The 144,179-nt window shown below is 43.7% G+C and overlaps 9 protein-coding genes and 1 long non-coding RNA gene across 12 annotated transcripts; 4 read left to right on the top strand and 6 right to left on the bottom strand.

Annotated features, from left to right (window-relative positions):
- Positions 1-9,387: 9,387 nt before the first annotated feature.
- Positions 9,388-10,614, top strand: LOC133899720 (WRKY transcription factor WRKY51-like). The gene has a single exon (XM_062340769.1). The coding sequence runs from the start codon at positions 9,575-9,577 to the stop codon at positions 10,433-10,435; it is 861 nt and encodes a 286-aa protein (XP_062196753.1). The 5' UTR covers positions 9,388-9,574; the 3' UTR covers positions 10,436-10,614.
- Positions 10,615-38,842: 28,228 nt separating this feature from the next.
- Positions 38,843-39,756, top strand: LOC133898507 (uncharacterized). Its single transcript, XM_062339234.1, has 2 exons — positions 38,843-39,182; positions 39,719-39,756. The coding sequence occupies exons 1-2, from the start codon at positions 38,843-38,845 to the stop codon at positions 39,754-39,756; spliced, it is 378 nt and encodes a 125-aa protein (XP_062195218.1).
- Positions 39,757-41,083: 1,327 nt separating this feature from the next.
- On the bottom strand, positions 41,084-43,667 carry LOC133898967 (large ribosomal subunit protein uL30x-like). The gene is made up of 6 exons (XM_062339808.1): positions 43,510-43,667; positions 43,238-43,423; positions 42,603-42,700; positions 42,388-42,525; positions 41,550-41,652; positions 41,084-41,459 (listed from the first exon to the last, which is right to left on the bottom strand). Exons 2-6 carry the CDS (start codon positions 43,421-43,423, stop codon positions 41,244-41,246), a joined length of 741 nt encoding a protein of 246 aa, XP_062195792.1. The 5' UTR covers positions 43,510-43,667; the 3' UTR covers positions 41,084-41,243.
- A 27,876-nt stretch (positions 43,668-71,543) lies between these two features.
- LOC133899549 (uncharacterized) lies at positions 71,544-72,312 on the bottom strand. Its single transcript, XM_062340546.1, has one exon. It carries the CDS (start codon positions 72,106-72,108, stop codon positions 71,881-71,883), a length of 228 nt encoding a protein of 75 aa, XP_062196530.1. The 5' UTR covers positions 72,109-72,312; the 3' UTR covers positions 71,544-71,880.
- Positions 72,313-78,558: 6,246 nt separating this feature from the next.
- Positions 78,559-84,999, top strand: LOC133898705 (F-box/kelch-repeat protein At1g51550-like). Its single transcript, XM_062339378.1, has 2 exons — positions 78,559-79,366; positions 82,911-84,999. The coding sequence occupies exons 1-2, from the start codon at positions 78,808-78,810 to the stop codon at positions 83,879-83,881; spliced, it is 1,530 nt and encodes a 509-aa protein (XP_062195362.1). The 5' UTR covers positions 78,559-78,807; the 3' UTR covers positions 83,882-84,999.
- Positions 85,000-86,466: 1,467 nt separating this feature from the next.
- LOC133899114 (uncharacterized membrane protein At1g16860-like) lies at positions 86,467-91,620 on the bottom strand. The gene is made up of 5 exons (XM_062340056.1): positions 91,351-91,620; positions 88,202-89,171; positions 87,446-87,601; positions 87,063-87,274; positions 86,467-86,971 (listed from the first exon to the last, which is right to left on the bottom strand). Exons 2-5 carry the CDS (start codon positions 89,075-89,077, stop codon positions 86,779-86,781), a joined length of 1,437 nt encoding a protein of 478 aa, XP_062196040.1. The 5' UTR covers positions 89,078-89,171; positions 91,351-91,620; the 3' UTR covers positions 86,467-86,778.
- A 9,456-nt stretch (positions 91,621-101,076) lies between these two features.
- LOC133899038 (uncharacterized) lies at positions 101,077-106,164 on the bottom strand. Of its 2 annotated transcripts, none has more exons than XM_062339937.1 (3): positions 105,629-106,162; positions 103,071-103,162; positions 101,077-101,506 (listed from the first exon to the last, which is right to left on the bottom strand). In XM_062339937.1, exons 1-2 carry the CDS (start codon positions 106,089-106,091, stop codon positions 103,095-103,097), a joined length of 531 nt encoding a protein of 176 aa, XP_062195921.1. In that variant the 5' UTR covers positions 106,092-106,162; the 3' UTR covers positions 101,077-101,506; positions 103,071-103,094. The 2 variants fall into 2 exon arrangements, with proteins under 2 accessions (XP_062195921.1, XP_062195922.1); XM_062339938.1 differs by lacking the exon at positions 101,077-101,506 and adding an exon at positions 101,543-102,030 and having other exon boundaries at positions 105,629-106,164.
- A 683-nt stretch (positions 106,165-106,847) lies between these two features.
- LOC133899745 (uncharacterized) lies at positions 106,848-109,041 on the bottom strand. Its single transcript, XR_009906394.1, has 4 exons — positions 108,934-109,041; positions 108,726-108,852; positions 108,417-108,628; positions 106,848-108,287 (listed from the first exon to the last, which is right to left on the bottom strand). It is a non-coding gene; the product is annotated as an uncharacterized LOC133899745 (long non-coding RNA).
- A 3,093-nt stretch (positions 109,042-112,134) lies between these two features.
- On the bottom strand, positions 112,135-113,485 carry LOC133899551 (BTB/POZ and MATH domain-containing protein 1-like). The gene has a single exon (XM_062340548.1). It carries the CDS (start codon positions 113,406-113,408, stop codon positions 112,260-112,262), a length of 1,149 nt encoding a protein of 382 aa, XP_062196532.1. The 5' UTR covers positions 113,409-113,485; the 3' UTR covers positions 112,135-112,259.
- Positions 113,486-131,032: 17,547 nt separating this feature from the next.
- LOC133898443 (BTB/POZ and MATH domain-containing protein 1-like) lies at positions 131,033-132,516 on the top strand. 2 transcript variants are annotated; one of them, XM_062339141.1, is made up of 2 exons: positions 131,033-131,134; positions 131,239-132,516. In XM_062339141.1, the coding sequence occupies exon 2, from the start codon at positions 131,244-131,246 to the stop codon at positions 132,321-132,323; it is 1,080 nt and encodes a 359-aa protein (XP_062195125.1). In that variant the 5' UTR covers positions 131,033-131,134; positions 131,239-131,243; the 3' UTR covers positions 132,324-132,516. The 2 variants fall into 2 exon arrangements, with proteins under 2 accessions (XP_062195125.1, XP_062195124.1); XM_062339140.1 differs by having other exon boundaries at positions 131,033-131,155.
- Positions 132,517-144,179: the final 11,663 nt, after the last annotated feature.

The raw sequence follows: 144,179 nt of genomic DNA, 5'->3' as shown, positions 1-144,179 counted from the left end.
CAACTGGGTTCATCGACGTTGTCCGGCCACACGATGTGTGCCTGCTGTACAAATCCCTTTATGGCCTAAATCAGGCACCACATGCCTGGTACATGCGGTTCACCAACTTCATCGGCTCTATCGGTTTTTGCCTAGCGCGCTCAGACACGTCCCTCTTCGTTCTCTGGCAAGGCAAAAACATGGCTTTTCTTCTATTATATGTGGATTATATGATCCTCACAGCATCGGCAAATGACCTGCTCCATCACATCATTCAATAGCTTCAAGCTAAGTTTGCTATCAAGGATTTGGGTCCTTTGCACTACTTCCTTATGTTCAGGTCATGCGTTCTGCTGCCACATTTTTTTGTTTCAGGCCAAATATGCTGAAGAACTACTGGATTGTTCCGAGATGTCCAATTGTAACATTGCTTCCACCCCGATCGACACAAAACCAAAGCTATCCTCTGCCAATGGCTCTCCTTTGTCGGACGCCTCTAACTACCGCAGCTTGGCAGGAGCCTTGTAGTACCTGACACTGACGCACACTGACATCGCGTATGCCATCCAGCAGGCTTGCCTCCATATGCATGCTTCGCACGACATCCACACGAAAATGATCAAACGGATTCTCCAGTACATCAAAGGCACCTGCAACCTCGATCTCTCTATTTCGACGAACAATAAGCTCTCTCTAACGACTTATTCTGACGCCGATTACGCGAGCTACCCAGACACACATCGCTCAACATCGGGCTACTGCATCTACCTCAGCAGCACTCTAGTGTCCAGGTTTTCAAAGCAGCAGGCCACTGTATCTCATTCAAGTGCGGAATCGTAGTGTCGTGCCATCGCTAATTCAGTCGCTGAGTGCACATGGCTTCAGCAGTTTCTTGGTGAACTCCACTGGAAATTGGACAAGCCTACGATTGTATATTGCAACAATATTTCTTCGGTTTATATGGCTTCAAACCCAATTCATCATCGGCGCAAGAAGCACATTGAATTGGATATTCATTTCATTCGTGAAAAGGTGGCATTGAGCGACATTCGTGTTATGCACATTTCGACCAAGCAGCAGTTTGTCAATGTGATGACTACAGGCCTGATGCTCATGTATGTGTATAAATATGCAATTAATAATGATCAGTGTGTTTTTTTAGCTCAGCCCTCGTTCAATATTTTCCAAGGTTCCAAAACATTTCAAAAAGATTTTGGAAAGTGTGTTCTTTTATTATGAGTATGAGGATGAATTCATCGCAGCTTGGGATGAGATGATAGAGAGTTATAACTTGAAAGACAATAAGTGGCTAATTAAATTTTTTTAGAAGAAGGAGAAGTGGGATTTGGTTTATGGTCGAAAAACATTTTGTGCAGATATGAAATCCACACAAAGAAGCCAGAGCCTCAATGAACTACTGAAAAGATATTTGCACATTCGTCTTGATCTATTGGATTTCTTCAATCATTTTGAGAGAGTGCTGGATGATATAAGGTATGCAGAATTGGAGGGTGACTTCAATGCAAGCCAAACAGTTCCTAGGGTGCCACAGGTGCATTTGTTAGTACAAGCTTCAAAAGCATATACTCCAACGGTGTGTGAGATATTTCAAGGAGAATTTGATATGGTGATGGGATGTTGTGCATATAGTAATGGCCGGTCCGCCTTTAGTTTCCAATACAAGGTTATTGATACTTAGTAAACGAGGACAAAATGCATTCTCTATGGAACTTTTCCCTGATGGAGCAAAAGTGTCATGTTCTTGCAAAAAGTTTGAGTTTTGGGGGTTTTGTGCCGTCATTCTCTAAAGGTGTTAGACCTTAACAATGTTAAGGTGTTGCCTTCGGAATATATTTTGAAAAGATGGACAATACATGCTAAAATGGGCCCATCAAAAGCCAATGGAAGGTGTGCCATAGAAGAAGAAAAGCTGCACTAGCTAGACGATATGGAACATTATGCCACTCTTATAACATTATATTGAGCAAAGCTGCAGAAAACGATGAAGCATATGCATGCGCTACTAGAATGAACTTTGGTATAATTGATGGAACAAGTAGATCAAATCATGCAACGAAACCATTCTGAAAGTATTTCAAGGAGTTGTCCTCCAATGGAGAAACAACCTGCTGAATGCAGTTGGGAAAATGTAGTATGTATACAAGGAGTCAAAAGAAAGGACCAAAAAAGATCTAGCAACAAAAGGCAAAGAGCTGGACTTGAAATAAGCAAGACAAAAGGAAAAAAGGAGGTATATAGATATATGCTATCTACTTCTATAGGCTATATAGCTCTTTCTAGTAGCTGAAGAATTTTAATGAGCTGAAGGATTTTATAATTCTTCTTGAGCAGGTAAAGCTACAGTGGACAAGAGTACTAGAAGTGCTGCTATATCATCTGAAGTTGTCCCTACTGGTTATGTGGGTTCAACGAATCAGTGTTCCCAAGTGTTTCAGCATAATATGTAACCTCCACAACAGGTTGGTATCAAAACCATATTTGAAAGCATGCTTTTACTGTTCACAGCTTACATTTGTCACATTTCAGAATTTGGTTAGCTTGCAGCACAACAGTCGTTCCTCTTTTATAATGGCACTCCAAACCAGGTGGACTCTTTGCTGCAATGAGCATACAAAGTGTACTATTGTTATGCATCAATTTATGATAATTGACCATGTCTACAGAGTTTCACGCAATTACTGAACATAAGGCAATCGTCAAACCAATATGACCAAATGCATATGACAGTGGTATAAGTCTACTGCAAATTTAATATTATCATGTCCAAGTTCTATATCTTGGCAGTGATCTCGTCTTTTATTTATTCTTGCAAGCCTCCCTTTTCCCAAAGAGTCATTTGCAGGATAGGAATCTATAGAGCTTCATCCAAATGCTTCATTCTTTTTGGACTTCACAGACCATATCATTCAAAAAATTCTATGATCTCATTTTAGAATGGAGTTTCACATAGTCTAAATTTCGGGCTCTGTTATTTCAAATTCTTCATTGGATATTGATGTCGCATTAGTGTATTAAGTACTGGCACTGTAATATTCAATGTAACATCTGATGAGAACTTCACTCTAGATTTCTTATGCTTTTGTACATGTACACACGAATGCTTTTGTACATGTACACACAACACAATTACATGTCCAAATAATTAAGCGTTTGTCAGATATTTTTATTTCATGTTAGTATGCTTGCGTGACAATAATTGAGCTATCAACGACATACATTTAAAAACCATGTTCATGTTTCCCACATCACCCTGCTTCAATACATAAACCGATATAGCATACACAAGGATCAAGTTCAAATCCCTCTCAAGTTCTCTGCTAATCCAAGTACCGGAGTACGGTAATTCCTCTCCTGCAGCTATTGTTCCCACACCTTCCGGTTCTCCCATCTCCTCTCTCCAGTCAGATTGAGCTCGACGGAGCAGGTCATCAAGATGCGACAGAGATGGCTAGAGGGCTCTCTGGGATATCGAGCTCGCGGAGCAATTCATCAGGATGCGGCAGCTGTCAGAGGTGGTGCCTCGGGAGTGCTGGAGTAGCATGGAGCGGCGGCAGAAACCTGGATCCCTCGGACTCAGCCAGTGCGAAGCGGACGACGGGAGGAACATTGGGGAGACGCTGAGCTGTTTTTGCTACAGAGGAGGGGGAACGACCGGACGGAGGAGATTGGTTCAGTTCGAGTCCGGTCAACAAGAGAACAGGTGTCGCATATAATTGGTCTTGAAAAAACCATGTTCGATAGACCTCTCGTATCTAAAAAAATCTTAGAGTCAAGAATTACTTAGCTTTAGAAATTCATAAAATTAGATATATAGATAGATATATCAGAAGTGTTTAGATAAATTATTTTATTTCTATTTTAATCTAAAAATAGAGATTTAAATTATATTATCTTATATTACAAACTTAAGATCTAATATAAAATTAAAAACTAAAACTCTATCAAACATGGACTAATAATATGTGCAGGACGCCCTGCACGATACTCCTAGCAAACTCGTCGGGTAGTACCATTGATTGACCGGTTCAGCAAAACCTAAGGGCAGGTAGGTCTACGCCTGTACACGCATTATCATTTTCTACGCATGGACCGTTAAATGCAAAAGGCTAAAGAGAGAGATCACAGCAAGGTGAAGACTGATTCACAAAGCGTTGGTGGTGGGTACGACTAACGGCCTTGTAGGCCTTTACTCCTTCAAAATCAAAGTTCTACGGCTCCGGTCTAACCACTATTTGGTTCCGTTGACCTGCTCTCTCTCTCTCTCTTTCTCTCTCTCCGCGTGCATCGTTTTCCCTCTCTCAAATTGATGGTACTGATGCACACTTGTGTTTCTTTCTTCGAGGTCATCGACATGCCAGGTAAACGATAGGGGCAGACTTTCAACGGGCTAGACTAAAGGTGGAGAACGCATGGCTCGTGGAAACTGGAAAGAGAGAGATTCAAACGAAGGACAGATGAGCACATAACTCACCCCGGCCCCCACCTAGTTAACCAAAGTCAACGTAGTATGTCCTCAAGGTGGATGCACGCTATGTAACGACTAATCATGCTACTTATTTGTGTTTCTAGGAACCTCGCCACCACTTTCCAATGGTTGATTTACATGCTAAGTCTCCCTCCCCCAAATATGTAATACAATCTTTTTCCAAAGTCTTACTAAGTCTCCCTCCCCCAAATATGTAATATAATCTTTTTCCAAAGTCTTACCCGCTCCGAATACAAAAGAGGTTGTTATGGATAAAGACATGGTCACTAAAATGCTACTTTATCACTAATTACTAGTATCAAATATATGAAAAATATACTAAAGTTATAATACTGTGAAAGTGTTTTTCGAGACGAATTTTAGCTATAGAATTTTCAAAACTCCAATCAAAACATTAAAAAAGATGTTCAAAGTTTAAATATGTTGACTCCACGCAACTCAAAATGACACTCTTTCGTTGCCGACTCGAAGAATCTTTTTTACTACTACCGAGTTCCACAATGCTACTACCCAATATTAACAATGCCACCTAGGCCTTACTACGGACCTTTTTTTTTCCCATTGTGGCTGCTCTAAGATGAGTTCTAGAGATGATCTTACCAGAGTGCTGAGACATATGTTTTGATATGAATAGCCTGCAATTAGATTTCGAATAACCAAACATGATTCAAAGGGTATGGAGAGAAGTATGTAGCATGCTTCTAGGGTGTGTTTGATTATGTGGATAAAGTTTTATAGAGCTATATCGTATAAGCAGTCTGAGGAAAAACATGCTAAGTGGAGTCTTATTTATTGAAAAGAAGAGTGTTTAGTTGATTATATCTGTCGGTGGATGAACACCACGAGCAGGGATCCTGAGGGATCCCCTTCGAGATTCGGCAGGGGGCTGGTCCTGGAACTACCTCGTACATGGGGTTAATGCGTGTGGAACTTAGGCAGGATGGATCGTCAGCTAGTAGTAATGAATGCACCTAGGATTTAGACAGGTTCAGACCGCACAGAGACGTAATACCCTATTCCTGTGTATCTAGTATGTTATCAATGCTCTTCGAATGTCTGTCTTTCTCTGGATCTCTATCGATCTCTTCCTTTTTTCTATCTCGAGCCGATCTATCTCTCGGCCGTCCCTATTACAAGGTGCTCCCTCCTCCCCTCCCCTTTTATCTACCGGGGGGAGGCCCTTCAGAAAGTGCTAGAACGATGGCACAAGTTCCCGTAAACAATAAATGAAAAATGATCATCATTGGTCTACAGTTGATGTTACAGATGTTTGAAAACATATCCCTCGGACGGTCCTATTGGTCTTCGCATTCCAGCATTAGCAGGCGCAGGGGCGCCCACCGGCCAGCCTCTGAGTACCCTCTCATGCTCGTTTGGGTCAAGCAGGCCTACCGCGGTCTGATGTGACAGGGTGATAAGCCTCGTGCCCATCAAAGATATCTTCAAACCACCTTCCTTCATGGGCCCCGTGAGAGGATATGCAATGGGACCCGCCGCATTAATTATGCCCACGCCTTCCTACCATGCGGCAGCAGGGATTGGCGTATTCAGTACGGCAGGCGTGGGGGAAAGTGGCTGGATGTGACCGTCCACGCTCCCCATTAAATGTGGCATCGGGCCTCCCACCGACCGACACCTCATCGTGGAGTCCCTACGGGGTCTACTGGCATGGGGCTCTCCAGGTGCTCGGGGACCAACTGTTCTTGGCCCCGAGCGCCCACTCCCGAACCTTGCTTTTCTCGGGTCCTCGGGGCTTTCTGGATACTCGGGGACCAACTGTTCTTGGCCCCGAGTACCCACTCCCGGACCTGGCTTCCCTCGGGTCCTTGGGGCCTTCCGGGTACTCGGGGATCAATTGTTCTTGGCCCCGAGCACCCACTCTCGGACCTGGCTTCCCTCGGGTCCTCGGGGCTTTCGGGGTACTCGGGGACCAATTGTTCTTGGCCTCGAGCACCCACTCCCGGACTTGGCTTCCCTCGGATCCTTGGGGCTTTCAGGGTAGTCAGGGACCAACTGTTCTCGTCCCCAAGCACCCACTCCCAAATCTTGCTTCCCTCGGACCCTTAGGGAGGTGGTCCCCGAGGGAAGGCGCCACATGGCACTGCGCTGTCCTGGCCTTGGGACTCGGGAACCCCCGTATCCCATATCACCGACAATATCTATTTGGATAGGCAGAGCTAAGTTTTTATTTGGTTGATTGAATCTGAGACCACATGAGCAGATGCTCAGAGTTAAAATTATGATTGGTTATTCACATGAAGATGATTTTGTGATACTAATAGGTGGACCTGACTGCATGAGCGAATACAGAGTTTGCATCCATCGGGCCAGGCTGATGACTGAATCTCAAATCGTTCTTCACTCCTGTAACAAGATGAGACCGTGTATTTGCACACGTCAGACCATGCTACAATAGTGAATACATGCAACCAAACAGGCTTCTTTTTGAGATTATATGTATCTTCTGAGCCAGGATGAGAGAGATCCGGGAACCAAATACATCCCTAATGCAATGGGGTAGAATGAATTGAAGTTGTGTGATGCAATTTATCATACTTTGCGTTTTGTGAGGTGAATCTTTATGCTAAGATTTATCCATCCAAAGTCACGCATTGGCTAGGTCCGGCACAGCATAGACTGAGGACAATAGACTACAACCATGAAAATAGGTTACAAAACCAATTGTTGAGAAATGATAAGTACTGAAAGCATGTTTATGGATATGAAGTCACATACAGATAAATATATAGCCTTCACGATTCACATCATACACTGTGTTGTAACGGATTCTATAGGAAATTCTCTTATATATCTGTAGTGAGATTTTTTTTTGAATTTAAGCGGGCATGTACAATGTTCGACTTCCGCCAATTCGAATCCAAGGGAATGTTGTAATAACCAAAATTTGTTAGAATAAAATTCATGCGTTCCAAAGAGATCCCGTCGCTAACCCAGGCCACCGGTCCCGATCCCAGCTTTAGTAGACCCAATTCTCGCGCCGGTGTGTTTTAGTCACAGCAGGCTGCGAATTCCACGAGCAAGTTCAGCATCAGAATCTAGGCAGCTGAGATATTCCAAGTACCTGGCCTGGATGGTTTGGAACTTGCCGGAACAAGACCGAGTAGAACGATTTACCTGTTCAGCAATGGTTACTGCAGGCAGATCTACGGCTGCCTGCAAATGCCGCAGCAACATTTTCCAATTTCTACGCATGCGCGCATGCACGGACGGATCGTTAAACGCAAGAGGCCATTGAGTGGAAATTATTCGGAATTAGACCTGGCTCCATATATGAATATATCCCTCTTCAAAGTTAAAGAACTAGCTCAATTAAAACTATTTTTTACGTAAAAGATGATCACACACATCATGCTCAACGTCACCGTATATAGCCACGTTAGGACGGAGATCAGTAAGGCCATCTCTAATAGAAATTTTAAAAATTTATCCTCTGTAATATTATTACAACATCCACTATTTTTTTTATCTCTAATAATTATCTTATTTCCTACTTTTTATTACTCTCTTTCTCTCCTCGGTCCCACATGCATACATTAGCTACAGTGATACAGGAGCCGTATCCGGCTGCAAATTTGCGGGCTCTCATCCCCAACCCGCTTCACTGTAGCCTGAAAAAAACAGCTATACGGTAGCTGTTAAAGAGAAAAACGAGAGCTAGAATCAGCAAATCGCGCTCTACAACGTTTTGCAGCAGCAAATACCGTCTCCGTTGGAGACAGACTAAGGAAAATTTGAAAGCTAGCTCTATCTAGCCACCGTTGGCTTGCTCACCATCTCTCCCTCTCTACCTAGCCAGGCTCCGAGTTCAACGTTCCGTGAGTAGATTCGTTAGGTCATCGACACGCCGAGTAGCATGTGAAAGAGATTATCAACGGGCACAACCAAAGGCCGGCAATGGCGTGTGGAAACTGGAGAGAGCTTCAAACAAAGGGAGGGTGTGCACATCGCTCTGACCGGACCGCCAATGTCAACCAAAATCGCAGTACCATATTGTCAAGGAGGATACGCACGACACATGACTAATCGCAGTACCGAATTTGGAGAAGAGCTCCGTATAAAATTCTTGCATCGTTTATCCCAAAACGTCTTACGCAGGACCCCTGGTGTTTACTCGATTTCAAAGAAACGCCAGGAATGGAGCTACCCCTACCATATGCTCCATAACTCTGATTAATGTCTAGTAAGCTAGTAAACCGTTGATTTATTTGTTGTAGAAAAAACGTCAAAGATATTATTATGATTAAAAGATTATGGATTTTTCCGTGAAAATTTAGCTCTATTGTACTGTCCATTTGAAAATTAAAGACTCCCAATGTAAATCATTACATTTTTTAAAATATCGATATTTTTCTTCCCGCTCTTGTTGTGCACCGTCTTAGTACAGCCATGACGACGACATGTATTTCGATTTCCTCAAACTTAGCCCTCATCCTATTTTTGCCGCAACCAAGTAGTCTTCGGCGGTAAAAGTAGAATTAGGTGCAAACCTTGAGGGGAGAAAACAGATACAAATTCTTACGCCAAGTTTGTTTTTTATTCTGATTATGGATTCTATCTTAAAAATAAAATAAAAAATAAACAATCACAATATAAAAACTGATTCTCACAATTTATAAGTCAAATTGTACAACGAAATCTCACAATTCATAATTTAATAAGAATAAATTTCCACAAATTTTACAAAATAAACTAAATTTTATAATCTCAAACTAAAACAAACATTCTCTTACAATAACAAACATCGAGGCGATATCAGGAAGAAAACAGAGTACTAGAAATCATGGGTAACCCAAGGTGGTATCTAGAAAAACGTCGAGGTGATATCAGGAAGAAAATAGAGTACTAGAAAAAGAAGCAGCCCATTGACTCTGCGCCTCTCGTCTTCCTCCACCATCCACCCCATTTCCACCTATAAAACCTCCCCCCGCCATCCGTTCCCACATCACAATTCCACAACCCAAACCACAAGCCAAGAAACCAGCACCACCGCGGGGAGCAGAAAATAGCAAGCCAAGGCCGCGGCCGTCTCCAGTCTCCCTCCCCCGTTCTTCCACAGAGCCGGCGGACATGGCGGTCGACCTGATGGGCTGCGGCGGCTACGAGCATCTCGCGTTCCAGGAGGCCGCCGCCGCGGGGCTGCGCAGCATCGAGCTGCTGGCGTCCTCGCTCTCCTCCCGCGCCGGACGGGCACAGTCGCCGCCGCTCGGACAGATCGCTGACCAGGCGGTGTCCAGGTTCCGCCGCGTGATCAACCTCCTCGACCGCACCGGACACGCCCGCTTCCGCCGCGCGCCCGCCGCGCCCACGGAAACGCCTCCTCCATCTCCCGCTCCCGCGCTGTCGCCGCCTCCGGCTGCGCCCGTGTCGCAGACGGCGGCACCGCAGAAGAGCCTGACGCTGGACTTCACGAAGCCGGCAACCAAGACCGCAGCGACGCCGGCGGTCTCCGCGACGTCGACCTCCTTCCTGTCGTCCGTGACGGTGGGCGGCGACGGCAGCGTGTCCGGGGGGCGGAGCCTCGCCGTCACCTCCGGCAAGCCTCCCCTCCCGAAGCGCAAGCACCCCTGCGCCGCCGCCGCCGCCGTGGCGCACGCGCACCCCGAGTGCTCCACCGTCGGGCTGTGCCACTGCTCCAAGAAGCCGAAGCGGAAGCACCCGCGCGGCGCGACGCGCACGGTGCGCGTGGCGGCGCCGGCGTCGGGGTCGCGCGCGGACATCCCGGCCGACGAGTACTCGTGGCGCAAGTACGGGCAGAAGCCCATCAAGGGGTCCCCCTACCCGCGCGGCTACTACCGGTGCAGCACCGCCAAGGGCTGCCCCGCGCGGAAGCACGTGGAGCGCGACGCCGCCGACCCCGCCACGCTCGTCGTCACCTACGAGGGCGACCACCGCCACGACGCCCTCGCCGGCGCTGCCCGCGTGGCGTGAATCCCTGAACCGATCATTAGCGGCAGTAGATCAGTAGGACGCTTCTTCGATTTGTTCTTTGGATTAGCGGTAGCGGCTCGTGTAAAGAATCAAAGAGATGTGGCCGTAGCCTCAAAACTCATCTCTAATGGGCAATTTTCTTGACAAATCAGTGCCATTTTTACGATCGTTTCCTCCAATTTGGCAGATTTACGTCCCGTACTAATGAATTCCACGTGAATCGCTTCCTCCAATTTGGACGTAATTTGATGTCGGCCCTGTGCGAAGGTCAAGAGATGGATGGACATCGGCACGCTCTTTAAGTTTCGTGTCGGGCGGCGGGGCCCACCGGTCAAAAGCGGCCGATGAGAGGTCGCTTTCGCGTGAAGTGTGCCGCTGGGGTCGTACGACTAGTATTTAACTGCAGCTGGTGCCCGAGAGTTGACCACATCTCGTCTTCCTCCAAGCCTGCGCGTTAAAGCCGAGGGCGACGTACGGCCCCCACCTGCCATGCGTCGGCCATGGGTTTCGACGCCATGTAGCGTTGGCAATGGGTCAGATCGGATGGTGCAAAACCATGCTCAATCCGAAACTTGATAATTTCAACTCGATCCGTATCCAATTTACTAATCAGTGGAAACTCTAACCCGAGCCTGTTAGGCACTGGTCGGGTTTCGGGCATCTGTCGGGTTGTCCTGGACGCCTTCTTGTGCTAGACCTACGACATCACCATCCACTCAGCCAACCTGCTCGTGCGCCGCCACCACTGCGTCCGCCTCCCCTCAGCGTTGTCCTCCTCACCTCTGAGCGACCTCGATGTGCCCGCATGGCTCAATAGCCTCAAGCGCCGACCTGGGAGCAAGCACGAGACGGCGTCCGCTGTGGCTTCGTCAGTGGTAGTCCCCGATTTCAAGGCGGAGGAGTCTGGATCCGGCATCATGGGCTACAACGACCATGGGATGGAGGACAATGAGGACCTGCTGTACCGCGTGACGGTGTTTGATCCCATGCTCGTCGAGCTGTACAACCCCATGGCCGACGAGGGGGAGCAGAAGCCGGCCTACCGATCTTGTCCCTCGCGGAGACATTGTCGGAGTTCGCCTCCAGCTCAGTGGAAGCAGACAGGCTGTCTGGATTCGACATCCCCGACATGGAGCTCGTTAGCTTCGCTGCGGACATGAAAAGGAAGCAGTCGGAGATGGATCTACGGTCAGATCGCCGGATCTGCGGTAGGAGGAGGTCGGACGGCGGCTGTCGGGTGGCGGGGAGGCTAGGTTGCGGCTGTCAGGCGGTGGGGAGGCGACGGTGGCAGCAGTGGCCAGCAGCCCAATGCGGCTGATGGGCTAAGCTGCTTTGGGGAGGGACTAGGGAGCGTTGGGCAGGTCGGCAAGCCGCACGTGGGGAGTGTAGTGCGTTTGATTGAGTTGGGTTGGGCCTTATGCTGTTGTGCATGTAAATGATTTTGGGGCAGTCGGGAGACCCGTGGGTACCCATGGGTGAAATTCAAAACCCGAACCTGACCCGTAGGACCTGTGGGTGAAATTTGCGATCCAAACCCGGACCCGTCGGGTTGGAAACCCGCGGGTACCGAAACCCACAGGTCCAATTGCCAGCCCTAACGCCATGGCTCCCAGCTCTCCACCCCTTGACTTTAGAGGTTCAAACTGATACTAAGGGCCTGTTTGGTAGAGCTCTCCCTGGTTCAAATTCTTGGCGGAGAGTGATTCTTTAGGGGAAGTGATTCTATGGTTGAAAGTGATTATCTAGAATAAACTATATGGAGGAAGTGATTCTGTGCGAGAAGTGAATCAGAGGAAACTGCTTTTTCAGCTTCCCATCTTCTAGTTTATTTTAGAGAATCATTTCCATGGATTTCACTCAGGGAGCTAAAAGCTGAAAACTGTTGTTTGGTAGAGATACCCCTCATTCCAGCCGGGAAGCTGCTCTGGGAGCTCTGCCAAGCAGGCCCTAATTCTCGACTGGCGAAAATGAAGTCCTTTTGGAATAGGTGAATTACCCTGCTCATAAGGCAGTTGAATTCGTATGAAATTTACTCGTTTCGAATTCCAAATGGTCATGTTAGAGAATAAGGTGTTAGATATATTTATCTTCAGATATTACTGGAATTGATATATTATGTGATATTAGTGTGATCTCAAATGGTATACCAGCAGAATCTTTAAACCTGAGATCATTATTGATTCTTAAAATATGTAGTGGTACACTTTGGGATTACCAAACGCTACTTCGTAACTAGGTAGTCATAAAGGTAGTTTTCGAATTTGTTATGAAACATGATATGAAGTGTGAGCAATCAAGATGAAATTTGTCTTTTCTATATAACGGGAGAGATGTCTCTAGGCCCCTCAATATGGTTGGATTAGAAAGTGTATAATCATATCAATGTGATTAAAGAGTTAATCATAAGTTGAGTAATCCACTATAAGATTAAGTGGATGGCCAAACTATTAAAAAAGATAGCACGTGTCTCTCTTTAAGCTTGATTGGTATCGTGAAGCAAAGGGATTGGTGCATATGTAGATCAACATTCAGTTAATATGATCCTTATGTATACTTGGGAGTCAATATGTCCTGTTAGGGACCGTTGTTGATTTCAGTTTGAAAAAGGTTTTCTAAGTCATACTGTTTGTATATGAACCTAACAGGTCACAAATTTAATAGGTTGGAATAAGACACACGAATTGGATCCGCGAGAAGGTTTGATTGGATTGTGATCCATGAGGCATTAGAGTCCTAATGGGATACCAATGTGAGAGCCCATAGCAAGATCTATATAAGGGGAGGTGTGGAGAGTACGGTTGAGCTACTTTGAAACCCTAGCTGCGCCCTCTTCACCTAACCTCTCAAAACCCTAGTTGTACGTGCGGTGCTAGCACACCGAAGTTCCACCCCAGTATGTGTGGACATTGTAGAGATACTGCTGCTATTGTGGCGATGATAGGCTCGACGGGAAGAACTCAAAGCTACTGCTGATTCGACTCCTATTCGATTCCGGGTAGAAGATCGGAACACTCCTGACTAAGTAGTCAGAATGCTCCTGACTAAGAAGTTGAACCCGGAAGTTGATCCCAACTAGCAAGTCGATCTTTTACGACAACCCTGCTGAGTTCGACTGTTTTCTCTACATCAACGTACACAATGTTGGACTGATCTGCTCTAGATCTTCTTCCGCTGCACTGCACGTAAAGTGATAACTATTCATGATCCTCTACTAGTATATTTTCCTATTTGAACTTAATAGAAATTTTTTGTTTTGCGCTATCATGATACACCCATTCCACAATAATGATAGCATGGGAAGGAAGAGGAGGAGCGAGAGAGGGGGCGGAGGGGGAGCACAGTTGCATGCAGATGTAGTATGAAAAATGATTTTACTGATTTGATCAGAACGAGATAAGTCTAGCAATTACAGAGGATATGGCTCTCTACATACCTTTCCCGTTATATCTTAATAATTATGAATTCATGCCAAAAAGTTTTCCTACAGCAGATTTGTTTCGACAAGTTTTTTTTAAAGAAGGAATACATTTCGGTGAGGAATTGCTCGTCATGGTCAACCTACATACTTTGATTGATAATTACCACTTGTTTGAATGACAAGTCAAGCACATACTAGGCTATTACTATATTGTTTTGTCGACGTGGCCTGGCACGTAAACCTTGCAAATATATCAGAGGCTAATACACATTCAAACATATATTTCATGGTGGGGGAAAAAGTTGGACAGTTTGGCATTTTTTATACGCAATACCAAGTCTGACCCGCAATTTTAAACAAATAAGTATTTGTTGGGTCAACAAACAAAAAGAATATGTTCTGGTGTTTCTTTTCAAATGCGAGGCTAATTAAATAAATTACAAGTTGACTTCCATCATACCCTCATGGTGGAGTGTTTACTTTTGTAGGAGTATATTGTAAGCTTGCTCAGACTGCAAGCAAAGCATCACAAACAGTTGACTTTTTGTGGTCTTCTCGGTTAAGCTTTAGACTATGCACACGACTTTTTTGTTTTTTTAAAAAAGGCACACGAGTTTTTCTTCTAGAAGAAAAAAGACATATGTGTTCTGTTCTGAAAAAAAGAAGGCATATGAATCTGACTTTTTCTTTATCTTTTGGTGTCCTAGTGGGCTGATAGTCTATACCCATATGCTCTCTCTAGTGATAGAAAAAATGTTGTCATTGTTTTTTCTAGTAAAAAAAATAGTGTAATTTTGAGTTTGAATATTTGCAAATGATACGATTATATTTAACTCAAAAGATGGTTCCGTAATTTTACTATATTCTATTAACATATCACAATATAAATTAGTGGCAAAAATACTTCTTTGAAACCATGTCGTTGTCTACACGTTTTTTTTTTTTTTACCAGAAGGATGGCAGCGCAACTGCGAGGGGCATCAAGTACATTTAATCTACTCCGATGAATTCGCAGCGACGGCTGGTATATGAAGACGACATTCGAATTTTCTTGGCTTTGACTGGCTCGCAAATCGGTGGCATCACACGTGCGAAGAACAAGCGGTAGTGCCCTCGGTCAGCGGGTTACAAAAGTCTCGAAAGATTATACAATTCATTCGAACCGGGCGTTGAATATTTCATTCATACTTGCATATGGAGCTCGATGTCAACCGTTCTTTCGGTGTCAGACTGGAAGAGTTTGGTGTGCCGAACTCAACTCTGCCACAGATCTCCTTCGGAAAATCTGCGAGGCCTCAGTGGACATAGATCAGTCTTCTCGAGCTCATGAGGGCTGAGGCCAGCATCGCACGAACGTACGATGTCGACAAGCACATTCAGTCATCGATGATGGCGTTCGTTCATGCATCGCCATCATCGGTGATGGAGGCTGCAGTCAACGTCGATGAGTACGCATGCAAGATGCAACTGCCGCAACCAAAGCTTCAACAGCGGAGTGGATGGATCTTGCACAGGGCTTGAATGTAGACGACGACCGGACGGAGCAGAGCAGGTCAGCTGCCGTTGTACTCTCTGAGTTATTAATGGAAGGCCGATCTTGGTGGCAGCATAGCAGCAGTAATGGCGGACTGACTGACTGAATGCCCACCGGAGACCATGGAGGGAAGTGGGTGAGCCGATTGGGTTTTTTTTTTTTTTTTTTTTTTTTTTTGCCATCGTCAAGATTGGGTTTCAATAATTTATCACCCTCAACATACAACACTTCAAATTGCCATTCACTGCGTTGCCGCTTTGATTATTTAACATTATAGCCTATTTTAATTTAATTTATTTTTCTTTTCAACTATGTGTCACTAGAAAGGGGCATTTCAGGATTTGCCACTTTTAACACCGAGTGGCAGGCAATTTGCCACCCGGGCCCAGTTTACTCAGGATGGCCCGCATGTCAACCCCAGTGGAAAATTTGCACCTGTTAAGGGTGGCAAATTCAGAAATTACTCCACTAGAAAAGACCAAATTACCCTTCCGATCAGATGTACCTGATTGGGTTGACCGACGTGGAAGAAATCAACCAAGCTACCTCCCTCACACTCACCTTTGCCGCCGGCGGTCTCCAATACCACCTCGACCTCATAGCTAGTCTCGATTAGCGTCATGTGTTATCCTTTGTCACAAGTTATATGTGTGCTCGTTAGGTATAGTCGAGTTCGTCAGGTGGATGCTTTGTATGTGGCGCAACAGCCGATCATCAATTTACCAAGAAGTTATGTTCAGGGTGTTTGAGTTTAAGAGTCAAAGTAGTCAGAAAATGGCTATTGAACGGCTTTGCTCCAGGGAGCAGTTGCTGAGCAGGGGCAGCGTCTAGCAAGCTACATGTTCAACTATACCAAGCTATGTGCACTGTTTTTCCAGACCAATGAAGAATTGTGGTGTTGTTCGATATTTGAATCATGTCGTAGTGCAACTATAATTTGTTGTGGTAGAATGTGAGGGGGTTGAATGCACAAGCCAAACGTGTGAGTGTTAAAAATATGGTGCACACTACAAGAGCTACAATTGTTTGCTTACAAGAAATGAAGATGCAGACCTGGAGCCAACAACTGGTCACTGAAACTCTGGGACATTAGTACAACCAAAATTAAATGTCTCTTCCATCGACCGGAGCCAATGGAGGTATTCTCCTGGCATGTTCACAAAATTATTTCACTCTCAACCAAATCCAGGTAACTCGGTACACGGTATCAGCCAATATTACAATGATGCATGACAATATCTCTTGGTCATTAACATGTGTCTACGGCCCCCAATCGGATGAGGATAAAATTAATTTCCTACAAGAACTCATAGCACTGAAACCTAACATGATGGCTAAATGGCTGATCCTGGGTGATTTTAACATGATATACAAAGCAGAAGACAAGAGTAAAAACAGACTTAATCGGAGAATGATGGAGAAATTCAAGAAAGCTATATATGACCTTCAGTTAAAAGAACTCAAGTTAAGAGGAAGGTGCTTTACATGGTCCAACGAGCAAGAAAATCCCACCTTCACCCGAATAGACAGAATTTTCTGTACTTCAGATTGGGACCTCCTCTCCCCTAAAGCCGAACTCCAATCTTAGGAGACAATGCGTTCTGATCATTGCCCCCTCTTCCTTCAGGGAGAGATGCAGATTAGCACATATAGTGGCTTCAGATTCGAGGCCATCTAAGCTTGGCTTCATGAAAAACCGTTCAAGCTGCATGGGATCGGCCAGTTAACCTACAGGATGCCATCCTGCAAATGCATGTGAAGTTGAACAGGACGAAAAAGTCTATACAAATTTGGAAAAGAAATACAATCAGCAATGTCAAACTTTGGCTTGCAATTGCACAGGAGGTCATCTTCAAGCTCGATGTTGCATAAGAATCACGACAATTATCAGAAAATGAATTTGAATTTAGAAAACAATTGAAGGACAAGGCAGTAGGACTATCCGCAATAGAGAAAACAAGGGTGTGGCAACACTCAAGGCTAACCTGGATATGGAAAGGAGATACTAACACAAAGTTTTTTTAGATTCGAGCGAACTCTAGATGGAAGAAAAAAATCATAAAATCTTTGTTTAGAGAGAGTGGCCAGGTCTTCTCGCATGAACAAAAGGAAAAGGAAATACATAAACATTCATGGAGCATCTTGGTTCGTACAAGCAAAGGGACTTGGGTATAAATTGGGAAAATCTCAGATACCAACCCATGAATCTTTCGGAGCTAGAAGAGCCGTTTGAGGAACAAGTGATCCTTCAAATAGTTAAGTCCATGCCGGCCGAGAAAGCCCCTAGGTCAGATGGGTATATCGGATTGTTCTACCAAAAATGCTGGCCCATTATAAAAGATGATCTGATAGCGGCAATTCAGGATTTCTACTATCTGAAAACAACAAAGCTTGATTTATTTAATAACGTGAATATTCTATTGCTGCCAAAGAAGACAGAGGCGACCTAGGTGGGCAACTATAGACCTATCATCTCGATCAATAGCCTTTCAAAGCTCATCACAAAAATGCTTGCAAACAGGCTAGCTCTGAGATTAAAGGATTTGTATCAAAATGCCAAAGTGCATTCATAAAAAAGCGATGCATACATGATAATTTTATTTATGTCCAGAATGTGACCAAAAACCTACATAGCAACAAGGTGCCATCTCTCTTCATAAAATTAGACATTTCAAAACCTTTCGATTTAGTTCATTGGGAATACCTTATAGAGGTCATGATGTTGTTCATCTTGGTGATAGATCTGTTACAACAAATTATTGACCTTGCATCTCAATGGAAGATTCTTGACCCGATCCTACCTCGCTCGGCACATTTAAGGTGTTCCCTATACGTGGATGATGCAGCCATCTTTGCAAATCCAAGCCCATCAGAGTTGAAGGCATTGAGTGACATCCTGACACCCTTTGGGAAGTGCTCGGCCTGATCACAAATCTTAACAAAATAGAGATTTTTCCAGTCCGATGCGAGAACATTCCGCTAGATCAACTTCTTAGTGTCTTTCCAAACAAAATTAGCTCCTTTCTAGGCAAGTACCTAGGATTGCCACTTCACACACAAAAACTGAGGGGGGTAGATGTGCAGCCGTTGATTGACAAGCTTGGGAGCCGGTTGCCAGGGTGGAAGGGCCGAATGACAACACCGGCAGGAAGGGTCACATTGGTTAAATCTATCTTATCATCTCAACCTACATACCATTTGATAGTCTCCCCCTACAAAAGTGGCTAACCAAGCGTGTCCATCGAATATGTAGGAGTTTTTTATGGAAAGGTGAAGAGCCAAAGAAGGTCAATGAAGGACATTGTTTGGTGGGCCATAGTATGCAGAACAAGGTAGCTTGGCGGACTTGGTATTCGGACCTGCAAAAATTTGCAAGAGCACTCAAGATTAGATGGATGTGGTTAGAGTGGGGCCATGAGAAAAGACCATGGCTAGGCATGAAATTTTCATGTGACCAAGCTAACAGTGACCTATTTCATGTGTCAACAGTGGTGCACTTGGGCGATAACAAGCGTGCCTCCTTCTGGCATTCTTCATGGGTTCAAGGTCAGATACCCAAGAACATAGGTCCCACGCTGTATGAAAAAAACGAAAAGGAAAAATGAAAAGTTATTGAATGCACTCACTGGTCAGCGATGGATTCGAAACTTGGGATAGCTTTCCACTCAACTGGAGTTTCATCAATTCGTAAGATTATGGGAAGGCATACAGGGAGTCACTCTAAATCCTGAACAACCTGACATGACTACATGGAGATGGACGCGGGATGGATAATACACCATGAAGAGCGCATACACCATCCAATTTCAAGGTGCAGTAAAGATGCCTCACATGATGTCGTCTGGAAGGCCAAGACCGAACCAAAATGCAAGTTCTTCTGCTAGGTGCTCATGCAACGGAAAATCTTAACAGAAAATAATCTAGTGAAGATAGGTTGGCCCCATGATCATATTTGCAAACTTTGCCGAATAGAAAATGAGACACCACACATTTGTGTAAAGACTGCATCTTTACAAGAGAGGTTTGGAGACACCTATCTAGCTGGTTGCACCTTCCACACTTGCCGGGATTCAATGATGTGGCTACGATAAACAAATGGTGGCGGAAAGTATGATTGAGAATAGACCGCCGAAATCGTGCTGAATTTGATGGCTTGACAATATACTTTTAGTGGAATATATGGAAAGAAAGAAATAGAAGAACTTTTCGAAATGAAGAGTTGTCAACCATACAAGTGGCCCTCAATACCAAGGAATACATTGATCAAAGACCGATGGTGTACGATCTACGTTGAGTAGCGGATCTCATTAGTTGGCTTTTTTAAACCAATTGCTTAGGCCTTCATTCGTTGTACCAAATTTGTACTCCTCAGGGCTGATCCGGAGGATAAAATTATTTCTTGTTTTGCTTTTTATTCCTTCTAATATAAATATCGGCAAGCATTTTGCCATCCGTTCAAAACAAAAGAGCAGTACCTACTTACCCGATGAGCCGTTTCAAATTGCCAGCGAATGTATGCCAAAAGATGACTTTGTACATCTTTCTTGCTGGGGGAATGCCATTGACAGCCACAAAATTCACTAGCAAAGTTGGCCAAAACTCACTAGATCAATGTTCAAGGGTGGAATGGGCTTGATGACTTGGTTCAATCAAGCGATGCTGGGCAGGTAGGGTTGGCACCTTATGACCAAATGATGAGCCCATGGCTCCTTCGAATACGATCAATACCACCAATAATCCTCAAATCATACAAGGTCCAATTAAAAGAGCACGTGCACGACAATTAGACCACCAGGTGAACTCGTTTCTCGCTGTTCATATTTCCTTGGATGGATTACTACTAAATTCTTGTGATATTTTATTGCTTAGGAAAATGGGAGAAGCACTACAACCTTACCCGGACGTCACCCTTCGAAGGCCAAGTCTATTCGGACTCGAGGCTAAGCTCTAGTCAAAGTCGTGGTCGTGGTCGAGTCTCAAGACAGCACATCAGTAAAACGAGCATAACTCTCTCATACGAAGTCCATTTTAGGTGTTCTAGGACTTGCTGGAAAGCTTATGTCGAGCCCTTTCCAATGGATCTATGCTCGACCAAATATTTCTTATAGTTTAGTCAAAGTCGAAGGAATAAGATGTTGCGTCATCGTTCTGGACCCTGTCGGGTTTTGTAATCATGTCAAGATCGGAGTCCAGGTTGTGCACACCTCTTTTCACGGCTGCACAACCCTAAGTTGACCCCCTCATGTCCCCCTATAAATATATGATAACCGTCATAGTTTAGGCTTGGGTTTAGCTTAGATTATTCTGTTTTAGACAGTTTTACCGTTTATCGGTTTGTTGAACCCCAAACTCGAGCACTTCATTGGTAATTAGCAATATTCAGATTGCATCTATCTGTTTTTTCTTGTGTTCTCAATTCGCTTGCAGGAAAAGCCTTCTTGGCGAGGTCAATCGCGTCTTTGTTGCTGATCGAGTCATCGTGTTCTAGTTTCTAGTGTTGAGTCTTTACTGTCTTAGTCGTCGTGTAACTCGATTTGCCCTTGTCTGCTTTAGTCGAGATTGTGTCACAGGCCGTGTCGACCACTGGTCAAGTTTGACCATCAACTCAGGTTCAACTACTAGTCGTGTTCGGACACCTACTCTGCTTTGACCACTAGTCGGGTTCGACCATCAACTCGGGTTCGACCACTAGTTGTGTTCGATCACCTACCCGAATTCGACAATCTACTTGGGTTCGACCACTAGTCGAGTCGACCATCTACTCGGGTTCGACCACTAGTCACTCCGACCACCCACTCGGGGTCCGACCAGGTACTCCGACCACTCACTCGGGTCCGACCATCTAGTCACCGCAACTACCTAGTCGGATTCGTCCACCTTTTCGGGTCCGACCACTTAGTCAGAGTCGCACACCTTCTCGGATCTGACCACTATAGCCGAAACAGAGGTAGCCAAAGTTCAGAGAGAGAGTCAGTAGAAGAGTTTTGAGTTTGTGTCACATTCGCAAAAAAAAAAGTAAGCAAGAAGCAAATAGTGCCAAAAAAAAGAAAGCAAAGAGTGCAAAAAGAGAAAAAAAGAGAGAATTAAAAAAAGAGAGAGAATCAGTTTGCATTGCGAATTTGGTTCCATTGTGCTTGTGTCTGATATAGTCTTCGGCTTGCTTAAGCTAGTTCTAGGAACGTGATCGGGCCAGCAACTGTGACGAATATTGTGGACTTTTATTCAGCTTTGCTAATCAGATTTTATTAATTGCTATTCCTTGCTACTAAATATTACCTGTCCAAGCTACACCTTCTCTCGATCTGAACGGTATCTTCCCTTGCAACTACATCACTCGCACCCGATAAGGTATCACGAACCAGCCACCGGTTGTGCCAACTGCGGTGATTGGTAAGAACGCTTGCAAGAGCGTGGTAAAACGCTTGAGAGTGTGTAACTCCATCTCCACCACCTAGTAGTCGATATGGATAATTTATCTTTCGTTATTTTCTATCTTCGACTAACCATGACAGTAGAAGCATCAAATGCACATGAGTGTGTTTTGAGGGAAGAACTCATAATGTTGTTGGATGATCATAGACAAACTATTAATGATGACATTGACAAGAAGTTTGCGGGAACCAATACCGCATTGCAACGACTCAATGAAAGCATTGCAATGATCAATACACGCTTTGATCGATTGGTTAATCCGCCACCGAACAATGGTCAAGTGGATCCTCATGGTGCAGTCTATGAACAAGAGGAGTCCGTCACGGATGATGAAATTTTGAGACAAGAACGTGACACCTTTGATGAACGTGAACTTCAACCGTCAAGGTATGAGAGGTAATAATTTTCAGAAACATAACCCATGTATTAATGATGATCCATTTGCTAAGGTTAAGTTTATTATACCATCTTTTGAGGGTGCTTATGATGCTGAAAGGTATTTAGATCGGGAGATAACGGTAGAACAGAAGTTTAATGCTCATTTAGTTCCTGAAGTGAGCCACTAGTGAATTTAAAAATTTTGCAATCACCTGGTGGAATAGGGTATGCATTGACGGATTAGCGTCTACTACATAGAATGCTTTAAAGGTTGCTATACCTAACAGATTTGTTTCACCCTCTTTTAAATGTGATTTACGTAAGAAATTGCAGCGCTTAAACCAATGTGATAGATCCGTAGAAGAATATTATCAGGAGCTTAAATTAGTATGTTGCGTCATGATATTATTGAGGATGAAGAGGTTGCAATGGTATGTTTTTATGGAGGGTTAAGGCGTGAAATTCAGGACATAGTTGATTACAAAGAATACGATAGTGTTCCTATATTGTTCCAACTTGCGTGTTTGGCAGAAAAAGAATTGCAGGGATGACAATAGAGGCCAAGGAGCAATTTTGGAAGCATGACTACTTCCAAATCAACACCGGGATAAGTCAATACTGCCCATGTTCAGCTACACGGTCTGCTACCCTCTTCTCGAGTATGGCGCGTTCAACAGTACCTTCGACACCATCACACGCTCCCGAGGTAAGCAAATCCGTAAGTGTACAGGGTCCAGCGAAGAGCTCTTCTTCGATTTCCTCGACTGGTCACACGACTGGAATTATTTGCCACCGATGTAAGGGAATGGGTCATGTTATGAAGGATTACCCAAGTCAGCGTGCATACATTGTAACAGAAGACGGTTGATATATAAGTGCTAGTGATGTTGAGGATGAATATTCCCTTGCAGCTACCCATGCAGGTGACGAGGATGGACGTGAGACAGATATCGACCATGAGAAAGTATTCGATGCCACTGCCACGGAGGATTATCGGACCCTCATTGTGCAGTGAGTGTTAAGCACTCAAATGAAGCAAGAGAAACAGCTACACTGCCACAATTTGTTTCAGATGTTCCTCATAGTTAAGAATTATCGTATTTGAGTCAATATTGATGGAGGAAGCTGCAACAACTTGATAAGTTCAGATATGATCAAAAAGCTTGCCTTGTAGATAAGAAACCATCCTCACCCTTATCATATTCAATGGTTCAACAACAGTGGTAAGGTGAAGATAATGCAAACAGTTAGGGTGCATTTTTCTATTGGTTCATACCATGATTGTGCTGATTTCGATGTAGTGCCCATGTAAGCATGTTCACTTTTGTTAGGACGACCATGGGAGTTTGATACTGATGCAACACATCATGGTAGAAGTAATAAATACACCCTTATGCATAAAGGAAAGAAAATAACTTTTCTGCCTTTAGCCCCTGTTGAAATTGTGAAATATGAATAAGAGATAGTTGAAAATAAGAGAAAAGAGTTTGAGAATGAATCTAAAAATTAGCAAGTAGCAGAAAAAGTTTTTCCACCCTAAAAGGAGAAAGCAACAACAACTTCTAAGTTCAATGGAATTAGACTGAAAGGGTGTGTTATGCTTGCTACTAAATCTGATCTTACTGAAATTTATGCTAATAAGCTGCCATGCTATGCTTTGATATGTAAAGAGGCCTTAGTTTCACTCAAAAATATATCTAGCTCTTTGCCTCCTACTGCTGCTAACCTTTTGCAGGAGTTTTTGGATGTATTTCCAGCTGAAGTTCCCCCAGGATTACCACCAATTCGAGAGATAGGACATCAAATTGATTTGATTCCAGGAGCAACTATGCCAAACCATGCTGCATATAGGATCAACACGGAAGAGACTAAGGAAATTCAGCGATAAGTCTAAGACCTTTTGGATCGTGGGTACGTACGAGAAAGTCTTAGTCCTTGTGCTGTTCCTGATCTTTTGGTTCCTAAGAAAGACGATTGTTGGCGTATGTGTGTTGATTATAGAGCCATTTATAATATTATTATAAGATATCGTCACACTATCCCTAGGTTAGATAATATGCTTGATGAGTTGAGTGGTTCTATAATTTTCACTAAAATTAACTTGCGAAGTGGATACCACCAAATTAGGATGAAACTTGGAGATGAATGGAAAACTGCGTTTAAAACTAAGTTTGGCTTGTATGAGTGGTTAGTAATGCCTTTTGGGTTAACTAATGTACCTAGTACTTTCATGCGATTAATGAACGAAGTTTTACGTGCTTGCATTGGGAGATTTGTGGTGGTTTACATTGATGACATCTTGATTTACAACAGGTCATATGATCTACACTTTGATCACTTACGTGCTGTTTTTAACACTTTGAGAGATGCACGTTTGTTTGGTAACCTCGAAAAGTGCATCTTTTGCACGGATCAAGTTTCTTTTCTTGGCTATGTTGTTACTCCACAGGGAATAGAGGTGGATGAAGCAAAAGTTAAAACCATAGAGAGCTGGCCAACCCTTAATACTGTTACTCAAGTGAGAAGCTTTTATGATCTTGCGGGTTTCTATCGGTGCTTGTGTAGGATTTCAGCACCATTGCTGCCCCATTGAATGAATTGATGAAGAAAAGAGTGGTTTTCAAATGGGGACCTGCAAAAGAACAAGCATTAAGTTGTTGAAAGAGAAGCTCACCCATGCTCCATTGCTCCAACTTCTTGATTTTGGTAAGACCTTTGAACTAGAATGTGATGCTAGTGGGATTGGAATTGGAGGTGTGCTAATTCAAGAAGGTAAACCTGATGCTTATTTCTGTCAGAAATTAAGTGGGCTAAGTCTAAATTATTCTACCTATCATAAAGAATTGTATGCTTTAGTTCGTGTGCTTAAAATTTGGCAACATTATCTATGGCCCAAATAATTTGTTATACATTCTGATCATGAATCGCTGAAATATATTAGGAGTCAAGCTAAATTGAATAAATGACATGCTAAATGGGTCGAATTTATTGAATCTTTTCTATATATCATAAAACATAAGAAAGGTAAAGACAGTGTGATTGCTGATGCACTTTCTAGGGTTATACCATGTTATCTCAACTTGATCATATGATTTTTGGTTTAGAGACAATTAAGGACTTATATGCTACTGATTTGGATTTTAAAGAAGTGCCTGAACATTGTAAAGAAGGGAAAACATGAAATAAATATGTGCTGAATGAAGGATTGCTCTATTGTGCTAACAAGCTATGCATTCCAGCTAGCTCTGTTCGTCTTTTGTTGTTACAGGAGGCGCATGGAGGAGGATTGATGATACATTTTGGAGTAAAGAAGATTGAAGATATGCTAGCCGCCCACTTCTCTTGGTCAAAGATGAGACGAGATATTGAACGCTATGTGTCCCGATGCACCACTTACAATAAAGCTAAGTCTCGTTTGAATGCACATGGTCTTTACATGCCTCTTCCTATTCCTAGTGCACCATGGGAGGATATTTTTATAGATTTTGTTTTAGGACTACTTAGGACAATGAGGTGGAGGGATAGCATATTTGTAGTTGTGGATAGATTTTCTAAAATGGCACATTTTATACCTTATCACAAGAGCAATGATGCTATAAACATAGCAGATTTGTTTTTCAGAGAAATTGTTCAACTACATGGAGTGTCGAATACTGTCATCTCGGATTGTGACACAAAGTTTTTGAGTCACTTTTGGAGATCACTTTGGAATAAATTGGGGACGAAGCTGCTATTTTCTACTACGTGTCATCCCCAAACCGACGGTCAAACAGAGGTTGTCAACCATACATTATCAACCATGTTACGGGTTGTTCTAAAGAAACATTTGAGGATGTGGGAAGAGTGTTTACCGCATATTGAATTTGCTTAAAATAGGTCGGTACACTCCACCACCAAGGTAAGTCTGTTCCATGTAGAATATGAATTTAATCCCCGTGCTCCTATTGATTTACTACATTTGCCTATTTTTGAAAGACTTAATTTAGATGCTAAGAAACATGCTAAATTTATTTTTAAGTTGCATGAAACAACTAAAAAGAATATAGAGAGCATGACTGAAAAGTATAGGATTGCTGGAAGTAAAGGTAGGAAGAAATAAAATTTGAACCAGGTGATTTAGTTTGGTTGCATTTGAGGAATGATATGTTTCCAGAACTAAGAAAATCAAAGTTGATATCTAGAGCTGATGGACCATTTAAGATAATTGAGATAATCAATAACAATGCATACAAATTGAACCTACCTGTAGATTTTTGGGTTAGTCCTACATTGAACATTTCAGATTTGAAGTCCTACTTGGGAGAAGAAGACGAGCTTGAGTCGAGTACGACTCCAATTCAAGAGGGGGAGGATGATGAGCCCATGGCTCCTTCGGATACGATCAATACCGCCAATAATTCTCAAATCATACAAGGTTCAATTACAAGACCACGTGCACGACACTTAGACCACTAGGTGAACTCGTTTCTTGTTGTTCATGTTTTTTTGGATGGATTACTACTAAATTCTTGTGATATTTTATTTCTTAGGAACGTGGGAGAAGCACTACAACCTTACCCGGACGTCACCCCTCGAAGGCCAAGTCTACTCGGACTCGAGGCTGAGCTCTAGTCGAAGTCGTGATCGTGGTCGAGTCTCAAGACAGCATATCAGTAAAATAGGCATAACTCTCTCATACGAAGTCCGTTTTAGGCGTTCTTGGATTTGCTGGAAAGCTTATGTCGAGCCATTTCTAATAGATCTATGCTCGACCAAATATTCCTTATAGTTTAGTCAGAGTCAAAGGAATAAGGTGATGCATCACCGTTCTGGACCCTGTCGGATTTTGTAATTTTGTCGAGGTCGGAGTCCAGGTTGTGCATGCCTCTTTCCATGGCTGCACAACTCTAGGTTGACCCCCTCATATCCCCCTATAAATATACGGTAGCCCTAATAATTTAGGCTCGGATTTAGCTTAGATTATTCTACTTTAGATAGTTTCGCCATTTATCGGTTTGTTGAACCCCAAACTCGAGCACTTTATTGGTAATTAGCAATATTCAGATTGCATCTACCTGCTCTTGCTTGTGTTCTCAATTCACTTGCAGGAAAAGCCTTCTTGGCGAGGTCAACCGCGTCTTCGCACGGTTGATAACCACGGAGTAGTGGTGTAGTGGTTGCGAGGGTTCTCGATCTGTTCTGGTCAGAGCCTTTGGATCATCAACGTTGAAGCTCCACCAATCGACTTATCATATTACCTTTCGAAAGATCGGGCAAACACGTATTACCAGACCTGATGCTCTCTGCACTCGATTGATCAAAGTGAAATACTACCAAAATGGAGATTTCCTGCCGGCCACATGGAGGAAAAGAAGCTCATGGTGGGCAATGCTACATGGTCGAGAGGTACTTAATGTTAGGGCTTGTGGGCTATACGGTCTACCCTCTATTCCACGGCTTTATCCGTGATGTCGCTCACACTTTCAGGTGTTACAAGTATTCCACTTGTTCCCGAGAAACCGTGAGACTCCTGAGCCATGTAACCCACAACAATCAGACATGCCAGCTACGTGAGTTCAAAATATACCAGTCCCTAGTACACATGTGTGAGTCATGTGGCATGGTCAGATTGTATATGTGAGATCAATTCCAATCTGATCATGTGGGCAATAGCCTATAGAGTCGATCCTGTAAAACAAACTTAGCTCTTCCGTCATGTGTTGTTCCCAGGTAAAATATGTATGTACATATATAAAATTACAGTCGATCATAATGAATTCCTCCATTGTATTCTAGCACAACCATCCTTGGCACCTCGAGTATCAATTCCTTTAGTGAAAATCCACATCAATTATTCCGTGCCACATATATAATTCCTAATATTGCTATTTATCTGTTGACTGATTTGTTGCTTGGAAATCTATCAAATTTGTAGCTATCCGATTTGCTTTGGAAAGCGTAACCAGTCTGATTAGCAGATGATGGACTTTTTTGTTATTAGAGCCGTACCACAACCCGTTAAGAAACCAACCTTTCCTTTGTGCGGAGGAAAGTCTGTAGGCACTTTAAAAATTCAGCTTTGATTTGCATGCCCTCTCTCTTGCCTTCATCTCACCCACTCTAACAACGCCTCTCCCTCTCTTCCTTTTTTCCTGAACACTCGTTCTCTAGCTTCATCAAAGTGTCAACGCAGGTGGTGATGTAGTTCTCTCATTCCCTTCATCCCCAGCTCCTCTTTGTCTGCATCTTGATCTATAGAAATCATAGGCGGTCGAAGGTCTATCAAGCCAATTTGTGTTGTTTTGATACTTGATCTGTTCGTTTTTTTCTTTGTTTGCAGGTTATTCATTTCTGGTTAGGGTTTGATTGGGATTTTTTCAGATTCAAAGCTTCAGGTGTGGCATCTAGGTTATAATTTTGTAATCTAATGAGGTTAAATGTTTTTTCAAGTGTGTTCTTTGTTTCGATATTTTTCCTGTGATTTTAGGGGTTAGGGTTTTGGAGAAGTGTTGATTCAAAGAGCCCGTTAGGGGAATTGAATCTGCTTGTTCCCCAATTTTTTTTTTCTTTTGGATAGTATATATATCAATTGATCAGTCTTTTGGCTCATGAACCAATCGTACTCTGTTTTGTGTGTAGGTGTTTATATTTTCAATAGATCATCCTTGGCTCACGACACGACGACGCAGATCTAGTGTTTTTTTTATCCGAACCATTTCATGTGAGTGTTATTATTCTCTTTTCATGAGCATTTGTTTTTCTTAGTGCTGTCCATGTTATATATGTTTGTCCATTTGGTTAAAAAACCATAACATGTATCTGTATGGTCAATGAGTTTACTTGTGACGAGACAACCCGTGCTATGTTTTTTTTGCTGGCATGGCTATGATCTAGGTGTTACATGTTTGGATAATACATTGCTCTAAATTATTCATATGTTACTATATGAGCTTGTGCATGCACATTTGTGCTCTGAAAAGTTTCATGCGTGCTTATGAAACTCTGTTGTTTGAAATGTTTTCTTAAAGTTGTGTTTGTAGGCATAGGTAATGTGTCCTTTTTCTATGTTGTTTCATTGTTTTCACATGCATCAATATATACCTCATTGGAGAATTTCCCCGAAACTAATATTAACTCAAATTAAATTCAAGTTCGAACTAAAATTTCTTTAAATTGATTTTCTGCTATAATTCTATTGTTATATTCTTTTTCTCATGTATTTATGATTATGCTGTTATTTTAATTTTATATTTTTGTAAAAAATGGATTATAATGGTCATGTTACTATGATTGTGTCCCCACATTATGTTCTGCCACATTGGTGTGTGGCTTGGGCCGCAGGATAGAGTCCTTGTGGCCCCATTCATCTATATCTTTTCATATGTGATATGAACCTTCTTATTTATATGGACAATGTTAAATTATATTACTTTAATTACCGATGATCAATATGATTTTTTTCAACGATTCATTTTCTGATCTTAATATTTATCTTTCCTTTTTCCCAAAACTTTGATATGTTTTTTTAATATGGCCCCCTGATTGCTCTAAATTTGATCTCAATGATGATTTGAAATGTGATGATGGTCCCCCACAAGCACCCAGATTCTAATTATGTATGCTTTTTTTTTTCTCCATCATTTTTTGTTTGTTCTTATTCTACCAATCTTTTTTGTTTATTATACATTTCTCCATTTTTTTCAGGGAAAAACTACTAGCGATAATAGAATTATTGTCTCCAATCTTTCTCTACCTCTCTATTTGTTTCTGTCTTGTTCTCTCTATGTCTCTCTTCTCTCTTCCTCTCTCCCTCCCTCCCTCCCTCTCTCTATCTGTGTAAAATAGACACCCTCTCTCTCTCTATCTATGTAAAATGTCTATTTATGTATGTATCTTTATTTCTTTCTTCTCTCTATTTCTCTCTCTATCCCTCCCTCTCTGTTTCTCTCTATGTATGTATCTCTCCTCTCTATCTATGTAACATGTCTCTTTCTTCTATCTCTTCTATCTCTATCTCTCTTTCTTTATTTCTTCATATGTTTTGTTTATGTATCTCTTATCTCTCTCTGAGAGCATTGTCTAGTCTGCTCCTTGTGTTTTTATATTTCTATCTCTTTTTATCTCTATCCATCTCTCTATCTATCTCTTCTCTCTATATGTTTATGTTTCTATTTTTATCTCTCTCTGTTTCTCCCTCTTTTTCTATGTGTTTCTGTTTCTCTATGTGTTTCCTTTTTTTATCTCTCTCTATTTCTTCTCTATATCTGTCTCTATCTATCTCTCTCTTTCTCTATGTATTTATCTATATCTATCTGTTTCTTCATGTATTTTTATCTATCTGTTTATATTTCCATATCTATTTATATTTCTCTCTTAGTGTCTTCTGTGTTTCTGTTTCTTTGTTTGTTTATCTTTTTATCTCTATATGCCTCATTATTTTTAATGCTGTTGTTCTATTATTGTTGTTGTTTTTTCTACATTTTTATGCCAAATTTTTGCTATGTATTTATGTCTTTCATGGTGCTTGCACATGTCATGAAGATACCACACTTCAGACATGCGTGGTAGGAGTTTGTTGGTGCTAAAATGCACTTTGATAGGTTCAAGATTGGTTATCCTTATGTCCTAAAACAAAACAATGTGTAAGTATTTTATATTTGTGTCTGCAATACTTTTTTTGCCCTATATGATTTATCTGAGAGTTGTTTTACATTTATTGCAGTGTTGTGAATGATTTGTTTATATTTCTTTACATGCAAGTTATTTGCTATTTATGTGGGCTACATATTGGGCTTTTTAATTGTCAGTTCTTGTTTGTTTGTTTGGGCTATATTTGCAATTACTATTGGATCTTGGATTATGTCATCAATAGTCTGGCCCCCTTTTTTATCAGGTTCTGTGTTTTTTTTTTTTCTCGTTAAGGAAGCAGTTGGCTAACTTAAGTAATCTGATAGATTTTTTTGGGCTATCTTTCAATTTTTTTCTATTGTGATGTCTTCGAGGCTGATAATGAAGGTATGATGATGAACTGTAGGAGGACAACCTAGGTAAACTAGATGCAGGTTCTCATCTATTTTTGCTATCTACAGTGACTTTAAGTATCATGTCTTTATTGTTCCTCCCTAATCCCTCTCTAGATATGTAGTGGTAGGTAATTACTTATGTTCCTGGACTGCTTAACTATGGATCTAGTTGCTTAATAGCATCTATCTATTTATGATCTGTAATATACTCTACTTTATGGTCTATAATATGAACCTAACCTCCAGGTCTTAATTTATCTTTTATTAGTTGCCTAATATGAACTTGGTGTAATATGAACTGCTATATCTGAATGTAGCTTGTGATTTGATCTTATGTTCATGTTCTGTTTGCTGTTTGTGGGGCTTGTTTCTAGGCACGATTTGATCTGAACATTTGTGGGCTTAATATTATTGCTATTGGATCATTGATGTTGTGGGTTGTGATGTTATCGGGTTCTAGGCTTTTTTTGACCCGTTAAGGTAAGAATCGGCCTACTATAGAAATCCGATAGATTTCTAGTTGGGCTATCTTTCAGATTTGTTCTTTATGATGTGGCAGTGTTTGAGTGGCTAAAAAATTGACAGATTTTGTGAGACAAAATTTGTCAATAGACAGCTAGACAGACCCTATAATTCTATATTCAGTTAAATAAATATTGAAGCCACATAAAATTCAAACACTTAAATATGGGAGTAAATTAAAAATGAATAGGGCCGGGGAATTCAGTTAACATGTGGGAGGACAACTGGATTCCGGGCTCGTTCTCACTGAAATCGGTTGTGCGCTTAACACAAGCCAACATGAATCTCGTAAGTAATATGTTCATGCCCTCCTTTACTTGTTTTGATGCTAGTGAAATCACGAAGATTAAACTGGGTAACCGAAAGAGAGGAGGCACATATTCAGTACGCTCGGCGCACATGCTTCTCAAAGATAGGCAAGTAAGGAGAACGATCAATGCAGATAACACTGCAGAATCTTCTGGGGATGGAAGGCCAGTGGTGGTAGCTTCTATGGAAGATGAAAGTTCATCCGAAGGTGAGGAATTTTTTGATGGAGAGCTATCCATAATTTCCTACCAGTCAAGACATGACTAAAACGAAGACATATTGATATGGAGAGTCACAACGAAGACTGTGGAAATCCATCGGAGGACCTCTTTCATGTGGCGGCTGACTGCTCTTTCGCACGGTGGTTCTGGCAAGCGGTGAGAGATATCACAAGCAAGAAATTCCCAGATTTACACCCTCTAAGGCTTCATTTTGCAACCCTAGGAACGACAAGGATTGCACCGCAATCCCAACCATCCAGGGAACTAGACTCACGCCAGAGTGAAAACTCCTCTCTACTTGAAACATGTGTTTGGCTAGAGCGTGGAATGCATCAACCCCGGCTAAAACCCCGCCGTTCCAAGGGAAAAAGAAATATCTCCTCTCTAGGCTAAGACAAAAAATCAAGTGGTGTGCTATCGCTCTCGCTTGCACCTGAAACCCCAAACACTCTCGCGTCGCTCGATCCAGCGGCTCCTACAACGGGTTATATTCCCATCCCGACAGCTCCCTCCTTGACTCGGCAGCTCCTCTGGCGGCACTCCCTCCACGATCTGGCGGCTGCCACTCTGATCTGGCGGTTCCCTCCCCATCTCATCGTCTCCTCCTATGTCTAGATATGGTGGTGGTTAGGGCTTGACATCCTTGTCGCAGTTAGAGAAGGCATCGGCAAGGAAGAAGACGGTTTCTGATATCAGTAGCAACCTCGCTTTCTGGCTGAAACTAACTCTATGCTGACCATGCAGCATAGTCCTCTACTAACCACCACTGCGCACCTCATGCCTATCGAGGCGTTGAGCTCCTCAGATCCGCGGCGGTGGGCTTTAGGGAGTTGTGCAATGGCACGCCATGACTTGGAGGGTTCTCCTTGTGGAGGAGAGACACTAGACCGTCCTAGGCAACATTGGTGCCTTGGCCAGTGGCGGTAGTCCACCATTGGTGCCATACTATACGGCGATGAGGGATCACTTTGTACTAATCTCGTCGTAGTTTGGCAAGATGTAGCTGGGCAGAGGTTGTATAGGAATGACAGTTTCTTGTCATCAAACACTAGCGAGCTGTCAAGCGACATGACGGTCCGAAGGAAGTGGACATCCGTATTTAGCACCCTTTAGGCTGTAGCACGCAACAGCCATGGTGCCGATGACATGTCTGCGACACCGCCGGTGTTCCTGCAGGAGGAGGTTGTACAGGAATGATAGTTTCTTGTCATCAAACGCTAGCGAGCTATCAAGCGACATGATGGTCTGAAGGAAGTGGACATCTGTATTCAACACCCTGTAGGCTGTAGCACACAACAGCCATGACGCCGATGACATGTCTGCGATGACCCCGATATTCCTACAGAAGGAACCGGGGCTGATTGGAAGATCATTAGTGACGGATCATAACTATAACTCGTCACTAATGTGCATTCTTCTGAGCAATTATCCTCATAGAAGTGTTTGAGATCTAGCAGCTAGAAGGCACAACTGATGGTTGGTGCGGTTTCTGACAGCCGAGAGGAGATCCTCACCTTCGTCGTAGTCTGGACGGAGGTCGAATCCACCGCCCATGCACCCATGTTTTCTAGGATGTGGCTTCTCCGCTCATTCCTCCCCCCCCCCCACCCCCTCACTCTCTCTCTCTCTCTCTCTCTCTCTCTCTCTCTCTGTTGTAAGGGTGAGGTCGGGTCACAAGTCTTCCAAATCCAGCAATGGGAGGGTGCAACTGATGATTGGTGTTGTTTCTGGTGGACGAGACAAGGTGCTCGTCTTCATCATCGTCCAAATGAAGGTAGGATCCGTTGTCCGTGCACCCTTGTCGCCCAGGAGGTGGAAAGCCACTTCAAATCTGGCATGATGGTGGCTCACGCTCTAGGATTTGAGAAGCTTGTTTCCCACTGTGCCCTACCCAGGAGTGCTACGACAGATCATCGAGCTTTGGCGATATCGCCATTTTGCAGCGATTTGCTTTCAAGATTATACAAAAATTCCTAGGAACTGCTTTTCAGAGGTACGAAATTGCTTCAATTTTTCATAGCTAATGCATCAAATTGCTTTTTCAATTTTATTTGTAGTTATCCAATTTTTTCTTCTCAAAGTCACATAATTTGCATGCAAATGTTCTTTTATTTGGTTTTTTCCAATCCTAACTCTGAGCTACCTTTTGTTTCTTAGCCGGAACAATTTATTTGCTTACACATAATTGTATTTTTGCTTACTGATTTGTTCCTTTTCAAAGAATCTACATTTTTATGTTTGTTCGTATAACTGATTGAATCAACATCTAGTGAGGTATACTATCATAGCATATGCGCTCGTTAGTTTGAGACGGCGATGTAATGTATGTCTTTTTTTTTCATGATGACGATCTAATGTTTCATTTCTCAGATTTATCAGTTATGTAGGTACCAATTAATTATATTATGTAGGTAAATTAATGGTAGTATGTAGCCAGATTAATTATATCCTATAGGCACATATATACTACTGTGTCAGCAACTTTAGCATATATAGGCAAATGGAAGACATGAAAACTGCCACAGGTGCCATTATATAGATATTTCTAGGGACTTTACTGTAGCTGTTTACGCAGGAGGCCTTTTATTTTTAGGAATTTCACTTGTTGAGAAAGTATGAGGAAGTTGACATGGCAGCTTCAATTGCCCTATATCTTGGTGTATCTTTTGGATCTATGCAAAATGTTTTGTACCTCATCAATGAAGAGGGTGCGACATACAATACGTTCTATTGAGTCAATCTTGTCACAAGTCATGAAATTTAAAGGTAGCTATTAATTACAACAGGGTATCTTCATTGCCTGCCATAACCTAGATGATGTTGCAAAGCTAGAGAACAAATGTAGGTCCTACAGGTTTAATAAAGTAGCTTACAGACGCATCTAAGATATAGTGCCATGCCGTATCGATACCGACACCCTATCCACTCTGGAAAATGAGACATTCATGTTGAATTGCATGGTAGAGCCTAGAAATGCAGTGCATTCAAGGAATAGTGACTGAGAGAAGGAGGGGGTCAAAAGTATATCTGGGCTATATCATGAAGATAGATATGTACTACTTTGGAAATATGATAAGCAAGTTTTATCAAATCTGGAAACAATTGTTTCGAAATCATGATGCACTTTTATTCATCCATTGTTCATTTTAATAATTCCAAAAGATTTAGAAGCATTATTAGTATGAACTACATGATTTAGAAGCCTGATCATGATTACTATCTCCCATGAACTCCTTAAAAATATCATCTAGCTTGTCTTTTTTGTGACAATTAGCTTTATGTACATTGGGGATGAGGCATTTCGGTCTGACATATTAAAGTAGAATTTGAAAGAGTAATTTTAGAATATGTAAGTTGCCTATATGAATGTAGAAAGAAAAAACAAGTAATACTGACACAAAATTATGCTTCTCGAATACGGTGTTCTGGGTGTATTTTTTTGAAAATATGGTAAAGGAACTTTTATTGTTCTGGGTGTATTTTTTTGAAAATATGGTAAAGGAACTTTTATCTTAACGTGCATATATCTTAGGAGAAAGAAGTGTCATACAAATTTAGCTTCTTTTATACCTTTTTGTTTATTTTGCATCTACCATATGGCAAATCTAGTGATTCAATTAGGCTAGTTAACTATTTCAGAGAAGCATATTTTTGTGAATTGATAAGCAAATGTTTCTCCAAATATGTAGCAGAAAGTACATGAAAAAGTAGATTGCAAAGTTAATTGCCCATTCCACTTCTTTTTTTCTGTTTGTAATCCAGTGCTATTGTGCATAAATTTTGTGAGAAAGAAAAATCTGCACATGTGGGATCAAGTAAATTGTACAGATTTTTGTGATCTAGATGTATATAATATGTAAACATGTCTGCTCATGTTTACTTTTTCTAGTTCAAACTCTATAATGTGATCTGTTTGCCTGTCTGTTTATGTGTTATTTCAGTTCCAATTCTAGCGCTATCTGTATCACAGGTTATGTATGTAATATGTGCATATGTTTGCTTTTTCATCTGTAGCGGGGTACAACGAGGAATACATGATTGTTTAGGTTTACTCATCACCAAGTAGTAGTGAGCTCAGCCCAGGTGTTGCCATTGACATGCACGCAGTTGCCTTATTAAGAAAGCAGTTAATTAAGTATTTTTCTAATTAGAGTTATGTGGTTAGATAGACAATAGCATGCGTATACATACATTAGCCTCGTCCAAATCTAAATAGTATTATCTCTGTTATCTTTTACTTATCGTTTAGAAAATCGACAGTCTCCAACAAACATGTTGGGTTATTACTTTTGATAATTATCTCTTGATAAAAGTTGATAAAAATTAGATTATATTAAGTATTTTTTTATAAATTTATTACTATTATTTTTATTTATCAAATATTAATAGTTTTGTATATATTAATGATGGCAGGCATCAACCAGGACAGCAACACATAACACAGCTTTCGTTGTCCTACACATTATATACAGAATGTTAGTTTGGTTTGTGCTCGAACTTGCCCTATAAAATTTTCGCTAGCAAAGGCTTTGGGTGCCCATGTTTTGAAGATTGAGAAGAAATCCTGAGCTACACTGGAATTTTTTTTGACAACCATCATTTACGTCCAAATTCTTGAGGGTAAGAAAATTTTATTAGCTCCGACATAAACCAGAGCATTTGTTCCACTGGGACGCTTCAAACTACGAAGCTAAAATTCACGATCTCGACCATGCACACTCATGGTTGCATGGAACGCTAAACCATTACATGGAAACTAAGCAATACAACCAAATAATTCTGCTGCTTTACTGAACAAGGAACAATTAGCACAACCCGCACAGCGATGACCGAACAAGAATAAACACATAAACTGATGGGATAAGTCTCTGTGCTGCATATGGTCTTTGTGGGGCTGCTTCAGATGGTCCTTGGCTGGTCTTTGTGGTCCTTTCTAGGGCTACAGCATCTAGGACAGCATCTTAGCATCTAGGACAGCATCTTAGCATCTAGGACAGCTAGGACAGCATCTAGGACAGCATCGTAGCATCTAGGATAGCATCTTAGCATCTAGGATAGCTAGGACAACATCTAGGACAGCATCTTAGCATCTAGGACAGCTAGGACAGCATCTAGGACAGCATCTTAGCATATGCTTGGCTGGCTAGTAGCCTATAAATATGTATCCCCAACCCCTCAGGTTGGCATGGCATTTGTGTGAGAAATAAAAGAAAAATTGCCCCAACTCCTAGTGTCATCCTCTCTCGATGAGAGTAAGAATTCAGCTACTACCAAGAGTAAGAATTCAGCGACTAACAAGTGGTATCAGAGCCGTAGTATCCTGTAGCCTGAGCATCTCCTGCTCACCTCCTTTCCCAGCCGCGCAACAGCCCCAGTTGGGAGCAGCAGCAGCTCCGGCCGCTCCTGCTCACTTCTCTCCCTCTGCGCAGACGAGCAGCAGCTCGTCTGAAGCAGCCCTCTCCCCACGCAGCAGCCCCCGGGTAGCGCGTCATGTCCGCAGGGCAGTCTCAGCGCTCGGTCGCCTCGAGCACGCGGCGTCGGCAGGAGGCCGAACTTGCCGCGGCAGAGGAACGCGAGCGAGCGGCGGCAGAGACCGCTGCGGCGGCGGCAAGGGCGTCGAGGCTGACAGCGGCGGAGCTGGCAGCAGTCAGAGCGGAGGCGGAAGCAGCGGCGGCGGCGGATGCAGCGCGTGCGGCGGCAGCAGAGGTCGAGGCTCTGCGCGGCAGCATCAGCAGCTCCGTTTCTGCTGACGACAGCGCCGACGCGGACCTCGAGTTGCTGGGGAGGGAGGCAGCGCGAGCGCGGGCGGCGCAGTGGGCAGCCGCGCACGCCCACGAGCGCGGCGGCAGCCCAGACAGACGCGGACGTGCCGGCGGCGCTCCTGGAGGAGGCGCGCACGGCGGTGGCGCTCCTGGAGGAGGCGCGCACGGCGGTGGCGCTCCTGGAGGAGGCGAGCACGGCGGTGGCGCTCCTGGAGGGGGCGAGCACGGCAACGGTGGCGGACGGGCCGATGGAGAGCGCGGCCTTCACAGGCAGTGTGGCTCTCTCTCCCCGGATCGGTACCGTGGTTACCTCGGGCTCCAGGCTGTTGTCAGGGACGTCGGCCCCGGCGGTGGGTGGCCTACCCTCACTAAGACCAACTATGTCGAGTGGGCTGCGGTGATGAGGGTAAAGCTCCAGGTGCGGCACATGTGGGAGGCAGTCCGGTATGGCGACGTCGACTACGACCAGGATCGACGGGCGCTGGATGCCCTCATCGCTGCAGTCCCGTCCGAGATGTAGTTCTCGCTTACCAATAAGCGGACTGCCAAGGAGGCTTGGGACGCCATCGCTGCGGCACGCATCGGCAGCGACCGCGCCCGCAAGTCCACACTGCAGGCACTTCGCAAGGAGTGGGAGAACCTGGCCTTCAAGCCAGGTGAGGACGTTGATGACTTTGCTCTCCGTCTCAACACTCTGTTGCAGAAGATGGTGCAGTTCGGCGATGACACCTACGGCGAGGAGAGAGCTGTCGAAAAGCTCTTCCGTTGCGTCCCCGAGAAGTACAAGCAGATGGCTCGCTCGATCGAGTCCCTGCTGGATCTCTCCACGATGTCGATCGAGATGGCGATAGGTCGACTCAAGGTCGTCGACAGCGATGAGCCACAGTCTCTCTCGGGGCCCATCACCACTGGCGGGAAGCTCCTTCTCACTCGGGAGCAGTGGGCTGCCTGCCAAGGTGACCGGAAGAAGGGGGAGCCTTCTTCCGCGACAGGCGGCCGCAAGCGTGGCAAGCTGCGCAAGGCGCGCAGAGACGCCCAGGCCGGGGCGCTAGGACGTGCTGAGGGTGATGCCCGCGGAGGCGCCCAGGGCGGCGCCGCTGGCAAGTACAAGCCAGCACGAGACGACACCTGCCGCAACTGCGGCCAGCTTGGCCATTGGGCCAAGGACTGTCGACAGCCACGACGCGGCCAGGCCCATGTCGCACAGGCGGAGGAGGAGGAGCCGGCTCTGTTCATGGCACATGCAAGCATCGAGCTACCTCCAGCGGCACCGGCCGCAGCGGCTCTCCTCCACCTTGACGAGCCAAAAGCACACGCCCTCCTCGGCGACGGCTCCGGCAACGACAAGACTGACGGGTGGTGCCTCGACACCGGCGCCACCCATCACATGACCGGTCAACGAGAGTTCTTCACCGAGCTTGACTCTAGCGTCCGAGGCTCCGTCAAGTTTGGGGATGCCTCCGGCGTGGAGATCAAGGGCGTCGGCTCCGTCATCTTCACCGCCGTGTCTGGTGAGCACAGGCTGCTCACCGGAGTCTACTACATCCCCGCGTTGAGGAACTCTATCATCAGCTTGGGACAACTGGATGAGAACGGTTCGCGCGTGGTGGTTAAGGATGGAGTCATGAGGATTTGGGATCGCCGTCATCGCCTTCTTGCCAAGGTAACCAGAAGCGCAAATCGACTCTACGTCCTTAACGTGCAGGTGGCACAACCCCTCTGTCTCGCTACTCGTCGGGATGACGAGGCGTGGCAGTGGCACGAGCGCTTCGGGCACCTTCACTTCGAGGCCCTGAAGCGGCTCAGTGCCACGGAGATGGTGCGAGGCCTGCCGTGCCTCGACCATGTGGAGCAGCTCTGCGACGTCTGCGTATTGACAAAGCAGAGGCGACTCCCCTTTCCCCCAGCGGGCGAGCTTTCGAGCCAAGGAGAGGCTCGAGCTTGTGCACGGGGACTTGTGTGGTCCGGTGACACCGGCCACACCGGGAGGAGAGGCTGAAGCTGAGCCGCGACAGCACGACAGAGGAGGTGGACGCTACGCAGTACCGGCGTCTTGTGGGGAGCCTTCGCTACCTCGCCCACACACGGCCGGACTTGGCATTCTCCGTCGGCTACGTCAGTCGGTTCATGCAGCGACCGACGACGGAGCACCAGCAGGCTGTGAAGAGAATCATCCGCTACGTTGCGGGGACTCTCGACCACGGCCTCTACTACCCTAGGTGCCCTGGGGCGGCACACTTCGTCGGGTACAGCGACAGTGACCACGCCGGCGACATCGACACCAGCAAGAGCACGAGCAGGATCCTCTTCCTCCTCAGCAGGTGGTGACCCTGTCCAGCTGCGAGGCCGAGTACATAGCGGCCTCCACCGCTTCAACTCAGGCGCTCTGGCTCGCTCGACTGCTTGGTGATCTCCTCGGCAGAGATACTAGAGCGGTGGAGCTCAGGATGGACAGCAAGTCCGCTCTGGCCCTGGCAAAGAACCCCGTTTTCCATGAACGGAGTAAGCACATCCGGGTGAGGTACCACTTCATCCGAGGCTGTTTGGAGGAAGGGAGCATCAAGGCGAGCTACATCAACACCAACGACCAGCTCGCGAACCTGCTTACCAAGCCTCTTGGGAGGATCAAGTTCCTTGAGCTCTGCTCCAGGACCGGGATGGTTCAACTTTCCCACAAAACGACGCACAAGGCTTACGAGGAGAATGATGGGATAAATCTCTGTGCTGCATCTCTGTGCTGCATATGATCTTTGTGGGGCTGCTTCAGATGGTCCTTGGTTGGTCTTTGTGGTCCTTTCTAGGGCTACAGCATCTAGGACAGCATCTTAACATCTAGGACAGCATCTTAGCATCTAAGACAGCTAGGACTGCATCTTAACATATGCTTGACTGGCTAGCAGCCTATAAATATATATCCACAACCCCTCAGGTTGGCATGGCATTTGTGTGAGAAATAAAAGAAAAATTACCCCAACTCCTAGTGTCATCCTCTCTCGATGAGAGTAAGAATTCAGCTACTACCAAGAGTAAGAATTCAGCGACTAACATAAACATCTCCAGAAGCAACAGGAAAAATAAACGGTGCAGATTTCCTATTGGAAGTCTCACTCTGAAAGCACCAAAGTCTGCATTCTGTTTGGAACGCCAAAATTGCATATCCAACATTATCCAACAACTCCCTAGAGTAGAACCTTGCTGACATAGAGATCATTCTCACAGGTTACAAGGGCCTAATTCATCCTCTTGATGAGCTCGTTGATGTAATTCTCACGGTTGCCAGCATCACCACCCTCGACGTAGTGGTTCCTCTTCTTCTTCAGGCCACCCAGCGGCGCCTTCAGCTTGAATGGCCAGAGGAAGTTGTTGGCCTCCTTGAAGTGTGGGCCAACAGTGATGATCTCATGGACAAGATCCTCGATACAGATGATGCTGTGCTTCCCAAGGCCCTAACAGGTATCAAGCAGAGAAAAATGACTTGGATTCAAATTGAAATGTATATATCAACAAAATCAGCATAGTAGTTCTAGATGGCAAACCTCCTCAATGACATTGTTGTTGCTCAGAGGAATCCTCTGCTTGTTCAGCTTCCCATAACCCCTCTTGTAGATCAATTCCCTTACACTCTTCAGGTTTGGGTACCTGAAGATTAAAGAATTGATGTTTCAGATTACTTCAGAACATCAAAAATCATCTAAAGAACAGAAAAGCTGTAACTAAAGACACTTTGATAACTAGAACCTAGTATTTCTGGCTCCAGTGTCTCAGTTTGTGATCCAGTAGGTAAAAAAACAAATAGGAACTGGATTTGGACTCAAGTAGGTTGAGTGATGTGATATTACGCGTAATCAAAGTCTCCAGAAGAGTATGTGCAAATATCATGTCAATATTCAGGTTAGAGTCGCCAAGGTAATAGTTGAATAGAGGAGCTGAAGTGACTATACAAATTGACATATCATCTGTTCCAATCTTTGAATCCAGAAACACTTGCAGAATAATAAGAATGACAAAAGTGTAAACCTTTTTCTCCAGAACAGAAGAACTACAAAAACTTCAAACCTTCCTACAGAACATTTTATGATATCACATCACCACAGATTTTTATGATATCACAACACAACACAGCAAAATCAAGAAAAAATAAGGCCTTTTTAGACCTCTCACAAATTTAAGTTACATAAGCATAAAGTGCAGTAGTCACTCTAACAGAGACCCACAGAATACTTCTAGTATGTGATGTGAAGGATTTCAACTAATTGTGAATCTACATCTACATCTACATCTACATCTTTGAAAAGCACCACGTGCCTACAAGTGTGATTTGATACAGCTAAATATGAAACCAGAATCATGGAAACTAACCAGATTTGAACTTACCCATAAGCAACATACGGCTCAACCCTGCGCAACATGTTAATGGTTGCCTTGTTAACCTTGAGGAAGACACCATTGAAGATCTGCCTCAAACGGAGGAGCTGCAAGATCTTCCTGGTCTTGGGGTGCATGGCGTTGATACTACACAACGAAATCTGACAACAATTAACATTTAAGCAATCCAAGAGAATCAACAACTGATATGAGACAGTGCCCACCCACGGATGCGGATCACAAACAGAAGCTTGGCCTCGGGGCTCACATAGAACCCACCCTTCAGCCGGGCCTCGCGCTTGAGCTGCACAAGCTCCTTCTCCTGAACAAAGCACAATGTCATCACAACAGATTCTTCTCGAAGTTTTCATCTCTATTCACAAAGAACCATTCCTACAATCCATTATCCGTACAAGAATCAGACCAATAATTGGCAATCTCGTCGCAATGACAACAACTGAACCAGTCAAGAATCAGCATTGCAACACATAACTTTTGAGGCCAAATCATCCGACACAATCTAAAACGAACAAGCAGTTACGAACTTATGATGTACACTTTAAACATATTAAAGTCCAAGCTTGCGCAAACCAACAGGGGGCTCATCTTTAGAAACAAAATATTCACCTGCGAAATCTACCACATGTTTGAAACACCACGAATGGTTCAGTTTTTAGGTATTGCTACTTTCACGCGCCAACAGAGAGGGTGGTAATCCCATTTTTAACCAACACTGTTGTGTTGACAACAAATTCCAGCGAATTATCCCTAGATGCCACACGCTAAGCTCCCCAGATCATATGTACCAGCGCATACCAGCAAGGGATTGCTGCCAGATCGAGACGGGGGAATCGCTCACCTGGGCGTCGTACTCCTGGGCGTACTGCTTGGCGCGGGCGAAGATGAGCTTGCGGCTCTCGAGCGCCTTCTCCCTGTCGGCGACCGCCTTCTCCTTCTTCTCCGCCGCCCACTGCTCCTCCCGCTTCCGCTTCCGCAGCACCGACTCCGGCACCACCGCCGCCTTCGCCGCCACCTCCGCCGCCATCTGGAACACAGAGACCAACAGCACCACCTCAGATCCGCCGCGCGGGGCGAGACGAGCGCGCTATGCTCGAGGCGGTCGCAGCTTACCTCGGTGACCTGCGCTGCGCTTGGTAGAGGCGAGGAGGACGAGATGGGTGAGAAGTGGCGGCGAGAGGCAAGGGGAGAGTACTTATGCGGGCGAGGGTTTTGCTCTGCTCCGATCGCTAGGGTTAGGGTTTCGTCGCGCTCGTGTGGGGGGATCCGACGGCTGCGGTCGATGGAGCCTCGTATCTGACGGAGATGGAGGCGAGACGGAAATGGAAAGTGGTGGGCTTGGAGCAGATTGGAAGTTTGGGAGGCCTGGTCCAGGTGCTGCCGCGGACGTATTTGAGGTTGGGCCTGCAACGGGGCCAGTATTTGGGGTTTAGTTCGTTTGAGGCCTACAATACCTGTTGTAGGCTGTACAGAGTAGAAGATGGTGTTCCTCTCTTCCTCTTCTTTTTCCTCTCATCATACTAGCTTCGGATGGAAGTCAGATAACCCACACACCTAGGTAGTCTCTAGAACCCCGTGAGTCCCCTTCTATAGTAGAGCAAGGAGGAAGTGAGGAGTTTTTCGAGTCCGGCGTTGATCTCGTCGACTCGCCTCCTTCGACGGTCTCACCAGCCTCGGAGGAGGTGGGGAGTTGCGAATCGACACCCAGTTGATCACTAGTGTAGGGAGTAGCTTTTAGTTTAGTAGTTCAATAGAGTTGTTTGTTTTTTTGATGGAGCTTTTGATGTCGAGCTTGTGCCTCGTCGTGCCGTCGTTCGTCCTCCTCGTCAGCTTGGGGAGTGGCGACCGCGTTTGTGTGCTTTCCCGCTCGGGCATCTTTGTCACGAGGGACCCGTTCGAGATGGTCGTGTGCGTCGCCCTTTTGGCCCCCAGCGCGTGGCGCCTCGTTTCAGTGGCCGTGTCTCCATGCTTGATGGCGCGTGCCTGCTGGTGGTGGCCATCGGTGAGTTCACGGCAGTGGAGGTCCTTGTGGGCGGCGGTTCGATGGTTTGCGAGCCGGGATAGGATGGTAGTCTGTATTGCGTATGTGTGTGTATGGGTTAGTTTTGTGTTTGAGTTTGAGTATGGTGATACGTATGTGTATGTGCATGAGTATGGTTCACCAGACTACCGGTGTTCTGCTGGTGGTGCTGGTCTCTGGTATGGGCTACATCTCGATGAAGGGGTGTGAGCTTCGTTCTCCTGTCCTGGTTGTTGACGTGTTTGACTACGTTGGGTTCCTTGCTGGCCGACGGGGTTGCCCGATGCGTTTATCGTTTTTTATGTATCCTGGTTGCAGGATACTACTCTGGGTGGCTTTGAAAAATTTATTGGCCTGTGGTCCCTCCTCGTTGGTGCAGAGTTTGGTTTTGGTTCCTTTGACCAGGTTTGACGACAGTGGATCAGAGAGAAAGCTCGGGGTGTTGAAGGCTGAGCCTGTGTTGTATCGTTATTTATCCTTGTCAAGACCTTGCTTGTAATATGTTTGTGCTTCAATTAATATAATCACCCCTCCTTCTAAAAAAACTTCCTCTTCCTCTCAAAAATTAAATAAATAATAAAAAGATGATGGTGTTAACCAGGCCATACTTCGTCTTTAAAAAAAAAGAGTGTTAGGCCATACAATGTAAGAAGAGATGAGATGCAAGAAGAGCTTGGGAGGTCCCTAAAAAAAGAACTTTGGAGAAAGAAGTTCAATTATTTGACTCTGCCCATTATCTTCGATGCTCCTGGTGGTTCTACTCCTCTTAATATCACAGCCCAACTTCGCAGTCCAAGCCCAATACATGCGATGTCCCGGTTCATGGCACTGCTGCTCAGTGGGTTGCCAATGGACTTAACATTTGTGACAATAATACTCAGTGGGACTACCAGTTCCGAAAATTCATATACATAGGTTAAGAGTCTATTTGTTTGGGCTTCTGATTTTGAGTTTTTCTGAAAATCTATGCTTTTAGTTTGTCTGAAAAGTTGCTTTTGTAAATAGACTGTTGGCTTCTACAATAATTTTTTGGTTTCTGAGCACATAGCTTCTCAGAAAAGCATATCTCAACGAGCTTCTCAGTTTTAGTTTATTTTCCTCAAAAGCAAGCTTCTGACTTCTCCAAAAGCTATTTCTCTATAACCCTGTTTGTTCTGACTTCTGGTTTATGGCAGTAGCAGAACTAGAACCAGAAGCAGAAAACAAATAGGGCCTAAGTCTAGATAGTCCGCAAACCGATCGTTGACGATTTGTAAACCGTCGATTTTACAAACTTGTGAATTAAATAGGGGATGCTTCTTGCAGTTGAATCATACGTCACACATAAAGATTTATATAGGTTCAGGTTTCTTATAAGATCATAGTCCTACACCCTGTTTGTCTTGTATTGATCCCCGAGACTGTTTACAAAGGGATCTTGGCTAGCCTAGATAGATCTAAACTTAATCGAGAGGATCGTTATGTGTACTCGTGGAGGGTTGCTGATGTAGAAGGCTTGAGGATTCAAGGCTTAAGTAGGCGTAAATGGCTTGAATGGACTTCAATTGGTTTGTCCTCCATAGAGTCCCCTAGCTCGTATATATAGGGATGTCGTACCACCTTTGGATTCCCTCCTTACCATTCTTAAAGATAAACTTACATGTTTATGAGATATTCCGCTTACCTATGGGTAGTTTTCATATGTCTAGTGATTCCCTTCTCAGGCATAGAGATATACCTCGAGAATATAGAAAAACCCTAAGGGATCCGAATACGATAGTTTTATACTATCCATCATCATCGACTAGCTTTGAGATTCATGCAAGTTAGCAGCGAGCGTTTTGATTTCCAATTCCTCCTCTTGACTCGCTCTCCCAGAACACTAGCACACGGCCACAACGATCGTCGATTGTTGTTAGGGTTTGGGGTTAGGTCCTCATCTCCTTTGGCGGGATTATAGTGATGACCAAGGAGGAAGGCTGGCCAAGTGATGGTGGCAAGCAACGAAGATGCCACCAGCCGCAGGTGGCAATGGATTGCTAGAGGGAAGGGTCAAGATGGGGACGTAGAGGAGGAAACATTAGGGATGGCGGAGGAGGATGTGATGGCGAAGGAGGACAACGGGTGGCGTGGCGAGGCGGTGATGGCATTGTCACCCACATGTGGTGGAAGGGGAGATGGCAGTGTGACAAGCAGTTGCAATGACGCCGACTGTCGAGGGTGACGATACCGTGGGGAGTGGCATTGGTAGAAGGCCCCTAGGGATGGAGAAGATGGTAGTGGTGAAATGGACAGTGGGTGGAGAAGATGGGTATGACAGAATGGGTTGTGGGCCTATCGATCTCAACTTCTGGATCGGCTAACCACCACATTGGATGCCTCACTATTCCTTGTGCTCTTCAGTTGTCACCAAATTTTCATGCTCTAAAGAAGCCTGGACCACGAAGGTCATCTCTGTCTCATATCGAGAACTACATCAACAAGCTCATCATCGATCAGGAGAGGATGAAGTGAAGAGGAGTTGAGATCTAACATGAGTTTTGTATTGATCTGGTAAGGTTTTATAGTACAAACAGAGAGCACGTCATGCAGCTGACGTAATAAATATCCCTGATCTACATGATCTAGCCTAAGGACTAGGAACGTGTGAAGGTACTAAACATGTCAATGACCGTTGCATGGTCATTTTCAATACCCCTACGCAGTCTCAATGTCTCCAATGGTGACGCATAGGCTAGATCTGAAATCATTAAAAGTCAAAGTTGACAGATCTTTAATCATAACATCAACAACAGTTGGCTTGTTGGTACACGAAGAACATGAACTCCTCCAATAGCAATCTTTTTCCCTAACAAAGTGAATATCTAGCTTGATATGCTTTGTGCGGTAATGATGTATAGAGTTGGCTGCCATGTAGACTGCTAATACATTGTCATAGTAGGCAATGGTAGCCTTTTGGACACTGCATTGAAGTTCGTGAATAAGCTACACAACCAACAACATTCTGCAACCTCACTTGCGACCGTGTGGTACTTAGCTTCAGCACTTGATTGGGACATCGTAGGTTGACACTTTGATGACAAGGACACAACAGAATCGCCAAGGAATACACAATACCCCGAGGTAGATCATCTAGTATTCGGGCATCCTACCCAATTCACGTCTGAATACGCTTGTGATGCCCAACCGTGATGATCCATGTGGATGAATGTCAAAGTTTGTAGCCCCTTGAATTTATCTTAGGATCCGCTTGACAAGCGTCATGTGACAGTCGCGCGGATCGTGCATGTGAAGGCATGCTTGCTGCATGGCATAAGTGATGTCGGGTCTTATCATTGTTAAGTATTGAGCACTTTTACAATGATTTGATACGAAGATGCATCACTCAACTTGGCATCACTTGAATTAGACAACTTTGGCTTTGTATCCATCGGTGTAGAGATAGGTTTATAGCTACACATGCATGCAGGTTCTAGCAGTTCTTCTACGTACTATGCTTGAGAGAGGAAGAAGATGTCGTCCCGCTTCATTGTAATTCCGAGGGAGTGTTGAACTGGTCCCATGTCTTTGATGGCAAACTGACCTTGTAGTTGCACTATGATTTGTCATAGCAGTGCATCATTTGATGCGGTGAGCACCATGTCATCCACATATAAGAGAAGGAACACTCTTTCATGTCACCACCGCAAAACAAACAACGAAGAATCTGACCGTGTGGGTGAGAATTTGATGTTGGTGATGAACGATGTGAACTGCATGAACCATGCACGTGTAGCCTGCTTCAATCCATATAAGGATTTGGAGAGGAGGCACATGACATCTGAATTAGATGGATCGATGCATAGATGTGCTCACTTAGTTGGCCATGAAGGAGAGCATTGGACACATTAAGCTGGTGAGCAGGCCAATAAAGAGAAGTAGGAGGCAGTGTTGGGATCGAACGTACCATTGGAGATGCTGAGGAGCCCTATGGACGATTGGATGTAAACATCATTGTATCGCTAGTAGGTGTTCTATTGACACCGACGACACGTGTTGGAGGAGTTGTAGCCATGTCATGGATTGCCACACGTATGCGCTTCTGTGGAGCTGTTGCTTGCACCTGCACACGGCTAGTCAATAGAGGACAGGGATCCATTGGTTCCAATGAAGAAGGACATGCAGATGAAGACATCGAAGTATGGTGTGTGTCAAGGAAAGGAAACTGTGTTTCATAGAACACAATGTGTCATGAGGTAATTACTCATCAATTGGATGGATTATAGCACCGGTATCCCTTGTGGTTAGCTGGATATCCAAGAATAATACAAAGCACAAATCATGGTGAAAGCTTGTGCATTTTTGTGGCCATGAGGTTGGAGAAATAGAAAGATCCAAACACTCTAAGATGGTAGTAGGAAGGGGCACCAAGAAGCAGCTCATGTGGTGTGATGGACCCGTGGCAGTGTATGGACGTCTATTTAGCAAGTAGGCAGTGGTTGCTAGTGTCTCGGTCTAGAACTATGCTGGCATTACCGAATGGAGAAACATGGTCATGGTCGAATGAAGAAACATGGCATGGACACTGTTGTTGAGAGTTCGGAGAACGCACTCAACCTTGCTATTCTGTTGTGATATGTAAGGGCAGGAGAGTTTGAAAGTGATTCCTTGTGAGGCGAAGAAGGACTGTAATGCATCATTATCAAACTCATGTCCATTGTCCATTTGGAAAGAGAAAATTGTGCATTGGAACTGAGTTCGCACGTATGCATGAAAGGAAGAATTCACTTGTTCTCTGAGTTTGATAAACCTTGGAATACTTTAAGGGAATTGTTAGATAGACCCGTGCGTTTGTGGTTAATCTAATTGTGAGCGTAGCTAGCGTCAACAACCATATCGACCCAAGGGTAAAACATGGCCAACCACTATGCTATGTTGCCAGGGATAGAGAAGCTAGGCGCGTTGGTGGCGTCGCCGCCACCATCGGAAGAAGAGGAGGAAGAGCCACCTTTGCCCTTTTTCTTCTTGTTTTTCAATTGGGAGCCACCAGATGTCTAATGTCGAGGAAGAGGGATTGGTCTATCAGCCGACAAACAGAGCATGAGAGGCTTGTTGCCATTCCTTGTGGGTCTTGCGAATTTTCGCAAGGTGAAGGTAGGAGCACACTCGTAGGAACGATGGAAGCAGATCATGAATGGTGAGAACTAGGATGGTTTGTCTGTACTTAGGGTTGAGGCCATGAAGCATGTTGACAACCTGATTTTCCTTGCTGAAGGGTTGTCTGACATCGTGCAACGCATTGGCGAGGGTCTTCATATGACTACAATATTGCATAATCATCAACTCACCTTGATAGAGGTTCTAGAACTCCACCTTAATGTACACAACTCGAGTGAGGTTGTTATCCCAGAAGATGCTTTTGATGGCCTACCAGACAACAGGAGCATTATTATTGGGTTACATCACAATGTCGAGGACCTCCTTGGAGATGGTGTTGTAGATATAATTGATGATGGCATTGTTAGTCGTGACCCATTTTGGATCAGCGCGACGCCAGGCGCCATGTGCCTCAACATGATCATGAAGCCCAAACTTTTTGAAGATGGTATCAAAGAAGCAGTGCCATTCAAAGTAGTTGGAGTTGCCAAGATCCACTGTGACGGGAACGTGGGAGTGAATATTCACCATCTGGAATCGAGAAGACACTACATAAGAAGCCACCTTTAGTGACACAACATTAATGATAGCTGAACAAAACATGTTACTAATGCACTATTAGTGACGAGTCCAGTGACAACTTGTCACTAATATGTGGCCCGGGTCGGGACTCGACCAGTCATTAGTGACGACGAGTAAACGACCCATCACTAAAGATAATAATAACGAGTCACCTCAAAGCTCGTCACTAATAATCTAGTCATTAGTGACAGGTTATGAGGACACCCGTCACTATTGTCTCACTCATTAGTGATGTTGTCCTTATCATCCGTCACTAATGAGTGATGTTTACCATTATCCTCTGCGCCGAGCAGCATGACTAGACAGTGTTTGTCTGCTGGCTGCTAGATAAAAGGGTGATTTTTTTTTTGCGATTATGTTTAGGACCAATCAAATCTTGATGATTCGAAGATGGAATTGTCCCTGGGCCTTTAAAGGTTTGCCTCCCCCCTCACCTCCTCCATTTGCTCATATATGCATGTTGGATTATAAGGTTTGAGTTGGAATCAATAATTTTTGCTCCTTCCAAATGTTAATACATGTGGATTGCACCCCTTGGCCTTTGAAGGTTTGAATCCCCTATTTCCTCCTCCTCTTGATCCTATTTGCTATATTCTAGGGTTTGAGTTGGTGTTCACAATTTCTTCTTATCGCAAATCTTGATATGTATATGATGCAATTATGTTAATTGTATTCATAAAAGTGAATTAGTGTACATACGTAACTTACGTCTCCCGTTCGGGAGTGTTTGATTATAAATATGACTTGACAACTTGTCATATTTATAAGAAGATGCTCCCAAAAATATCCATGAACTTTGGATAGTTCAAGAATATATGGCCCGAGTAGTAGGTTTTTGTGCTCTTGTATGGTTCTAGAGAAAATTTTGGTGTCATCTCCCTGTTGTTCTCCAAATACAAACCCTCTTGGCTCGTTGTCAAGATGTGTATTTGGAGAACAGAGGGGGGATGCTGCCAAAATTTTCTCTAGAACCGTACAATAGCATAGAAACCTACTCGGGTCACATATCCTCGAATGGGATTAGAACCTATCTTTGTCTATGTAGAAAGTAGCTAGCTAGGATCCTTTGCCTTAGATAAGAAATTGTCTTAATTTAGTTAAATTGAGTTAGAATTTTTATACTTATTCAATTGTATGTGCCCTGTCATTTCTATTAACAATGAATATTTTTTCAATTTGTAGATGACATATCGTTGTTTGATGTACCTTGATTGCAGTACTTGTAATGACTACATGAGCGGGGTGAAGTCTTTCATGAGTGTTGCGATGGTGTATATGGAAGGTCAGGGTAAAACAACAGTGTAGTGCCCATGGTATGATTGCAAGAATGAGAAGTTCTCAAAACCTGATAATGTGTACGATCACTTGTTAAGGCGTGAATTCAAAGAGAGATATCATATTTGGAACAAACACGATGAGGAAGGCCTTAAAGAAGGGAAATGAATTAGGTCCTCCCGGACGACAATATGGATTAAGGTCTCCCACCAGCTAGTGATATAGATGATTATCTCAGAGAAGCAGACATATTAGGATTCAATGATGACTACATAGATTTGGTGGAGAATGTAAACCAAATGGTGCATGATGCTGAGGGGCACGATGAGTACAGTGATAGTGAGTTTGCCAAATTCTAGAAACTGATGCGAGACTCAAAGACACCATTTTATCCTGGCTATGAGGAGAAATACATGTTGCTGTTTGTGGTGCTTACGCTTCTGCAATTGAAGGCAACCTATCATTGGTCTTATAGGAATTTCAAAACATTGTTGCATCTGCTAAGGGACATGTTACCAGAGGGGAACTAGGTGCCCAAGACCATCTACGATACGAAGAAGATAATTTGTCCTTTAGGATTGGAAATAGAAAAAAATGCATGCATGTAAGGAGGATTGTTTCTTGTTTCATGGAGAGTATGCAGACTTAGATCAATATCCTTCTTGTGAAACCCATCAATACAAGCGTAAAAATGATGGTGACGACGTGGAGGAAGGAAACAAGAGAAAAGGGCCTCCTAGGAATGTGATGTGGTATTTCCCTATAAATTCCTCGTTAGAAAAGTTTGTTCATGAACGAAAAGGAGTCACAATTGCTGCGGTGGCACAAGGAGGGTTGTTCACAATGATACGACACCCCTCAGATTCAGCTCAGTTGCGAAGCATTGATTCCACATTTGGTTGGTTCGCTGAAGAATTAAGAAATATTAGATTTGCTATGAGCACAGATGGCATGAATCTATTCGGTAACTTGAGTACCTCATATAGCACCTGAACTGTTGTACTGTCTATCTACAACCTTCCACCCTAGCTTTGTATAAAGCAAAAATACATTATATTGTCGACCTTAATTCATGGTCCGAGGCAATCTGACAACTACATCGATGTATACCTCAGGTATTTGGTGGATGATCTTAAAGCACTCTGGTCTGAAGGTGTTGAGGTTTGGAATCAGTACAAGCGAGAATACTTCACCCTACATGCCATGTTATTCATCACCATCAATGATTTGCTAACATTTTGTAACATGTCAAGGCAGAGTAAAAGAAAAGGTGAAGCTTGCCACCAATGCTAAGATGACACTGAGAATATGTGGTTGAATTAGTCGAAGAAAACAGTGTGCATGCAACATCAACGTTTTCTTCACACCCATACCAGAAAATGAAGTCTCAGTTTGATGGCACAAGGGAGAAAGTGTCACCCCAAGGCATTTCAATAGAAAAGATGTCTATAATAAGATTAAGAATATCAATGTTGTCCTTGAGAAGCGAAAATGATCCTCCACAAGAAATGAAAATGGAATGTGAAACAAGAAATCAATTCTCTGGGGGTTTGATTATTGGAAATACTTACATGTTCGCCACTCTATTGACCTCATGCACATAGAGACAAATATCTGCGACAGTCACCTCGGTGCAGTGCTCAACATGAAGGGAAAACAAAGGGTCATGAACACACAAGCTGACTTTGAAGAAATGAGCTTAAGGATGGAGCTTCATGCCAAGGATACGGATAAAGAAAAATTCCTACCCCCATCTTGCATCACCATATCAAAGAAGGTGAAAAAAGAATTTTGCTAGTTCTTACACGATTTGAAAATTCCCTCTGGTCACTCATCCAATATTAGAAGACTTGTTTTAGTGAAAGAGCTAAAAATGGTTGGCGGCATGAAGACTCATGATTGCCATGTGATGTTGACGCAGATGATTGAGGTTGAAATTAGAAACATGTTGCCAATTGGTGTTTGAGAGGCTATCATGAGCATGTGCTTTTTCTTCAATGCAATTGATCAGAAGGTACTCGATCTGGAAGTGCTAGCTGAGCTAGAAAAAAGACACTTTGAGACTCTATGTCTTTTCGAGATGTATTTTCTACCATCCATTTTCGATACCATGGTCCATCTCACAGCTCATCTTGTGAAGAAGATTTACTTTCTTGGTCCCGTGTTCCTACATCAAATGTATCCATATGAGATATTCATGGGCGTCTCAAGTTGTATGTAAGGAATCAAGCTTTACCTGAGGGTTGCATCACGCAGGGTTACTTTATAGAGGAGGTAGCAGACTGATGCATTAAGTACACTGACCCAGATAACCCAATTGGTGTGCCTCATTCTCGCCACGAGGGCAGGCTCGCAGGTCAAGGCATTCTGGGAAAACATGCAATTACTCCTGAGCTAAAGGCATACGACCAAACTCATTTTCTCGTGTTGCAACAAATGAGCGAAGTGTCCCCACCCATATATCAATGACTACAATAGTTGTTTCTTCAAGAGAATCCAAGGCGGACCGAAGCTTGGCTTGCGAAGCAACATATGCAATGGAAACTAGCAGCGAGCCATATATACACAATGATAACATATCAAGGGTATGATTTAAACGGTTACATATTTTACACGGTTGCCTAAGATAAAAAAAAAGCACATACTAGAATAGCGGTGTCCATATAGATGCTTATGATAACAACATGCAGAGGGGTACATACTACGGTTAGATAGAGGAGATATGGGAACTGGATTACTTGGAATTCAAGGTACCCCTACTTCGGTGTCATTGGGTACACGGGACAAAAGACGTTATGAAAGACAACTAAGGATTCACTAGCATTAATCTCAAACTTGTCGAATATAAGGACAAACCTTCCGTCCTTGCTAAACAAGTTGCTTAGATGTTTTATGTGACTGATGCCACAAATAAGAAACTTCATGTTGTTCTCGCCGGGAAAAGTCAAATCGTCGGAGTTGGAAACGTGGTTGATGAGGATGAGTACAATCAATTTGATGAAATCCCCCTTTTGCCACTACAATCATGCCATAGGTTGCACAGAACGAGAAGACTCCATACCTGCGTTGCGACCACAACGAAGGGATCCATATCAAGAAAGCACGGAAATGACGAGTACAAGCCAAATGATGCATGAATCAATGTAACCTCAAATTTGTACTATTTGTTATATTCAGTTAAGTCTTAATTTCATGTGGACTGACACTCTAAGTTTGAATCTATGAATATTTATGAATTTAGATGAATTTCGATAGGATTTTATGAATTTTACGGAATTTTGCAGAATTTTGATGAATTTTCCCGAATTAAATAGTTAAAAGAAATAATTAAATCAGAAGTAAAAAAACTCCATTCTTGAAAGAAAATATCTCAAAATCCCTCTGAAAGTCATTAGTGACGGGTCATCTCTATGACCCGTCACTAATGACTTCATGTTAGTGATGGGTCATAAATATAACCCATCACTACTGACTTTCAGACCACATGAGTCCTGACCACACCTCCTTACCACACGTCCTGACTACACGTCCTGACCACACGTCCTGACCACGCGTCTAGACCAGTCATTAGTGACTGGTGATACCAGTCATTAGTGATGACTCATCTCTATAACCCATCACTAATGACTTCATCATCCGATGAGTTCATTTTTCTCATCATCGGATTATCCAGCGTGCATATCTCAGTGTTCTTCCCAAAATGGTCTAGCGTTCATCTCTAGCAATCACCAGATCATCCAGCGCTCATATCTTCAAATTGGCTCCTTTTCACATACTCCTGGACTTTAGTCCAATGTTCTATCCGGCATTCTTTCTTGTCATCAGCGGATCATTCGGCGTTCAAAATTTTATCAAGCCCACCTGTCATATCTGGATCTGAGTCGTGGTCTCATTACTGACGGGTGATAGACTCATTAGTGATGTGTGTATTGTCTTCTCATCACTAATGTAAAGGTCATTAGAGGCGGGTTGAAGCTACAACCTGTTACTAATGACCTGCCTATATAAAAGGGTGCCAGAACCCTAGCCCTCACATTTGCCTAACTCCCGACACCTCCTCCTCCACAGTCATCGCTCCTCCTTGTCAACACCCACCGCCTGATGTGTGCCGCCACCGTTAGGCTCCTCTCCGTCAACCCCGAAGCCCCGACCATCCCCACGCTGCCTCCTCCCCGATGAGCACCCTGATGTCGAGGAGCCCACACTACCATGCTCTGTGCCCTTGTCCACCGCCGCCGAGGACTACCACCCCGATGCCGAGGAGCCCACATTGTCATGCTCTGCACCGCCATCATCCTCATCCGTCGAGGTAGGCCTCCTAGCTACCCCTCTGACTCCTCCTCCCCTCCGATTCCTAGGGTTCATACTGAAATTGCCGATTCATACTGCTCAATGATGCTAGGTTCATACTGAAATTGGACTTCACCTATTAAAATGGTTGCTGATGACAGGTTCATTCTGGAATTGGACTCGATCTATTAAATTGCTCTATGATGCTTCCTATGTAGATTATCAAGTATTGTCGTGGTCATTACTTGATCTGATCAAATATGTTGATTAATTACATGTTATATTGAGTCCAATTATTGATGTATTGGAACCTAGCAGTTAGGGAGCAAGGTTAAAATATATCTTGGGGCGAACTGCTCATATATGACTGAGAGCACATTGATCAATTACACTTGTAGTTAGGTTCTTCCACATGCTATTATTTCACATATGTTCCATTGTTCCATACGTTGTGAGTTTCACCTTGCCGTCTCTTTCATATTCTGTTTTATTCATGTTTATCTGTTATATTGAGTCCAATTAGTGATGTATTGAAACCTAACCGTTAGGGAGCAAGATTAAAATATATGTTAGGGCCAACTGCTCATATATGACTGAGAGCACATTGATCAACTACACTTGCAATTCTATTTTTTTCCATATGCTATTATTTCACATATGCTCCATTGTTCCGTCTCTTCCACATTTTTTATTCAGGTTTATCAGTTGTTATATATTCCTGTTTATATGCATGTATTGCACAACAAGTTGATGATGGCTAAAACTAAATTTTTAAGAAAATCCTAAAAGTGAACCCAGTTTGCGTAACTTACGTCTCCCGTTCAGGAATATTTGATTATAAATATGACTTGGTAACTCGTCATATTTATAAGAAGATGCTTCCAAATTGTCCACGAACTCACGAACTTTGGACGGTTCGAGGATATGTGACCCGAGTAATAGGTTTATGTGCTTTTGTATGTTTCTAGAGAGAATTTCGATGGCATCTCCATATTGAGACATGTATTTGGAGAACAGCTGGGAGGTGCTGCTGAAATTTTCTCTAGAACCATACAAGAGCATGGACCTACTCGGGCGATATATCCTCGAATGGGATTATGAAATATCTTTGCCTATTAGAAATTAACTAGGATCCTACGCATTAGATAATAAATACACCATATTTTCATAAATTCATATAAAAGTGAATATAGTTACTAATAGTTATACAATTATATATGCATATTCGTATCTATTAGATGTCTACCAACGAGTCTTCATGAGGATCCTCTGACGAAGGACAAGCTCCTAGTCAGACGTCAGCACAACCAGGCCCCAGTGGAGTGCAACAACCCAAATTCTCAAAATCAAGAAATTTAAAAACTTTTCCAAAGAAAATAAAAGAGTTTGCAAAAACTAAATTAATCTTAAGTGTGTATGGGTGCTTCATGCATATACACATATATGAGTATGTGTGTTATATGTATCAATACATATATACATTGAGAGCTATTTTCTTATAAAGGAATATTTATGATTATATATGTATATATTTTGATTTTTTGGTTTATTGGTTGAGTATGTGAGTGTATAAGAGGATATATATAGTATATACATTGTATATATGTATATATACATGTATGTATACATGAGAAAAATGGAAAGGTTAAAAGGCAAAGCTTTTTGAGTTATTTAAGCGGAAGCCCATCTCATTTTCTCTCCTACTCTCTTTCTCACTTAGCCCACCCAACCAAACTGCCTGAGCCCAGCTCCTCAACCCTCTTCTCTGCTCAGCTCGGCAGCTCCGCAGCATCAGCCGGCCATCACCCGCATAGACACCGCCGCGCCTAAGCTGGAGATCGACCATCCAACTGCCAAACATGACCGCCAAACTTCTAGAAGCATGAGCCCATGTTGGATTCGGTAGATCCCGAGCCAATCAGGAGAAAGCCCCAAGAACAAGTTCGCCAGCCACATGGTATCTCAACCAAATTCGAGAAATTGCGTTGGAGATAAGCTACAGAGTAAAAGGAGAAAGAATCCAGCAAGCATACGTGAGCTTTTGCCTAAGAGATAAGAGCCCGAGCTCATTTGAATCCTCAGAATCACGTGAGCAGATTTTCTAGTATAAAAATAATTTTGATAAATAATAATTATCATAAATTAATTTCTAAAAATGTTTAATAATGTTTTACTGGTTTATTTAATTCTATTTAATGTGTTATATAGTTTTATAATTTAAATAAACACTAGAAAAATCCACATGAAGCGTGAGATCGCTCGATATGTCACTGAGTGTGATATTTGTAGGAGAGTAAAAGCCAAACATCTTAAGACGGTTGGTACACTCTAACCCTTGCTTATTCCCTCTTGGAAGTGAGAGGAAATCGGTATGGATTTTATTACCGGACTACCCAAGTCCTTTCGAGGGTATGACTCAATTTGGGTCATTATGGACCGGTTGACCAAATTTGCTCATTTTCTTCCTGTTAAAACCACGTATTCTTCCAAGCAATACATGGAGCTATACCTCGCAAGAATAGTTGTCTCCATGGTATTCATGCGAATATAGTCTCCAACCATGGATCCATCTTTGTTTCCTATTTTTGGAAGAGCCTTCCTGAAGCTATGGGAATTGAGTTGTTCCGTAGCACTCCCTATCATCCTCAGACCGATGGTAAAATGGAGAGAGTGAATCAAATAATTGAAGATATGTTGCGAGCTTGTGCTCTCACGTATGGAAAGCAATGGGAAATTTGCTTGCCATTTACCGAATTCTCCTACAATAATAGTTTCCAATCGAGCATCAAGATGTCCCCGTTCGAAACATTTTATAGAAGGTGTCAAACGCCTCTAAATTGGTCCAAGTCCGGCGAAAGGGCTTTTCTAGGTCCAGATTTGGTCAAGGAGTCGGAATAACATGTCTTGACCATTCGCAAGTATCTTCTCACATCTCAATCTCGTCAGAAGAGTTATGCAGATCGTCTCCAATGTGAGCGTGTGTACAAGATTGAGACTTCATTTATCTCAAGGTAGCTCCCCTCAGAGGAACGCGACGTTTCCAAATAAAAGGAAAGTTAGTGCCATGATATGTTGGCCGATTCCAAATTATTGCCCGGCGTGGCGAGGTAGCCTATAATCTGGAGCTAGCTTCGTCCCTCTCCGCCATGCACAACATCTTCCATATCTCGCGATTGAAGAAATGTCTCCGCATCCCAACTAAAGTTGTGATAGTGGATTCAACTTCAACCCAATCTTTCTTATTGCGAGCATCCTGTTCGCATTCTTGATGAAGCCAAATAGAAGACATGGCGCAAATCAACTAAGTTCCTCAAGGTTCAATAGAACAATCATACTGAAGATGAAGCAACGTGGGAACCTGAAGATCGACTTTGTGCTAATTATCCTGAGTTCTTCTCCAACCTGTGAGTGATGCATTCATTTCCATTATCACAGCGTGGTATTTTTCCTTTACGGCAAAAGACTTGAAGCTCTTAGTTTCCCCTTACTCTCCCCTAAACTCACGCGAATCTTGAGACGAGACTCTTTTAAGGGGGAATGTTTGTCTCGTCTCAATTCTTTAATCATATCATTAAGCATCATGTTTAATGGTTAAGCATTCTAATTGCTTGTTAATTATTTTGGTGGTTTAGAAATTCGCTATGAGTTAAGAAATACCTTACCTTAGACTTTTCATTTAGTTTGAGTCTCACCTAGTATTTTGGGTAAATAAAAGAGAGAAGGAATTGAGGAGAGATAGAAATATTTTTCAGCTGTAATATTTTTAGTCTATTGAACATGTGGGACCCATCTAGCTGGCCCCACCACCTTTTCCCTCTCTTGGGCAGCAAGAGCAGAGCTGCTGCTCTCCTCTCCCTCTCTCTCACCCTCACTCTCTCCCTCACTCATCCAACCGAGCAGCAAGAGCAGAGCTGCTGCTCTCCTCTCCCTCTCTCAACACTCTCTCATTCTCCCTCAAATCTCCCCTTCAAGCGCTGGGATTTGAGGGATGCATGTATTACCATTACATTCCCCACCTCTCTAGATCTCTATCCATCCAAGAGTTTCTCACATGCATGAAGGTTTGTAGGTTTTGCAAATCAAATTCGTCACCTTACTTCACTGCATTTTCAGCAGCTCTATCATCCTCTCCGCCGAGCTATTCATTCGTTTTCTCCTTCCCCAACGGTCACCAACATGGCCAAGGGACTTTGGGTAAGTATCCTAGGACCCCATGGTAGCAATGCACAATTTTAGCTCAATTTTGGATAGGTTTGGAGTTGTGTTGCGAGTGGCGAAGCACATTTTTGTTCTTGAGATTGTAGGGCTAGAAGAGATGTTTGAATGAGTTAGAACTAGTGAATCGAGCTGTGGAGTGAGCAAGGTAAGTTTAGAACCAATGCTTTAGTCCCCTTGCATGTTTATGTGGTTGGATTTCGACATGCAAGATGAATCGGCAAAGAAATCATCGCAAAACCCCTTTTTTGCAAGAACCCAGAGGTTCCAGGTGAGCCCAGTGTTTTCTACCCGAAGATTCGTGTTGTTTAGCATGTAATTTAAGTTTACAACCCTGGTACTAGTGATTATATATGTTTAGGTGGGTTAGGTTTTTCATGCACGTTGAATCGACCACAAGAATCATCGCAAAGTTCATATATGCCAGAACGCAGAAGTTTCGGGTATACCTGGAGGTTCTAGGTAATTCATTTTAGAATTAACTAAGCACCCTCGCTCGGAGTAACACCTAGAAAATCCAACCCAACCCGGAAGTTTTGGCCTAGCTCGGAAGATCTAAATTGGTTTGAGTTAGGATTTGACTGAGAACCCCCACTCGGAATCCCATCCGGAGGTTTCGGTCCAACCTGGAGGTTTTGGCCTAACCCGGAACTTCCAGATGAATGTCAGTTTTTCCAATGAAGTTTAGTTTATGAACTTTCTTTGTTCCTTCGCGTGTGTTGTACTCTTAGCTTGTTTTTATGATACATCCTTTATTGTTACGCATCATGTAGCATATTTCATGGCATCTCTTTCATACTTATCATTGCACGAGTTCTTCTTTAGTAAACGAAGGACCAGAGTGTAACACTGGCGTGATCGAGGGTGAACCGGACTTCGTTGTTGTTGATTGTGTTCAAGCTGAGCACCAAAGCAAGCATCTAAGCATACTCTACCCATTACTTTGGATCATATATTGTCTTTAATTTGATAAAGTATGCTAAATGTATGTCATGCATGATAGTTAGTCGAGGTTGGGTTTTTGGGAGTAGATCCTAATTGTTACATTACCCTTCTTTGGTATTACTGTCCTTTGATCCATTGTAACCCTAGGTATAGCACTTAATGGTCTAACTTAAAAATGAATATGTTATGCTTAGCAAGGATTAGGTCATCGGTAGAAGTCGAGCGGTGATTCGACCATCGTTTGCGAGCTTAGGGCTTATTTTTATTCACAAAGACAATGATGATGATGGGATGCACATTTTGTGAGGATGAGACTAGATTCGGGTGAGAAATAGGGATGGCTCGAGAAGGAAGTCTCGGATGCTATAGGCTCGCTTGAATTATTTAAGCACCGTCTATTTATGTACTTACCACATGTCGATATAATGGTAGATAAGCTGAATATCTTTTGTAGTTATGACCTTTTGGCTTATGGGCCTATGGTGTCGTAGGCGTAATAGGCCTGTAGAGGTAACGTCGTAAAGATGTTGTGGACATAATAGGCTTGTAGACATATCTAGGTTGCTCGACGAGTAGTTCTAGTTACCTCCACACCTTTAGGCCTAACTAGGGTGCTCCAAGAGTAGCCCTAGTGAACCTCCGCACCTATAGGTGCATATTCAAATGGTCGGGGCTTGATTGGAAAAGATTGACACAGGTACCCCCTTATGTGCACTTTATTTGGTGACACAAGCCGAATGGTCCTCATGTCGTGTGGATAAAGATCTACCCCTGCAGGGTGTAAAAACAATTTGAATTTCTGTGCTCTCGGTTATGAGCATGCTTTTGTCCATTTACATCAATCGTAGAGTTTCGTTATTGGGATATTGTGATGGAATGTTGGGACATAGATGGTGATGTTGATGAAGAGTTGATAAGGTACAAGTTACAATTAAGATATGTTGATGATATCTGGATACTAGGGTGTTTTAGTTAGGTGTAGATACTTACACTTGAGTCCAAATCACGTCTGCATTATAAATTCATTTAACCCATTTTGGTTGAGTCCTTGATAATTTATTCAAATTGCATTCTCCTTGGATTTGAGCTATTTATAAGTGTCCATTATGGATTAAGTCTTGCGAGTACATTCATACTCATATGCTTTATTTGCTTTTCAGGTGAGAAAGATTTAGTTTTTGGCTACTTTACGCCCGCCAATGTTGGCGACGAGCAGCAGTAGTGCCAACTACTCGTATGTGGATATTTTGGGGTATCGCCTTAGAGCAATGGCGCTACCCATCTTTTGTCATTATGTGACTTATTCCACTGTGTAGCTAGTCTAGTAATGTTCGAGTTATGTATTTTGATGTAAAGTTTAATCTAGTTAAGGACTTGTAACTCAATTTAATTACTTGCTCTTTATTATGTCTTGTGATGATGTGCTTGTTGTAAATGCGTGTATTTCGATCCTGGAAATAAACACGTGCCGGGACTACCGAGTGATATTCTGGTTATTCACTGCAGTCATGGTCATGTTAATGGTCAACTTAGTGGTTAATTAGATTACTATCTGGATGGTTCCCCCACAAGAAGTGCTCAGAGGGTCAAGAAAAAATGGATTTGATCTTGGCCAAGACCAAGATGTATGCTTACAAGGCAGGTTTGGCTCTTGGGTTGGGTTTTGAATGGGTGGCGTACAATGAGGAGAGTTAGATTATGTTCACCACACTTACTACCATAGATGCTGAGAAGTCCAAAATCAATGCCACACCATTACTCATCAAGAAGAAACCCATACCACGACCCATCAAGAAGAAATCCACACCACAGCCCAAGAAAGCTTCACAGCCTAAGGTGAGAGCTTCTGTGAGAGAGCCCAGAGTGACCGGTAGCAGAGCTTCCGAGAGACTTTAACATTGCACCTACTATCAGAGGGAGGGTCACTTAGTTGGTTTTTGCTTTCACTATAGGAGAGATGAGCGGCATGAGTGGGAGTAGAGTACCCACGATATGTACCACCCCTCTATTGTTATACATGAGCATTTTCCTTGCTCCTACCCATGAGTCCCTAGCGCTTTTCAGTCTCTTCCTAGAGGCGCTGTCCGACGTGGATCATACCATGGCTCATATGATTTTGATCCACGTGTCGGAGGCCTTGTGTCCCAGCACATTGGCAGACCATCTTTCCCCCATCGTGGCACTCTCCCTCAGTGCACTTGTATTGATTTACCTGCACTTACTTTTACTACTTCAGGGAGGATGACCCAGTACTGGATTCCCAAGAGGTGTATTACTAACTCCAGTACTGAGCCATCCACCTATCTTTGTTCTCATATATCGGTGGGAGGTGGAGGCCTAGAGAACAAGTTGCTTATTTGACTCTGGTTGTTCACGCCACATGACCAAAGACTCATCATGGTTCTCTAGCCTCACCCCAATGAAGAATCACGAGTACATCACATTCGGGGATGATCGGAAAGGTAAAGTGAATGTCAAAGGAACGGTAAAGGTAAATGAGAGTTTCACTCTCCAAGATATGGCTTTGGTTGAGCATTTAGGATACAACTTACTTTCTGTATCTTAGTTGCTTGATGAGGACGTGGAAGTGCGCTTCAAGCGCAATAGTTCTTGAGTTCTTGATTTTTCTAGCGCTTTGATTTGCAATATTTCTAGAGTTGGGAGAGTTTTTTGAGCCGATTTTTCTTACTCTTCTGGTTCTTCTCAGTATTTACTTGCTCAACCTTCTTCTGAGCTTTGGATGTGGCATAGGAGATTAGGGCATATGAGCTTTGATTTGCTTACTTGTTTGAGTGCCCTAGGCTTAATCCGAGGATTGTCCAAGCACAAGTTTGAGAAGAGCCTTATTTGTGCTCCTTATCAGCATGATAAGATGATTGCTGCTCCTCACCCACCAGTCAATCTGGTGACGACTAACCGACTAGAAGAACTTCTCTATATGGACATTATTGGTCATTTCCGGGTTCGTTCGGGAGGTGGGAAGTGGTATGTACTTGTCATTGTTGACTATTACTCTCATTACTCTTGGATTTTCTTTCTTGTGAGTAAGGATGAAGTATTCTTACACTTTTGGAGCTTGATTTTGAGATTATTCAAGGAACTCCCTAGTGAATTGAAAGCAATTTGCAGTGATAATTGTATCAAATTCAAGAACTATCTTTTTGATAATTTCTATCTTGAACATGGCATTGAGCATTAATTTTCTACCCCACGTGTTCCTCGGCAGAATGGCGTGGTTGAGAGAAAGAATAGGACTTTAGTAGAAATGGCTAGGACGATGCTCAATAGGCATATGACTCCTAGGAAGTTTTGGGCTGAGGCCATTAGCACAACGTGCTATATCTCTAATAGGATTTTCTTGTGCTCGATCTTGAATTTGGCTTCTTAAGAGTTGCGCTTTGGGAGGAAGCCGACGGTTTCACATTTGAGAGTTTTCGGTTGTCAGTGCTTAATCCTAAAATGTGGTAATCTTGACAAGTTCAAGTCGCACTCTTTTGATGTCATTTTCTTAGGGTATTCTCTTCCTAGTCATACTTACAGGATTTACAATCTTGACACTAATACCATCATGGAATCCCATGGTGTGACTTTTGATGAGTCAACCCCCTGTGCTAGTTATGTCATTGAGTGTGGAGGTGATCAGGAGATGAGTGAGAGCATCTTTATAGATGGCGACCTTCCAGCTCTTGGTGATAACGAGGATGGTCCACTGCTTCCCTAGACCACCCCTGCTCAAGATATGGTTCCTACTTCCTCTACTCCAATAGAGGGTCATGGAGACTTTACATCCACTTCAGATACTATCGAGCCTGCACCAGCTATGTTTGAGGGGAAGGTTCTCTCACGGTGTGAGACCCCTTAACACATTCAACGGCGACAACCTCCACACAAAATGATCGAAGATCCTGATGAGTGGGTAACGAGGTCAAAGTTTGCATCTCATGCTCACTTTACTGATTCTGCATTTGTTGCCTCTTTCAAGCCTAATGATGTTATACATGCTCTATCTGATTCAAATTGGGTCAATGCCATGTATGAAGAGTTAGAAAATTTTGAGAGAAACCAAGTTTGTGTTCTTGTAGAACCACCTCCCAATGTACACACCATAGGCACAAAATGAGTTTTCAAAAACAAACAGGAGGAGGATGGATTAGTAATAAGAAACAAGGCTAGACTAGTGGCTTAGGGTTTCACTCAAATAGAGGGGATAGACTTTAGAGAAACATTTTCACCCATAGCTAGGCTAGAATCTATTAGGATTCTCCTTGCATTTGTGATATCTAAGGGTTTCAAGTTGTATCAAATGGATATCAAAAGTGCATTCCTAAATAGTTTCATTTAAGAAGAGGTCTATGTCAAGCAACCCCCGGGCTTTAAGCACCCAAAATACTCACATAGAGTATACAAGCTTCAGAAAGCTTTGCATGGGCTCAAGGAGGCTCCTAGGGCTTGATATGCTAGGCTTAGGTCCTTCTTGCTAGAGCATGGGTATGTGATAGGGTCGATCGATAAAATGTTATTCACTCTTAGGCATGAGCAGGGAGTTCAAGATGTCGATGATGGGTGAGCTCAACTTCTTCCTTGGACTTCAAATCAAGTAATGCAAGCAAGGAACATTCGTCCACTAGATGAAGTACACTAAGGAACTGCTGAAAAAGATTGACATGAGCGACGTGAAGCCCTTGGATACACCGATGGGTACCTCGATCGTGCTTGATCCGGATGAAGATGGTGAGACAGTGGCCCATCGAGAGTTCAGAAGTATGATTAGCTCCCTCGTGTACATGACGGCTACAAGACCGGACATCCACTTCATTGTCTGCTTGTGCGCTCACTTCCAGGCTTCACCCTGGACGTGTCACCACCAAGTAGTGAAATGCATTTTGAGGTATCTCAAGCACACTCTTGAATTTAGACTTTGGTTTTCTGCTTCCTCTTCGCTTTCCTTTTGAGGATTTTCGGATGCGGATTTTGCTGGTTGTAGAATTGGTAGGAAGAGTATCTCTGGTACTTGTCATTTCTTAGATAGTTCTCTTGTGTGTTGGTCTTCTTGCAAGCAGTCTAGCGTTACATAGTCTACTACTGAAGCTGAATATGTACCTGCTGCTAGCTGTTGCTCATAGATTTTGTGGATGGTTGCTATCTTGAGGAACTTTGGGTTAGATTTTAAGAGTGTGTCACTTTTGTATGACAACACCAATGACATAAGCCTAGCCAATAACTCAGTTTAGCATTCTAGAACCAAACACATAGATGTGAGATTCCACTTCTTGAGATATCACAATGAGAAGGGTGACATTAACGTGAAATATATTGATATATAACACCAACTAGCTGACATCTTTACCAAGCCTCTGATGCTACTAGATGTGCCTATTTGAGGAGAGAGCTTGGTGTGTGCCATCCCTATGGTATTGTGTGAGAGGGAGTTATTTTTGTACATACTCTATCTTACTTTTATTGCATTTGCATTTACATCACATTTTGTAAGATATCCATAGTAGTTAAATTTCACTTATATGTTTATTGCACTTTCTTGTACTAGTTTTGAATTTGTGCTAGGCGTAGTAAATATAAGATAAATTGTGCAAACTTGGACTCTTTTTGAGACATGGTATGAAATCTGTTGAGCTTGCTTGTATTTTCTAATAATAAACTTGAAATATGAATGTAATCGCTTGTCACCCTTGAGTGTTTGCTTTAGCTTGATCAGTGCTTAAGTTAGTGCTAGTTCTGTGAAAAGCTTATGCTATGCCGCTTTGTTTAGTTAAGCGGATTAGGGATCTTTGACCTTTGTCTATGTAGAAGTTTAGTCCATGATTAACCCTTAGGAGAGCATGTGCTCTTTTGTGTCACAAAGGCACAATTGGTTTTAACTTTATGAAAAATTACATCTCTTAATCCTATGTTAAGTTAATCAAATGAACGATCAAATTTAAGCTAAAATTGAATCCAATACGGTGGCTTAATGCTTCATGTTGTTTAGCAAACAAGTGAACCCCTGATTGCTAAAGTTCACTTGGGGATAAGAAAATGATCAAATGATACATTTAACTTGTGTTTTTGTAATGTGCCAAGAATGTTCTTTTTCATCTTGTCAAACTAAGGCTTGGATTGATATGTGGGTGTTTGCATAGCCCGTCAGGTTGAATTTGGTTACCTAGTTTGAACTTGATATAGTACTAGTTTCCCTAATCTTTATACAGATCATGAAACTGTTGTGGATGCTTTTGTGGTGACATCTTTTTTCTTTTTTTGATAATTGAACGACTTGATCAAAACTTGCTATTCTCCCGGTGCTTCTAACATGGAATCACTTTAAGATTTTGTGCACCTTTGAGTTATATTGTTTACTTCTCATCGTGTTTTGACATCTCTAGTCCTTGCAAGTGCTTTGTGATCTATATGTGAAGCTTTGTAGGTCTTTGCATCTCATTTGCACATCTTTTGCATTGTCTCAAATGGGGAGTAAAAGGGGCAAATTGCATAAGAAAGGGGAGCTTTTGCATTCATGTGTACCCTTTTTGCATTCATGATGAATCTGTTGCCAACAAGGCGGAGAGAAAAATGATTCAAGAGGGAGAAAATCCTATGAAATCCTATGTCGTAAGCTTTAATTGCTTCTTTTTGGCTTCGTGCTTTTCCAGTTCCATCTTATACTAAGTGATCCTGTTCTTGCTTTCCTTTGGCCTTTGGATCACTTAGATGTGCTTATTGGTTCTCGTGTTTCATCTCCTTCTTTGATCTACTTGTGTGTTGTCAATGGACTCATCAAGGGGAGATTGAGAAACCAAGTTGAGATATGCCTTGGTTTGATTATGATGAGCCATTGACAATGTTTGAGTTGAGTTCAACTTGGTTAGCATATATTTATTGATGCTTGTTCTTGTTCATGACTAACTCGAGTTGGAGGAAAAATGGAAGTGGCATGTTTGTTTCTGAGTCCAGGAAAAATGAACTCACCGGAATATCTGGTGTCTAGGAAGTTAGCTTGACCGGATGGTCCGGTGTTGTGCTGACAAGAACGCATAGTATTTTTGTCTCTGAGAAGAAATCTGGACGATGCATCGAATAGTCTCTGTGTGGGATACAAGAGTTCATCGAAATATTTCCTACAGAGAAGGAATTTTTTAGAGGAAAATGAAGTTCAACCCACCGGATGATCCGGTGATTCCATCAATGAGTGTCAGAGTATTGTTCAGTGCACGGCAAAATATGAAATTTGAGTTTGGCGCCAAAACTGAAGTAGGCATCGAATAGTCTGGTGTTAGTGTTTGTGAACACCAGAGGGTATACTGGACTAATTCTTGCAAAGAGGTTGCCAGTCGCTGATCGTTTGGAATTGAACTCACCAGACATTCCGGTGACTGAAGGGTTAACATCGGAAGCTTGCACCAGACCTTTTCTTTCAGAAAGCATTTTTCTGGGCACAAAATGAATCTGAGCTCACCGGATGATCCGGTATTCAAGAACAAAACACACTAGAACATCTGGTGTTCTTGAGTTCTATGGAATGTGTTATGAACTAAGGATTTTTGTTTTGAGCAAATGAAGTACCCCTAATTCATGTTTTGGTAATTAATGACAACAAAAAATTTGTAAACTAATGTTTATTTGAGTTATGAAAAGGTTAGTCAAAAAGGTGTTGCAAAGCTAGAAAAAGCATATGTGAAAAATATGAAAATGGCTAGCTCAAGGAAAATGTATAATTATAGAGTATTTTCTTTTACCAGTCAAAGGATATTAGAGAAGAAAATTGATCGGATTGATAGGATAAGTGACGTACTATTAAGAGAGGTTGATGTGTATTTACTTAAGATATCTATAGTGCCACAATTGCTCAAATTTGCATTTCATATAGAGTGGGCAATTTAGTTTGAGAGAAACCAAAGAAAAACAACCTTTGGGGTGTTTCTGAGTTGTGGTGGTCTGACTGCTGGAACGGCCAGTTTGACCGCTGTATAGCAAAGGCTGTTCTGTTCAAATTTCAAGTATCACAGTCTGATCGAAGGGCTTTGCCAGTCTGACCATTGTATAACCATGTTTGAGATGTGTTGAGACCTCAGTACCAGTTTGACCGCCGGGCATGGCCAGTCTGACGGCTCGGGAACAAATAGTTTTGACACCCTATTCCCTGCTCGCAGTCTGTCCGCCGAGCATGGCCGGTCTGGCCGCCCAGGAATAGAGAGTTTTGGCACTCTGTTCCCTGCTCGTGGTTTGACCGTCGGGCATGGCCAGTCTGACCTCCTAGGAATAGAGAGTTTTGGCACTCTGTTCCCTACTCACGGTCTGACTGAGAGGGTTGGTGGTTTGATCGCCAGCCTGTGTTAGAAGTCATCATCACGACTTTATAGCCATTGAACGGCCAACGGTCTGACCACCAGTTGACCCACAGTCTGACCGCCAGTGTCGCAGAGTTGTCAAATCAACAAAAACGATCACATTTTAGAGTGTAGCCTATATATAGTCACTTGGCTGGTTCAAGGGAGGGCTCTAGCACTTCAACACAATACATTTGAACTCTCACCCTCCTTCTCCCCCTCTCTTGGCTTAGTGGTTGCATACTTCAAAGTGTGAAAGTATCTAGTGCATAACTTTGAATAGTTTGAGCATTGAGGCACTAGTGATCCTTCAAGCACTTGTCATCGACTTGTTACTCTTAGAGGTTGCCACCTCCTAGACGGCTTAGAGGTTGTTGCACTGTTGATCCCTTCAAAGAAGATTGTGAAGGAGCCACAACGGTGATTGTGAGAGGCTTTGAGCACGCCTTGTCGGAGTGGCAAAGTGCTACTCTAGTGGAATCGAGGTAATGAGTAGTTCATTGCTCTATTCCGGCCTAAGATCAAGTTGCTCGATGTGAGCCCTTTCTCCGTGTGAGAATTGGATACTTGATAGAGAAGTGACTAGAAGCTTAAACTCACCTCAATGTGGATTAGGGGCGATTGGCAAATCATTGATACCACGGGATAAACTTCGAGTGCCATCTCTTGAGCTATTTACTTTATTATTTAGCTATTTTCTTTCATACAATTTACCTTATGCAGTTTATCTCCTAGAATATAAATTATTGCATGTCACCCTAGGATTGCAAACCTTGACATAATTCTTAGTTGTTTCTTATTGTTCTAGTGATCTTTAGTTTGTTTCCTCAAGATTTCTTGATCGCTTAGCAATTCATTTTAAAATCACCTATTCACCCCCCTCTAGTTGGTATCCTAGATCCTATAGCTAACCTAGAGATAGTTTGGAGTGGGAGAAACATGTTTGCTTGTTTCATGGTGGCCAGGAAATGGAAGCTACTTGGTGCTCGAAGGAGAGATGATCGAGACCAAGCGGGAGGCTTGCTGCTGGATGATCAAGGAGGCCGAGTGAAGTCAAGGGTGATCCTAGTGGTATACATAGAGGTCAAGCAAAGCATGGCTGGAGAAGTATGAAGACAGTATGTTGACAAAGTCAAGCGAAGGGGATACCGATGCAAGTGATAAGGTGGCCCAAGGGATTGAAAGCGGGAGAGACTTACCGGTGATCAAGATCGTAAGCGGGAGAGGCAAAGCAAGTAATGGCTAGTCACGCTTTGAAAAGTATGCTAGGGTTTCATGGTTTAGTCACAAAACTGCGGGAGGACTGGAGGGTCACGTGGCATCATCGCAAAGCTTGTGTCAAGGTGAAGCTAAATCATGAAGAAGTTGTGGCCGTTCGATGGAAGGAGCGAAATCTAAACCAAAATACCTTGGTGGTAGGTAGGAGTGCCTACCAGTGAAGGGTATTTTGGGAAAAGAAAACTTAAAGACCAAAGAAGCTCTCAAGAGCTATAAATAGAGGGATAGAGCTGTAGGAGAGTTTTAAGCCAACTATTTGAGAGCCTTATAATATGTTTTGGAGGAGAGGAGAAGAGATGATAGGCTTAGTTTTTTAATAGGCTAGAGCGTTTGTGAGAAAATAATTTGTCAAAAATAGGACTGACCTCTGTGCTTAATGAAGATTATTTTCTTACATGAGCTTATGTTCATCTCCTTCTAGTCTTCTTCTTTTGGTTTTTTTGCCTTTGGTGTATGTTTTTCGATTTTCTTGTTGATTTTCATTTTTGCCTTTGAGTTACAAATTTTCAACCTTACGAAGTTATTCTTCTTGTTGCTAGAGGCATAAATGTTCATATTCTCATATATTTGAGAATGTCTTGAATACCCTTATCTCTAGACCATCAACTTGAAGAGTTGTTTCTTTTGGTAAGTGTTATTTGTTTTGTTCTTCGTTTAAGTTTCAAGTTTTTATGCATAAAGACACATAAAATAGTTTTGAATAGAGTCTATAGCTTATATTCCATCCGTGAAGTTAGTTGCTTTGAAACTTTCTCTCCCGCTTTGTGTTTCTAAAGTTTATGCATATGTTTGTACGTTTTTTAAGCGTTAGATAAACAAAAAGTAGATTAGCTATTTTACAAGAAATTTATAAAACGTTTATTCACTCTCTCTGATCGTCTATTTAGATCTACTTTTAGTATGCAACGATAAGGTCTCTCGTTTTCCTTTTTTTTTTTTTTTTGCAATGAGAAGGATGACGATAAGATCTCCTTGACAAAAGAAACATTGAAACGTCGGGACTTGATGGAAACCGTCGTCAATTCGAGGCAAGAAAGGAGTGCAAGCAACCTAGCACTTTTGACAAAAAGGGAAACAAATGTCTCGTCACATTTCGTGTCCCACCGGAAAAGAAGAGAAGAGAAAGACTATCCAGTAATGAGGTGGCCGCTGCGAAATCCCAAGGAAGAATCCATGAGAAATACAATTTGGATGCATGAAAGAGCACACAAAAAGAGTACATCACGGACGAATAAGAACCTAAAACCTGAAGATTAGTTGGCTCCACATCAACATCAACATCAACATGGTGCTCTAGCAGACATGATCAAACTTAATGAACAAATTACACAACTACTGGTGATTGGTGAATACTAATTACCCTGCATGCTGTGCTTGCTACAAACTGAAAGTAGCCAAAACATGGAAGCTAGCTAATCGCAGTGAGGTTTGGCACGGTAATAGCTAGGCGTGGGTGTAGAGCGCGGCGAGGCTGCGGCGGCACCGTGCGCAGGAGAACTTGCGCTTGTTCCTGACGCACAGCGGGAGGCAGCAGAGGACCCGCCGCGCGCTCTCCACGTCCGTGGCCACCACCGCCCCGCCGCACCGCGGGCACGCCCCCGGCGCCTTCTCGTCACCCATCACCGTCTCCTCCTCCAGCCCGCAGCACGCCACCGTCATTGCTGCTGCCATCCTAGCTAGGATCTCCCCCACCCCTGAGGTAGACGACAGGGAATTAATCGGAAGTTGGAAGGGCTCAAGGAAAAGCAGGTTTGGTGTGTGTGTCTCTCCAGCTAGCTACTGGGCTGTACCTTTTGTTTGGTTTGAACTGGCTCACACTCGACAGTGGTCGCATATTCGTGGCATCCAGTTGTAAGATATATCCACGAATGGGTAGGTCCATCGATCACGATTACTATAAGTGTTTGGGGAAGGCTATATGGGGAAGTGCCTTATGTACTTCTGGACTTGCCACTTTATATATACACACTACCTTTTTTTTAGCATGTTTAGCATGACACTGATTTGTTTCAACCATGGTTGGAACCTCTTGATAGTTGTTGCTTTCAAGTCAAGCAATCCTCATTTCTTCTGTTTTTTTTTCACAAAGAGGCGCCACACCCTCAGAAACTGAGAATGCCTGGGGGGAGTACTGCCGGAGCTCAAACCCAGGATCAGTAGCCGGGGGACTGGCTTAAGGAACTAACTCGGCTGAACGGCCTCTCTCACATTTCTTCTTTTTATACCAAAAGAAGCACATCATAGCTGATTTCTTGGATTTAAGAAAAGGATTGCTTTGAAACGACCAATCTGCTGCGTGCGTTTTAATTTGTGAGCTTTTCTGCACTGTGAAAGGGATAGGAGAAAGGGAGATGTAACTTCATCCAGCCATCTGATCTGTTGATGAGGTTATTGGAAGTTTGGAACATGAAAGCAACTCATCACTTGCGTTGCATGCACACAGTGGAGAGTGGACCATCTGACGACCGGGGCCCACATGGCAGGTTAGGGGAGGGGGCAATATTGTTTTCATCGTCCCTGCAACACCGTACACTCCTTGGGATTCAGACCGATATGACGCACGAGGTCCCCCACACATGCTACCATAGCTCTCGCAGACTCTCTTGTCACTCCGCACGTGCCTAGCCTACGCATAGGCTGCTGTACGGAACCATAACAAACGTTCTGCAGTATTTTACAGCAGGATTGGAGCGCTCACGGGCCATATGGGCGAAGGCAGAGAAACGTAGGGCAAAGCAATGCAACGGAAAAAAAATATACATCCGAAAATACGGAAAGTTTATAGTAAATTGATGTTTCAAAGGTGGTAATAGGTCGGTTGGGTTGGGCCCCACGGATTCTGGACTCGGTGAGCACAATTTTGATGTAAAAATTGTTCTGTGGGGTCATCAAGTTGGAGTCTAACCCGAGTTAGGTTCACATCCGGATTTTAAGGAGGAAATGAAGGCTAACTTTAAGATGAACGACCTCGTCCTCCTGAGTTTTTACCTTGGATCAAGGTGTGCTAATCTACCACTGGCATCACTCTACACTAGGGCACCTACACCGCTAGGATCCTGGAGAAGGCTAGGTTGTGTGACTATAATATGTGCCATATGCCGATGGAATGGTGCCTTAAGCTAAGCCAGCAGAGTGGCGCGACGCCGGTGAATGCAACGGAGTACAGGAGCATCGTCGGGAGCTCGTGCTACTTAGTGCACACCTAATCGAACATCGCCTCAACACCCGAAAGAGCACCTCTGGAGTATTGTTCTTCCTCAGTGAGAGCCCCATTATATGGCAGTTGCAGAAGCAGAAGATTGTAGCTCTATCTTCCTGTGAGGCCGAGTACGTTACCGCCGCAACTACGGTTATCACGTCTACTTGGAGATCTACGAAACACAAAAGTAGGCGCCATCGTTCTCAAGATCGACAACCAGTCGGCGATCTCCCTCAGCAAAAATCCAGTTCACCATGATCAAAGTAAGCATATGGATATTATGTACCATTACATCCATAAGTGTGTGGAGCAGGGTCAAATTGTAGTGGAGTTCATCGGTACTGAAGAACAGATTGCAAATATGCTGACTAAAGCACTCGGTCAAGTCAAATTTCAGGAGTTGCAAGCTAAAATCGGTTCGGTCGAAGTCAGTCAGGTGCACATGACTTAGGGAGTGAAATGTTAGTAAGTCTTGTGCGCCTGTTAACTAGAGTCAGTTAGGATCAGTTTGTATGTTTAGTTAGCAGGCATGCGTGCGCCCTGTTTTTGCGCTATGACCAGCAGTAGTGATCATGCTCTAGGCACAAAGTAGTAGTAGCGGATACTGGCATCGTGATCTCCCCATAATCGTCGGTTTATTAGCTTAAGCCTTGTATTTATTACTCCTTCTGATTGCAAATATAGGTCGTTTTAGCCTTCTCAACTATTATCTAAATATAAGTCATTCTCAAACTTCTATACATTTTTTTCTCTTTTATTTCATTCTTGTCCTTGTTTAATAAATGCTATCACTCTCACAAATGAATGAATTATCTTTTCCAATGCAGAATAAATAAGGGGCAACTAGGTCATTTGATCTACTTTCTTAATCCTTATGCATAAATCTAAAACGACTTACATTTATAATCGGAGGGAGTACATCCCTAATCAAGTGAAAAAGCCAAGCAATCCGCATAGCCCAAAAACCATAGCCTCACCTTTCTGAACTCTCTTTCACCTACCTCTCGCCACAGCTCGCAATCCCAGGCTTCTGACCGACATTTAACACTTGATATAATTTTTACGAATACCATACTTGCTTATAGGTTGGATGGCAAGTCACGCTTGGCCAAATATAATAAAATCACTCAATTGTTGAACTCAGGGTTTGAAATTGTTATATTTATCAAGCCTAATGAGCTAATCAAGCGGCTCGCGGCTTGCTTTTTTTTTTTTTTTGCGAGCCTTAGCTGTGACACAGTGTGATCTAGGTTGCCGCTGCCGTCGTGTAGGAGGAGGAGGTAGCTGTGGGATGGAGGAGGAAGCTGTCGTGTAGGAGGAGCGCGGAAACGTGTGGCTTGCAAAGTCGTCGACGTGCCGGGGTCGCAAACGAACGGAATCAATGTTTCTTTTTGTGGGGCCAAGAATGTTATGTAGGTATGAATTGATGGGCTGGATTTTCATTTTCCAATTCCACAGGTGCAGGCAAATAGGCCGGACGGAGAATTTAATTCCAATGCAGCCCAATGAAGGGGTCCAAACGGACCCTTTTAAGAAACCTTACAAACATGAATTTGAATTGGAGCATTTGCAAATTTGCCACTGATTTTTTATTTTTTGCATTCCCATGTGAGCGATAACCATCTTCTCCGTTGAAAATATTTTGGGAGTCGTTTTGTTTGTGTACAAATTTATTTGAAATTGAATTTGATCAGGATTTACAATGATGCCGTGTTATAAGTCCTCTATTAGCCTCCATATAATCTTAGCGACCACTTAACAAATAATCATTACAATTGTGTGCCTCTTCATTTTTCTTTTAATAACTCTACAAGCCTTTAATTTGTGGCTCGATGGAAGGAGAAGAAAACGCCTCCATCACAAAGGCATGTGGTAAAATGATGTGTATGACGTCCCCATAGCCTTAATTTTTTGCTCACGAGCCTTAGTTTTTTACAACGTAACCACTCAGATCAAGAGTCAAGATACAAATTGCATTGGAGAGGAGATTGTATCTAAACCACATATTTGCGGTGCTTGTTTTCTGTCGCCCTTTGTTTCCCGCTTTTTTTCTCATTCTTTGCCAAATCATTACTTGCCATTTCCATCATCATTGATCTCCTCGCACCGCCTATCATGTGGTTGCGTCTGCCAACACCTTCGGAGCTACACCGTTAGGTACGTCATCACATTAGATGAGCTATGCTACTGAATGGGAAAATTGCTTATATGACACTAATTTAACTGTGTTTCAAAGAATTGTCATCCTGAATCACATGTCATTGACACATGTGATCTCATGGGTCAGTGAGAGAGCGGTATCATTTTATCAAAACACCAATGTAGCTGTGTCAATGATAGGAGAAGAGGGTAGCCAAAGGCTTCTAGGAAGAGATAGAGGTAGAATTAACTAAGAGAGGATGCGGTGGATTGAGTTTCTAAATAATGGGCATGTGGCAAAAGATGTTAGCCCGGAGATGAAGAGATAAAGAGAGTGGGGCATGACAAATTAAATAGGTGCAAGATAGGTAAAAAATTTTGTAAACAATGATATTTATTGATATATTATAAAAAAACTTTTGATATAACCATAGAATGGAAATGCCAGCGAATTTGATGAGTGCCTACAACGGCAAACAAATAACTGTTGGAATTTGGCCCATGAAGAGACCTAATTCTGAAAATTCAAAGCTCACATGGTTAGTATCATATTGTTAGTGCAAGAGGAAGGAAACCAACTTAAAAGGTGGTGATGTCCCTATTGCATGAGTTGGAAGAGATGTAGGATGAGTGGAGTCAACTCCACTATTTATTTTTGTTAACCGTGAAAATTCCTTTTTCAATGAGTTAGTCGAGGGTCTCGTAGTGGCCAATTATAGCGCATGAATCAACGGTTTCTTGGGTCTCGTAGTGACCAATTACGGCGCTTAATTCGGTTATTACTTGGCTGATTATTGTGGTTCATTGCACCAGTTACCGTAGGGTAATTGCTGCCTATAAGATCCCGAAACGTCCATGTTCAGAACACACATTTTCCATCCCACTCTTGTTCTCCCTTCTTTTGAAGCCTGTTGTGGTGTGGAGTTGAGGGGTCATTTCATATTGACTTTATTTCTCGATGTTCACTAGGGAGGGAAACGGACGGTATCTTTGAGCTATTGCCATATCAACCACCTGTACGGGAGCGGCAATTAAGTTTCTGAGCATCGCCATCCGCGTGACTGCTCAACACTACTTCACCTCAATGCATCGATCCTCCACTGCGTCGAGCGGGCACAACCTTTCTTGCCTTTTGTCAAGCAAAATGTAAGAATGGAATGTAGCGTGTTCTTGTTCATGCTTATGTGTAGAAGTACTATTTTGAGTTGCCTCCTACAATAACTACAGTATCCAGCGGCAGCGAGTCGCTGACAAGCGGCCCATCTGCGTTGTAACCATCAGAAAACACTTCCCTCTTTCCTTTCCGTCAAGCCGTCTCTCCGAGCTCCTACATATCTTCTATGTATACCTAGCATGGACTGGCGTCTACAAAACCCTTCATGTTCCCAAGGAGCTGAAACTTTGACGGGATTCGGCGTGAGTCAGGCTCTCTCCGTCACAGTACACGCACGGCATGTAGCTAGGGTGAAAGAGATCGACTTGGTCAAGTAACCACCTGCTGTAACTTCTGTTACAGTATCTTTGCTTGTTGAGCATACCAAGAGGCAAGAGGAAGTTCAGTAATGTCAGTCTTCTTTGGATAACTGATGATGTGCTCACTTGATAACAACGTTTGGTCACTGACCGTGTGTCTATCCGCATCAGATTTTTGCTGAATTATTGGGGCCAGATTTTTGCAGGAAATACTTTTGCGTCCTGCTTAGTATAGTTAAGAGTGTTTTATAGATATAATTTCCTATCTTTGGACTTCAAAGTTTCTGAACATTGAGAAACATAACATTGATCATGATTTGTTTGTGAAAAACATAACATTGAAAATTTTAACATGTTTGTTAACTTGGGAGTGCAGGGAGGTTGAGTTTTGATTGACTGCGTGTTCAGTGTTGCGATAAGAGCAAAAGAAAGGCCTTCCTCAGATGGAGATGAAAGCTTCATTATCACAAGGCATCGAGACATCAACGCCCTGCCCCACTCCCTCTCTAAAAACAAGAATTGTGTCCCATCTCCACTGGCTGCCAAATTCCGCCAAATTATTTTCCTCCAAACTAAAACCATCGCCATCAGCTTTCATGTTCAATTAGAGAAATTGTAGAGTTGTGTACAGACATGAGCATAACACTTCACCTTATTCTAACACTACGGATGTAACAGAATTCGGAGCAGGTTGGCTGGAATTTCACAAGAAACAACTTAACTAGCACCTTCCAAAGGGATCTCAAAAGAGGCAACAAAATGGAATAATAAATAAATGATATGACCTCACAACGTGACATTCATTTTTTTAATGAACTGGAGGGTAAAATCCCCTACAGAGATTATATATTTAAAGGACCGCAGAAAAAATTATGTAAAGCTATAAGAAAGGAAGGGAACCAAAGGAAATAAGAAATAAGAAAACATTTGAAATTCCAGCCTAAACCTTGTGGTTCGAGGATCTAGAGCTAACCTGTTAGCTAAACACTCACATTGATAACTTCAGATCCACTGATAAATCTATTCCACTATGGATCTATAGAGCGCTTACATTAATAACTTCAGATCCATTGATGAATCTGTTCCACGATGAATCTATAAAACGGAGCTGAAAATCTAGAGTTTAACTTTGCCAAACATAATATAACCTATAAAGGGATTCTATCCATTCTAACATTTGGGAGTATCTCCGTTTTGTTTCGCACCATGAATAACCATAGTGAATTCATGCAAAAACTAGCATGATCTAGTAAGTGATATTGACATAAAAAGATGGACCATAATTAGGGTCCTTATTAAGCTTTTCAAAACAACCAATTAGCTCAGACATTTTTGTTCCCCGGTGATCACCACCACCACAAGCACAAGGAGGCCACCCACACTCTCCCCCCTCCCCTTCCGTCTCTGCTTTGCTTGCTTGCTTGCTGAGCCCCCAAGATCCCAGTGCCCCGAACACCAGCCTCATCTCCACCGGCCTTGCTTGCACAATCATCCATGGCATCCAAGACCACACCCACCAATTAGAGCATCGAACCCACTTCTCAGTTCTCACAGGATTCATGCACCAACAGCCATGGCGTCCTAGAGGAGTCAACCAAGAAGTCAAGAACCATGGCGCCGTAGGGGCAAGGCCCAAGAAATGGCGAGAACTGTGGGCGGTGGCGGGATGCAGCGGGGAGCAAGAGGCGGCAGGCGGCGGTGAGCGGATGGATGAGGCAGGGGCCGCCTCGACGCCGTCGCCATCGTCGCCGCCGCCCATCGTGCAGCTGGGCTACGACCAGGTGCTGTCCGTGCTGCGCCTGCTCCCGCCCGAGGCCGTGCTCTCCTTCGCCGCCACCTGCCGCGCCTTCCGGGCCTGGGCCTCCTCCGATGCGCTCTGGGAGGCGCTGTGCCGCCGCGACTGGGGAGCCCGCGCCGCCGCCGCGCTGGCCGAGCGGCGGCGCGAGCGCGGCGGCGGTCTCCTGCCGTGGCGGAGGGTCTACGCTGAGGTCGCCAGGCTCGGCGCCCTGTCCGCTCGCCGCGTCCCCGTGAAGGGCGTCTCGCCGCAGCCCCGCGCGTCGCACTCGCTGAACCTCGTCACCGGCTGGCTCGTGCTCTTCGGCGGCGGCTGCGAGGGAGGTAACTACAACCATATCGTTTCACCACTTGGTTCTTGTTCCATAATTAGTTCATTACGGTTTAAAGTTGCTGCTTCATGCGAGCTTTATGAATCGAATCACAAGGAGAAATTTCATCACTGGAGTAGAGACGTAGAGTACTAGAATGGGCATGATGAACTGTAGTTGATTTGGTCGTGATAAATTATCTGGAGAATCTTTGTAAGTGTTGAGTTGTTTAATTAGATATGCTTGTTTTGTCTGTACCTCCTTAAGAAAACAAAATGGGAGCTGTTTAGAAAAGGCAGTGCTTAGTTTTACTTTGCCTTCATTCAAAAAATAAAAACTACTCTGCTTTAGATCGATTATGAAACTTGCCCATTTTTGTGATTATGAGTTATGGCAGATTCGCTAGTTGTTTGGAGAACCTTCCTGCGGCATTGCTTAAAAATTGTCATGTGTCCTATTACTGTAACATATCAGGCTGGACCCCAATCGGGCAAGGTTACATGGTGTTCGTATGAGGAAGAATTCTCCGAAAAAATTTGGAGACTTGGAGTTCATTTCAAGTTTGAACTAAATACTAAGGATCAAATCCAAATCACCTCTATCCAAATAGTCCATTAGCTGGAAGGATTTGTCTTGCCAATCAAATTAGTTGCTTTCCTCCAGAGTACTATTATTATCTGAGTGACAGCATTCGTTATCTGATAAGTTATTTGGTGCCAAAAGGATGAGTACTCTATGAGTTTCCAAAACAAGCAAAAAAGAATGGAGAAGTAGAATTCTCCATAGCCTATATTCGCTCCTCCTCCTAAAGTTCCTCCATTTTAATCTGCGTCTTTTCGCCTCTTTCTGCACGGTAGTTATGTTTGATGAAGTAAGTCTCAGAAATCTTAAGCTTGGAGGAACTCTTGATGATTTTTGTGGGTACTATATTTAATCTGATTAATTCAATTAATTTAGAAGTCTATGTGTACATATGATTAAGACTATTTGATGTAATACATAAATTGTATGGACTATGGAGGCTACTCAATCATAGCCTAACTTCAATACTGCTCTGATGTTGAAAATCAATATTCAAGATTTGTACCACTGTACAGAACTCAATATGCACTACCTCTAGCGACTGCTTTAGTTCTATCCAGCTTGAAACTTTACTTTTCACCATGTTGATCCATTGATTGTGCTTTTGTGGTTGTTTGTCATTGTTTCAACTTCTTTTTTATGTTTGCCATTGGTTGTTTCAATAGAAGATTTTCTTTGCTCTTTCTAGTTAAATGTGAACACCTTCTGTTGCCCTGATCTTGTTATTTGCATTGATTGTTTGTTGAATACAAACTTAGTAGCTTTGTCAGGTAGGTTAAAAAAAATGCTTTTACTTAGAGAATCAATACATAATCCTTTGTATTCTAAGTCTTGAAAAAAATTCAAACAATATGAATGAAACACCTTCTTATCCACGAATAATGTTGGTGAATTAGTATTAAGGTCTAAATAGAGTCCAGGTCCCTGATCTAATGGCAGTCGTCTTAGAGTCAGATTCTAATCCTTAGCACTATTAAATAAGGGTGTTGGGGTCTTAAAGGTCCAATTAATTATTCCCCTTAAACTCAATATGGTACCAAAGACAATGCTAACCCTAACCATAGCCACCTACATCCAAACCACGCATAAATCCCATCCCATCTGCATCTGCCTACCACTGCTTTTCCCTGTTGTCATTGCTCCCACATGGTGCTTGATCATGCACTTAAGTCGAGCTCCCGCATGAACCACCTGCCGCTCCTTCAAGCCATGCCATTTGGCCTTCCTTTGCACAGGAGCAACCCTGATGTTAAAAAGGTTCAGATCATTTGGTATCAAACACCACGGCTTTTGCTACGGAGAAGACATTGACCGTCCACAATGTCCACCAACTGTTCGACGCTATGTCTACTCTGTGGATTCTGCAAAAGGTGACTATGGGAAGCATCCTCTGCATTATGATCCAACATGTGCTATGACGAAGAGTGTTCTTCATCAAGGCATACTTATGGAGTTATAGAGACCACTGAAATATTTCAAAGAAGATCAAGAGTTGTGGCCTTCATTAAATATAGTTGACACCATGATGCAGCACAAGCTTTGGGAAGGTTGCAAGGCCAGTCTATCTACAATGGCTACTGGCAGCCTGACATCAAGTTACCTGCTTTATCTTCCACGGTCAAGACATGGGTGGAATGCTTCATATCCTTTAAATAAAAAAAACCTCAATTGATTAAGCTATGAACATGGAGTTGATGTAGCGCAAATTAAGCAACAAGGTGGAGGAGGAACTAAGTGATGTTGTGCCTGCCACGCCACTATAGTTGACCAAAGGGGCCAGCACAACTGCACCTCCATCAATTCCAATACTGCCAGGTCACCAGCGTTGCTACACTGCCAAGCAAAAAGAAGGTTGCAATTGTTCCACGGCCAACTTCTCTATATTGTCAACCGAAGCTGTGGTATATATGGTGCAGATCATGCTGGGCACCACTAGTTGGGTAACGATGTCCTTTTAGGAGAGAGATTGGGTAACGATGTTATTGTGCCACTGCTGCCTCTGCCCATGTCACCGATAGCTTCCATGGCGTCGGGCCACACTAGCGGCTGCCCACCATCAACGCCTTCTTGTCAATGCGGGGCAACCATGGACTTCAATAGTAGTCGCCACCTTGCAGCTCAAGGATATTGCGGATAAGGACCTGGGCACTACCAGCAGGAACGGCATCAACACATAGACATGCAGCAGCGCTTATATGCATGTGCAGGATTGTTATGTTAGCAGACAGCAAATGGTCCAGGATGAATAAGAAGTTGTTAGTAATGTCTATTTGTGGTCAGTTTACAGGGTTTGTAGACCTGAGATTGAGTCTGGTTCCTATTTAGATTAAGATAGATTGATGTTACTTTAGTTGAGTTCATCCCCATAAAAGGGGCACTCATCCTATTCCTTACCTAATATTCTCTCATCAATGTTCCAGCTTCCCCCTTCAATGCTCTTTATCTCCTTCGAGCCATGCTGTCAATCCTTCCTCTGCAAGATAGTTGTCCCGATGTAAACTTTATGCTGTGTCTAATGACATCACATCCGTCCTTAGGGCTGCTACACTTAACAAGTGTTAAAAGCATAACACTTTCTGTATGTACCTATATGTAGTTATAGGTACCTGGTCATGTGATTTGTGATGTGGTGCTCTGGGTCTAGTTTAGCTAGGTAGTCTGCTTGCTGTGTTTGTGGTTTTGTTCTCGGTTTTCTCCTAATTAACCGAGGTGGTTGTGTGCATCTTAGCTATACAGAGGTCGGGGCAAGCTCTTATGTGGTTGTATCATTTTGATGTAACGATGAGAGTCAATAAAGCTTCCCTTATCGAAAAAAAATAGGACGTGCTTGTCTCCTTCCCTTTTTTCCTCGTTCTATGTAATAGAATGATTGCATACTATGGTTCTATGCTTTTGTTACTGTTATGAAGACCTATTTGATTGGATTTTATCCCAGTTTTGACTACTTGTCTGATGTTCTCTATTGCTCTAGTTAGGTCGCCACCTTGATGATACTTGGGTGGCATATGCTGGAAATGGAGCTGGAAATAGATCACCCACTGTACTTAACTGGCAGCAATTAGCCTCTGGCACTCCAAGTGGTCGTTTCAGTCATTCATGCACTCTAGTCGGTGACGTGTTAGTCTTGTTTGGTGGGATCACAGATCACGGGCAGCGTTTGAATGATACATGGATAGGCCAAATTATTTGTGAAGAACCTTGCAAGATGCGGATCTCATGGCGACTGCTGGAAGTGGGCCCGCTTGCACCACCTCCTCGTGGAGCCCATGCGGCCTGCTGCGTGGATGATAAGTTCATTGTGATTCATGCTGGGATAGGGCTCTATGGCAGCCGGCTTGGTGATACATGGCTTCTTGATCTCTCCAATGGTCTCCGATCTGGCAGTTGGCACCAAATAGGGAGCACATGGCCTTTGCCTCCACCTCGTTCTGGTCACTCTTTAACTTGGATTGGTGGGACACGAATGGTCCTATTTGGTGGTAGAGGATCAGAATTAGAAGTTCTTAATGATGTCTGGCTGTTTGATATTAGTGATCATTACCCGAAATGGAAGGAGCTAAAGTATGATTTATCTAGTGCTCTAGGTGAAATGCCTTTTCCACGGGTTGGACATTCAGCAGTACTTGTCTTGGGAGCCAAGGTCCTTGTATATGGGGGGGAGGACTCACAAAGGCGACGGAAGGATGACTTTTGGATCTTAGATATACCAGCTCTACTTCAACACGAGTCAGGTTCCAAGAAAATGACCAAAAATATGTGGAAAAAGCTAAGAATTGATGGTCAGTGCCCAAATTACCGGTCCTTCCATGGGGCATGTGTAGATACTTCTGGTTGCTGTGTGTATATTTTGGGTGGAATGGTTGATGGTCTTGTGCACGCTGCAGAAGCCTTGGGCTTGAGATTTGATGGGCAGCTGTATCAAGTGGAGCTTGCACTGCATCTTTAGAATGTCTATTATCTGAGATTTCGTAGGCTTCATGTTTAGATCCTAATAATGCTGCTATCTTGTGTAGTTTGTTGCTGTTAAAACATTTTGCATGATAAATCTGGATGTCTCCCTGAAATTGTTGAGATGATCAATATCACTACCATGTTGTCACTTCAGTACTTCACTATCCAGATTTTGAACATTGTAATGATGCTCCAAGTGGTGTCTGCCTGTCAACTGTGCATGGGCACATGCCTGTCACTGATCTGTGAAAGGAACCATCCAGTGTAATTTTGCCATTAACGACCGACGTCTGTATGTGGGTTCCAATTTTCATTCTTTTGTCAGATTCAGATTCATATGTTCCAAAGAACATCTGTCAATACCATCTGGAACAGATTGGTGTTTTGTTACCCGATGGGATCTCATATGGTCATGAAAAGAGGGATAACGTTGTTGTCCATAATAATCCAAGGCGTGAAGATTGCTCGGGACCATCTGGAGTTGTTCTTGATCTTTGCGTCCCATTCACAAGTTGGCTCAGTGCAGGACCATGTCTCTATTCAGCCCTTGGGTTGTCACATGAAATGATCAATTGATGGTGTCTGGGTCACACTGGCAGCACTAAAGACCGCAAATTTCTGCAGTATCAATATGCAGGTTATTGTCATGTGCACATTAATTCTGCAGTATGGGACCCATTGTTGTTTGGATTATTTCACCTTGGGGACTATTTGCAGAATGATTGCCCGATCATACATACATCACAGAGAAAAATATGGAGCTTCTGTTCAGATCCACTTTGTGACAGCAAGAGGGGTCCTGCAAACTTCAGTGCCAGGATCATCATCCACCATGTATGCTATCTTCGGAAGGCTTTGCTCGTGCACCTTTAGTAGGCCTCAGCACAGTTTCTTTGTCGGTGTGATTCTGTACATTCTTGATAGATTATATTTGCTCCTGATGTTATCGTGGTGTAGAATTTAGAATGGTTTTTTTCGTCATAAATTTCTGTTACTGTCTTGACTCACCACTAACGGTGGACTGATAATCTTGCTAAAAGCAATGTATTCCAGGCACTGAATTTGGTCTTGGTCTCGATTATGGATGATATTGAATACAATAGTTTTACTCAAGTCTGAAGCTGAATACTGAAGGTTCGCCACTGACTGTCCGAGGCAGAACACTCCGCCACTATTACTGTAATTTCAAGTGAGAAGACCCAGGCATTGTCAATGCTAAACATTTCAACTAATGCAATTGCAGTCATTGGTATGTTCTTTCTTGGTCACATCATTCCTGAAAGCGCATACCTTCAGAAGCACTAAATTTACTTGATGTAAATGTGGGTAGCTCAATTGGTAGAAGGTGTGGATCAGTGCCTTTCTAAAGATGCCTTGTTCCTCCTAGGCATTCTCACCTTCCTTAAGATGTGGACAGTTCCAACTATATAGAGTAAAATGAGGGAGAGCCAAAACACTCAAATCAGGCAATCTATTGAAAAAAGTGAATATACATGAATGAGCAACAAGATTCAAAACTGGTGAAGGTAGCATTGCTTTTAGAATTCTAAAATTAGGTACATATGGTGGTACATTTGAGGATGTAATCAAGTTTGGCTCCTGTTTCAACATTGATATAATCTACTAATATAGGATTGCGAACAGAAATTCTCAAAATTGTATGCACCAGCTAAATATGTATAATATTTTCGAGTCCTTCTAGATGTTACCCTCTGCTACATAAAAAAATGTGTTTCTAACTTCTATCTTTGTGTTATATGCTATAATATGTTCTATTAACATTTGAAGATGCCTTCTTGCGTAGCTTGTTTTTCAATCTCCAGACCCACCGCTACATTTTATTTGAACGACTAGACGCTCCGCAAATAGCAATTGTATTCTTTTTCAGTAAGTAAAATATACCGTTTGCTCCCCATTTTTTTCGCGAGATTTGTTGAAACATGCCTTTCAAGTTGTGGCTGTGGTTGGTGGACGGTGACAGTGAGTGATGCTATAGCAGCATGCACAACAGCACATGATGTGATGACATACAGGGGAGCAGGCCACCTAGGTTGTTTCCTAATTCCTGTATAGAGGTAATGCAGTTTGTGTTAATCTCCAACCTAATGTTGACAGAATGGTACACCGGCCGGTCGGTCGGTATGTCCAACCTAATCGTACAAAAGTCGTCTGAGAATCGAAATGAGGAATGGAGTATGGCACACGCACCTGACCACTAGACAGGTACACCACGCTTCTGCCATATGAAAACACATCTCATATTACCACCAGTCATCACGGGCGCACGCCTAAAACACCGCGATTCTAGTGTGCGTGTGCATAGGTGACCAACCCTGACAAATGGAGCGACTCTTTTAACACCTCACCACACAGAAGTATCAGAAAGCTCCATAACTTTTCCTGTTTCCAGTTAAGTTGATCCATCGTATCTTACATGGTGAGTAGTCAAACACATCAACACGGTGGGAACCAATTACACCACCATATTCCCATCATTACTGGAAATATACCAACCATGAGATGTGAATGGAGATTTATGGAATAGATACGGAACTGGAAGGGTTCATGATATTGCTGGAATCCTACAACCAAAAAACATATTAACTGGAAACGGCTAAATCTCCAAACAGCTCCATTGTAATACTGACATCATGCCATCCATGTTACAAGTATCCATCAATGGCTCAACCAAAAAAGAAAGAGAAAAGCACATATAATACTATACAACCAAGCCCCAGGTAACTGACCACTGATATTGTACTTAACCATAATCACACCCTGCATTTGCGCATCCTTTCAATCCTAACATCCCACAGAAACAAAATCAAAAGTCAAAAGATTTTTAACAGGCATCTTTTTTCTTTCTCCGGAGAAGAGCCAGAACAAAGCTAGCTAGACTGGTATCACCTCCATGTCTGAGGTATCTTCGCATCTCAGGACCAGTCCGTCGAGGCTGGTTGGGAGGATGCACTTGCCCCACTGGCAGCTGGTGGAGATGGGATCAGCTGGAGGAACAATCATCAGCACGTTGTCGTTCCTTTGAACAACTCCCATGACACTCACAGTGCTGCCCTCCTTGATGTATCTGCAGTGCAAACGATCATATCAAATGAAATGGATAGCTATCACTTGACAAGCTGTGACTGGGATGCAAATGAAAAAAAAAAGAAGAGTACCCTTCTTTGAGGCGCATTATCCGATCATCGCTTGAGAGATTCTTTCCCCGTAGCCACCTCAGAAATTCAGGTGACATGTCCTTGTTGTCTGGGTTTATGTCAATGACAACAGACTCGTCAACATATGGGGTTACATGTGCACCATATCCTGTTTTGACCAATGCTCGCAGTCCCGATTGGAAATCAGAGATATAGAAATCCACTGCATGCCTCTGCCATTGTTGCATGGAAAAAGAAATTTGTGAGAAAGGATTAAAGTGATGAAGTTGCAAGAGTTGGGCATTCTCCAACAAAATCCTTATAATATCTCATAATTATAGGTCACTCGTGCAACTGTGAGATTCCCCCCTTGATAATAAAATTTCAAGTTAAAGTATACTCACCTCCATTGACCTGAGTCCCCAAGTAAATCGGCGATGCTGAGTGTTTGCAGCTTTCGAATCCCAACCTCTATACTCATACAAGCAAGTTGATGTGTAAACACATCTTTGAACCCTTTGGAATGATGACTCAAGGGGGAGATTTCCACAAGTAACAACCTGCGAGATTCAATAAGCTAAGTGAGGACTGGCTGTTACTGATAAAAAAGAAGTGCTATTGCTTAAAGCTGTTCTAAGCGTCGAACAATAACTAGAAAAATCACTGCATGGGAACACATTACATAGCACAATGCTCCACCATTTACTAGTCCTTGTACAGGAAAATCAATATGTTGGTATTGATGAAGTTATCTGCCACCAATAATCATCAAACCTGTGGGGGTAAAGTAGCTTTTCTGTGTTTTCTGCATCTACATTATATCATAAAAAATTTGAAAACCATCTAAAGTGTTATACCTATATATTTTATCTTAATACTGAAACACGTTGTGGCCTTACAATACAGTTAACAGAGAAGTTCAGAAGTATGCTGTGACAGAGCCAGCAAGAGATGCAATTGCATCAGGACTACTGACCTAGTCAGATTATAAAGAGTTTATTTTGTTTGCAAAGCCACCTAGAAACAGGTTATTTTGCGAATAAATTATAACATAAGCAAGCAGACATAGGACAACATCAAAACTGCATAGAAAACATTAGAGGATGAATAAGCAGAATAATTGAATAACATTCCAACAAGGAGATCAGAATTTTACATACCCCAGTAACCTTCACATACTCTCCATCTTTTGCGGCTCTAAGATCTGCATCAGGATAGCGACTGACAAACCCAGTCACACCTTTTGTTCCCCAGCAGATGTTCCAGGTCACAAGTGCAGCGACAAAACCAAAAATCACCACAACAACGATGAGCAAAATTGGATTATGAATAGCGCCGAGAATGAAGCCGCCTGCCACAAACCCAACCACAAAGAGCAATGTGACCAACCAGAATATTGTGTTTGGAATGCTGCCCTTAATCGAGTAACCATCTTCCTCATTGAGATTTGTGACAGCCTGGTTGTGTGCAAAAGAGGTGGTACGCATCTTCATTGATACACTAGAATCAAGAGGGCCTGATACTTTTCGTGTAGCGCCAGATGAATTCATCTGACCTGAGGTGATAGGACCTGATGTGATTAGCCCAGTTGTAGGAAGAACAGGAGGCAGAGGGCCAGAGTTCTGGCGGGCCATCGGGGTAACTCCACCAGATTGGGGGCCAGACGACCTCTTTGTCGGTTCTCCATGCTTATTGAGCGGTCCAGAATTAGATTTTGTCCTTGACGATCCTCCAGTGCCAGGAACTACTGATGAAATAGAACCAGAGTAGTTGGAGCGACCAACGGCGTTAGAAACTGGTCCAGAGTTGGAGCCAGCACCACCAAATGAAGTATTCCTTGAAGGTTGATTTCCCAAAGGACCAGATTTTCGATGGAGGTCAAACATCTTTCCAAGCTCTCCAGATTTCTTAATGTCGCCACCAGTATACGGCATAGCTGTGGAGCAAATGACTGGGCCCTTCTCCTTAGGTTGCTCGGGTCGGCCCGAGACATAAAGGCCATTGCTTAGCTGGTGGGATGGAAACCGCGAACCCATGTTCTGAAACAAATAACTGATCCAACTATACCTTCAGAGTGATTGCCTCGCGTCAGGTGAGACTATTGAGCTTTTGGAAACCTTGCATCAGCACCTGAAAGGAAAACAAAAGAAACTACTCATGTCACTGATCCTAAAAAGGATTTGTGCAACAGAACCAGCACATAACATCCAGATGGGGCAGCTTTACCACAAACAACACGAAAATATTTTTGTGAACACAAAGATTACCAAAGATTACCACAAACCCTGCATGCAAGGATTACCAAAGATCAAAGAGATCTTAGATGGAGAAGCTTCTCATGGTGTTATACCGAGTAGTACAAGGTACAAATCGGCTGATGGCGTAACACGTCATCCTTTAACGTATTTATATTAGCTAACTGCTGGAGGTTAGCAGTAACAAAGGTAACGTAAAGCTGGTCCAGGGCAAATACTTCCAAACATAGTGCCACTAATTAGGCAATAAGTACTATATAAATTAGCTAACCTAAAGCTATAGATTTCTTCCGAGGTTGACATGTTTACATCATGGAAGCATCATATTGCTGTCTGACTAAATCAGATGGGGTTTAACTAGGTTAGCAATAGAAAAGGTGGTGGGTTAGGCATAGCCCTGGGTTAGGATGGCTAAAAGGGTTTGATTGGGTTATCTTAACTCCACTTAACCCACCGGCATTTGGCGTGTCAAGTCCCTTCCCGTACATCAATCCCAAACCAAACACAGCTTTAAAGTCAAACAATGGAACAATTGATACCTTTTTTAGCGTCAGCAATAGCACGATTCTACCAAATACAATTTTGCAATAATGGATAACTATAGGTAACAATAGAACACATTCTTCTCGAGCTGTAGAATACACATAATAAAACTATATGCTTGACCCTAAGCCTTACTTCCGTGGTACAAAAAGTCGAAAATGGAGCTCAAACAGAAATATAGACTCAAGTAGACACAGCAAACACTCGTTGAGGTAAAACTTTTGCTTTCGCGGAACCATTTCAGGTTTCAGCAACAAGTATGGGACAATGTGCATTATTGCAACAAAGTAATCTCTAGTAAATCCCAAAAGACCTAAAGAGTACAGACAAACACCTCAAAACATGCAGAACTTATGGAAACGGCACCCTAGAAACCCTAACCTCAGTCAAGAAGCTGAAAAAATTGATAGCGACAGTTACATCGGTGTCGCGAAGTGCGTCCCTCGTAATAGCAAATTGTGCCTACCAAATGATTTCAACCAGCAACAGCACTGGAATAAACAATAAGTATGCCACCGACACCAGTAGATCACGAGCATAGCTTAAAGCCTCAGCAAAGAACTTGACAGGTACATGCCAACATAATTTCAACAAGAAGCAACACGGCAGCACATGTACAACCTACAACCTCCACTCTCCTAGGGCCCCACCACCTCTTAAGAAAATTCTACTACTCACCAAAAGCTCGATTTCTCTATGTTTCAACCTCAATCTGGAGCTCAAAATCTATCTATGAACAAAGCAGCGCGCATCCTACACATCACTGAACTGAGAAGAACAAGCTTCAGTTCTGCTATTGGAGGAATCACACACCACAGCAATGCCACCATTCCAGATCCAGAAGCCAGCACCAGATCCAGGCACATCTCTCACAGACCAAGAACACCAAAATCCATGCCAAGTCTGCATGAAGTAACACTAGATCCAGCTCCCGAAAACCAGTTCCAAGAAAACCCTAACCGATTCTCTCCAAGCAAAAACTCTCTCCCAGCTCCACGGCAAAAACTCTCTCCAAGAAAAGTTGGGAATGAAGGGTTAACTGATTCTCTCCCAGCAGAAAGCGAAGCGCCCGAAGAAACGGAAACACCCCAGTCAAAATTTCCAGCAAGAAAAGTCCCATGTTTTGCGCAGATCCAGTGCCTGCAAGGGACAAATCCGTCGAGATCTCATCTCCCCTCAAATCTCACGCCAGTCCACCGACATTGCAAAACCCTCGCGCGACACCGCTGCCACTGCAGAGGGCAAGCATCAAGAACGCCTGGATCCCAAGAAACGCACCGAAACAAGCCTACCATCCCTATCCCCCCTCCTTTTCCGCACCAAGAAAACAAAGAAATATCAAGAACTGGCCTCCGGATCCCGGCAGCCGCACGCTCAAACCCAGGGACTCCACCAGACGGGCAAACTGCACCGATGGAACCAGGACCCCGGCCCAGGTCCCAGCAGCCGCAGCAATGACGGTGCATCACATCAAGAACACCGAGAAGAAACAGTGGAAGTTCCCGGCTCACCTGAGGAAAGCGGCAGCCGACGATGCTATCCCCTCGCTCCTTCTCCCTGCGAGATTTTTCTCCGCAAGTCGTGGGTTTGGGCTGTGGGATGGCAGAATGAGGGTAGGGGAAGTGTGAGAGGGGGGAGATAGAGAGAGAAGGAGAGGGCGCTCCCACACGCAGGCACACAACAAACAGACAGAGCGACGGACAGTGTAGAGAGAGAGAGAGAATAAAGAGGGAGGAGAGAGAGACAGGGAAGAAATATACTTTAGCCTCTCTCTCACCATAAACAATGATAAATTCAGATACAATAGTAGAGAGGGGAGGCAGAGAGAGAGCATACGTCACCATTTCTCTCTCTAGCAGCCCAACATACTGCAGTCGCTTTCTCTCTCTAGCATCCAACAGACTGCAGTCCCTTCTCTCTCTACCCTCGTGTTTGGCAGATAATGCTGATTCTAGTGCTACAACGGTTCACTGCCCGCTGATCCTGTGAATCTGTGATTGATACGAATTACTGTACTATTTATACTCCCAAGTTTTTAGCCAGGATGAGGGGAACAGATAGACGAAAGGAAAGGAATGATAACTTTCCTGGGTTGGTTTTGCTAAATTTTGGATGTTCAGATTTATAGTTGGCGCTATAAAAATGTCTGCCATACCTAATTGTGTGTTTAAGTTTGGTTATTATATATATATTTTTAAATAATCTCAAAGAAATATCATTCTATTGTATCTAGATGTGTGCAGTACGTATCACATATTGCATGCGAGTAATGCATTTATGTAACCGTCACGCTATGTATTGGCAACTGACATGTCGATAAGTAACTGACGTATTAGCACGTTACTTAGCTATACCAGCTGATAATGTTTCATATGTAACACGTATACTATCACTTTTTCGGTAGCTTGTTGCCTACGTTATAGTTATCTATGCGCAATGTTCAAATGCATGCATCGCTAGCCACTCTATGTTCTTTTCAGTGACCGGTGCAACGATTTTCAGTGATTGGTACAACATGTCAATATAAATACATTGTGTACACTATTACACATACTATCATCAGACATTGGATATCAAATATAGATATATTTCATCAACTCTTTTAGTTTGGGCCACAAATTAGTAGGAGCCCTGCACACACTTTAGGCAAGATATTGGTAAGGTTTTGTTATCAAAAAGGCTCAGCATTGATGCAGAACATTATGATTTATTCGTCTAAATGCACATTTCCTCACTTGCATGTCTATGTTTATATTGCTCCCACTTGTAACTTTGAGTGATTTCAATCACATTGAATCCAAAATTATGACATCAAGAATATCTCTTATGTCAACAATTGTTATTGTCGTAATACCACATCGGGAGTTTGATGCATCAATACAAATAGTGTGTTTTTCAACCGGAAATGAGGAAAACAAAAGGTGAAAACAAAGGAATGATAATTTCCCTAAATATGTTTCTGAAAGGACTCACAAACAAATGAAAACTTATATTCTTTTTATCACAAGCACATGTGCTGCATGCATCACATTGCTTAGAGCATAGCATTTTCGTAATGGTCATGCCATTTTTTTGTTTTGCAATCAACATGCTAGTAATTAACTGACGCATTAGTATGGTATACATTACCACTTATGCTAGAATATTATGTTTCATGCATGACAAGTCTATATATGCTACCATATATACTAATACATTGTTGCCTATGCCTACGTTATGTTCATCTCTATCCATAATATCAAAGTACATCAATTGTTAGTGGTAACTCTACATATTCAAGCGATTTTTTTTTAAATACCGTCACGCTGCTCACATTATTACCCGCACTAATAACATGCAATGATTTTAATGTCTTATATAGCTAGAAAACTTGTTCAATGACTTTCTTAAGTAGAATAGTTGAATCCCTTCATCTAATATACACAAGATACTGAAGAGGTTTTATAATCCGAAAAGATTCTAATCAACCATGGCTCTTCACATTCATATTGCTTCGACTTTCAACTTCAAGTAAATTTTAGTGACATTGAATTCGAATTCACCTTGTTGTGTGATCACTTGCAGAAATGTAGTTAGACTAGTAACTGCACACGTGTTTCACACACGTGAAATCAATCCAAGATATAATAATTCGAAGAATTAAAAGAATATAGCATGACAAAAGAGAGATTTACATACACAAAATTCACAACTAATCAAGTAACTTCAGGAGAAAGGAGAATGACGAAAACTTAGACAGGAGGATGGACGGGACCGTATCGTGTAGAGTTGACCGTCTATAGCAACGCTATGAGGAGAATCAAGATGGTGATTGATTTGTGAGTGGATGAAAACAATGCTCGTATAGTACCTTGGTGTAAAGATAGTGCGACGGAGGTGACCTCTATGGTAGATGGTGGTGGAGGCGACATGCGAGTGGTGGCGCACGCTCTCTAGAAAGCCGATGTTGTAGGTGAAGTGCGGGAGGCGGCGCATCCTCTGGAAAAACTCAACGGTGAATGTATGGAAAACAAATATTAGATGTCTATATATGAAAGATAAATAATGAGAGATTGAATGTATTTTTTGAATGTATGGAAGATAAATATTGGACGTTTAGGTATATAAGATAAATAATAGGAGATTGAATGTATTTTTGGAATGTATGGAAAATAAATATTAGACGTCTATGTATGAAAAGCAAATAATGAGAGATTGAATGTATTTTTGGAAGAAGAAACGGGGTCTAACTTTATATAGTGACCGTTTGGTCAACTTGAATAGATGGCAGAATCAATCGGATCTGCCACAATTTGTGTATTTTATAGAAGTAAGTATAGATATAGATGGATTTTGGAGCAGTTTTGCCTCAATAATTATTTCTCCTCATTGAACAAATTGTTACTATTGTAATACCACCTTGGGTCTGATCCAATAAATCTCAGAGATAGTTCACTTTTTTAAAGCAAAAATACTCAAAATCTCCCTTATACGGCGCTCAAGCTTGTAAAGTAAATGCTATTAATGGTGCTTTAGTACTAAAGTACAGTGTGTTTGTTCTAATCGGGAGGACATCGATTTATAAGCATAGGTGTTGCATTTGTCTTTAAGCAAAAGTGGGATGTGGAGGTAAATGTTGGGTCACTCATTACTCAACTAGCCTGGTCCAAACACAAATTAAAAATATTATAAGATTAACAATTAGGTGACATGTCTTCTCAGGAAAAAAAATTCAGGTGGTACAAATTAAATATTATTAGTGATGTCCTCTCGTCCGTACTAAAAGAGCATATGTATATATATATAAGTCCATGTTGGATTTTGAGAGCACAACCGTCTGGGCAAAAATTTATACCAGTAGTTCTTACATTAAAGTTGAGTAAAAAAAGGGAAGCTAAGGGACATGCCATCTCAAAGTCGTCACGTCGTCCAACAAACCAACATTCATATTTGAAGCTTGAAGTAAAAATCGAATGATAACTTGACCAGCTACATCAGGATCAACTCACAAACTTCTATGAATTTATCCTTTCGAGCCTAGACTCCACCACAAATACAATTTTGCATTACAAAATTAAAATTCTGTTTGCCGAGTTTTCTCTATTGCAAAACCTTTGCGAGGCACAGTGTTTATTCCAATTAGTATAATGGCCACCACCTGCATATAGCTGTTATAGTAAATTGCATGAGGTGCATAAATAATAAACGAAGTACCTTAAAAAAAGATTGATGTAGGCTTCCAGTTAATATATACCTTTCTTCAAATCTCAAGTTGGACAACACAGCTACTATGGCCATACACTTTTCTAACAACAAAGCTAAAAAAAACCTCAAGTTCATGTTCTCATTTAGTCAGACATATCTACACTTTTCCTTTGTGACACCATTCGCTTGGCTATATGTAAAGCAAATTAAGAAGGAGTAGGAGGTAGTTCCAAGCTGCCATTAGGTCAGGGTTCTTGAGCTCACATGGCTTTAGGTGTGGGGCCACCAACACCACCCTCCCTCATGCCTTTGGTTGGAGCCACCTAATTTGGCATCAACCTATGCCAACCCCAACAAACTATGACATATACTCTCACAAAGGCACACACACAGTGCACAAGATATGCATGTACTCCCAAGAAAAGGAGAAAAAGGAAGAAGGAACAATCTTGAGTGTTAACAAAGAACAAGATCATCTTTGGACTTTGGCTTTGGCTTCTTGATTTGGAAGATCAATGATTATTGCAAGCCATAGCCTGAATCATGAGAGCAATGCACTTGGTGAAAGGCCTCTAGCGAGCGATGATGATGCTCACTCGCTACCAGGATCCGGATTTTCCTTGACGGCTTAATGAGACCTTTTGTTTCTTCAAGTACACGGCACATGGTGAATTAGTGGGTATTGGTGAACTCAGGACGGTACTTAGTGCACTTTATGTGTTGCAAGCATTGTCCTTTGTTTTCTTCTCCTCTCTTTTGCTTTCCTGGAAATTGATCGAGTTGTGTTGCAAGAAGGGAGCAGCATATGACAGATGTGGTATACCAACTCCTTTGATTCTGGCAATTCAAAACTAGGGGTTGCTATTCTCTGCTCCTAGCTAGCTTGATGAATGGCATTGGCATGCCATTTTTACGCCGTCCTGATTTTCTTCGTGTCTCCTAGGAAGTCTTACATGATAGAGATGGATGTGGACAATAAAACTGAGGTGCACAATTTTTCATGTGGATATTGATTTTTCCTGTTACATTAATCAGTTGCAATTACATGGAAAATTGGAACACGGCCGGTACCATTTCAAGAAGTTGATAGGGCTGATTATTCAGGTGTGACTCTAATGGTTAGAACTAGTGTTACCGAGACGCGTGTCAAAAAATTCCATCGTGTCGATGTGTATCCACAGCGACGCGGATCAAACACCTCATGCTGCATCAAAAGAGAGAAGGCAACGATAAAGGAGAGGAGGAGGCGGCGGGGTAGAATAGGTGAAGGTGACGAGGGACTAGAGGGGAGGAGGACTCAAGAGTCGAGGGGAGGGGGGGGGGGAGAGGCGGTGTGTGAGTAATTGAAATTGGGTTAGGCCAATCCAATCCATTCCCCTTTTCTCTTTTATCTTTTTCTTTTCTATTTTTTTAGCTTTTGTGTAGTTTATTTACACATCTTTTACACTTACAAAGTTACAACATGATGTTTGATATGTTTTAATTATAAATTAATGTGTTATTTCAAAAATAATGATATTATTTATTTATAAAAATATAAATAATATATATTTAATATAAATTAGATGAATCTCCAAATCCTACTTTTTCTAGAGTTTATCAAATTGGACATCCGCACCCAAGTCGGACTCTGACACCCACACCCGTGTCCCGGTAACACTGGTTAGAACAGTAGTATGTGATAAAAGGATTAGAGTAACATGATGGATACTTTAGGTTCCACTTGAACGCAGCTATAAATTCCGTAGGAGTTTTAAAGGAAACTGTAAGGACCCGTCCAAATAATATTCTAGTTAATCACCAAGTCGATCATTTACATAATCACGACTTCAACGATTAACCAGAATATCATTCCGGTAGTCCCGGCATGTGTTTTGTGCCCCAGGATTGGAACACATGCCCTCCAACATATATATCACAACACAGTTTAATAAAGAGCAGGTAATTAAATATTTATATTACAAGTCTTTAAACCTGCAGTTGTTTCCATAATTTACATTAAAAGGAAACAACAACTACGCAGCGGAAGAAAACTATACAACAAAAAGATATGGAGCCACATATCCTTAGGCTCCATACCAAAACACTGAGTTCGGAGTAGAATGTGCTACTCCTGCCCGCCACCCTGATCGGCAGGCACAAAGTAGCCAAACACCGCCTCTTCCTCACCAGCAGCACCTGAAACGCAGGCATGAGTACAAAGGGTACTCGCAAGACTTAAACCACATAGAGCACAAAAATATAGCTCGACTCCAAGGATTATGCATTGAGCCATTAGCAAGGATAAAGTCACATGGTTATGTTAAACACAAGCGGTAAGCAATCTAGATATCTATGTGTGAGCAATTAACTTAACCAACAACATAATTCTACCCTGCATAGGCCAACTGAACATAAAGGTAACTATAACCAACATAAACATAAAACTAGAACCAACCTGAGCATATATGTAACTAAGAACCAACTCGTCTATCACCATAATAACTGAACCATCAATCACATATCCGAACCATCACCCACAAACGAGAACTCTACGACCGGGTGCAGATGAAATAATAGCATGCTCATGACCGAAAGCGCGGCATTTCGAAATGTTTATACACCCTGCAGGGGATACTCCTGGACCCACACGACACGAGGACCATACGGCTTGTGCCACCCGCTAAAGTGCACACAAGGGGGTACCCGTGACAACCTTTCCCAACCAGCCCCAACTGTGTGGGGCATGCATCGCTCGGCGCGGCGATACTAGAACTACTCCCGGAGCAAACTAGTACCGCTTACAAGCCCGTCCGCTCACACCGTCGATGTTCACGCCCACAAAGCCACAACTGCGAAAGTATTCGGCTCACCTTACCATTAGATCGGCATGTGGTGAGTAAGATAAGTGCTAAAGCCAACAACCCCGACGATCGGTCTTAAACGATGCAAGCGGTCTATGGTGCTCGGGTTTCCTCTCCCGACCTGCCCCCTGGACTTTCCACCGAGGCAGATGACACCCCTAACACCGCCCACATCTCGTCTCATACTTACCACTCGACCAACCAACCTCAACCCATATCCAATATTGTGATCATAACAAAAGTAAATAACGCCTATGCTCGCGAACGATGAAACCATTCACCGCTCGACTTCTACCGAAGGACCTATGCATTGCTAAGCATTTCGATTAAGTTGTAATCTCGACAACAACATCTTCAAGGCGACAAGGGTATGGATAAACAACATCTCAAGGTAGAGGATATACAATTCAACATAGGATCTACCCATTTATACCCGACAATGACTCACCAAATATGCAAACATACACAAGCATAATTTATCAATTTTAGACTTCATTCAATTCGATTACACGGGTGCAATATGCAAACATAATAGGTTGCTTGCCTTGATGCACTGGTTCACAAAGGTGCGGCGAGTCGGGATCGATCTCGGTCTCTGAGATCGATGGATCGGCATGCTCTATGAAACATAACGCGTGCAATGCAATGAGTATGAATAAAGTGCAAATATATGCCTCAATATGCATACAATGGATTAAAACATTTTTCCTAGATAGAACAAGTCATAAGGAAACTATCAAAACTGGATTCATCAATTTTGGACTTGATGAATTAACGGTGAATTAATGAAGTTTTAACCTATTTAATTAATCTCAAAAATTTAATTCATTATTTCATGGCTGGAGATATTTTTAATAGCTATAGTAGGTTATTATGAAACCAACAAAATTTGTTTCATAATTTTTGGAGCTACAGAGAATTTATTATGAATTTTACATGTTTCAGCAAGCAGTAAATGTGCTGTCTGCGTATACAGCGGTCAGACCGAGGTATACTGGCGGTCAGACCACCAAGGCTCACGGTTAGACCGCCGAAAATGCGGTCAGACCGCCCCCGCATAGAGAGTTTTGGCCCCTGGCGGTCTGACCGGCCTGGGAGTGGTGGTCAGACCGCTGCCAGGCCGGTCAGATCGCTGGGAGTCGCTGGGGGCACTTGAGGAGCTCACCGGCGACGATTCCGGTGACATTTGGAGTGGGGATTTGGACCTAGAGCATCACATTGACTTCCTCTACCGCATAGGACAACATGCATATGCCGAAATCTACAAAAAACTCGGCTATTGCTTCTAATTCATTAAGAACTCATGAACTTCACAATCCTAGCTCAAAATGCGAAATCCAACCATCCAAAAGGCAGATTCTTGCCATGGGAGTTTAGGGGACTCACCCAATGGCCTTTGCCGAGGTTGTGGACCGTCGATTGAAGGAGGGAAAAGCTCGGGAGACGAAGAAATCCGGTGCTCTTCACATTTCAACCCTAACACCAAAAGACACCAAATCCGGCTCAAATCCTCCGGGAAAACGAAAATAAATTGGGGGAATGGATAGCTCATGAGCTTGTGATCGCAATGGTACCACATACTCACCTCAAATCCCTCTGCTGAGCTCGGATTTTGGAAGAAAAGAGAGAGGGAGTGAGAGTGAGAGTGAGAGGGGAGGGGAGCACGGTGGGTGCTCGGGTGGGAGAGTGAGGAGGAGAGAGAGTGAGCTGCCACTCTAGAGGGAAAGAAAGTGGGGTGGTTGGCTCACTTCGGTGGGGCTCACGTGGTAGAGAAAGAGTCCGTTTTAACTGCGAATTTTATTCTTTTCTCTCCTAGACTTCTCTCCCTCATCCAAATGATTTCAAACGAATTGTATTAGTGTCACAAAATGAATTACACAAAATTAAATATAATGCTTAAGAAGCATAATTATGTTTAATTATGTGATTATGGAATTTAGGACGTGACATAAATGATTTATTAACATGGGAAATTGTGAAAGAAACATCGTCCTAGTGTTTGTAGTAGTGTTACTTACCGAATCGTTCGATTTCAACCTAGCAAAACTGCTAAACCTGCTGTTCTTGAACGGCCCTAATGCCACCTAGGCTGGAAGTCCCTTGGATCGCATCCTTGTGTGCTCCGAGTTGCTCGAGTGTTTCCCCTCCATCTAGACTACCTGTGCCCGTACACTGTAGTTTACCTTAGAAGATTGCTTACGCTTGCTCTAACCTGAAGCCTGAACTTTGCTTCAGGACGAGCTCTTAAGATTATGCTTGAATAGCTATTTTATGGTCCTTGGAAAGGTACCAAGAGGTACCAAAATCAAGTTGTATCTTTCCAAGGATGGTAAAAAAGCTCATGCTTGAAATCTAATATGAAAATTTCTGACACCAAATATATGCGACTAGTTGCTTGGCATCCCCTCCGTGTTTTGAACATGCCGATCACCACTGCCCACCGCCTCCTACAAACCCATGGCCGTGATCCCGTCGACATCTTGCTGCCATTGTCTCCCACAATAATTCTATGGCTGGAGCTCCGGTGAACTCCAAACTCAAACCCCATTGCTATTCGCCACCGGAGAAGAACATCGCACACTCAGAAGGCCGTGTGTTCATCCTACGAACCCACGACATCTTGCTGCCATTGTCTCCCGTGTGTTCATCCTACAAACCCATCGCCATGATGCCACCGACATCTTGCTGCCATTGTCTCCCATAGAAATTCTATGGCTGGGGGCTATGGTGAACTCCAAACTCAAACCCCATCGCTGTCCGCCACCGGAGAAGACCACCGAACATCCAGACGGCCATGTGTTCATTTTGAATAAGATAGCAGTGGCCATAACAGCCCTGTGCTCATTGCGAAGGCAAAAGCAGTAGCACGAAGAAATGGATTTCTTCATAAATTCCTACATTCCAGGATGATAGTAATCATAGCCACACAAACAAATTTCTTCGTGAATTCCTACATTCCAAGATGATAGTAACTAATTATCCCATAAGCTTCTAGATTACAAATGTCATTCTATATTTCCGAGAGGAACTCAACTCATTTTTTCCCCTTTTACACCTCCTTCCAACAACTCTACAATAATTAATAGGGTTACAATGGTAATTTTAAACCACCACTTAAATAAGTAACAACGTGAGTTCCAAATATCATACAGGTGCAGAGAGTACTACAGCAATTAAGATGTACCTATATCTGTCCACATGACAGCATAGTTTAGAACAGTTTTTAACAAAGTTTACATGGAAACAGTTCAACATCAGGGGTAGACACTGGACAGAGATGCTTATTTCAGTTTTACAAACATTTCATCATGGTCGGCAGAAGCCATCCAGAACCCTTGTTCAAGTCCAGGTACAGAGTCCATTATCATAGCGCGCATTCTGCTACCCTCTCCATGTTTATTACTACAAACGAAACCAAGGTACAGGGGCTTGTTGATACAGTAAACACTAGAGCTTCAGACCAAAATTACAGCATTGCAACTGACTCATAGCAGTTGCAGTAGTTTATCTTCCAAGGGAACGGGGCGACAACATTGGTCACAGCAGTTGCAATAGTTTATCAGCAATGGGGTCCTTTCCATCGATATGTACAATGGTCATGGCAGTCCTGAAACTCTGCAGTGCCTTTTGTCGTAGGACCCTGCACAAAGGGATGTTATGAGATCAAATATGATTCTGATTGTGCAGATAATAACTGATGGGAACAACATATAGGTGCGGTAACAACTATCAACTGCTGAATCAGTCAACAGAGAGTTAGGATGTCGTTTTGTTTTCTCATGAGTCATGGGCTCATGGCCAGTTAATTTCCCTGACATTTTCTAAAAGAATTGCGCTATTCAGATCCTAAGAATCACCAAGATAAAGAAATGTAAGAGAATTTCACAGGCTCATCTCAATCATCAATAATAACAATATCTTATTGGTGCTAAACCTCACATGCAACAACAACAACAACAACAACAAGTATGACTACACGTAGCTCCATAACCTTGACACAGTCAAGAGTTCACCAACCTCACTGTTTACATTGTTTTGATGTTCCTAGTGTGACAAGATGTTTGTCCCCACATCTCCAAGCATGTAGGAGCTGCCATTGTTGCTCCAGCCATGTTGCATGATGAGGAGACGAGACAGACTAAAATGAATATTTTCACTTCTAACCTGTAAAATTCATTTATTCAGATTTAGCCCCGAAAGACGAATATTATGTTACTACACGTGAGGCCTATTCCCATTCGCCAACAGTTTAATTACGATGTCAAAAATGGCATAGGAAACCTGTGTCGGAGGGAGAGGGGTGCAGCATGAATTAAGGAGTGCTTTATGAATAAAATATACATTAACAGAAACTCACTAATCTGTAAGCACAAATAAATTGTTGGCTAGCTCAGAGCCGCAAAACCTGGATAACAAAATTAGATTGGCCTACAGCTCTTTTTTTTCCCTTTTTCTGTGGGCAGGAGCAAAATTAGTTACACAGGTATTTTGTAGAGAAACAAACATCATTACTTAGAAAAAATAAGTTTACTATTCTGTCAGAAACAAGTATTTGAAGAAATGATATGATAGTTTACTTCTTTATGTGATCCAGACATGATTCTGATCTGATTATCGCTATTTCCCTGTGCACTAATCTGCACCCAAAACATAAACCACCCCTACATCTGTTTACTTAATACAGTAAAAGCACATTGAAAGAAAAAAATTTCTCGGGGAACACTTACTTTTTGGCATATTTTAATATTTAACATGACAATTGACAGAGCTCAAAGGGATGTCATACTGTACCTAATAATGTCTGATCGAGGAAGCCTATGATACTGAAGGTAATAAGAAAATCTCCCAGGTCATGGATATATGCAGAACCCAACAAGGTTGGCTAATATTGAACTTTGCGTTAAGACTGCACCCTCACTAATGTCTAAAATGTGTTACCTACATACATGGGAACCCTAAATAAACTGTCTTTTTCCTGACAAGCATCAAATGACAGCACAACTACTGGCAACAAATGCAAATGGGAGTAATCAGGTGCAGGTTATAACAGAATCACCTACAAAGCTCAACAGTGCAAATTGATTATTACTAAGAGCAAAGTAGCAAACAGCAGACTATAAGAAGAAATTTCAATTGCGGTAGTTAATGTGTTAGACAGCAAGATGATTATTAATGAGTACCTAATGAAATTTAAATCATCTTACCCCTGGCAAAGTAGCACAAACCAATCAGCTTTCTTCATCATCAGTTTGAGTTGCACCTTTCCTTGACTTCTTCGTTGCATGTAGAGATTTACCTTGAACGCAACAAACTAAGCAGATAAGCAAATAATCTAATATGAAGTCCAAACTGGCAAAGGAAATTAATATCCATCTGTTATGATCCTAGGATCATTAGGGGGATAAACATCCGGAGGGAGGATAGCTGGACGACGTTGGCTACCAAGGGAGAGAGATTAGACTATAGATGAGGGAGACTTAGAATATTGGGGGAGACTTAGATTAATTCTTCTTTGCTTCATTACAAGGATGTGCCGGCTGCCCCTTTATATAGAGAGGGGAAATAACAATCCTAAATCAATTCCAACTCCTAAGTTATCTCCTACCAAACTTAACTCTAAGCAGTCCTAATTCAATCCGACTCCTAACTTATCTCCTACCAAACTCATAAACAAATCAACTCGAATCCTAACATACCAAACTTATCTCCTAATTAAAAGGTAATATTTATCTCTTGCTGCTGCCATGGTGATCCTTGGGCCCACACGAGCGGCCAACTGGCCGCCATGTCACCATCATTATGGATTTTGCATGTGCACACATGAGAACGACGAAAAATAATGTAAATCCTTTGGACATTAATATATTCACTAAAATAGATATCATTGATACATAGAAACTAAACACGTTAATGTATGTAATAAAAATATTGTATCTGACTTGAGAAAGAAAACACAAACAAGATAGCTATGACATAAACACAACCACGATAACATTTTGTTCTAATACAACAATAAATAAACTGTGATAGAGTAACATATAAATGTGCACCTCTGTATCCTCTTATAAATTCCATTTTTAGTTTTTTTAATTCATTAATAGGTTCTTATTCCATTTTCTAGATGATGAAACTAAAGAGAGTTTAAAGAGGCTGTCTCAAGAATAGGTTTTTATTCCATTTGCATCAATTGCAAAATCAACAATTTTTTGCCAGAGTGCTGTTTCAAGACTTATAAAGTTCAAAACTAAGCTCTAAAGGTGGTAAGAAATTCTTCAGTTGGTTCTCAAAGACCTACCTATCTATCAAATGACACTCAGTTAACCACCAAAATGGGCGATTAGGAAAATAAACAAGTGTCAAAGGTCTTGGCTTTGCACGGGAGAAGAAAGAGCCAATGGAGGTCATCGCAGAGTCAACTGGAACGAAATTTGCCAACCAAAGAGCCATGGACTACTTGGTGTCCTAGACTTCATAAGTGTTTGGCAAGCCTTCTGCCTCAGATAGCTATGGCATGAGTAGAAGTCACCAAAAAAAAACCCCCCTTGGTTGTTCAATAGCTCCACAAATCAGCAACAAAAATGGCAAAAAATCTAGCTTTGTCATCACCATGCTAACATGGACCAGTGCCAAAGGATATTACCCCAAACTTTTTAAATGTGTCTCAATGAGAAAGATAGAACAACGAAGGCAGCCTTGAGAGACAAGAATTGGATCTATTACTCAGGACATGTCCACAGGGCATGATCCATAACTACATGACTTTCTGAATTGCTGTTCAGAACATATAACTACAAGAGGTAACCTAAGACACATTGTAATGCGATGGAAAGCAAAAGGCCAGTGTAATGCAAAGTCTGCTAATTTAGCCCAGTGCTTTGGAGCACAGTAGCAATAAATGATCACCTAATCTGTAAGGTTTGGGCCCCTGGCAACTGCAAATTTTTCTCATGGACAACGATCCAAAACAGGCTTGATGCACCTTATTTATTAATGCATAGAGGCTGCCAGTGCTGGCATTGGTGCCACCTAAGTTACAATACAGAGAGAGTGCCTTGCGGAGCAGTGTACGCTCCCTTGGCAGGCTGTAAATCCACTATTCCCTTCCTCTCTTTGCTTTTTTTTGGCCCTCTTAACTCTGTAATTCACTCCTTTAAGAAAGCTAGCATTCCACGGTCATTTTCCAAAAAAAGGAAGGAAAAAGAGGGACATCCACGGTCATTTTCCAGAAGTTTTATTCATGGCATCAAAATCAACCATTTTAGGGGAAAAAACTGGGTATGAACGGAATCCTACATATGTAGCATAAGAAATAAATAATGGAGATTTGCACATAAATGCAAACAGAGGGTGGTGCTGGACAAACGAAGAACAGTAACATGAGGGCAGCAAGATTAAAAGCAAATTTTAAATGCCCTTGCTCAGATCCACCTTACAGACTACTTCTTCCAGAAAAACAAATGTAATTAACCTTTTTTTATCTCAATTATGCAGAATATGCATTATCTATCGCAAAAAAAAAAAAACTTTGGTGGGTGCTAACAGCTACCAAGCGACAACCAATGACAGAACAAGGCCAGGACGCATCAGAAATCCTACATATCTGGTAAAATCAGGTGAACAACATTCCGATCGCTCCGCAATTTATTTCATCAGGCTAAATGCCATAATTAAGCTGAGCAGGCATTTATTCAATTTCTTCAGGCTAAATGCCATTTCCATAGACCCAGAGCTGGAAGCTTTAAGCACCAGATCACGTCCTCACCTTCGACGAAGTAGGAGGCCGAGGGCCACCCCTGCGCGGTGGAGAAGGAGAGCGTCTCCTCCTCCGTCATGGGAGCGTCGACCTCCACGATCTCGACCGCGCCGTCCACGGCACCGACGACCTCTTCCGCACCCCGGGTCGCCGCGATCCGGCCCATGAGCTCGGCGATCCCGTGCGGGCGCCGCACCGGGGGCACCCAGAAGGATCCCCCCGGCACGAAGGGGAGCCATTCGGGCGTGGCGCGCCGCACCATGACGCCGTGGATGGCCTCCTCCAGGCGCCGGATCCCCACCACCTCGATCGAGGGGGAGGCCGAACCGGGGGCCGAGGCGGCGTCCTCCTCGGTGAGGTCGATCTCGATGACATCGACCCTGGTGGCGAGGCCACGGAGGGAGGCGGATGCGGTGGCACTGATCGGGGCGGGGCGGGCTAGGGTTAGGGTTTGCGCGAGGAGGCGGGCCATAGGAGGCAGCAAGGCGGAGGTGGTGGAGATGGGGCGAGATGGAGGCGGAGGCCGAAGGGATAGGGATGGGGACCCGTGGGGCCAGGACGTCAGTGGGTGGCGCTCAAGTCGCATGGGCCCACGTGTCAGTAGGCGACGGAGTGAGACGTGGGTCCCGATGGCCGTGATTTTTTTTTTCAGCTTCAACGCTAGTAAAATTGTAGTATCTGATTTCATATCATATGCAACACATGCTCACATCTACACACCTCTAGATTTACAACTTATATACATATATTTTACTGAAGAGATCTACAAAACCTCTGGCTCTACAAGCGACGGGCATGTCGTGCTTCCATTATGATCCATAGGCGTTTGAGGCTCTTTGAAGAAAATCATCTGAGAATAAATCCTTTCCCTCTATAGGCGTGCGAGAGCCAGGCGTCGAACGTTCGACCCGCCCGCTCGCAACGAGCGAGCTGAAAGCTCTCGCCGATGTCTGTGGTTTGGTTGGTAATATCTCAACGTAATGCTTGGAGGTGTCACGAACCAAGAAGAGCTTATAGGCGGGCTGAAAGGAGGATATGAGGGCATTATCTGGCACCGATGGTGAAAGGAGGCGCGATGGCCCACTGATAGTAGGAAGAGCATGGGGGCGGCGGTGGAAGGAGGTGCCGGAAAGGCAGGAAGGAGGAATAAGGGTGACGAGGGGGAGGCGGTGATGAGACAAGGAGACCTTGAGCCTCGTTCCTTGGCATCCCTCTAAGATTGCCGAGAAGGAAAGAGGGGTTGCCGGAGGTAGTGGACCATGGCGACTTTGAGCCTCGCTTCTCCAATTCACTTTGAGACTCGTACACAGTGAGCCCATCGGCATGGTGACTGCACAATCTCTCGTTGACCAAAATATGGGGAGATTATTTTAGTCACCTGGTGTACAATGTTTCCGATACGTCTATTGTGAAACATGAGGACTAGTCGCAGTCACATGCATGACGACGCTTAAGAGCAAGTTCAATAATAGGCGTAAACTATTTCAGAAAAACTCATTAGTGACGGATACCATATTTATCACTCCGAACACGTCACTAACATGTGTCATTATTGACTAGATCTGTCACTTATGTGTGTTTAAAAAACAAAAAAAAAAGTCCGATTGTTCTAAATGCCCACAAACCGCAATGTTGAAAGATCTCAAAATGGGTCAATGGCACAACAGTTTAATTATTTGTGCATCGAGTCATATACCTCATCCTTTTTCGGAAAATGGTGAAATCAAACTCGAGATGATTACAGGTATTTTACATATGTGCTACTTTAAATCATAAGGGGAAAAGGATAACGATACATAATAAAGTCAAATCCCAACAAGGAGAATAGGTATTTCAAGTAGTTAAATAGCTTAAAGTCATTTTGTGAATAAGCGACCTTCTCAGCATCACCTAAATCTCGATCAGGTATCACCAGTATAAACCTTATAGTACAAATGTGAAAGGGAACATATCAGCTCATTTAGGACAACTCCAGCGGAGCTCTCAAAACCGAGCTGTATCCCTGTACTTGTACTTTTTACCTATCCATCTGCCCGCATCCCACTCCAGTGGAGCCAATTTCAGGTGCTACAGTAATGCAGGAGCTCAGGACTGTAGCGCTCGTGATGGCAAATTTGTGGCAGCTCAGAACGGGCTACATTACTGTAGTGAGAGAATGACTGTAGGTCCGAAAAAAGAAGGGGAGTAATAGAAGGTGAAAAATAGAGTAATTGCTGGAGATAAAAAAAAAGAAGTACTATAATAATGTTAGAGGATGCTGTAATAATATTATAGGGGACAGATTTTTAAAGCATCTGCTGGAGATGACCTTAGAACAAAAGGACCGCCACCTTCGTGTAATTTTGGACCCATAAGTACTTATAATAGAATTCAACCAAAAGAGTGTATATCATCCTCCAAACTTTCCTAAAAACACAGATATATGTTACATTTTTTTAATTGGCTCAGCATTAATAATAACACGTTTGAACTTTATAAGCAGATTTGCTATTTTCCCCTATTTCAATGCACTTGGTGTGCTGGCATAAGTGAATGGAAGTGCTGAACTCCTCATTAAATGTTATATCTAACTGTGCATTTGAAATCAAACTTAGCTACAATTTTGTTCAGTAGGGACTTACATTTCTGCAGCGTTATTTTGTAAGTATCTTTTCCATTCTCCTATTACCTGTAAACAGCGAGTGTTAAGTAATTTATGTTAAAATAAAACATTGTACCCTTGAAGTTGCTTTATTAAAATTTAATAAATAGGTGAAGAGAGGAGAGGAGGATCATTCTTTCAGAATGACAGGCCCACCTCATGTTTGTATATCTCCTCTGTGATTATGGACAACCCATAGTCGCTCAACTTTGCCATAAGGTTTTCGTCAAGCAAAATACTAGAAGATTTTAGCCGATTATATAAGGAACCAGGAATTATTCCTGTATGTAGGAAATGAACAGCCTTAGCTATGGCAATCAGCACTTGCAGCCTATCACACCACTTAAGAATCTTCTCTGGACTTGAGCCTGCCGAAAAGAAAGGCCAAACATAAATAACAAATGGGAAAGAAGTTACATTGTTTCATATAAACTTACTTCTCCATATTTAAATTTATATCATTACCAGAGAGATAAGAAGAGAGAGTTCCACTAGGCACACAAAGATTCAATCGCGCCTCACTAGGAGTTTCAGCAGATCTTGCCCTTGTTGCTGCTTCAGCCTGCCACATAGGCATTGATTCACGCCCCATCTACAGAAAAGCAGTAACAATCATCATCAAGGAAAATGGAAACAAATAATACAGGAAAAGAGAAATTGCAGGTAGCAGTACCCAGATCTGTTGACGGTGATGGGTGTAGAAGGGTCAGCGGGCTCTGCAGGGAACAAGGCGTCCTATGGGGTTCGTAGGAACTGACGTCAATGGCCGGCATGGACGTGGCTAGGCACGCGCATAGCTCGGCACACCACATTGTGGCGATGCGGGACGACGTTGTCCAGTGCCACGAGCTCAATGCACTGATGTGGGCGCGCAAGCCCGATGAGATCCGGACGGAGGCGAACTCCATCACCAAGGAGACCCGTGTCGAAGCCGTTTGGGACATCATCGATCCAAGGGAAGTCACCAGGCTCGGGACGCCGCAACTATTGAGATGCTCATGGCGGTGGGCGCCGATGGAACATGCAGAACGAGCAGGGCATTTGTGGCGAGTGGATGAGAGGAGGGGGTGAGATTTGGGAGGACATGGCAGGATCTGGGGAGGAAGCATGTGTGGCTAGGCTTTTGGAGGAGGGATTTCGGGGTGGAAATGGTGCCCTAAGACACATCAGTGATATGTCGCTTTGTAACCTGTCACTAATGACTGAGACATTAGTGACGGGTTGCTCGGCGTAAGGGATAAGGAGGAGGGGGTGGGCCGGGCTGGCCTGGTGCTGATGGAGAGGGAGCTCGAGCCAGCTCGGTCGAAAAGAAATAGGCCCGACTGCCCTTTTTTTTTCTTTTCTTCTTCTTTTTTTCTTTTTATGTATGCATATGTATATGGGGAATCACGAATATACATGGCAAAATGTCGTCGTACAGCTACACTTCCTCCATATATGAATTGCTCAACCCAAGAGCACAATTTTGGTGAGAAACCTTTCATCCGGAGGCTCTGTAGTAGAATAGGACATTTGACTTTGTCGTAAGCCTTCTCAAAGTTAATTTTTAGTAAGATCCCAATTAAATTCTTTCGATGGAGTTCATGTATATTTCATGTAGGATTACGACTCCTTCTAGATATTGTGACCACACATAAAAGCAATTTGGATGGGACATATTATGCAGATCGCTATGCTATTAATGCGATTGGTTGCCACCTTTGTAAAAAAATTGAAGCTAATATTCAATAGGAAAATTGGTCTATATTGCTGAATGTGACATGCTTCACTAGTTTTTGGTATTAAGATAATTTTCCTGAAGTTTAGACTATATAAAGGGAGTTCCCCAGAATGCAACTATTTGAACAATGTCATCAAGTCTTTCTTGATTACATTCCAGAATATCTGGTAAAATTTCGCCAGGAAACCATCAGGGTCGGAGGCTTTGTTGTGTTCTATTTGGAACACCACGTCTCGGATCTCCTTTTCTGTGAAGGGGGCTCTAAGAATTTCATTTTCAGCATCAACTACGTGTGATATATCCTCGGTCCATGATTCTCTCATGGAGAAGTTGTTCATCACAGGTGGTCCAAATAATTCTTTATAGAAATTTGTTATGTATTTCTTTAATTGAGTTTCACCCTCAATTTTCCCTTTATCTTGCTCTAGGCAGAATATTCTTTGCTTTCTACGTTTATCGTTTGTTAACATTTGAAAATAGCGTGTATTGTTATCTATATGAAGGATTTGGTTGTGACTTTTGCTCTTTGGTACCACCTTGTCTCGTCTTCACGCAGTAGTCTGACCAACTTTCGTTGGCTCGGTTCTTTAGTTGAATCTCGGATTCAGATAAGTCTCCTGACTCTGATGCTTTGTTAAGGACATCTATTGTATCTAGAAATTCTCTTTTTTGTTGCTTATAGGTTCCACTAGTGTAGGAAGCCCATCATTTGAGATGGCGTCTCAAAGCACTTAGATTGTTTGCCCATTTTTGGATTGGTGTTCATCCTTTATTCATTCGGTGCCATACCTCCTTAACTTGGTTTGCAAACAATTCGTGAGCTAGCCATCCCAGCTCTAACTTGAATGGTCTATGACCACCTTGAGGGACTGAGCCTCTAGTGTAAGGAAAATAGGGGTGTGATCCGATACCTCCGTCCATTCAAGAACTTGAACGGTCACTAATAGGTACTTTATTTCCCATTCTGTGAACATTAATATCCTATCCAGTTTCTCAAAAGTGGGTTTGAGATGATTTTTTGCCCATGTGTATTGCCATCCTATTAGGTCAATTTCTCTTAGTTCCAAGTTGTCAATGATAATATTGAATAGGGAAGGTCAGCGGTTTGAGAATCTATCATTATTTTTTCTGCATAAACCTCATAATATTAAAGTCCCCTCTAATCAGTAGGGGATGTGGGTTATTTCAATAGTTATTAACCATTTCTTCCGGAAACTTTGATTTTATGTCATTTTAGGCTGGTCCGTACACAATTATGAGAGTCCACCTTGTTTCAAAGATGAATTTTAATGGAGAAATCCCCATCCAAAATATGGATAATCACATATGTGGTCTGGTTCACCCCAACAAAGATGCCACCAGACCTACCCCTAGGGGGCAAGCAGTGCCAATATAAGTCCAGACCACTAGAAAGCCGATCGAGCAAACCCACATCAGTCTCTTTTTTCCCGGTCTCTAGAAGAACAATGAAATCCAACATATTGTCATGAACACAGTCATTGATGTATCGGTGTTTAGCCAAGCCACTGAGACCTCTGCTATTCCAGAATACTCCTCTCATCTGACATTATTGGATTTGTTATTTATCTTTACGAACTTGATCTTCTGACATTCTCGTTTGTTTAACTTTGTGGGACAGGATTTTTGTTTGCGAGGTGTAGCCCGAACGTCGCATATCATGCTACTGAGCTCAACCTCATCCATCTCCACCTCCGTTAAATCTTTTAGTAAGTGGGATAAATGTGGATCATATGGATCTGAATCCGACTCATCCTCGCTACTTTCAGCCGTATTTAAATTTTGTATAGTAATGCTATTTTGTTTCGCGTTTCTGGATGCCACTCACTGATACACATAAGCTTGCCAGAGATGCATGAGCATGTCTGCATGCATTCAACAGCCCTACATCACAGAATATTTCTACAAAATGAACATAAAAAGGTTCAGCATGCCATTGGTCACTGAAGCATCGTTTTATTGATGTTAGACAGCTCGCTGTTTCTACAAATGAAAGGAGAACATTAAAGGAAAATTTTCTGACAAAAAATGCATAATTTAGCTAGTGTAGATTATATTCATCACAAGCCAATCATACATTTTCCAAACTTCAAAGCTATCTGAAAACTAATGGACAAGCCAACTTCAACTTACGAGTCTATGTATCAATTAAACTAGCAATTCAGAAGTTAATTTAACCCATCTAGGATGCGCTGAGCATACTGAATCTTGCGTGACTTGGATGCATGCTTTTTTGTTTGAAGCGGGACAAAGTCCCTTGCTCACGTCGGGGATGGAACCTGGGTCGCGGGCGTGGCACCCTTGCGCCTTAACCGTCGCCATCTGGCATCACGTCGTGACTTGGATGCTTTCTCCCATATTTCCACAGTGACTGCAGGACATGTTGTTTTGAGGTCCACATACCCTTGGCTTGCCATCATTTCATCCATGCTATTGGAAGAGATGATAAACTGAATGCAGATATCTTTGAGCTGGCTGCAATGATGTCGGTCAGCTAGAGCTAAAGTGGTCGCCACACTTTCAACACCAAGTCTCTTGCAAAGGATGCTCTCACATATTAACTTCATCCTATCCATGGCATACCTGTCCGCAGCTACAAGTAAATGTTTAACGATTTCTTTATTCTCATCTGTATCAAGATCATCCATGGAGGGTAAGGAATCGGTGTAGATAAAGTGAAGCAATGACTTGAAAACAGCAGGCTGCATATCTTCAATTGTTATAATCCGTCTTCCCTTGTCTCTCAATGGTCCGTAGAGCTGCGCCTTGAAGACCGGTGACCGCATCGCGAGCACAATCATGTGTGCACGGAAGATCTCCTCTTCAACCCTGAACGCAACGTCCGCACCCTCCTCCGCCTCCAGCAGTTTTCCGAGATCAACCGACAAGCCCGAGGGCGGCACTAGGATCTTACCCGTTGTCTCGGGTTCCGCCACCGGCGGCGTCACGATGACAGTGATTTGGCACTCGATCACGAGTTTATCCTCCCGCAGGAAGGTCGACGCCTCCAGCTCGGTCCTCCTCATAAACCATCGGGCGCCCCAGGCCGGGCTCTCGCCGCTGAACGCCCTCGGCACCACCAGGTTGAACAGGACCTTGGAGGTCCCGGTCAGCTGGTCCACCAGCCTCAGGTCGTAGATCGCCCGCACCTCGGCAGCGCTCTTCTTCTCCATGAGCTCGAGGTATACGGAGACGAAGGGACTGTTCTCCTCGCCGGCGTGCCCGTCGGGATAGTAGCGGATGCTCCAGCCGCGACCGCCGACGAAGAAGGTGGACGACCGGATGAACTTGCCGGGGCCGAGGCCCTTGTACAGGCTGTACCCGGCGATCTTGAACGTGTGCTTGCCTCGCGCCGTTTCCGGCGCGCACGTCGATGCCGTCGTCGTTATGGGAGTCTGGGATGCCCCCATCGCTTGCTGGCCTTCACGCTGACAAGTTGAGGGCGGCGCGAGCAGCGGAAGCGGTGGCGGCGAACGGGGGAAGAGGGTTTTCTGTGTCTGCACGGACGACAACACAGAGCTTTGTAGGGACCCACAAGAAACCGCTTTGGCTGCTGACGCAAGGGCCCAGGATACCGACCGCGAGAGCTCTATCTTTTTTTTTTTATAACAAACTTCTGAGTTCGCATTGTTTATGATACGAACTCTAGGCGTTTATGTCATGGGGGCTGTTTTGTTTCGGGCCAGCATGTCAAAATTAGAACATATTTTGTTTAGGATACTGTTAGAGAAGAGATATTTTGTCCCAATAAGTACGGTGAGCGTTTTTTTTAAGCAGGAGATTTAAATTTGAAGACGAAGTTTGAGAGGAAGGAACACCATAAATGTATTAATAGTAAAAATAGGAACTGGGCTAAGACAAGTATCACAGGAAGACTTGTGATTATACTCCTCCATGCTGTATTCGAGTATGTCCCTTTGCTCAAACGATCATGATCCCTAATTTATAAGGTTGGGCGTAGCTTAACGTATAAGTTACCGCTATGTGCAAAATATCCAGGATAAGGCCGAGTTACATGACCTTATTTTGGATAACTACTTTTTACCCGATATAGGAGATAAATATCTACCATGGTAATTATTGGGGTGCCTGTACGCAGTGGGGTGAGCCGATCTCCAATTGCAGCCCGACGCCGTGATGTTAGGAGTGTCAGGACGGCGCCCACTAGCCTAATTAATTAATTCCGGTCACTTCCTTGTAGGTAAAGGATGACCGGCGTTCCTCTCTTGGTAGATCTTTCTTGGGGCCTGATGGCCTACCTCGTAGCCTTTGGGAAACCTGCCCGAGCCCCGGAGACGGTGGTTCAGGGGGGAGGCATGGCTCCGGGAGATGGAAGCTTCGGAAGGCATGGCTCTGGGAGATGGAGCTTCGGGAGGCATGGCTCCGAGAGATGGAGGCTTCGAGAGGCATGGCTCAGGGAGGTAGTTACTCTGAAGCCTGGAAGTCAGAAAGCGGCCTTCGGGAGGCGTGGACCCATAGGCATGGGCCAACGAAGCCATGGGGCCTTCGGGGGTCCTTAACAACGACCCTCAACAGTAGCCCCTCGCGAAGGCGGCCAGCGAAGCGGTTGGGCCCATGATTCTTTCGAAGCAAGCTCTCCGGCGGTCCCTGGCTTGCTGTCGGTGACTCATGGTCCCTAATATAGCTTGGCTTGCTTGGGAAGATTCGACCCACTTGATTTGAACGGTCCGTTCGATGACGCTGATGACAAGGGGCATTGAATCTACCCTGTGAGAAGGGCGTGACTGCATCTTGTCAGGCGGACGTAGGACGCGTGACGTCCTGTGGTTAGGGGGTCATAGGGGGCAGTTCCGCTTCCCTATGATCGTGGCCTGGCAGGCCAAGGGATAGGGTATACGCTCGTTTTTCTAGGCAGGGGGGGGGTAATCTCTCCCTTACCTTTATAAGGGGAGGGATTTTCTTGAGTGGCCTTTTCGCTCGCGCTTTGTTCTCGTCTGCCCTGGGCCTCCATCTGTCCTTGCTTCGCGCGTGTGTCTATCGATTGCTGCTCTTCTTTCTTCACCACCGTCTAGCGCCTTTCGCTGTCTTCCAGTGATTCATATGGCTGGCTCAAGTGCCCTGGGTGGAGCAGGAACTCAGGAGGTGAGCGAAACCGCCGGTGCGGCCGCTGCGGGGGGCCCTCAAGTGGCGCAGGTTCACCCGTTGTTGATGGGGCTGCCGCCTGGGGTGAAGCTCCGCCGTGCCAGCAGGAGTCATCGCCAGCAGACCACCGTGCTGGGGGTGTCTGCCATCTATGATGAGGAGCTTGACTGGATGGTTAGGGAGGGGAAGATTCCCTCCAGAGCCATCGTTCGACCTCAGCTGGACGAGGAGGTCCCGGAGCCTCTAGCCCACAAAGTCGTGGTGTTCGGGGCTTTCTTCAAAGAGGGCCTGGGCTTTCCGTCGGCATCGCTGATCGAGGAGGTGCTCCGTCACTACTATGTGGAGCTTCCGCAACTCCATGCCAACGCCATCACCCTCCTGGCCACCTTCGAGTGGGTCATGCAGGCAGAGGGGTGCGAAGGGAGGACGGATTTCTTCGTGGTCCTCCACTTTGCCAGCTGTCAGCCAAAGATGGTCAAGGGTGAGAGGATGAAGGGGCCCCTCAGCTTCGGTAGCATATATTTCCAGTTACGGCCGCAGTACTGCGATGCCTTCCCGGCGAAGGCTATTAACAGTCGGTGGTATACCGGCTGGTTGCAGCGGTGGTTCTACTACAATGTCGGCCTCGCATCCCCCCTTCGCTCCACCAACCGAGATATCACGTATGTACTTGAGCCAGAGATGAGGATCACGGACGACCAGTTCGCTTCGCGGTTGGCCCTTCTCCGGAGGGCGGCTGAAAGGATGAGCATGCGTTATCTCATGGAGGAGTTCACCATGTTGCGTATTCGGCCCCTTCAGATGGGCTGGGACTGCGCCTTTGTGCTAGGTGCAGAAGAGTGGCCGAGGGTGTACTCCGAGCCCCCCCCCCCGGGTCAGCTCTGGTGAGTCCTCTTTATTGTCTGGTTTTTGATTCGTAGATGTGAACTGCCTTTTTCTTTCAAAGAGGTGTCTCCCGTTGGAGCGCACGGTGGAAATTGCCGAGGTGATCCTAGGCCAACCTACTCATGCAGAGCGGGAGCGGCGGGTGGCTCTAACGCGGAGTTGGGAGCGGTACAACCGCATCTGCTTTTATCTCGGAGTGGAAGCTCTGGTGTGGCGGGATCCGCCAGAGCTTAAGGCTGCTAGGAAACAAGCGCGTGCCGCTCCTGCGATCCGTGCGAAGCCGTAGAGGGCTTTGCTCGGATCCGGGATGGTGCCTTCGGGGAGGGATCAAGTGTGTCCGGAGCGTCCAGGGCCACTCCGTCTGTCCGACGGTGGAGTCGCTATCGTATTTTGTGCTCTTCTCCTACACCAGCCACCTCCCTAGGCTCTCTCTCCTCCATCTCCTCAAGACTGCAGGGGATCTAGCCACAGTGGTTTATCTTTGTGCTCCCAGCTGCGACAGCACATCTCCACGAACCATCTAAGTAGCAGCACCTTCACTATGTCAGAACAGAACATAGTGACAGGTGATAACCGTCATTAGTGACAGGTCCTACACTCGTCACACCAAACGCGTCACTAATGATGACACATTAGTGACGGGTCCCAACCCATCACTAATGACGATCATTAGTGATGTGTCACAGTTAAGACCCATCACTAAAGTGCATTTCCTATGGCCTCTTGGGATTGGTCACTTGTCACTAATGACAACCTTTAGTGACGGATGGATACAACACACGTCACTCAAGAAGTCATTAGTGACGGCTATGTGATGGATGCCCGTCACTAAAGACACTCATTAGAGACGGGCTTCATTAAGAAAGCCGTCACTAAAGACCCTCATTAGTGATAGGTTCTGATGGAACCAGTGATGGGTTCTGAAGGATGCTCATCACTAATTACCTACATTAGTAACGTATTATAATTTAACCCTTCATTGATGACCGACATTAGTGATGGGTTCTCATTTCACCTGTCACTAATGTGCTAGCCCCCCGAGGGAGTCTTCCTTGCTTCCTGGCTACGTCCTGAAGCAAAGTCAGGATTTAGCAGTCGCCTTCTCCAACAAACATATCCACAAGCAAACATATCCATCATATCGACATCTGGATAAAACAATAAGGTTACTCAAGTTTAAATAATAACGTACATAAGTCGAACGAGGAACCACAAGTCGAATGAGGGACGATTGTGTACATCGAGATCACCTCAAAATAATTATAAATTACATAAGTTGAAAATAGAACCACAAATTACATAAGTCAGTATGCCGCCTCCGTACAATAGAACTCGCCTTTCGAAGAGACGACTTCAGCCATTATGAACGAGGTGATCTGTCCTCGAATGTTGAAGAGTGCAGACTCCTCGATGTTTCCATCCGGTAAGCTGGATTCTTGCTGAATGAAAATAGTAATGGAAAAAGTATGTAATTAGCGTGAGCAAAATAATTTTATCATAGGATATTAGTAATGAATGAAAGCAGTTATGAAAAGACTATACAGTTATCTTACATCTGGGAATTTCATATCCTTTGCTGCCATGGTTAGTAGCATGTGACACGCAACGTAGAAGCTGCAGGTATTTCCCGGTGGTTGTTGGTGGCATTGGAAAGAAAAAAGCAATTAGTTTGAAAGAAAAAAGGTAGTAGTAGAGTATTTGAAAATATGTTTGCTAGCATTTACCATGAAGGTGGTCTTATGTGTCAGTGTGCGGGGCACCTTCAGATCGTACTTTGGATCAGAGCGATTACACATGTTGAAAGCCCTATATGCAAAGAGGGATCGATTAGTCAACATTTGGAAAAAGTTTAAAAAATTCAATATGTAACCTAAGTCATGAAGAACTTACTCATCGAGGATTTCCTTGACCAAAGTATAGTCACGTTCTCCCCGTTCGCTGTTAGGTTATTGGTCTTGATGAATCGAGGCACCAAACCAAGTTCCATTTGAGGGTAATGGCCAGTAAGATCCAATGACCACCCATGTTGTAGGTGGCCATCAGGTAGTCCTTTCTCGAAAAGTGGCTCATTGCCCTAGCCACATATCCCACAACAGATTCCTATCTTGTTGCATCATCGCGACCGTCATTGTTTGGGAATCAAGGAATCCAAAAGGCTCCTTCTTCCTCATTTCTTGCACCAAGTGTCTACGGACAAGAAGTTAGTTAGACTGGAGAATTAGTGGTAATAATCAATGTGCATCTAGTTTGAAAGGGCTTACAATGTGAAGCATCGTAATAACCCCACATCCAGGGCATCGAGGTTGAAGAGGTCATATAAGTTGAAGCCCATAAGAAAGTAGTCGTCCCCATTCAAGAAGTGACGATTCTGGTACTGGAGGACAATAGAACTCTTCTTCACTCTATAACCTTGCAGGTAGTAATTATGCAACTCAACACAAGGTGTCCCTCCCTCCGACGTGGATCTGCCATTAGCATGGGTTTCCTGAGCTAGAATTTTGGGTTAGCCTTAGTCCAAGCTACCCCTATGTTGCGCTTCTCGATGATTGAGTCCTTACTAGAGGATTTGGACTTCTTCAACAGCTGCTTCTTAGACCCTGGCTTGGACTTCTTTCTCTTCTCTAGGCTACCCTCAGGTTGCCTAGTTGCAGACGGTGGAGTGGGAAAAGGCGACGCAACTGGTTCATCTCGAGTTGAGGTTAGGGTAGGGAACTTGGTGCAGTTGAATGTTGAGGTGGATCGCTCCTAGATGGTTCCGTGTGCACCATGATGTCCCTCTTCTTCCATTGGATCCTTTGAAGACGAGCTTCACCCAGTTCTCGGATCTCATCATTAGGGGGACATGCAAATCTGTATCCACGACATTGGTATGTACAAAATCCACGAAGATCACGGCATAGCCAAAATGTATTGGGACCGTTTGTAACGCCTGGACCTTTGGATGCACCTGGCCCTTTGCAACCTCAATTCTGTAGCCACCAGGTCTTATGAGCAGTGAGCGTGGTGGGGCCTATCGAGAAGATCTATAGCATCCGGCTCCATGGATGGAGAGAAGACAGGTTGTTCGACCTCCTTGGAGGCTTGACTACTCTTGAGTCCAGCAATGGGGCTATCACCCGCTGGTACACTAGAAATTACAACTCCCTGTGCCATAAACCTTTGCAGGAGGTTTTGAAAAATGCTCCCGTAATTGATTGGGTCAATGCTTGCACATCGATTGCACCCGACCTTTTCCTATTCTTATACATCCCAACGTGTTCGGGGAAGCCTAACTTCCAGCCTTGGGAACTAGACATGCCTCCCACGTGACCTGGGTGCTCAGGGTTTCCCAGCGCAGTGGAGAGCTCGTCATATTCCCTGACCTCGGTGAATGAACCTTCAGAGGATTAGGCTGCTATTTCTTTCACCTTTTCAGCGACTACCTCGGTTTCGCTGGATTTGAAGGTTATTTCTCAACTATATGACAGCTCACCCCTCGCTCGCAAGTACTATTGCGATCGTCCCGAGAATTGCAACCAAGGATTTTCGCAGCCTTCGTTGGCTAACTTTTCATCCTTCGCCTGCCACTTCTCCCTTTTCCCCACGTACCCACCTGTGCCCAGATTGTGGTTCTGCTTGTTCTTTGCTTGAAGCTGCTTCTTTGTTGAACTCTCTGTTTGGAATGCCTTTGAGCTCTTCAACCCCACAAAAGTTTCCCAATCCTCCCTTTTCATATATGGGTACTTGCTAAAGGGCTCCAACCCTTTTGCCATATATTCGTTCACAAGATTGCTCTTGTGGTTTCTTCAAAGTTTTGCGATCATTTTCATAGCAGCCATGCAACCCTTCGCCTTCATGTTCTTCAGAAACTCCAGAAACGTATTGATGCCATCATTGAACAATGCGTTCTTTGGAGCCAAAATGTGGTCATTGAACTTCGAAAGGGTCAATGGCACCCTCTCTTGAGAATTAAGGCTTGCAAACTTCCACAATCTCTGCAAGGCCTTCTTCTCTGTAGGCATGCCGTCATCACCGATTTCCGTGATGGTAATCTTGTCCATTGGCCAATTTGCTTGTTCCCTTGGCCTTCGTATTGTTGCTCCACTGGGACTTGGTTGCGCAGATATCTGACTGGAGCTTGTCCTTCGTTAGAGGATCTCGATGAAGACTCGTTGGCAGACATTTAATAGATACAAATATGCAAATACAATTGTATAAGTATTAGTAACCATATTCACTTTTAGGATTTTCCTATAAAAATATGATATATTTCTTATCTATGGCGAATGATCCTAACTAATTTCTACATAGCCAAAGATAGGTCATAATCTCATTCGAGGATATGTGACCCGAGTAGGTTTCTATGATCTAGTACGATTCTAGAGAAAATTTCGATAGTATCTCCCAGCTATTCTCCAAATACACATTTCGACAACGAGTCAAGAGGATGTGTATCCGGAGAACAACAGGGAGATACCGCCGAAATTCTCTCTAGAACCATACAAGAGCGCAAAAACCTACTACTCGTGCCACATATTGAACTGTTCAAAGTTCATGGACAATTCAGGAGCATCTTCTTACAAATATGATGAGTTGTCAAGTCATATTTATAATCAAACACTCCCGAATGGGAGACGTATGTTACGCAAATTGGGTTCGCTTTTAGGAATATAATTAACATAATTGCATCATAAATATATCAAGATTTGCACCTAATAGCACCATAATTTTAGCATAATAGCAACATAATTTCCCTTTTAGGAATATAATAGCACCATAATTGCACCATAAACATATCCAGGTTCTACTTAAACGCTAGAATATAGAAAATAGTAGCAAGTGGGGAGGAAAGGGGATGCAAACCTTCAAAGGCCAAGGGGGATAATCCACATGTATCAAGATTTGGGAGAAGGAGTAAAATCGTTGATTCCAACTCAAACTATAGAATCCACCATATATGAGCAAGGGGGGAGGAAAGGTGGAGCAAACCTTCAAAGGCCAAGGGACAATCCCAACTTCAAATCACCAAGATTTTGGTTGGTCTTCAACAGAATCGCCAAAAAATCGCCCCCTGTGCCGAGCAGCCGGCGGACAGACACTCTCTGGTCGAGCTGCTCGGCGTAGAATCACTCATTAGTGACGGGTGATAAGGAGACCCGTCACTAATGAGTGGCCCCAGCGGTAACCGCCCGTGGCTATATTTAGTGACGTGTGCCCTCTTCACCCGTCACTATTATCTTTAGTGACGAGTCGTTTACTCACCATCACTAATGACCCCTTATTAGGAACGGGTCTTGGCTGGGTCTCTGCCCGGGCCACACATTAGTGACGGTCATCATTGGACCCGTCACTAGTAGTGCATTAGTGACGTGTTCTGTTCGGCTGTCACAGCGGAGCGAAACGAATGATGCAACCCAAAGCCACAGACAACTCGGGTGTGGATGCGACCTTAGACTACTTCTCTTTAACTTCGTCTGGGTTGAGGTTGATCTTCATCTCAACAATCTGAAAGCAACAACACTGAGTATGGAACGTACTCAACAAGTCCTATACTACTTCAAGAGGGTTGATAGATGCATAATGACTATTTCAAGGATGAGGCTTTACGTTATTGTTTTAAGTGTAAAGCAGGTTGCAGGTATCCATTTATATTCTCTACTGTTAACCTTTTGAAATAGTTTAAAACAAAGTAACCTGGTAACAAAGCTTTTGAAACAGTTTAAAACAAGGTAGCTTGATAACAAAGCTTTTGAAACAGTTTAAAACAAGGTAACTTGGTAACAAAGCTTTTGAAACAGTTTTAAATCCAGAAAATAGTAACAAGTTATATATGGAGGTTTTTTGGTCTTGGGAGGAGCTACATCACACTTCGCAATCCCTTTCATCACATCTGGTGTACCTCTAGTACCACACAGCTTCTGACGGATTGAGCTAGGAACCTCATCACACGGACATCTAGTCCACACACTCACTCATCAAGACATGCACCCAGAGTCTAGTCAACGCGATTGCTGCTTTCGCATGCCCATGACCGTGGACACGGCTACTCGAATAGATTTACACTCTACAGAGATTGTACAACTTTACCCACGTGATATGCTCAGCCTCCAACCGTTGCAAGCAGAGGAGCGAATCATATTGCTGGGCTTTTCTACGAGATACCCCAATTCCCAGAGGCCATGTACTAAATGTCAGCTCCCTTTTTAAGCCTAGGCTGATTCTTGAAGCATTCAAACAGAGGGACAGATGGACACTTAACCTCTCGTTACTCTCAGCCTCCTAGTATTATGCCCAACTCAGTCCGATGAAAGAAAAGTCAAGTCCTGCCCATTCAAGACGCATAGTTGCACAGGGTGGCTAGGTTAGACGACGCAATGACTCGGTCCTTAAGCAGCCGAGGCATGTATCTTCTGGCAATGAATACCACAGAGGTGATTCAAGCCCTCAGGAGCATCCTCATCTAGAGTACTACTCCGCCTACCTCCGTCAAATAGTTTTCACCCATTTTTACACATCTCTCACCATATTCCACACGACATCAATGATTTCACAACCATTATGGAATTCACAACCATCAAGGATTCATTGTATATGAGTTAACATTGATAACAGTAAATTGTTATCTCTGAAGAGATGTGTTTTAAAAGCGACATCTCCGAGGAGACGTATTCAATCCTAAGCATGCTAGATATCAAGGCGTCATCCAACGTTAATATAGATAACGACAGGTAAGTCCTAGGGTGATATGTATTCTGGATAATAACATTTAAGGCATGGTAAATGTTTAGTAGGATTAACTACTGTAAGTAGTTTGTAAAAGCGTAATACATAGCACATGCGATAATAAGTCAAAATTTAGTTGACCATATAGATTATTTGAAAACATGGGTTCAATATGATTAAGGAAATAGGACTTGCCTTCCCGAAGGTCAATTCACGATTGGTCTTGTCGTTCGAGCATCCCGGGGTTCTTCATCATCGGGCCTCGCCTTTAGATCCTTCCTCATGTTCTTGCTTAGAACCTTGACTTCAAGCCTACGCAGATTAATGACGAAAAGCGCACAATGACTAAGCAAATGAATACCAGAACAAAACTAAAGAAAACACCAAAAGAAAGAAGAACGACGGAGAAAACGACGAAGATAACCTAGCATAAAGACGACGGCAACTCTTAGCTATGCAAGACTAACATACAGAGACTAGCAAGATTAGCTTAGCGAAGCTTGGTCAAGTTGTTCATCTAGTTATTTTATCGACTTACGAGAAAGCCTAAACAAGTTATTAACGACTAGATGATCATTTATTAGCCTAACTGCCATTAAGCAATACTTAGGGTTTCTACATGTAAGTAAGTGCACATGTGCAGACATAAACGTATGCGCGATACTTACGTCTATATGTATGTGAGCATTTATACATATATACACAAGTATAACTCTAGGTGATTTGAAACTATAGGTGCTCAAGTATCGGATTAAACATTCTAATTTATAGCACTAAAACATGGCTATCTAATATTTATTCCTAATTACCTAGTATTACTTAATTGCCACTCTAATTAAGCTATATATTATTGCTATGGTAAAAGCATGCATGTAATTAATTTAACTAGGTTAAATTACTGCACTAATCTAATTAATAATTATTGACAGGATATTCAATTAATTAATTACCAATGTTAAATTATTCTAATAAATACTAATGACAGATATTTATTTATTTAATAGCTACACTGGTTAATCTTATTACATTAATTAAACCAAAATTAATCTATAAACTATAGCTTGAAATGACAATATATTTTTAAACATTTATTAAAAGCAAACTCTTTAGTTTATTTAAAAAACTATTCTTTAATTAACATAGGGACTAAACATATAGTTAAGTTAGATTAACATAAGTGACTAATCTACAATTATAAACTAAACATGGTTATTAAATTATCTAACTCAAATTTAATTAATAAAAGATGAAGCTATTTCTGGTTAAACGTCACGACACCAAAGTAAATACCGTATGAGAAAATTAAACGAACTCCAAAAATTACAAGATTTGGCGGAGAGATAGATGGTGATTTTAGAGGAATATTGATGAAAGAATCACCAAAATCGGAGTTGAAATAGAGGAGTTATGACGCTCGAAAGATTTAACAAAAACAGAAATCCGGGAAATTGGAAAAGGGTACTATGCTGCGGATTTGGTCCACATAATTGGTGAACGGAGTGAGATGTGAGTGGAGTCCACCATGAACTGGGAGCCGTGGGCCGAAGGGGCATTGTGAGGAGGACTCGGGTCACAGGCCCGTCGACTGAGGGGGGGGGGGGGCTCGGGTGTGCAGTCCACCGTGGACCCGAGGGGTGGACTGATGGACCAGCCCGTGGGGCCCACCCAACAGTGAGTGGAGGCGAGCCAAAGGATAAGCCGGATGGCCTTTGCCCGTGTGTGTGGTTCACAGAGCAAAAGAGAGAGGGGAGGAGCAGCCGTTGTGTGTGTGCTCTGTGTGTTGTATGCATATGTGTATGTATGGTGGAAGAGGGAGTCTTGCAGGCGAAGCAAGAGAGGAGAAGAGGAAGGGAAGGGCAAGTTTGCTTGCTGCCCTAGGGTGAAAAGATCAGAGGCAGAGGCAGTGTGTTGGCCGGTGCTTTGCAGGTGGAGGGAGAGAGGCATTGTGTGAACGGGAGAGGAAATGGCGGCGGTGAGCTCTCTGTGCGAGAACTTTTGGACTGATGAGAGAGAGTGAGAGAGATGGAAGATCGAGAGAGAGAGAGAGAGAGAGAGAGAGAGAGAGAGAGAGAGAGAGAGAGAGAGAGAGAGAGAATTTGAATGTAATCAAATTTGTAAACTAGATTTGTAAATTGGATTTGTAATTATTCAAATGAATGTATTTGAATGAAATGACATGTGTGATGATTCAATAAATGATTTGAATTTGAATTGGATTGTATTGAAACGAATTTGCGAAGTGATTGAACTGGAAATGAAATGAATATATCTCATATGATTCGAATTTGCATTTGAATATGAATTCGATGATCATTTGATTGAATCTGGATTTGAGATATTTGGGATTAAATTCAAATAGGAGTATTTGAATTTAGATCTGAATTTGGATTTGGCATCAATCCAAATAAGAGTATTTGAATTTAGGAAAAAGATTCAAAGTTGAAGTCTCGAGATTTGAATGAGGTTTGAATTCAAAAGGATTGAATTTAATTTGGATTTCAACAAAGTGAATCTAAGAAATAGATTTGAATTTGAGAGACTTCCAATTCAATTTTCCACTCAAAGAATCATAAGAAAATGCATATGCTCAGTTTATTGCAATGATTAATTTAAAAATTAGTTTAGTGATCTCTGGAATACTTAGCCAAAATAATATATTTGAATATATACATACGAGTATACATCAAATATATATTTCCTTGATTTTATATTGCTTTAAATAATAATAAAAATTAATTTCTAGTGAATTTGCTATTTTCTAAAATGCTAAACCTCATGATGTTACAGGTGTGGTGTGGCATGGCGGCCTGGCGGTGTAGTTCCCTGTCGCTCCCCTTCAGCCGCCGACCCTTCCCCCGCATCGGTTGCAGCCGTCACCTGCAGTGCCGCAGCCTTACCAGCACCGCACTGTGTCACGCCACTGCTGCCGTGGGTGGTGATGCTCACCGTGTGCCACACTGCTATGCGCTGGTGGTGGTGCTCACCAAGCTACTGGTGGCGCTCGCGTGCTCGTGCTGGTGGTGTTGCGTTGCCGTGTGCTGCGCTCGCTTGCCACGCTTGTGGTGTGGTGTGGCACGGTGGCCCGGTGGTGTAGTGCCTTGTCGCTCCCCTTCGGCCACCGACCCTTTCCACGCGTTGGTTGCAGCCGTCGCCTGCCGTGCCGCAGCCTTACCGACACCGCGCTGTGTCACGCCACTGCTACCATGGGTGGTGATGCTCGCCGTGTGCCGCGCTGCCGTGTGCTAGTGGTGGTGCTCACCGAGCTGGTGGTGGTGCTCGCCATGCTCGTGCTGGTGGTGCTGTGCTGCCGTGTGCTGCGCTCGCTTGCCACGCTTGCTGTGTGCAGTGCCGCCGTGTGCTGCCGTACTGGCGGTGGTGCTCGCCGTGTTCCATGCTGCCATGGTACCTCTGCTGCTGCTCGTGCGCTCCCTCGGCATATAATTCATGCCAGTCCCGGCCTCTGGCGTTCTGCGTTGCTCCTCCCCTTGCCCAGCCTCCTCCTCTTCTGCAAATTGGGTCCGTTGGGAGCATTGTGATGCTGGGATGGCCAGGGACAACGCAGCTGCAAGGAGGCTGTGATGCTGCTGCTTTGGTCTTGGCCCTGGTGCAGGCTACCCGTACCACCTTTTGTGCAGGTTTTCGGGGCGGGGAGCTGCGAGCGAAAGCTCTGCCCGACTTGCCGGTGCCAATATCGTTGACACCCTCGGGCTTCTTTCCCTCCTTGGAGGGGACATTTTTGTATCTCCTCTTCCCTAGATGCTTCTTTGAGTGAAAACCTTGTCCGAGTGTACGGATGGGTGACGGTGGCAGTGATGTCATTACCTTTCTGAAGGTGTCGCTTCGAGAAGCCCCTGCTCTCTTCCGTAGGTTGCCCCCTACTTCCTTGTTTCGCAATGGCTATTCATTTTGGATTGACGCTTAACGACAGGGATGTGGTCCAATGCGCGCTCATCCGAAGCAACACGTTGCCGACTTGTGTGCCTGAGAGGTGCGGTGTGGGAGCAGGGCTCCGCCGATCTAAGTTGTGTGAGAGGCATTTGTTTAGTTGGTTAGCACACGAGTTGAGTTGGGTCGGACTTGTCTGTTGTCTGGTTGTGCTATTTGGTGTGGTTGTCGTTCTGCTCTGAGTTGAGGTTATTTTTGTCATCCCGGGGTTGCCTATTGTTAAGATTTTTGGGCCCAGTTTCCCTCATAAACGGGATCAACTCTCTTCTTCTATAATAACATCGGCATCGTTGATGCTATCCTTTCGAGAAAGAAAAAAAACCGAATCAATTGAGGGCAGGTGGCACATAGCGGGCAACCAAATAAACGTGCTTGATGAAAAGCTTGAACTTGGCTGTTGGAGCTCGTGAGCTTCATAACAGGCTCGAGCTCGGCTCCATTTCTAGTCGAGTCGATCTTGAATCAAGCTCTTGATGAGCCGATCTTGAGTAGCTTGTGAGCCTCGAGCTTTTTTGACAGACCTAGTGGAGAATGTAACGACCACATTAGCCTTAGCGGACCAGCATAACTGCGAGAGTCTTAAAGATATTTGCATTGAGTTTATGGCGTCTTCAGATAAGATGGATGCTGTTGTGGACACTCAAGGTTATGCAAATATTAGAAGAACTTGCCCTTCTATCGTAGTAGACGTGTTGGAGAAGACAAGCAAGCACCGCAAAACATACATTGCCAGCTCATCCTAACCTATGTCTATGAGTAGGTAGTTTAGTTCCTAAATTGTATAAATAGCTTGCTAGTTTTCCTAGAGATGTATATGATGACTTGAACCTATGGGTGGTAAGTTTAGTTTCTTAAATTATTCCTCACATCTTGTCAAACTATTGGATGATCACATAATCTAGCATCAATGTTTGGCGATGTCATGGTCGCTTCTTTTGTAATGAAACATCAGCTAATAGTAGCATTCCGTTGAAGAAATACAGTGATTACTTTGATGTTGTTATAGCATTAATTGCATGACCTTAAACCTGAAAGATAAATCTTTATGTACAGTCTGGTAGATAATTCTTTGAGGCCCATATGCTGCAGGCATGTCTTTTTAGAATTTTGACTCTTTATGATGACTAGTCCTGTACAATAGAACGCAGATACACCATTTTGACAAATTAATTGTTTTGATTGGTCAACCACGCCCTTGCAGTAGTTTGAATCTCTGGGATATCCTGTTGATAGACAATTTGTACTTTGAGCCTGAAAATCTGGTCACTTGATAAGCAGTTAAATTTCAATTAAAAAAATACTGAAATTGAGTGCAAAGGCAAAACCTAGTTTACTGGCTACTTCTAGATCGATAATCGGCAAGTTATGTGCAGTCTGCACTTGTTTTACTGTTATTTCTGAGATAATAGACATAATTAGGCAATTATCTGTTATTGTATCATGAGTGGCAGACAGTAATCCGAAATAGCAGTTAATATGAGGTATCTTTTACACTGATGAGCACATTATAGTAACTCAACTTATTTGGAGTTTAGAAGTGGTACAGATGAAGCCCTGAATAAAATATTTCAGTAAGCTTCATAGCTAAACAGGGGCAAGGTGAAGCAGTCCTCTCAATTGCCTCATTATCATTTATTGAGTAGTCAAACCAAACTGTATCAACTAGGAATCAATACCTTTTCTAAACTTATTTACCATATACTGCTAAGTGTCTTTGATATTTTTCCTACAACTGAAATATGAAGGGTTCAGTTTTGGTACGTGGCCGTTTAACCGGAACGAAGTGAACGAGTACCAACAATCTCTGAACTTTAGTGTTTTGAATTCACATTAGCAGAAGCTGTCGAACTTAACTTGATGAAAGTCTTGCATTTTGGTTTAAAAGACTACTTAACCAGGCAGAGTAGAGTGTGCACAACAAATCTTGTGTAGCCTATCTTATATATCGCATCAAGCATGTAAGATCATGCATTACTCAGGTACTCAGTGATGCTATGCTAGGCGTCCGAAATGGAAGCATCAGAATTAGAATTCACATGAAGAGATTTCCTTTGGTTTGTTATAAAAATATTAATGAAAAAATACTGAGAAAAGGTTTTGTCAGCTATGGCTGGCGGTGTACATTTTGCATTCGAAACATTAGATTTCCTGTGTAGACCGCTGCATCATCTGTACATCCTGTGTTCATTGAGATACATATGCAATTGGCACTTGGCAGTGTGCTCATCAACAAAGTTCGTCAGTTGCCGCTCCCAGAAGGCAATTTGTGAGGCAATTTCACAATTCACTTGCAAAGACCATGCCCCTTGGCTAAAGGAAACATCAACGTCTCTGCTATTTTCATGTACACCATGAATTACCTCATGACTTTCTGTTTACTAGTTCTGTCGATGAGGTCTCTCTGAATGATTAATATATCAAATTTAACTGCTGATTATTCTGAGCTGCCTCGGTCTTTTACTCTTTGCATGGATTGGAGACTGACCCCCTTGACAAGGTAATACTGATTGTTGTCACATGGGATCTTATGGCTCGATTCAGAGCAATTTTCTTTGTGTATGCTTACTGTTGAACCTAGCTACCTTTTGCATGGATTCATTAAGCATTGAATTTTTCAAAGAATGCTAAGAAATTTGTGGCAATATGTTTATCATGAAGGAGCATGTGTGATCTTTGGTTGATTTTGACCCCTTTTATTTAACTGTATCTTGACATTACGACTCATGTATTAGCCTGTATAAGTGTAGCAGAATGAAAGATAACATTTTTTGCCAATATGGAGCGGATGTTCATTAACCTGACATACTTTGAGCTCGGATACTGCTTTTAGAATTTGCACTGATAAATGGATGGGCTAATCCTCGGGTTCTTGGATTAGACCCTGTAATAAACGATGTCTTCGTAACAAATGCAACCATAATTTCATATAGCGTTGGACCCTGATGGAACTTAAAATCTGGTAACAGAGAAACGAAGTGAAAATCTGAAGTATGTCATCCTGAAAAAAAAAAATCTGAAGTATGTCATGGAATGCCTAGGCCTGACTACTTAAGTCAGGACATCTCTTCTAAACAATGTGAGAATTTTGCAGGGACATTGAACATGCTCCTCCCTATATTGCTTAGCATTTTGAGATAATTTTCTGGAATTTCTATGCATGATTTTGAATAAATTTTCTCCACTTGCAATGGTTGAGTTATTTTCACTGCATATGCTCCCAATTTGTTCGCCACTCTTTTTTTTTTAATGTACAACTCATGCGCATACGCATTCATGCATGCACACCGCGCTCAAGCCCCCCATACCCACTTGAGTGGGTCCTAACACACGTCTAAATAAGATTAAAGATATAACCTCATGTAATACAGGTACACGCTTTGACCACTAAATACATCTACAGTTGGTTGTACTATTTCTCTTGAGATTTAATCTAAGAAAATACGAGCATCTCCGCCAAGTGTAGAATTTAAACCCAAATAAATAGGTTCACCTTAAAAATCATAACAACTAAAATATGACATGTTCACGTTCCCACTTCTTTTTAATAGTGCCACCGTCCTAAATTCACCTCTATTGTATCTAGCGCTGAACGATGGACACATTCCCTTCATCATAAGTACACGTTGTACTGCTATCCCTATCGGATTTGGCTCATAGCTCTTAGAGTTGCTACTCCGTTAGCGCATAGAAGTGCGTCTTTTTTTGTTAATTTAAGTAATCGTGTGTAATCAGTTTTTTAGGCGAAGCGATGGCGATTATCGACCATATTAGTTGTATTGGCATTGATATTAATTATGTGAGGTAATGGTGATAGTATTAGTTATATTGTTATTATTAACTGTTGGAAAAAAGGGGGCACGAAATGCAGTTAATTATACCGATAGGATCAAGCTGTGTATATCAAGGTGGGTGGTGTAGAGAAGAAAACAGTTCATAACTTAATAAGTTAGTAATATAGGCCAGCACCATGCAAGTGCAAACTTCTTTTCATACGCAACATAATCAATTTCTTCCCTTTTATATTAGCATTGAATGCCGCATTTTTTAAACCTAAGTGTAGCTAGGCCTACAATGTTATATACACTCGAGCACATTTGAAACATTAAAATTCATACATGTATATCATTCTAAAATACATATACATCTTAAAAAAAATGCATCCAAAACTTACCACTGATCTATTACGGTTGAACATACTTTTGCACAATAGATTAGTTTATTTATGTATTTGAGAGTAAATTTCACGAAACAATATCAATATTTAAAAATTATAACACAAACTACATATTTAAAAGTTTGCATATTGAGATTACAGATCCAAAATTAATATATTTAAAAGTTTTTGTGTGTGTTGGGCTACACAATTTTATTCGTAGAAAACCATTGCTCACCAGCCACAGGCATTCGCCGCTCTCCCCATCATCTCCCAGCTTTCCCTTTCCTAGGAAGCCTCTTCGGCTCTTCGCCTTCATCCCACGTCCCCCTCCGCCGCCGCCCGCAGGTCATCTCCTTCTCTTCCAAGGTTTGCCTCCGCCTCCTTCTCTGGCCCAAGAAAGGCGCATCTTTTTCATGAAACCCCTTCGGACGATTTCTTGGAATCTGCAGGGAGGATGGGGTCCGGATCCAAGAAGACGAAGTCGAGCCACACCACGGAGGCGGAGCAGGGGACGCACGTGTTCAAGATTGTCGGCTACACACACAAGAAGGGCATCGGCGTCGGCAAGTTCATCCAGTCGGGCATCTTCACAGTCGGCGGCTACGACTGGGCCATCCGCTTCTGCCCCGACGGAATCACCGAGGCTACCAAACAGTACGCGTCCGTCTCTCTGGTGCTCATGAGCAAGAAGGCTGAGGTGCGAGCATCCTATGGCCTGAGTTTGGTTAACCAGACTACTGGGTTGCCGGAGAGTGTGTGCTCTGAAACCACTACTAGAGTGTTCAACTCTTCCCATGCCAGTTGCTCCAGCACGATGACCCTCGTAACAAGAGGAAGCAAACTGGAGTTAAAATCAGCTGGCTACATCGTGGACAATTGCCTGACGATTGAGTGTAATGTCACCGTCGTCAAAGAATCGCAGGTGTCAAAAACCACTGCGGTTTTGGAGATCCAAGTGCCACCCTCGGACTTGTCGGAGCACTTCGGCAAGTTGTTAGAGGAGGAGGAGGGAGCAGATGTCACTTTTAGTGTCGGAGGAGAGACTTTCCCCGCTCACAAGATCGTGCTCTCCACGCGATCTCCTGTCTTCAGGGCGGAGCTTTATGGAAAGATGAAGGAGAGGAGGGCATGGCTTGTAACCGTGGAAGACATGCAGCCTGATGTCTTCAAGGCCCTACTGCATTTCATTTACACCGACTCACTGCCTGACTGGGATGATCTTGATGATAATGATTACTTTGAGATCAACAGACATTTACTTGTGGCTGCAGATAGATATGCCATGGACAGGCTGAAGTTGTTGTGTGCAAGCATTCTTGTGGATTATCTTGCTGTGGAGAACGTGGCAACTACGCTGGCCTTAGCTGATCAGCATAACTGCGACAGACTTAAAGAAGTTTGCATTGAGTTTATGGCCTCTTCGGGTAAGATGGATGCTGTGGTGACAACGCAAGGTTATGCAAATCTAAAAAGAACTTGCCCTTCTATCTTAGTAGATGTCCTGGAGAAGACAAGCAGGTATCGCAAAACATAGATTTGCGGCCCAATGTAAGCTGAGTCTATGAGTAGGTAGCTTAATTCCGTCTTCCTAGTTTACATGAATAGCTTGCTGGTATTCCTAGAGAAGACCATGCTAATTTGAACCTATGGCTGGTAAGTTTAGTTTCTTAAAATGTGCCGTACCTTTTGTCGAACTATTGGACAAAACTGAAAATCTTCATGTGCAATCTGGTACATAATGTGTGGCGCTGTCAGTGTCACATCTTTTGTAAGGAAATGCCAGATGACAGTAGCGTGTCATTGAACGAACACACCAACTACTCGGATGCTATCATAGCATCAATTGTGTTACCTTCAAAACTGAAAATCTTCATGTTCAATATGGTAGATAATGCTTGGTCTTGCAAGTATATCTGGTTATTACTTTTTTACTTTTTATAATTCGTAGTTTTGTATTAAAGAACACAAATACAAAAATTTGTGGAATGAGTAGTTAACCGCTACAACCATTGCAGTGCTTTTTTTTGGGGAGGGCCGGGGGTGGGGGATAATCCTGTCCATAGCTAATTCATAATTTGAGCCTGAAAAGTTAAACTGAAATTTGAGTATCTGTCACTTTATAAACAGTTAATTTCAATTAAATGACATACTGAAATGAACTCCAAAAGCAAACCTGGTTTTTTGTTGCACTAGGTCTGGATCAATAAACGGAAAGTTATATGCAGTTGTACACTTGTTTTACTGTTGTTTTTGTGATAATTGACATAGCTAGGCTATTCCATGTTATAGTATTATCAGTCACAGAGTAATCCTAAATGACCGCCAATATTAGGCATATTTTATATTGAAGAGCAGACTGCAGTAACTCCTAAACTCTCTTATACATATGTGCAAGTTAAAGTTGCAATCCATTGCCTCAATCTTTCAATGCACACCAGTTCTCTCTCCATTGGTGTAAACAAATACTAAATGCCATGTCTAACCTCTTTTACTGTGTAACCGTTAGTGTCTTTGATATTTTTGAGACAACTGAAAATTAAACGGTCCAGTATTTGTACATTACCTTTTAACCGGAACAAAATGAAAGAGTAGAAACGCATCTTGATAATAGGGATGGGCATGGATTGATCCATGGATCCGATAGATTGGATCCATGGATACCCATGGATCGATCCATGCCCATCCCTTCTTGATAATTTCTGAACTTCGAATTCTCATCAGTATAAGCTGTAGAAAGTATCTTGATGAAAGTCTTGCGTTTTGATTTGACTACTCATTGACCATATTATTCAAAGTGTTTCGATTTGTTTGGTTGAGCAGAAAGCAATGGTCCATACCTCAATATTGTGTAGATTGTTTCTTGATGGAAGTCTTGCATTTTGGTATGATTACTCATTTACCAGATAATTCAAAGTGTCTTCTTGGATATTTTACTTTGTGCTGAAAGCAAGGGTCCATACCTGAACAAGTGAACATTTTCTTGTGACCTGAAAAAAAAAAGGCAAAGAGTAACTATTTTTTGTCAGAACCCCTGAAGTTTAGTGTTGAGCAATTACACATGTATAAGCTCTAGATTGTAACTCGGTAAAAGCCATCACTCTTGTTTTGAGCACTTCAATTGACAGAGTAGAGTTCATACCAAAAGCCTGTGTTGCGTATGTGTTGACATATGACACGTAGGATAGTGCAGTGTTCAGTTTTCTATCGATTCTAGTAACTCTCTGAGTTCATACTGTTTTTAGACCTATGTGAGTTCATACTTGGTTGAGTTATATTACCACACTTCATGGTATCAACTAGCATATAGTAAAATCGAGGAGCTAAATATTAAGAAGCATAGGAGCTATCATTGTCTGTTCTAATGAATTGCTTGATTTTGGAGGAACGATGGTTCTTTTCTGCAGTTTTCCTTGCTTGCTAACTATGCTATGCAATGCAAAATCCAGTCATTGTACTAAATTCCTAGTAAGTTTTCATTAAGTAGGCACCATTTATGATAAACATTTGAAAGAGAAGTGAACACGATTTTTCTGCCCTAAGGGCACATGCCCATGTGTACATCACCACTGGAACTGCTTTGAGATTCGTATGCTGCAGGAGAGGAACATTAGAATATTGTCTCTCTCCTGCTCAAATGCTCAACACGAATCACAGTGCAGATCCAAAGGTCACGTGCATAGGGGTGCATGCAAGGGTAGAATTTACTTTCCCAAGCTTACATGAGTCCCAACTTCAGTTTTGTTCATTATAGTAAGTATTGATAAAACTATGTTGGAAAGGGATTGTCAGCTTGGGTTGCTGTGTTTGCAATAGAAGTTTTTCTGTATAAACCACTGCATCATCGGCAATTCCTGTGTTTGTTGAGTGGCCTGGCTTTCAGAATCATAATTCCTGTGTTTAATGAGTAGCCTGGCTTCCAGAATCATATGCAGTCACTGATTTCGTCAGATGCAGACTCCTACTGTGTCTTTTGGTTTGTAGAGTGTATGGTGTATCTGAGCAATGAGTAACTGAAGAGAGTACCGGCAACGTAGATTGTTGTTTTTGGTACTGCATATGGCCGGGCTTGACGCTTATGTGATTCTCGTTCTTGCTTACTCTTGAGTTGCTTCTTTTTCCATGGACTCATTCAGTACTGCATCAATGAAGTGGCCTTAAGCATTTGCTGCTATATCACTTCTGTATATTGATCTCGATTGCCGCGATATTTTCCCATATATATGGCTCTTTTAAAATGATGCCAGGTCGAATCTTTTGGACCATGCAGTTCTTTCGTTTCTTCGGTAAATGATACTCTGCATGCCAAACTATATATTCGTGATTTTGTGTCAAAACGCACCACATTTAGCAAACTGAGCACTCAGTATAATCAGATGTTTTACCTCGGTTATTTGCTAGTCACCATATTTAACAAACAGGACGAGTACCTTTTATTTTTCAGGCCGGAAGGATGACGACAAGAGGGGGGAAATCACAATATTGCGCTAATGCGAGGGCAACGAGTTGTATTTGTGTGGGATGCCAGTGTGGATTGGCATGCACATACCAAGTATAATCTCAGCTCATACTCCCTCCGGTTAGAAATAGGTGTATTTTTTTGATTGGTCTTCGAAATTAAATTTTGATTAAGGTTTTATTATAAAATATATCATTTATAGTTATAAAACCTATATAGTGTGAAATTATTTTAAATTATTAATCTAAATGTATAATTTTTATACACTAGATATTCTTATAATTTAATTAAATTTTAGTTAAAGTACATAAAATTTGACTTTTTAAAAAAGAAATATACATACTATTTCTGAACGGAAGCAGTACTAGTCATCTATATAGCTAATTACACTACCACAGTATTGATAAAAGCAAACGGGGTGTGCCAAATGATTTCTTAGGATTCGTCGCTGGCAAAATACTCTCAGATGGTTACTAAGACATATATGTCTGTAACAAGATCGTTGTCTGGGTGTGTTTGAACTCACAGATGGATTTCACAAATCTGTTTATTGCTATCCTACAAACACAGATGATATTTAGAAGAGAAAAAAAAAAATCTGTTTGTGATATTGCTATAAATATTTTTTAAGATCTATCTATGTCTGTATGATAGGTATAGATGGATTTTCTAAAAACTCGTCTGTATTTAAAAATTCGGGTACTATTTTAAATTTGACCGTTGATCTTTTTGGCTCTTTTGGCTTCCTACACACATAACTCGCTCGTCTTCGCTGGCTTTTTAGCTTTTTACACGCACAATCAGCTCGTCTTCCCTCAATATATAGCAACGAGAAGTATTTATTTTCTTTGCTCTACTCGTCACTATTCGAGTGTTCATCTTTCACACATACAGCTAGGGTTTTTTCGTGTTGGAGGAGTGAGATCTGGGTGTTGAATCACCTTCACTGCACTGAGATGAGTATCATAGGGTTCTCATTGCGGTTTTGTTAGGATTTGTTAGAGTTTGCTTCAATCTGTGTAACTGAGGGTAATGTAGTGTTTCTGTTGCACGATGAGGTTGTCCCTATGCCTGCTTCCACGATGCGGATGCTTGGTGTCAATTTCGGTTGTGGGGACTTCGTGTTCTTCGCTGCTGTGAAAGGCCCTCTTGTGGACCATGTTTTTACTGTGAATCGTATTCTCCATTCTGTTCTTGTAGATAGAAATATCTCTATTGTTGTTCGTCATAACAGAGATATTTTCGTGAACTGCAAGACTGGTTTGAACGTGTATTTCTTGCTTAATTATAGCTGGTGGTTTGGAGCCTGATCTAGATGACAGCGAGATGCTCATTAAAGATGATTCTTGAGTTGACATTGTGCTGAAATGCAGGAGGCTCAGATGATGTCAATCATTTCATCTTTTTTGGAAGACAGCGTCGACCAATGATGTTAATCATCTCATTCTTCTGGAAGATGGCATCACCAATGATGTCAAGCATCTCATTCTTTTTGAAGATGGTGTCGCCAATGATGTCAAGCATCTTATCCTTCTGGAAGCAAAATGTATATAGCTAGGGATTGTGTATAGCTACCTATGTTTATATGTTCTGAATAATGTGTGATGTGTATCTTTCTCATGTTCTTAATCTTTGTGCCATGTAAATATCTATGTTGAAGTTCTTAGCAATGTGTTAATGTGTGATATGTAAATAATGTTTGTGATGTTATTTAATTTGTGAATCATGAAGTGTGTATATCATATCATGAGGGTAGCCAGAAAAAAATTGCTTATAGGGGGGAAAGGATCACACAGATAATTTTTTAAAAAAACTCCGTCTGTGACACTGTTGGGGCACGAAAACATACCCCGAACAGATCACGGTGAGAGCTCTACTCACTAAGGAGGACTCAAGCTTGAAGATGGTGTAATAGCCTTTGTTGGAGAGGATGAAGAGAAAGAGGGAGAGTCTGTGTAATGAGAGAGGGGAAAATCTAGCCCCCCTCTCTTGCCTCTAGAGGGTTTGTTTTATAGAAAAAAAGGGGCAGAAGAAATTTTCACTCTGCCTCTAAGATATTATATTACAATCATGTGCATATGAGGATATTATGGGTCTTTCACCCCCTTTTCATGTGACTTGGTAACTGGGATAATATATCGCTATAGTAATGCTATAGTGCATCGTCTAAATATCTCAAGGCTGGGGTGTTTTCCCCAACAGCACCCCCTCATCTGTCAGTTTCGAGGTCCCGAGGTGCGAGCGGATGTACAGAGAACAAGCTTTAGCCTTTTCAGTCTATTCTGAATCATTCCTTGCGGTTGCAGCATAGACGTCTTTAGCAGGGAGCAAAGGCCGCAAAGCTACCGAGGTCACACACCGTTTGGGGGGGAGGGGGGCATAGCTCGGAATCCATGGTTGCGGTGATAATGATGAGGTCGCGATCCCCTCAGTGGGTAACCGCAGCGAGGCTCGATGGAGGCGGGGCCATGTGGAGCCCCGTGCTAGTGACCAGAGGCGAAGTCGATGGCGAGGCCGAGGGAGGCAGTTCGTGACCACCTCGGCGAGGCTCGACGGAGGAAGGGTCGTTCGGAGCCACGCGATGGTGGCTGGAGGTGAAGTTGTTGACGAGGCTGAGGGAGGCAGTCCGCAACCCCCTCAGCAATTAGCCGCAGCGATGCTCGACTGAGGCTGGGTCATCCAGGGGCCCAGCAGCGGTGGCTGGCGCGCGAAGTCAATGGCGATGCCGAGGGAGGTGTCTGCGACCCCCTCGACGAGTAGCCACGGCGATGCTCGATGGAGGCTGACCGTCCGGAGCACCACGCAGATAGCCGGAGGCAAAGTCGACGGCAATGCTGAGGGAGTAGGTTCGCTACCCCTTCGGCGAATAGCCGAGGTGAGGCTCGATAGAGGAAGGGTCGTTTAGAGCCCTGCGGCAGATGGCCGGAGGCGACGTTGACAGCAATACCGAGGGAGGCGGTCTGCGACCCCCTCGGCGAGTAGCCGTGGCAAGGCTCGACGGAGGAAAACCGTCTAGAGCACCGCGCAGATGGCCAGAGGCGAAGTTGACGATGATGCCGAGGGAGACAGTCTGCGACCCCCGCAGCGGGTAGCTGCGGCGTGGCTCGACAGAGACAGGGCTATCTGTAGCGCCGAGTAGATAGCTGGAGGTGAAGTCGATGGCGATGCCGAGGGAGGTGGTTTGTGACCCCCCTTGGTGACTAGCTGCGGCAAGGCTCGACGGAGGCAGGGTCGTCTGTAGCACTGTGCAGATGGTCAGAGGTGAAGTCGACAGTGATGCTAATAAGGGAGGCGATCTGTGACCCCCTCGGTGAGTAGCCACAGTAAGGCTCAACGAAGGCAGGGCTGTCTGGAGCCCCGCAGCGGTGGCTGAAGGAGAAGTCGACAGCGATGCCGAGGGAGGCGGTCCGTCACCCCTACTGTGGTTAGCCGTGGCGAGGCTCGATGAAGGCAGGGCCGTCTGGAGCCATGCGTCGATGGCTGGAGGTGAAGTCGACAGCGATGCCGAGGGAGGCAATCCGTGACCCCCTCAGTGATTAGCTGCAATGAGACTCGACGGAGGCAGGGCCGTCCGGAGCCCCACGGTAGTGGCCGGAGGAGAAGTCGACGACGATGCTGAGGGCGGTGTCCGCGACCCCCTCAGCTGGTAGCCGCGGTGAGGCTCAATGGAGGCAGGCCATTCAGAGCCCTACGGAGGTGGCTGGATGTCGAGGGAGGCAGTCTGTGATCTAGTTGGTGAGTAGCCGTGCGAGGCTTGATGGAGGTAGGACCGTCTAGAGTGCCGCACAGAAGGTCAGAGGAGAAGTCGACAGCAATGCCAAGGGAGGCAGTTCGCGACCCCCTCGGCAAGTAGCCGCGATGAGGCTCGACAGAGGTAGGCCATCCAGGGCCCCACGGTGGATGGCAGGAGGCGAAGTCAATGAAAATGCCAAGGGATATGGTCCACAACCCCCTCAGCGGGTAGCCGCGGTGAGGCTCGATGGAGGCAGGTCCGTTCGGAGCCCTGCAGCGGTGGCCGAACGGCGAGGGAGACGGTCCACAACCCCCTTGATGAGTAGCCATGGCGAGGATCGACGGAGGCAGGGCCATCTGCAACACAGCGCAGATGGCCAGAGGCAAAGTTGACGGCGATGCCGAGGGAGACGGTCTGCGACCCCCTCAATGGGTAGACGTAGCAAGGCTCAACGGAGGCAGGGCCGTCTGCATCACCACTCAGATGGCTGAATGCGAAGTCGACGGAAATGTTGAGGGAGACGATCCCCGACCCCCTCAGCGGGTAGCCTTGGTGAGGCTCACCAAAGCAGGGCCTTATGGAGCACTACGGCGGTGGCCGAACGCCAAGGGAGATGGTCCACGACCCCCTCGGTGAGTAGCCATGGTGAGGCTCGACGAAGGCAGGGCTGTCTGCAGTGCCGCGCAGATGTCCAGAGGCGAAGTCGATAGCGATGCCAAGGGAGGCGGTCCGTGACCCCCTCGGTGAGTAGCCGTGGCGAAGCTCGACGGAGGCAGGGTCATCCGGAGCCCCATGGTCGTGCCTAGAGGAGAAGTCTACGGCAATGCCGAGGGTGGCGGTCTGCGACCCTCTCAGCGGGTAGTCGCGGTGAAGCTCGATGGAGGTGGGCCGTCTGGAGCCCTACGGAGGTGGTCGGATGCCAAGGCAGACGGTTCGTAACCCCCTCGGTGAGTAGCCGTGCGAGGCTCGATGGAGGTAGGGACGTCTAGAGTGCTGCACAAATGGTTAGAGGTGAAGTCAACAGCAATGCCAAGGGAGGCGGTCCGCGACCACCTCGGCGAGTAGCCGCAGCGAGGTTCAACGGAGGTAGGGCCATCCAGGGCCCCACGGTGGATGTCCGGAGGCGAAGTCAAGGCAATACCAAGGGAGATGGTCCACGACCCCCTCAGCGGGTAGCCGCGGTGGCTCGATGAAGGTAGTGCCATCTGGAGCCCTGCAACGGTGGCCAAACGGTGAGGGAGGCAGTCTGCGATCCCCTCAGTGAGTAGCCGTGGCGAGGCTCGATGGAGGTAGGGCCGTCTGCAGCCGCACAGATGGCCGGAGGCGAAGTCGACGTTGATGCTGAGGGAGGCGTTCTGTGACCCCCTCAATGGGCAGCCGCAGTAAGGCTCGTTGGAGGCAGGGCCATCTGCAGTGCCACGCAGATGGCCAGAGGAGAAGTCAACAGAAATGTCGAGGGAGGTAGTCTACGACCCCCTCGATGAGTAGCTGTGGCGATGCTCGATGGAGGTAGGGCTGTCTGCAATGTCATGTAGATGGCTAGAGGCGAAGTCGACGGCAATGCCGAGGGAGGCGGTCCGCGACCCCCTCGGCGAGTAGCCATGGTGAGGCTCGACTAAGGTAGGGCCGTCTGTAGCACTGCGCAGATGGCCGGAGGCGAAGTCAACGGCAATGCCGAGGGAGGCGGTCCATGACCCCCTCGGCGAGTAGCCGTGGCGAGGCTCGATAGAGGCAGGGCCGTCCGGAGCCCTACGGCGGTGGTCGGAGGAGAAGTCGAGGGCGATACCGAGGGCGGCGATCCACGACCATCTCAGCAGGTTGCCGTGGCAAGGTTCAACGGAGGCAGGGCCGTCTGGAGTGCCGCGTAGATGGCTGAAGAGAAAGAGAGAGAAACCGAGAGAAAGAGAAAGAGAACTCTCCCTTGACCTCGTCGAAGGCACGAGGATCCATGCTGTCCAGAACCTCGATTGCTACGTCACCGAAACCAAGGCATGGTACAACCCTAAGGTTGCGCTGCAAACCTTTCAACCAGGAGACCTAGTCCTTCGGCGCGCCTTGGCTATGGGAAAACTACAGAACAAATGGGAAGGTCCTTACCCGGTCCTCAAATCCAACAGGGCTCCTATCGATTTGTAGACATGGAAGGGACCCCCATTGAGCATACCTGGAACATGGAGGCACTCCGCAGATATTATGTGTAGGGCCCTCTCCCTCCTCATGATGTGGATGAGGAGCTGATATGTGTAAGAAGCAATGTAACCCAGCCAAGCCCTTGGCTACATTTTGTAATGCATGGCTAAAGAATATCACCCAAGTGTGTCCCATCCACCCTCCGCTACCTTGAAGGCCACAGGCCTCGGTAGCGTCGAGCACAAAATCCTCCACTACCTTGAAGGACACAAGCCTCGATAGCGTCAAGTACAAAATCCTCCGCTACCTTGAAGGCCACATGCCTCAGTAGCGTCGAGCAAAAGAAACCCTCATCTACCTGGAAGGCCACATGCCTTGGTAGCATCAAGCAAAAAACCCTCTTCCACCTCGAAGGCCACATTCCTCGGTAGCGTTGAGCAAAAAAAAAAAAAATCTTCCGTCACCTCAAAGGCCACATGCCTCGGTAGTGTCGAGCAAAAACAAAAACTCTGCCACCTCGAAGGCCACATGCCTCGATGGTGTCAAGGAGGATGCCCTCCGCTACCTCGAAGGCTTGACCTTGGTAGCGTCAAGCATAAATCCCTCCGCTACCTCGAAGGCAACATGCCTCTATAGCGTCGAGCACAAAACCCTCCACCACCTCTAAGGCCATAGGTCTCCGTGGCATCGAGGAGGAAACCCTTCGTCACCTCGAATGCCACAGGCCTCGATGGCGTCAAGCACAAAATCCTCCGCTACCTCCAGTGTCGAGCATACTAGTATGCTGCTTCCTAGCTAGTTCAACCACCCTCCTCCAGCCTTGACTTAGAGGTCCCTTTAGTTGTAACCTTCGACTGCTTATGTCCACAACATGCGAGGGAGGCGAGAAGGGGGAGGCTTTCAGAGCGTAGGTACAAGTAAAGTAAAAGGTGAGAAGGGAAGCAAAGTTGGCATAACGCAATCTTATTTATATGATAAGTACATAAATTGTACTTGGCGTTAAGCCTTACAATAATTCCAGTCCTAACAGATAACCTACACCGCGGCGCCTTCCTGAAATACGGCGAGGTGCGATGGACTGTCTTCGCCCTTCGGAGCCGCCAACCCTGCGACCGGAGTGGCACGCGAGGCGGCGATGCAGGTGCTCCTGATGCGAATATCTCCTGTGAAAGATGGAGTCTCCCCAAGCCGCAGAAGATGAGGATTCTGCCTAGAAGGGGTATGAGTTGAAGGCAGAAAAATCCAACTGCTCTGATGACGACGAGTCCTCCGTAACATCCGTATCCTCCATCTTGATCCGAGCCATGATGTTTTCAAGAATATCTGACAGCACCGTTCCGTCAGGGTCCCATGGGAGAATGAAACGCCGAGAGTCACGCGGGCCAGCGGCCTAAAAAATCCCCTACCACTCGGTTATCCTTACGGAACCTGGTCCAGTCTCCGATGTAGAAGCGGAAGGGTCCTCCAACTCGTCCTTAACTAAGATGTTAGTGGCCACCCCCGAGTCCATGTGTCCTTGGGAATCGTGAGGTAGGACAAAGCGCTCCTACCGCAGGAGATGTGGCGAAGGCTCGGGGGATCGAGGTGCGTTGGACCCTCATACGAGAGTAGCAGCTTTAACAATTAGGCGAGTTCCTCTTGCTTCGGGTCGTAGAACCTGTATGTGCAACCCTTATCAAAGGGTTAGCCACATGGCACGTATGTCCCAACACAACGCATAAACAAATGTATGAAGCATGAAAGAGGCGTAGCTCCATAAACATTGGCAAGCAAAGTCGGGCTACATAAAGCACGAGTGCCAGGCTAACATGCCAGGTCTCCGGCCCCCAACATATTTGGTACTCTCGGGAGTATGTACTCTCACATACGTATCTCATTATATAGGGAGTATCTCATATGATAAATGGTATGTACATAGAGCATGTGAGTATATAAGATCATCCAAGTGGTATTTATAGTTTTTTAGTGGTTTGCACACATTTTTTTAGTGTATTACATTTTATGTATAAATACAAAGGTATTATCAAAATAATAAAATTGATGGACTTCTTTTCTATTTTTTCATGTAGTTCACATTGGAGTATCTCAGAATGAGTATATAAGTATATTCATAGTGACAAAGGGGTATATCCAATTTATTTATGTGGTATATCATAGTAGGGAGTATGTACTCCTGGGAGTACAGACTAGTTTTCCTATATATATATATATATATATATATATATATATATATATATAGCCTATTCAAAGCTACAGCTCCGAAGGCCGATCCTACGAAGCGTCGCCTGCACGTGAAGGTTGTTCCCATGGGGTAGCTTCCGATCGAGGAGGCAGCCTAGACGAAGGGATGTCCTGTTGTGGCGGCGGTCTGCATAGGGAGGCACCCGGGCGTAGGGCCTTACTTCCCAAAGGGAAGTCCAGGTGGAGAGCTCCTCAGGCACATGACTTCACGCGATCTACCATAAAACGCAGAGTCATGGGTCAGCAAAGCTTTGCCCATACCCCTCGGCAGAAGCCATCCAAGGATGTGCGAATCTCCACCGGAGGCACCTCGGGCCAGAGGTCCTCGGCCATGGAGTCCGGGACCGGCTGCTCCAACGCTGTGAGCTAGCTACACCTTATGAGGTGCAGTAGCCCCACCAACCACCAACTGCCTGCCACAAAGTGGTCAACATTTAATGCTGGAGTAGTTTGAGGTTGACCCTTCAAACTGGATGGGACCGTCACTATAGCTGACAGGCGACCGAACACTATGGCCACTGGCTACCATGGCCTTTACCACAGTTAGGTGATGTCATCAGAATAGCTGAAGGTTGATCTAGGCCTGGACAATGTTTTACTAGGCTAGCCTTAGGGCCCGGTTGCACAGTGATGACTTGTATCTTTACCGATCCCATAGAGGTATTCATGTACACTTACACTCTGGATGGCAATATAAATACTAACCCCTAGCCATAATGGCAGGGGGAGATTTTTTATGATCACTCTAGTTATTCTCTTCCTCTCCACTTTGTCTCCAATCTTGAGCCAATCCAGTGGGTTGGCTCTTACCGCACCCTGTTCATGGAAAA

This window comes from Phragmites australis, chromosome 18, assembly GCF_958298935.1.
Source record: "Phragmites australis chromosome 18, lpPhrAust1.1, whole genome shotgun sequence".
In the NCBI taxonomy this organism is placed as follows: Eukaryota; Viridiplantae; Streptophyta; class Magnoliopsida; order Poales; family Poaceae; genus Phragmites; species Phragmites australis.
The sequence above is the reverse complement of the archived record's forward strand: the minus strand, read 5'-3'. Positions and strand labels throughout refer to the sequence as shown.

Excerpts from the sequence above, each read along its gene's own strand:
- LOC133899038 (XM_062339938.1), bottom strand. The coding sequence starts at position 106,091 with ATGGCCCGCCTCCTCGCGCAAACCCTAACCCTAGCCCGCCCCGCCCCG. Across the intron at positions 103,163-105,628 it reads GGCCTCCTACTTCGTCGAAG|GTAAATCTCTACATGCAACG; the intron begins GTGAGGACGTGA and ends GTTGCGTTCAAG.
- LOC133898443 (XM_062339141.1), top strand. The coding sequence starts at position 131,244 with ATGGGGTCCGGATCCAAGAAGACGAAGTCGAGCCACACCACGGAGGCG.
- LOC133898967 (XM_062339808.1), bottom strand. The coding sequence starts at position 43,423 with ATGGCGGCGGAGGTGGCGGCGAAGGCGGCGGTGGTGCCGGAGTCGGTG. Across the intron at positions 42,701-43,237 it reads CCCAGGAGTACGACGCCCAG|GAGAAGGAGCTTGTGCAGCT; the intron begins GTGAGCGATTCC and ends TGCTTTGTTCAG. Across the intron at positions 41,460-41,549 it reads ACAACAATGTCATTGAGGAG|GGCCTTGGGAAGCACAGCAT; the intron begins GTTTGCCATCTA and ends GATACCTGTTAG.
- LOC133898705 (XM_062339378.1), top strand. The coding sequence starts at position 78,808 with ATGCACCAACAGCCATGGCGTCCTAGAGGAGTCAACCAAGAAGTCAAG. Across the intron at positions 79,367-82,910 it reads CGGCGGCGGCTGCGAGGGAG|GTCGCCACCTTGATGATACT; the intron begins GTAACTACAACC and ends TGCTCTAGTTAG.
- LOC133899551 (XM_062340548.1), bottom strand. The coding sequence starts at position 113,408 with ATGGGGGCATCCCAGACTCCCATAACGACGACGGCATCGACGTGCGCG.
- LOC133899720 (XM_062340769.1), top strand. The coding sequence starts at position 9,575 with ATGGCGGTCGACCTGATGGGCTGCGGCGGCTACGAGCATCTCGCGTTC.
- LOC133899549 (XM_062340546.1), bottom strand. The coding sequence starts at position 72,108 with ATGGCAGCAGCAATGACGGTGGCGTGCTGCGGGCTGGAGGAGGAGACG.
- LOC133898507 (XM_062339234.1), top strand. The coding sequence starts at position 38,843 with ATGTCGATCGAGATGGCGATAGGTCGACTCAAGGTCGTCGACAGCGAT. Across the intron at positions 39,183-39,718 it reads TGGCCATTGGGCCAAGGACT|GTGGCACAACCCCTCTGTCT; the intron begins GTCGACAGCCAC and ends CTTAACGTGCAG.
- LOC133899114 (XM_062340056.1), bottom strand. The coding sequence starts at position 89,077 with ATGGGTTCGCGGTTTCCATCCCACCAGCTAAGCAATGGCCTTTATGTC. Across the intron at positions 87,602-88,201 it reads AGTATGTGAAGGTTACTGGG|GTTGTTACTTGTGGAAATCT; the intron begins GTATGTAAAATT and ends TGAATCTCGCAG. Across the intron at positions 87,275-87,445 it reads GGGGACTCAGGTCAATGGAG|AGGCATGCAGTGGATTTCTA; the intron begins GTGAGTATACTT and ends CAACAATGGCAG.